The sequence below is a fragment of the Camelina sativa genome, chromosome 14 (genome assembly GCF_030686135.1).
Source record: "Camelina sativa cultivar CO46 ecotype springtype chromosome 14, ASM3068613v1".
Taxonomy (NCBI): domain Eukaryota; kingdom Viridiplantae; phylum Streptophyta; class Magnoliopsida; order Brassicales; family Brassicaceae; genus Camelina; species Camelina sativa.
In genome coordinates, this window is record NC_141893.1 from 16,514,103 (window position 1) to 16,640,129 (window position 126,027).

A 126,027-nucleotide genomic window follows, 5' to 3' on the forward strand; every position below is an offset into this window, starting at 1 on the left:
ACACAACAACTTTACCTCCAAAAATCTGGTCACACCTCATGATATCTCGCAAACTCCTATCCAAAGTTTCGTAACAAAGTTTGTTCATCATTGGAGCCTCGTCCCATATTATGAGCTTTGCTTCTCTAATTAAGTCAGCAAGATCAGATTCGACATCGATTTTACACACATAATATTCATTAAAATTAATTGGAATACCAAATCTTGAATGAGTTGTTCTACTACCTTCCAAAAGCAAAGCAGCTATACCAGTTGAAGCAACATTCGGAATAATATTACCTTTAGACCTTAAATCAGCACCAAGAATAATCCACAAGAAAGTTTTTCCAGTACCACCAAATCCATAAACAGTAAATATACCACATTTGTCGTGATTCACAGAGTGAATGATTTCTTCATAAACACGTCTTTGCTCCTCAGTTAGCACATGTAACAACTCATTGTACAATTCCTGTTGTTTATGAGGTTTATATATTCTCTCATATGTGATAAGCCTATTTACACATGTGTTCATCATACTATTATCTGGTTTAGGCATTTTCTCAAAGGTCGTAAGAGACGTCCCACTCGATCGCAACATTAGTTCTATTTCAGTTAAACATATATTTTCTATCTGAGCCCGCGTCAACATTAGACCTACAACAGTAAAGTTAAACACTTATTTATAATTTTGTTTTGCGAAAAAAATAAATTACATTCAATTAACAAAATAACAATTTGACTTGTGTGGGCAAAAACTTTTTTAAAAACAATTATTGTCTAAACTCTTTTGTGGTCAAATATATCACTAATTCAATTCTTTTATAAATTTGTGTGGGAAAATATATTTTTAAATAATAGTTCAACTAATTTAACAAACCAAAAAGTAAATTAATTATAAGGCTAAAAGGATTCCAACAAAAATGTAAACGGAAAAGAATTAACTAAAAGAGAAGCTATAATTTAATCTTCAACAATAGTATTTATTTTCCATTTTTTAATAATTTAAAATGGAATACGATTATTTTCTTTCTGAGATTTTCTAATTTTCGTTTAAAAAATAGTAATTCATTTTTTAAAACATTTTATTTTTAAAAGTGAAAGAAAAATAATTTGTTAAATTTACTCGTTTATATTTTCAATATATATACATTTTAATTGTCAAGACCTTTTGTCTTATTTAGAATCTTTGTTCCTCATTTTGGTGATAGAGTATCCAGCCGGAATAACGTGGTGTTTCCGGAGATTTACAGCAACCTTATGAGATTTTGTCGAGATCACAAAAGATTGTGTCATATCTTCAAATTAAATTGATATTTGTAATATATCCTCTTGGGATTTTCAGTTCCTTCTATCCAAATCAAACCGTCATAATTATCTATAGAAATTTACAAAAGATTTTAGTATTTATTTTCCATTAAAAAAAAATTAAATGGGATATGAATATTTGATTTCCGTTTTTTTTTTTTCTAATTTTCGTTTTTAAAAGAAAAATAATTTCAAAAGTGAAACAAAAGGTCTGTAGAAATTTAATAATTTTAAAAACAAATATATTCCCAAAGAAATATTTACAATATATTCTAGTATTTATTTTCTATTACTTTTAAATTTTTAATGAGATATAAATTTTAGATTTCTGATTTTTTTATTAAACAAAATGAGAAATTTACAATATATTATATATTATTTATCCATCTAAAGTAAAAAATAATTGTAAATTGTTATAAAAAACTCTTCCTAATCTTCCTTAATCTTTTTCTTTTTTGAAAAACTTCTGAAATATAAAGTCCCAAATCCAATTAATATTCTTTCTTTATAATATTTCTTCTTATTCTTTCTGTTGCTTTCCTTTATAATCGACTTATGCCTCTGATTAGTATTGTGTCTAATTTGTATTAATTTGTCGTTCATGTTTATTTTGTGAATCGGTTATAACATTAGATAATATGCTACTGCAACTGTGAATAAGACATAATATATACATCAATTAATGATTAATTTATCCTCGTATGGATACCTCTTCATTATAATGCTTTATTGATTATTGTTTCACAAGTACTGAAGCAACTAAGCCAACATATCCATGCTTCGGTTGATTTAATTCAATTTCTTTGGTCACTATTGCTTAAATATATGCTGATCTGATTTCATTATAATATTTTAATTTTTCCTAAGTACATGAACGTGTATTTCATTACATAATGTTTGATTTCTGATCGACACATGTTTATATACTTATTTATTAGTTTGCCGAGGTAAGACTCATGCTTATAGCTGGTATAATATCTCGTTGGTTTACGTATGTATACAGTTATATTATATATGAGTGTGAATTATAAGAATACATAAACGGTGATTCAAGCTGTACCACTTATTGCTTATATAGTTTATTATTTCTTTGTTATTTACCGAGATAACTTATACTCGTTTATTTGACTAATTATTTGTATATATATATATATATATGCAGTTGAGGCTGGTTTTAGTCGGTGAATCTCTTTGAATGCCGTAGCCGACCTCTCAGCTGATGAGTCGAACTAAAGTTTTGCTGTTGCAACATGAGTAGAAGGACAAAGCAATATTCATTGCCAATAATACGTCTTCATCGAGATAAGTATTATTTTTTATATTTTATAGATTAGCATTTAAAGATCAACTCTTCCTAATCTTTCTAAGAAATATTAGTCACAAATATTTATGAAGAAGTATTAGTCATAAAAATATTTAATCTATTTGTAAATAGAAAGAAATGAAAGTTTTTAGAAAATTATCATAATTTTTTATGAATAGAATCCACCATAGTTTTTATGCAACTATAATCATTACAAAAAATATTAGTAACAATATTATTTTAAAAACTTAAGGATTCGGGTTAGCAAAAATTAATACCTGAATTTCATTATATTCAATTTTGTAGATCCACAATTATGATCAATGAACATCCATGAATTCAACTGAAACAAAAAAATTATGTAATATGTTACATATAATTAGAATTATTATTTAAATCTATTTGTAAATAGAAAAAAATCCAAGTTTTTAGAAAATTACCATAAATTTGTTATGAACAGAATCCACCATAATTTTTCTGCAACTATAATCATTACAAAAAAAAACATTAGCAACAATATTATTTTAAAAAATTAAGGATTCAGATTACCAAAATTAATACCTGAATTTCTTTATATTTTTAGTTTTCTAGATCTACAATTATGATCAATGATCATCCATGAATTCAACTGAAACAAAAAAATATGTATTAGGTTACATATAAAAGTTTATTTCAAAATACTAAACTACAAAAAAAAATATAGAAAACCATAAAAATTTGAGTCCGATGAATCATATAAAATTGTCAAAAGTTGTCTTTGCTCATTTTCTTGTAGAATAAAAAGTCATCGAATAAAAATATGATCATGTTTAACCAAGAGAATAAAATTGAATAACAATCACCACTAAAAAAAAATCAAATAAACACAATTATTAATAATACTTTACCGATTTGATTTTTTTGCTTAGTTCATCAACTTGTTCGTTCAATCTTGTTTTTGATATACAAAAAAACATCCATGGTCCATGGCAGGTACACCTAAAACACAATCAAACAGTACAAAATGAGTAAAACTTTTGATTTGATTCAACAACAAAAATTAAAAATTATGGCAGCATAAAAATTAATCATGCAAAGCACCAAAGCATATGGATAGTACATCAACATGAAAAAGAAAATCAAAATCATACAATAGTAAAGTTGATTCATTAGAACCAAAATAATACAAAAAAAATTATACTCTCAAAACTATATGTTTAGCTTAACGAATCCGACTTCTACTATTTTGGCTGAGCCTCTATATATATATATATAGCTTAGAAAGAAAATCGTCATAATTATCTTTACAATTTTAATATTTTTAAAAATAGAAATTTTCTTTAAACGAATATTCGTAATATATTCTAATATTAATCTTCCATTTTTTAAAGAGAGATATTGCATAAATATATTAGATTTCCAATATTGTAAAACAATTTTGTTTTGTTTTTAATTTTCGTTTTTTAATTTTTTTTAAAAAAATTAAACTTAAAAAGGGTAAAAATGTCCAGATTTGAATCTCATTAATGGTAAATTAGTAATCTTAAGTTTGAGGATGAATGTGGTGGGCTTCAGCAACCTAAATAGGTGAGAAAAGCTTGTCCGAAAAAATTTAAAGAGCAATTTTCATTAAGGGCAAAGGAGATCAATTTTTCTGAGATTGACTTTGAGCTCTTTCGTCTATTCCTTTAATATATTGATATTTTAGTGATACTGTAAATAGTGCTATACAATTTGACTTAAAAAAGAAAGGAAAAAAAAAACTGGTATAACTTTAAATCAAGAGAACATTTGGTCTAATAACAAAACCAAAGCCATTGCCAAACCGGTATCAAAACCAGGATTAACAACAAGATCAAAAACATCTGAACCAAACCGAATTCCTTTGGTTTCTGACCTCTTTCCTTTGATCTCCACCACTGTCTTGTTCAATGGGATGTGCCCAATTTTACATGATTTACATTTGTACGCTCCTTTGACGATGTAAGAATTCTTCGTATCGAACGATCTGAAAATACGTATGAATTTATTGCTCAGAATATTCATCTTTAAGTTCTTCCTTATGTACCAGATCGGGCACTTTGGTATTTTTGTTTCTATCTTTTGCTTCATATATTCCCCAACCATTTACTAGCACAATTTTCTGGAAAATACAAAGGCAATTTAAATAAGTGATCATGATGACTATAACATTTAAAACGACCCAAAATAGTGTTTATAGTCTGTAAAGTGGCATCGAGTATTGTCTATAAAGTTGCATTGAGTATTGTCAAGAGTAGATTTTGGTGACATTAAAAGTCAAACATATAATACTCGGAGATTCTAGCTAGACGTCGTTATATGCACAATTAGTTATATGCATAATATTAATTAAGTCATCAACAAGTGCAGTGATCATACCATTAGTTAAGCTATGAACAAGTGCGGCATCATCGATCTAGAAATATTCATCGCTGGTGCTATTGGATTAACTTATATACAGTATACGTTAAGAGGATATACTGACAGATTAGTCTGAATCTCTGATTATTTATTTTCATACTAGGGCAGTGTTTTACCAATCTTTAAGAAACATAAGAAATATTATGAAACGATCTCACCCGTTTTTTTTTAAATAATAAATAATAATAGTATAATAATAATAATAGATAACTACAACTAGTGGTCCCATACCCACTAGCCACATAACCACAATCACAAACAACAGCGGAATAACAAATACCAATATCCAATAATACTCAATAAAAGAATAACCAATATCAATCTATAACAACAATCCATAAATCCAAATATCATGAAATATGAAACCGGCAACCTAACAATGTTTCTAAAGATCCAACTCTAGCAACCTACCAACGTTCCAATGATTCCACACAAGCAACAGTGACTCCAATGTTCCAAACAATCAACAAACAAAACACACAAACCAGGAAAACGAACATAGTCTCACTGGAAGGGAGGTGTCGACCGACACCAGCCTAGTGTCGATCGACACTGGCATAGGAGTCGACCGACACTACCCCACAGTGTCGATTGATGCCAATTTTGCTGGTGTCGATCGACACTCCACCTGCAACTGCGATCCGCACGAAGCCGAGAGTCGAATCTCGCTTCCCAATCTCCTCCAAACCATCCAATACTCAAAACCCATGCCGGAAACAATATTAGGAACCTGTATAATCCAATCCCCAGCAAGAAAACACACAAAACAACAACAAACAAGCAAGAACAAGGAAATCAAGGGCTTAGATTAGCCATGGTCATGCACTCACCTCTTTGCAGGAAGTTTCTAACCAACAATGGACGAATCCACACTTCCAGCAAGCTTCCCACACGATCCTAGCCTTGAATCCTCACTCCCACAACAAGATCTCCCCCACAAAGCTTTGAAATCTCACAAACTCTCTCTAGAACCTCAAGAACAACTTTCTCTTTTGTTTTTTTCTCAAAGCGGCGAGACAACCACAAAAACACGACCCTAGGTCGTTTTCTCCCTTTTAAGACTCGGTTCAATGGTTTCCTTTAACCAAACCGGTCCAAAATCGACGATTAAAACAATTCGATCGAACCAGAAATACAATGGTGTCGACTGACACCCCCTTGGTGTCGATCGACACTCTCACCCAAAACGCACAAATTGGTTTGCGGGTGTTACAATTCTCCCCCACCACTTTGGATTCGTCCTCAAATCTCGAATAACACTCAGCCAAGGACTCTCGTGCTACCGTCTCCAAGGCCCGCACTCCTCCGACCGATCTACAGAAGGTCACCTCTAGGCGATAGACTCACGCTCCAGGCATTATTTCCTCTCGACTTTTGGACTCTCCTTTTTACTTACAGGCCTAAACCTCGAGTTTTTATTGGCTCCTCATCAGACCGAAGTCTGCATGCCATAATATTGGCTCCTCACCGGGCCTAACCCCGCATGCCATAATGTATATAAGGGAGCCCAATACTCGTCTCTCGGGTTGCCACCTTACAAAGCGCCCCCGGATCGTCATCCGAAGTCGATATACCAGCCATACTCCCAAGCCACAAAGTCTTAAAATATGACGGTACTAGGAGGACCTAAGTCCCCCAAGAGTCGCGAGCAAACAATTCTGAACACGTCTGAGTCCTATCCCTATCCATGTTTCCTTCCAGTGGCTCGCGTAAGACAACACGATCCCTACCAACCACATATCTCCTCACTGGAATACCTCATGACCACACAAGGATCATCTCTCTGCCCAAAAAGGGCCGCCACAAAGGCCAAACAAAATGTCCTAAATGGACGGCCACCAAGGCCAAACAAATGTCCAAACAGGACCGCCACCAAGGCCAAACAAATGTCCTAAACAGGACCGCCACAAAGGCCAAACAAATGTCTTAAAAAGGACCGCCGTAAAGGTCACTTCTTCCAAAGGACCGTCACAAAGACCATCTGTCCCGAAGGACCGCCTCAACAGGCAGTCTGGCTAAACAACCCGCCACAAAGGCCACACTCTGGCTAAACAGCCCGCCACAAAGGCCACACAATAGCTAAACAGCCCGCCACAAAGGCCACACAACGGCTAAACTGCATGCCACAAAGGCCACACAACGACTAAACAGCCCGCCACAAAGACCACACAAAAACTCAAAAGACCGCCACAGATGGCGCAACGACTCGAAAGTCCGCCACTAAGGCCACACAAGCCCTCACCAAGGCTCTCCACCACTAAAATGGACAAATTCTAACTCACTTAAAACTTTCCATTTCTAGCACTTTCCACTTCTGGAAACTTTCCACTTACAGAAACTTCCGAAACAGGAAACTTTCCTCAAACACACTGCCTCGCGGAAACTTTGTACCCCAAACACCACCTCAGCTTGTTTCTTAGTCGCACAACCAACCACCCCAAGCGACCAAGTAAACAAGAGAGATGGGTTGGAATACTCCATTCCCGCTCCAGCCACGGACTACAGATGGGACCAGGTTAGGCAAGCTCAAGTCGCGACTTGCTTCTCATACCACTTCTTAAACCTTGCCTTCATCCTCGCCTCAGGCTCCCAAGTCTGCTCCTCAACACCATCACAGTCCCAAAGGACTCTCATCAAAGGAATCTTCTTCTTCCGAAGTTCATTAATCCTCCTCCCGAGAACCCTCACTGGTCTCGCCTCCAAAGTCATGTTAGGCTGAATATCTTCAGGAATCTTAGCCAACAACTGATCATCCTCACGGAGACACTTCGGCAACATAGACACATGGAAAACCTTATGGAAAGCACGCATAACATCAGGTAACTCCAGTCTATATGCCACTGGTCCAATTTGCTCAATCACTCTGAACGGACCCATATACCTTGGACTCAACTTAGTCTCAGTCAATGACCTGTTCGGACCCCACAACATGGCCATCTTGAGGTACACTCTATCTCCAACCTGAAACTCAAGATCTCTCCTCCTCCTATCGGCATAAGTCCTCTGCCGATCCTGAGCTTCCTTCATGTTCAGCTTGAGAACCCGAATCTTCTCCGAAGTCTCCTAAACAAAATCTGCCCCGTACATGCTCCTCTCCCCCACCTGAGTCCAGCATAACGGTGTACGATACAACCTTCCATACAAAGCCTCATAAGGTGTCATCCCGATATTCGCCTGGTAACTGTTGTTGTAAGCAAACTCTACCAAGCTCAAATGATCTGCCCAATCGCCACCCCAATCCAACACACACATCCTCAGCAAATCCTCCAACGTCTAGATCGTCCTCTCTGACTGCCCATCTGTCTGGGGATGATAAGCTGTACTCATATGCACCTTAGTGCCCATCTCTGCCTGAAATGCCCTCCAGAATACCGAAGGGAACTTGCAATCCCTGTCAGACACAATGCTCGCTGGCACTCCATGCAACCTGACTATCTCCTTCACATACTTCTTAGCCAAGACTGCTGCTCCATCAATCTTCTTAATGGGCAGAAAATGTGCCGACTTAGTCAACCGGTCCACAATAACCCAAATAGCATCAAACGTCCTGGACACTGGCAAACCTACCACGAAGTCAATAGTAATCATATCCCACTTCCACTCTGGAATGGGAAGCCTCATCAGCAAACCACCTGGTACCTGATGCTCAGCATTCACTAGCTGACGCACATCACACCTCGCAACCCAACTAGCCACGTCCTTCTTCATCCCGACCCAGTGATAGTACCTCTTGAGATCACGGTACATCTTAGTCGTTCCTGGATGAATAGAGAACTTGCTCGCATGAGCCTCTCTTAGGATCTCCTGCCTCAACTCTTCATCCTTAGGCACACAAATCCGCCCATGCACCAAAATAGTACTATTAGCCGAAACCCGATACTCTGAATCGACATCCTTTGAGGCATTCACCAGCCCCAAAACCTTCTCCTGAGCCAACCGCACTCTGCTCAACAGATCAGCTCTATCAGCTGCAACTAAACCCAACAACTCCTGAGAAACCGCACACAAGCTCAACGCACTGATCTCCCCTACCAGAGACTCCATATCCTGCTCCTGAGCCGAAACCGCCTACTTCCGACTCAAAGCGTCAGCAACTAAGTTAGCCTTACCAGGATGATAGGCTATCTCCAAATCATAATCCACCACCAGCTCCATCCACCGCCTCTGCGTCAAATTCAACTCGGGCTGAGTGAATATATACTTCAGGCTCTTATGATCATTGGAGTCTCAAGAACAACTCTCTCTTTTGTTTTTTTCTCAAAGCGGCGAGACAACCACAAAAACACGACCCTAGGTCGTTTTCTCCCTTTTAAGACTCGGTTCAATGGTTTCCTTTAACCAAACCGGTCTAAAATCGACGATTAAAACAATTCGATCGAACCAGAAAAACAATGGTGTCGACCGACACCCCCTTGGGGTCGATCGACACCCTCACCCAAAAAGCACAAATTGGTTTGCGGGTGTTACAATTCTCCCCCACCACTTTAGATTTGTCTTCGAATCTCGAACAACACTCAGCCAAGGACTCCACAAAGTCCAAACAAAATGTCCTAAACTGGACCGCCACCAAGGCCAAACAAATCTCCTAAACAGGACCGCCACCAAGGCCAAACAAATGTCCTAAACAGGACCGCCACAAAGGCCAAATAAATGTCCTAAAAGGGACCGCCACCAAGGTCACTCGTCCTGAAGGACCGTCACAAAGACCATTTGTCCCGAAGGACCGCCTGCACTCTGGCTAAACAGCCCGCCACAAAGGCCACACTCTGGCTAAACAGCCCGCTACAAAGGCCACACAATGGCTAAACAGCCCGCCACAAAGGCCACACAACGGCTAAACAACCCGCCACAAAGGCCACACAACGGCTAAACATCCCGCCACAAAGGCCACACAAAAATTCAAAAGACCGCTACACACGGCGCAACGACTCGAAAGTCCGCCACTAAGGCCACACAAGCCCTCACCAAAGCTCTCCACCACTAAAATGGACAAATTCTAACTCACGTAAAACTTTCCATTTTTAGCACTTTCCACTTCTGGAAACTTTCCACTTCTAGAAACTTTCCACTTACAGAAACTTCCAAAACAGGAAACTTTCCTCAAACACACTGCCTCGCAGAAATTTTTTACCTCAAACACCACCTCAGCTTGTTACTTAGTCGCACAACCAACCACCCCAAGCGACCAAGTAAAGAAGAGAGATGGGATGGAATACTCCATTCCCGCTCCAGCCACGGACTACAGATGGGTCCAGGCTAGGCAAGCTCAAGTCGCGCCTTGCTTCTCATACCACTTCTTAAACCAAGCCTTCATCCTCGCCTCAGGCTCCCAAGTCGCGGCTTACTACATGTTATGATCGCAAAAAAGAGAAAAGATGTGGATTGTATTAAAATAACGAAATCAAAAATAAATTTCAACGACAAAATATAAAAACATAATATAAATCATGAAGGCAAGATATGATATTTTTTTCCTTAGTTCAATAAATTAGTTGTAAGTGCTTTCAGATAATCACAATTTATGAATCACAGGATACAACCGATCACGAACTATTACTTTATCACACAAATCTATGTTATACTTTCGAAATTATTTATAACTAAGAACTTACTTTGGACGAAGCAATAAAGAGAGAGAGAAAGGCCATTTTAGAGTGAGTTTTTGTGTGTTTAGAGCTTGAAAAATAATGAGAAGTTTCGGCTCCATATATAGTTGGAGGTAGAATCTCAAGAGAATATTCTTGGAGTACTCCGTAAGTTCCTTGGAGTATTTCCCAAGTTACTTAGAGTTCACGGTTTCACGCCAAGTTTTACCAAAAAATAAATGGGCCTAAATGCAGTCCAAAATATACTCGGCGATGTGATAATTCCCAAGAGTCCAAAAGTTCACGGCCCACGACGTGCGTGTGGGAACCTTCTCTCTTCCTTCTACAGACTTCTGAAACTAGAAGAATGTGAAACCATATATAAATGAGTGAAAACACTCTCTATTTCCGATGAAGGATATTTTCTCAAACACCCTAATTAGCTCACTTCACACCCTTATTTCTCTTTTTTTTTTTGACCTCCTTAAATCAACTCCGTTTTGAACATATGAGTATACCACTTGTAGTACTCGTTACCAGCTTTCCACTATCAACTCGAAAATTCCGTTCAGCCATTTGGCCGTAATTTGGCCGGCAAGTCACTGTCACAAAATCTGCAATTTTCAGAAACTTTATTTCTTAAATTCAGTTCGAACAGGAAAAACTCTAAGTACACGTTGCAGTGTTTCGTAGTACTTAATGATATTGTTTGAGTTTAAAAAAAAAAAAAAAAACCAATTTTCTTACGAAAAGTCAGTTCTCATTTATTTAGATTGTTATTATTATTTTCAAATATTAAAAAAAAAATTTAACGAAAAGTTAAGATAAATATACCCAACTATAAATTCTATATTAAGTTGTATAAAATTTCTCTATTGCTATAATCATTTCTAGAATTTTAGTTAGATTATAAAATAACAATGAATATTAGGTGTTCATATTCAATTATTTTAGATTTAACATAAAATGAAAAATTTGTTTCAACGAACTTGTTAGTTAGTGATAAAGATACAAATATAAAGAGAGGTCAAAAAGCATGATTATTTAAATAGACACACCTATTAGAATTAAAATTTGTGATGATAAAATATAGTGAAAAGACACAAATATATAATGAACAGATACAACCATTTGAATTAAAACAAACAAAAAAAACAATTTTTTTACGAAAAGGTACTACAAAAAATGCAAATGTTGTGTCTGCAATTGATTATACCTACAAACTCATATAAACTGCTTTTAAATAGGAAGCATCTTTATTACCATATTCGCAAGTCAAATTCAAAAGAATGGATGCTAGAGAATAATTTAAAGAGCTGTAAAAACCGATGAGATTGAAATTTTATATTATTTTGTGTCATGGCAAAAAAATGAAAACAGTTCAAACAAACAAATATATATCTAGATTTCAAAAGATATGAATATTCGAATAGACACAACTCTACAATGAACAGTTGTAACTTTACAAAAAAAACAATTACAATGAACAATCGCAACTTTTTGTAAAACACATAATTTCAATTTTCTACATATTTTTTTGGAAAATTATCCAAAAGGTAAGATTGAAAAAACACAACCTTTGATGACATTTATTCTGATTGCTATTTGATACTAGGATTTTGTATGTCCTAGCAGGTTAAATTAACCTTATGCAGTTGTAATTCTTAAGGTGTCAATCCAGTTGGGAAACTTTACTAACAATTGAGATGCAATCAATCAATCACAAGTCAAGCCAGTTCAGAGAATAGTTTTATGTCTAAAAATCCTAGAGTGATCAAAATGCAAAACGGAAATGAGTTACAGAACTAGAAACGAAAATGTATGACAAGAAGCGAAAATGGATAAAAACAGAAACGAGTCTAAGCATGAACAAAAAAGCAAGAAACGAAACAGTCTCAGGAATGCAATAGAAATCAGAAAGAAAGAGATCCTAAGGATGGGAGTAATTGATGTCGGTGGAGTATCCTAGTCTATAGAGCGTTTAACATGCCACAAGCAAACCATCCCTAAACAATGAACATCACTACTTAGCTAATCCAGTCTCTTGACAGAAGCTACTCAAACTAAACCACTTCCAAACCTAGCTCTCGCTAGAGAAACATGATCAAGCATGGCATGAAAAACAAGTTCATTCTCGTCAACAAACATCCTAGACAACTAATCTCTTAGGCTAAGAACGTAAGTCTCTGGCACTAGTTGGTCAGACATTTCATCGAACACCTTTTGGGTGCGGAAATGTCTAAAACCTAGTTCCAATTGATCAGAGAGAAAGAAGTATTTCTAACTCTAGTCCAGAAGGGAATCATACAAATCAAAGCTTAAACACTCTACATCCAAAGATACTCCACCTAATCTATCCCATCCTCAAGAACTACTACACTACTCAGATCCAAAAATCATCATCAAGGATACAAACTCAGAAAATATTGAATCAAGCATTGTAAGATAGATAAAAATAAGATGAACAACTTGTAAAATAAATCAAATGCAAATACTCAATAAACTCAAAGATGTCGAAATACAAGTCTCAGAACATTTTTAGTGGCTAAGTCAACCTTTAGGAAAAGAAACAATACGAGAATAAAAGATGTCCCAAACCAAGACTTAACAAAATGTATTTATAGTAAAAACATGTAAAAAATCCCTAAAACTTAAAACGACAAGGTGAAGAGTCGGTTTGGGAATCTTCTGGAGCGTGTAAGACGGAACGTCTTCCTGACCTGTGCGAACGAGTCGGTGTGCGACCAGTAGCTGGAGTGTGTGGCGAGTGAGAGTGGCTCGATCAGACCGCTCGGGTGCGTGGCTCGATCAGACAGCTGGAGTGCGTGGCTCGATCAGACAGTTGGGGTGCGTGGCCGAAGGGATGCGCTTCCAACGTCTCCTAAATACCTGAAATACTCCAAAATGCACAATGTATGCAAGGATGATGCAAAAACTACCTAAACATGCAAAGTGTATAGAAAGGACTAGAAAATGATGCAAACAAATGAGTTATCCTAGCTAAATGCATGATAAATATATGCTAAGCAGAGACAAAATATAGACATATCAACTCCCTCAAACTTACTCTTTGCTTGCCCTCAAGCAAACAATCAAGAACAGAGTATGGGAGAGAGGTGTAGAGATGGGGTCTCAAAACCTAAAACATGCTAAATAAAATAGTTAGAATCAAGGTCCTTGTTTTTAGTTCTATGATACATGGTGAAGGAACTTTATTTCTTTAATCTACACATGCAATCCTATCAATCACTCCCTTTAATATTCATTAACAGAGAGCCGTGAATCAAGCTATGCAGTGCCGTTGAACTCATTTGGCTAGGGTAAAAGGTAAGAGACAAAGATGGTCTCCTTCTCAGGTGGTTTTATCAATTTAGAACAAGGTTCTCTCAGGAAAAGGAGTTGAGCTTAAGAGAAGGCTAAAGGTTGAAACCAACTGATACATACAAGAGCAGCGCCCTGTCTACCCAAAGAACATTCCAAACCGAAGTTGGTCTTATCTCTACCCTTCTTCAGAAACATCATCTCAAACCCATTCTTTCATTCTTTACATATGGTCTTATGAGGAGTTCACTTCTTATCATTCTAGCGGATTGGGAAATCTTTATTATCACTAAGGTTCTTTTTCTTTTCTTCTAAGGACTCTAGACATCTTAAACATTTTACTTTCTTTTCTTTGTCTAATCTTTTCATTTTATGCCTAGAATCAATAACTCATTATTTTGCTCAACCCAAATCCTTTACTAGACTTGTAAACCTTAAAAACGCATCTCCCTCCTAAAGACTTTCTACCCTTTATTTTCTTTTTACTCTTCACTTTTCTGCACAAATCCATACCCAATACCCAAAATCGAGTTCTCCCCTAGTCCTACTAGTCCGGATAACGCGAACTAGAACTACACAGGATCCTACTCTTGTCGGTTAGAACCTAACACTTTCTAACAAGCTCAACTTGGAAAAGGCCTGACACTCAAGAATACAATTGGCTTGAAAGAAGGGTTGGTTAAGGGTGTGGGGAACTGTTCCAAAGATGGGAATCAGCTACTTGGATTAACAAGGGTGGTAAAGAGGAGAAAGATAATCCAAGTATGTATGTGGTATCCATGAGTTCAACTTCAATGCATAACAAGATAATTGCAAGTCAGGATTAGTTTCAGGTAGATAGGGAATGATATCAATTCTAAACATGCTTCAATCTTACATTTTCAAGTTTAATCAACAAGCATCAAAGAACTAATAACAAGGGCCTTGATCCTATCCTATTGAATCCAACATGCTAACAAGGTTACCATCATCATCAACCCCTATGCTAAATGCAACAACCCTATATGAATAACCCTAGACTCAATCCTAATATGCAAATGCAAACTACATGAACACTCTATTTTTATGGAAATTTTCGATTTTTTTCTCCTCAAATTTTTTTGGTTTTTCTATACAAATAGATGGATGCAAACTCAAACATGATATGATGCAAAAATTTGAAATAAGAATCACAAGACACAACATCAAATACATCATCCAAACTCTCCCCTAAACTTAAATTACACAGTCTCCTGTGTAAGAAGAAGTTTAAGGATTTGAGAATCACAACAAAAACAATGCATGAATGAAATGGTATATACAAAAGGAAGGTCGGAGTACCTCAGTAGTAGAAGAAGGAGTCTGTGCTCGCCCAAGGAGTTGGTGTGTGATACTGGCTCTATCCTTCACCTTGTTCGGGATCCGTGAGAGTGGCCTCAGCTGGTTGGTCGACTTGCTGCTCAACCGCTTCCGTGTTCTGATAAGTGTTCGGCTGCTTGTCGCACTACATGTCATCGACTCTAGACTCACCATGGTCCGAGACTAACACTACCACATCTGTAGGCTGATAATCACCTTGCTGCTCAACTTGCTGCTCAACTTGCTGCTCAACCTCCTGCATGCCCTGATAATCACCCTGAGCTTCATCTCACTGCTCAACCTCTTGCTCAGCTTGAGCTACAGAACGACGCATTGATCGACGACTTGAGGAGGCTCTGGAACCACGCGAAACTTGTCCCCTTCTCTCCCTAGATTCATGTGACGAGTGGCGTGAAGGGACGGGTGTAGACTGACGCTCCCAAGGCACATATGAAGGTGTTCGCTCTAGGGTCGCGGAAGGACGTCCTGGCATTGGTCTGGTGTCCTCGGGGATAGACCTAGGGATGGCGGTTGTGGAAGTCGAGCAGCTAAACTTACGCATGAAATTCCCCATCGCTAAAGCTGGTTGAGGCGTTGATGATCTGCTCTGACCCCCTTAGCCATTCTTGGGTCTGAGTACTTCTCGAAGTAGAACTGCTTTGGGCGGTACTCCTCGGTTCTTCCTCCATTGGCTCGACTTCTGCTTCCGCAACATCTATATGTTCCTCCTCAGCTTCATAATTGTATAGGGTATCCAGGGAGGGATGAACTCGATATGCTCACCCCCTAAGATTGTAATCAACTCGACACAAGGGAGGAGTAATCTCGAGGGACCGACCGCAGGATGCACAAACTTGTAGAGCAACCGTCCATGCCTTAAACCCCAATCCAAAGTGCGTAGCTGTCGCAAGTTGCTAATGTCTATCCAACGTGGTGGGTACGACTCATAGTGTAGGGGAAAGCCAGCAGCCTCAAGAAACCAAGTCACTATGCCCCCAATGCACATCACTCCGGGAGTGTGGTTGTTGCTGAGTCTCGAGACCCAATTCTTGTATGACATCATGTAGTTGATAAGGTAGAGCGAGACGTACGTGTTGGATATGTCACCTTGCAGCGCGATGCAATACATGGTAGTGAATGAGAGTCCCTTAAGCGCTAGATCAATCATCTCAAGCTCGCCGTTCGTCATGTATCCCTTAATCTCTTTGGCGTAAAATGCATTGGAAACCGCCTTCTGGAAGTAACGCAACACTAGGGTCCACAGGTTCATCGCTTTTGTCTTCGATGAAGTGAATGTGGGCGCGCTCCCAATCGTTGCCCAGAGTACGGATATCTCATTCCGATCAAACTGCGGCGTAGTCCCCGTTTTGCTGGGAAATCCAAATATCTCTTCGACGGTTCTGAAGGTGAGAGTGTAGAACTGGCTGTGAACGCGAAATATAATGTAGCCCAGACCTCTATCAGGCATCAGTCCCGGCTCATCCGCATACAGGTGCATCTCCAGAGTATAGAGGAACTGAATTGTCTCCTCCCGGTATCCATTCTTGGGTGTGTTCATGATTCTCTCCAGGTGGCACCGCCTAAACAGATATTGAATATCCTTCGCAATCCCGAGTTGCTGCATCATCTCAACATGGGGATATCTTGTTCCATCGAACTCCAACTGCTGGAACAGCTCTTAGTATTCCCTGGGAGTTTTTTTAATCTCAGCGCTCTTCCGTCTGACCGATTTTCTGGGAGCTTGTTCTGGGCGCAATACAGGTTCCTCCTATTCGTAATCACTCCCTTCCTCCTTTGAGTTGGAAGCTCATGCTGGTCTTTTCCCGCGACTCTTGCTCTTAGAGAGCGGTTTGTCTGGTCTGCTTGACCCTGCTGCTTGTGCTGAATCCCCAACGACTTCGTCAACCATGTTCTTCATTTTCAGGAAATGCTTGGCCATGGACTCAGGTGATGAGCGTTCTCCACCAACACAACCATATGCTTCTCTCATCTCCTGTATAAGCTCAGTACTTTTTCTGTTTCTCTGAGACATGGTGAACTCAAAGCGAAACGTTAATATGTTAGTGAGCAAGTAACTAGAGCAAATATGAAATTTAAAACTTGAAGAAGCAAAGAGAGGATAAACCGATTGAGTGGAGTAGGTGTGGGCTCGACGGGGAAGTACGTTGGTTCCGGGAAAATGGCTCAAGCGGATAACTTCGCAGGGTGGCACGAATGGAATGTAAGTTGGATCGAGCGGTGGTGTTGCGGTGGTTTGAGTGCGGTTGCTTGAAGACGGCTCGATCGGGAGTGCTTTGATGGCTCAATCGAGAGTTGAGTCTTGGTTCCGGTTTTGACTAAGGCTCGAACGGCACATGTGAGTAGGGATGGTGATGCAGCGGGTTTGAGTAAAATGCTTTGTTGGCTCAGACGGAACAGTTCTGGGACGGCGGCTCGATGCACGAAAGTGGGTATGGCTCGATCGGGTCTTCTTGGACTCGGCGGAGGATGGATCGATTGACACTTCACGGTGATGGCTCAATTAACGAAAGTGGATATGGCTCGAGAGTGGCGGAGTGACACGGCTCAAATGAGACTTGTGGAGGATTGAGTGGGACTTCTACGGCTCGATTGAGGGGTCTTCGCGGATGTGGCCCGAGCGGAACAGTTGGAGCGCGTAGTGGTGTGTGGCTCGAGCGGAACATTTGGACGGTCGGCGACAACGGCGGCTCGACCGGTTTGCGTGAAGACAGCTTGATCGACGATGCGTGAGGACGGCTTGATCGGAAGTGGCTCTATTGGCTTTGGTGGTGGTCGAAGGGTCGAAGCAAAGACAACGGTGACGAGAATGGCTCGAATGGAGGTCAGATAGTAGCTGGTCTCGGACTGGGCAAAGGACAAAGGAGAGAGAGTGAAGTTGATATCAAATGGTTGGTGGGTGGGGAGAATGAAGGGAAGAGGGGGAGGTTTAATTATAGATAGGGTGTGCACGAGTGAGGAGAGGAAAGAAGAGAGGGGGTGGTGGAGTGAGGTGAGGTGACAGAAAGTTGATGTGTCTGATTAGGGGGAGCAAGAGAGATGGGAGGTGAGGTGACGAGAGCGTTGATTTTTTTTTTTTTTTTTTTTTTTTTTTAATCAAACGTTTCACCTCACCCTCCTTTTCACTCTACTTTTCTCTGTATCCTCTATCTCCATTGCCCATACTCCCTTCTGTAGATTCCTGAACACAAGAAAACCAAAAACAAAAATTATAAACACAAGGATCCTAAAAACTATTTACAGTGATACATTTGGGACTTCCTCCCAAGTGAGCTTGTTTAAAGTCTCTAGCTTGACTTTTCCAGCTCTTTATGCTTTTTGGGGTTCAAGGAGGAGCACAGAAGACCCCTCTGGTCGGACTTGATCAGGTAAATATTTCTTGACTCGCTGACCATTTACAGTGAATTTGCTACCATCCTTGTTCAGAAGAGTGATGGCTCCGAATGGCAGAACTTCCTTGACTTCAAAAGGTCCAGACCCACATAGACTTAAGTTTTCCAGAAAATAACTTAAGTTTGGAGTTGAAAAGCAAAACTTGATCCCCAGCCTTGAGCTCCTTGACAATAATCTTCTTGTCATGAAAATTCTTTATCCTTTCCTTGTAAATCTTAGAACTCTCATAAGCATCAAGTCTTATTTCTTCCAACTCATGGATGTCAAGAGTTCTCTTAGCCTGAGCTGTGTTAATATCCAAGTTCAGTAACTTGATTGCCCAAAGCGCTTTGTACTCAACCTCCACAGGGAGATGACATGCTTTACCATACACCAACTGAAATGGTGTTCTGTCTATTGGCGTCTTGAACGCTGTTCTGTACGTCCAGAGAGTCTCGTCCAACTTGATAGACAAATCTTTCTTCAAAACCCCAACAATCCTTGACAAGATACCTTTGATCTGCTTATTTGAGACTTCAACCTGCCCGCTGGTCTGAGGGTGATACGCAGTAGACACCTTGTGCTTGACGCTATACTTTCTCAGCATACTCTCAAACACCTTGTTAACGAAGTGAGTTCCACCATCACTAATCACCGTTCTGGGTATCCCATACCTTGGAAAAATTATACTTTTGAACAGCTTTAGAACAACCTTGTGATCATTGGTAGGACTGGCAATGGCTTCGACCCACTTAGAAACATAATCAACTGCCACCAGAATATAGACATTACCATTTGATGGGGGGTTGAAAGGATCCATGAAGTCTATTCCCCAAAAATCAAATATCTCTACTTCCAGGATCGGATTCTGGAGCATCTCGTTCCTCCTTGTGATGTTGCCCATCCTCTGACAAGCATCACACTTGGTGATGAAACTGTGAGCGTCCTTAAACAAGGTTGGCCACCAGAGACCTGCTTGAAGAACCTTCTGAGCTGTCTTGAATGTGGCAAAGTGACCTCCATAGGTGGAGTCGTGACAATGTTCAAGCACTCCCTGCACTTTCCTTTCTGCTATGCATCTCCTGAACAGACCGTCAGAACCTCTTTTGTACAGGTAGGGCTCATCCCAGAAGTAGTGGTTGACCTCCCTGAAAAACTTCTTCTTCCTGTAGGGATCCATGTCATCAGGAACTTCTCCACAAACCTTGTAATTCACGACATCTACATACCATGGTGCAGTCTCAGAAGTGATCGCCATGCATCTGATTCTGAGGTTCTCAAGTTGATATGTCTATATTTTGTCTCTCCTTAGCATATATTTATCATGCATTTAGCTAGGATAACTCATTGAGTCATCTTTCCAATGTCGTTTAATTCATGTCAATCGGTGGTGTGGTTCAAGAGTTATTATCGTTTTAGTAGATGCGTTTACACCCAGCTCGAGCCGCTGCCCGTCGACTCGACCCTCCAGCTCGAGCCGCTGTCCGTCGACTCAAACCTCCACCTCGAGCCACCCGTTCGAGCCAACACCATCACACACTCGAGCCACCACTCGACCGCACATATCAGGAAGACGTTCCGTCTTACACGCTTCAGGAGATTCCCAAACCGACTCTTCACCTTGTCGCTTTAAGTTTTAGAGATTTACATGTTTTTACTATAAATATGTTTTGTTAAGTCTTTGCGGGGACATCTGATCTTTTATCTCGTTTTCTTTTCTAAGGTTTAACCTAGCCACCAAAAAACGCTCTGAGACTTGTAATCCGACATCTTCGAGTTTATTCAGTTTTTGCACTTGATTTCTTCTACGAAATTGTTCTTCTCATTTCTATCTTTCTACTATGTTTTGTTCAATGTTTTCTGGATTTGTATCTTTGGTGATGATTTCCGGATCTGAGTAGTAAGGTTCTTGGGGATGGGATAGACTAGGTGGAGGATCTTAGGATGTAGGGTGTTTAAGCTTTGATTTGTATGATTCCCTTCTGGACTAGTGTTAGAATTACTAGTTTCTCTCTGATCAATTGGAACTAGGTTGGAGACATTTACACACCCAAAAGGTGTTTGATGAAATGTCTGACCAACTAGTGCTAGAGACTTACGTTCCTAGCATAAGAGATTAGGTTTATAGGATGTTTGTTGACGTGAATGAACTTGTTTGTCATGCCTTCTCGACCTTGTTTCTCTAGCAAGAGCTAGGTATGGAAGTGGTTGAGTCTGAGTAGCTTTTGCCAAGAGATTGGATTAGCTAAGTTGTGATGTTCATTGTTTAGGGATAGTTTGCTTGTCGTATGTTAAACACTCTGTAGACTAGGAGACTCCACCGACATCAATTACTCCCATCCTTAGGACTTCTTTCTCCCTGATTTTTATTGCATTCCTGAGACTGTTTCTTATCTTGCAGTTTTGTTCATGCTTAGACTCGTTTCTGTTTTCATTCATTTTTGCTCCTTGTCATGCATTCTCGTTTCTAGTTCTGAGACTCATTTCCGTTTTGCATTTTGGTCATTCTAGGATTGTTAGATACAAAACCACTCTTTGAATTGGCTTAACTTGTGATTTTTTTATTGCATCTCAATTGTTGGCAACATCCCACTTGGATTGACACCTTTTGTACTACAACTGCATTAGGTTGATTGAGACCTGCTATAATAGACACACAAAAATCCTAGTATCACAAGCTTTGTGTCATGCATCTGCTCACAAACCTGGGCTACCAGAAGTTATTCCTCAGACATTGAATCATCTATGGGAACAGGATCTTCAATCCTCATTCTTGACAGGTGGTCTGCAACTCCGTTTTCTATGTCTTTCTTGTCAACCATCTCCATGTCGAACTCCTGAAGTAGCATTATCAATCTCAACATTCTCGGCTTGGTATCTTTCTTCGAATAGATGTGTCTCAGAGCAGCATGATCGGTATACACAATGACCTTCGAACCTACCATATAACTCCTGAATTTTTCGAATGCAAACACAACTGCTAGGAGTTCCTTCTCTGTAGTAGCGTACCTTCCTTGAGTCTCTTCCAAGGCGCGACTTGCGTAGTAGATGACATAAAGCTTCTTGTCAATACGCTGTCCCAGAACTGCTTCAACTGCGACGTCTGAAGCGCCACTCATAATCTCAAACGGATGATCCCAATTTGGGGTTTGTACTATGGGTGCCGAAACCAAGGCCTCTTTGATCTTGCTGACAGCTTCCAAACATGCTGCATCAAATTCGAAATCAACCTCCTTGCACAGCAACCTCGTCAAAGGTCTTGCAATTTTTTAGAAGTCCTTGATGATCTCCTGTAAAACCCAGCATGTCCCAGAAAGCTTCTGATGTCATTCACTGTCTTAGGCGGTTGAAGTTGAACCATGACCTCAATCTTAGATTTATCAACCTCAATTCCTTTCTCAGAAATCTTGTGTCCCAGAACGATACCTTTCTCGACCATAAAGTGGCATTTCTCCCAGTTCAGCACCAAGTTCGTCTCCTCACATCGCGTCAATACCCTGCACAAATTCAACAAACAGGAGGAGAAAGTGGAACCGTATATAGAGAAGTCGTCCGTAAACACTTCCACTGACTCCTCCATCAAATCCGAGAAAATTGAAGTCATGCACCTTTGAAAGGTTGCAGGAGCATTGCACAAACCAAATGGCATGCGTCTGTAGGCAAAAGTGCCATAAGGACAAGTAAATGTTGTCTTTTCCTGATCATTTGGGTGGATAGGGATTTGGAAGAATCCACTATACCCATCAAGGAAACAGTAGTAGGGATGACTGGCTAATCTTTCTAACATTTGATCAATGAAAGGCAAAGGAAAATGATCTTTCCTAGATACAACATTCAACTTCCTATAATCAATGCACATCCTATGTCCAGTGATGGTCCTAGCTGGGATTAGCTCATCTTTTTCGTTTTTGATAACAGTGATTCCTCCCTTTTTAGGTACACAGTGCACTGGAGATATCCAAGTACTATCAGAGATAGGATAGATAACTCCAACATCATGCAGTTTTAAGATTTCCTTCTTTACTACTTCCTTCAGATTAGGATTCAATCTCCTTTGTGGTTCAATACTAGCATAAGACTCATTTTCAAGATTGAATCTATGCATGCAAAGGCTAGGCGAAATACCCTTGATATCATCTAATGAATACCCTATAGCCTTTCTATACTTCTTGAGATCAGTTACTAGCAACCCCAATACATCATCACTCAACCTAGCATTCACTATGATAGGATAAGTGGAATTGGTTCCCAGAAAAACATACATGAGTCTGGAAGGAAGAGTTTTAAGTTCTACCTTTGGAGCTTTCAGTTCCGACCAGTCATCAGCATGAAAGTCAGGAGAGGTCACGGTCGAGTGCAAGGTGTGCGGCTCGAGCGGTGGCTCGATCAAGTGGGACATTGGTGTCTCGAGTCGGGTCCTAACGTTGGTCGAGACGGAGATCTCGCGTTTTGAAGTTTCTGCCTCAACTGCACATACCTCTTCTGCGTCAGACAGCTGCTCGAACTCCTCTGGTTCGTCCGTTTCTCAGTGGGAGTCTAGCATATTCTTGTAATAAGTGATCTCCTCATGCAGGAACCCTTCTTCTCCATCCTTGGTCAAAGCAGTCTTGAGATGATCCTCGTCAGGTAAATCCTCCAACAACTCATCAGCCAACTTATCCATCTCTTCAAGAAGACTTGTCCTCCTATTGTTGGCTTCTTCAAAGTATCCTTCATGTCAAACTTCATAATGAAGTCGTCGCCCAAATTAAGATCAATCTTGCCATTTCTGACACCAATGATGGCTCCAGCAGCCGCCAGGAACGGTCTTCCTAAGATCAGCGGATCTTTTGGTTCTTCATCCATCTCCAGAACCACAAAGTCGGTTGGCACTTCCACATCTCCGATCCTAACAGGTAAGTCCTCTAAAATACCATGTGGAAGTCTCACTGATCTATCGGCAAGGATGAGGGAGATATCGCAACCCTTGAACCTTGTGAAACCCAACCTCTTAGCCACAGAAAATGGCATCAGATTAACTGAAGCGCCAAGATCACATAAACACCTATCAAAATACATAGGTCCAAGGGGGCAAGGTAGAGTGAATGATCCCGGATCTTTGAGCTTCTTGGGTACAATCTTCTTCTGGATGATTGCACTGCACTCAAGACTTAGTACCACCATGCCTTGAACTTCTTTTGATCTCTCCATCACTAAGTCCTTGAGGAATTTCTGGTAGTGAGGAACAAGTGCGAATGCATCCAGCAATAGCATCCTCAACTCAATCTCCTTGACTTTTTTTCCGAACAAGGCTTTGTACTTCTCAGTAAGTTGCTTCTTAAGCCTCACCGAAAATAGTAGAAGAGGCTTGTACGGTGGAGGGATGAACCTCGCAGGTCTGTCATTAGAAACAACAGGCTCCTTAACAGCTTCAGATTCGGACTGCTTCACTGGTTCAACCGGATCCTTGACTGATTCGGCTGGGTTCTTCATCTGAGTTTCATCCTGAACAAAATCCTCCCCATCTAATTCCTCATTGTCCTCAGTGACGTCTGGAACTCCCTGTCTGGGAGGCAATGTTTTCCCACTTCTCAGCGTAATTGAGTTTGCAAACTCCTTGGGGTTCTGAACAGCTTTCCCTGGGAATTGGCCAGACTTTGGTGCAGAAGTAGAAGCAGATTGGCCTTCCATATACCTTATCTTCGAAGTCAGAGCTTCAAATTTGACGTTCAGATCATTGTAGGAACATTCCCTCTTCTGACTAAGGTCAGCAAACTTCTTAGCAGTATCCATGAAACCGCTAGCTTGACCCTAAAGAAGTTGTTGCAACATTTGCTTCAAATCTTGATCTGGGGCTGGAGTAGGCTGAACTGGTTGAGGGCGGAATCTTGGCGGTGTTCATGAGGGAGCTTGGTAACCCTGCTGGAACTATTGCTTTGGAGCGAATCCCGGATTGTAAGGCACAAAAGGTTTTTGTTGACCTTGCTGTTGTTGTTGAGGCGGGTACACCTGATCTTGTGGATCAGCAACATTGTTACTTCGGTAAGACAAATTGGGATTCGTCTTGTAGGGGTTGTAACCTTTGTTGTATCCACCCTGATTCTGGACATAGCTGATCTCCTCAGTCTGCTAGCCCTCCCCATCTGGAACTTGGAAAGGGTCATCCTCATATACGAAGTGGACGCTCCTCTGCTGGCTTAGCAAGATACAGTCAAGCTTATCATTGACATTTTTGAGGTCCTTCTTGTACTTCTTCTCAGACCCAGCGTCGCCGCGAACTGTGCGGTAATAGTCCTCATGGTAGTTGCCGTCAGACTGAGCGAGATTCTCCACCAATTGTCATCCTTCCTCAACGTCTTTGTTCAGGAAATTACCGTTAGAAGCAGTGTCAAGCAGCATACGTATCTTTGGTAGTACACCACGGTAGAGAGTGCTCAGCAGTGACTCGTTGCTGAAACCATGGTGTGGACATTGGCTGTGGTAACCCTTTAAACGCTCCCAAGCTTCACAGAATGATTTTGAGCTCTTATGAGTAAAGCTAGAAATCTCATTCCTGAGACGTGCTGTTCTGGAGTTGAAGAAGAACTTGGCTAAGAATGCTTTCTTGCAATCATCTCAGGTGGTAATTGATCCCTTGGGAAGATTTTTCTCCCATTGATGAGCTTTGTCTCCCATGGAGAATGGGAAGAGGCGCAACTTGTAACCATCCTCACTCATGTCGTTGATCTTGGTGAGACTGCACAGACGGTCGAACTCGTCCAAGTGGTTGAGTGGATCCTCCATAGGCAACCTGTGAAACTTGTTTCCTTGGATCATGGAGATCATACCACTTTTGATTTCGAAGTTGTTGTTCTGCACGGTGGGATGGACGATTCCAGCATGCTGAGTATGAGTGTTCTCGGTGCATCCCCAGCACCAATGTTTCAAGGTCCCGGATGTGGTCCATTCGGTTGTTCCATAGTAACGGGTGCGGGATGATCAGTGAGTTGACGAGCTTGTCGTGGTCTTTATAACCGATTGATGTCGTCGATAGCAGGAAAGAGATTATGATGTCCTCTTGATCTGGTGTGCATGCAACGTTGCAATCAACAGGTTCCTGAAATGCAAAACAAACAAGCAGACAACCAAAACAAGTCAGTACTCAGAATGATAAGTGCAATAGAACTTAATCTTGCCACCCTTGAAATCTTAAATGTAGCAAAACGAATCCCAAATGGCAACGGCGCCAAATTGATACTAGGATTTTTGTATGTCCTAGCAGGTTCAATTAACCTTATGCAGTTGTAAAACTTAAGGTGTCAATCCAGTTGGGAAACTTTACTAACAATTGAGATGCAATCAAGCAATCACAAGTCAAGCCAGTTCAGAGAATAGTTATATGTCTAACAATCCTAGAGTGATCAAAATGCAAAACGGAAATGAGTCACAGAACTAGAAACAAAAATGTATGACAAGAAGCAAAAATGGATAAAAATAGAAACGAGTCTAAGCATGAACAAAAAAGCAAGAAACGAAACAGTCTCAGGAATGCAATAGAAATCAGAAAGAAAGAGGTCCTAAGGATGGGAGTAATTGATGTCGGTGGAGTATCCTAGTCTATAGAGCGTTTAACATGCCACAAGCAAATCATCCCTAAACAATGAACATCACTTCTTAGCTAATCCAATCTCTTGACAGAAGCTACTCAAACTAAACCACTTCCAAACCTAGCTCTCGCTAGAGAAACATGATCAAGCATGGCATGAAAAACAAGTTCATTCTCGTCAACAAACATCCTAGACAACTAATCTCTTAGGCTAGGAACGTAAGTCTCTGGCACTAGTTGGTCAGACATTTCATCGAACACCTTTTGGGTGCGGAAATGTCTAAAACCTAGTTCAAATTGATTAGAGAGAAACAAGTATTTCTAACTCTAGTCCAGAAGGGAATCATACAAATCAAAGCTTAAACACTCTACATCATAAGATCCTCCACCTAATCTATCCCATCCTCAAGAACTACTACACTATTCAGATCCGAAAATCATCATCAAGGATACAAACTCAGAAAATATTAAATCAAGCATTGTAAGATAGATAAAAATGAGATGAACAACTTATAAAAGAAATCAAATGCAAATACTCAATAAACTCAAAGATGCCGGAATACAAGTATCAGAACGTTTTTAGTGGCTAGGTCAACTTTTAGGAAAAGAAACAATACGAGAATAAAAGATGTCCCAAACTAAGACTTAACAAAATATATTTATGGTAAAAACATGTAAATCCCTAAAACTTAAAACGACAAGGTGAAGAGTCGGTTTGGGAATCTCCTGGAGCGTGTAAGACGGAACGTCTTCCTGACATGTGCGAACGAGTCGGTGTGCGTTTAGTAGCTGGAGTGCGTGGCGAGTGAGAGTGGCTCGATCAGACCGCTGGGGTGCGTGGGTTGATCAGACAGCTGGAGTGCATGGCTCGATCAGACGGCTGGGGTGCATGGCCGAAGGGATGCGCTTCCAACGTCTCCTAAATACCTGAATACTCCAAAATGCACAATGTATGCAAGGATGATGTAAGAACTACCAAAACATGCAAAGTGTATAGAAAGCACTAGAAAATAATGCAAACCAATGAGTTATCCTAGCTAAATGCATGATAAATATATGCTAAGAAGAGACAAAATATAGACATATCACTATTATATATAAATTAATGGTCTAAACGAAATTACATATTATATTGATCCAAATCATTATATCAACCTAATTAAAATTAACCATAACAAATGTATTGGACTCATTTAATACTTTAAATTTGAAAATGTTTTAAAAATATAACAAAATTTTGATTTAATAATTTAAAAAATAAAATTGGATTGTTTTTTCTATTCAACTCTTGCCCGCACAAGCATCCAGGTAACTCTCTTAATATAATCAGTAATTTCATTATTAAACTCTTATTTATTTGTAACTCATCAAATCTAAAATCTTCAAACACACTTACAAAAAAAAAAAAATACAAACATAATAATTTTTTTCTCAAAAAAAAAAAAAAAAAAAAAAAAATGACAAAAATTCTACACCGTGAATTTTAAACAAATGGGGCCAAGAAAAGTTGTGGTTCATGATATATGACGACAAAAGCAAACAACACTTGTATAAGCGACGGGAAGTGACCCCCCAATTAGAGAGAGAGAGTCCCATATGTATGTTTTTTCACAAATCTCAGCCGTCGATACTGTTAGCCTCTCCCCGACCAAAACGTACGCACCAAAAGTTAAAAACAACTTTTAGCCTCTCGGGCAATGCCATTGATTGAAATTGACCACCCTCTCTCATCATGTGATGGAAATCGCCCACTCAACTACTATATTTACGCCACGTGTCACTACAACTTCCGACCATTCATTCATTCTTTCTCCTCAGTCCTCTCAGCACTCTTCACTGCTTTTCTCATCTCCTCCTCCATTAGCTTCGGCGCCGTGAAATCTGTGAGGTTTTTTTTTGTCAAAGAATCATCGCAAAGTTTGAACTTTTCCACTCAAAGTCAAAGTATCGATTTTTTTTTTAATTATTTTGTGTGTGTGTGTTGAACAATGGCAACTGTGACTGCTTCTTCTCACTTTGTGTCAAGGACTTTACTTTACAACACCCATGGAGTTTCTCCGGGCTCTGATCTGTCTCAGATAACCTTGAAAGGTCAATCCATGACTCACTGTGGGTTAAGGTCTTCCAACATGGTTCACAGGAGATCATCTCAAGTTTCCGCTGCTAACAAGAAGGCTCCTAAAGTTAAACCTGCCGGTAAGATTGTGTGTGAGAAAGGGATGTCTGTGGTTTTTATTGGAGCTGAGGTTGGTCCATGGAGCAAGACTGGTGGCCTCGGTGATGTCCTCGGTGGTCTGCCTCCAGCTCTGGCTGTAAGTTCATGTACACACATTGAATTAGCTTGATTTTTGACATGTCTTGAGGTCTTTATTGAACGTAATGTGTTCTGTTTTTTTTTTTTTTTTTGTTAGGCTAGAGGCCACCGTGTGATGACGATTTGCCCTCGGTATGACCAATATAAAGATGCTTGGGACACTTGTGTTGTGGCTCAGGTAGTATTCTCTCCTCTTTTGCTCTGTATGTGTATTTTAATATATAGGATTATGCTTCAGTTCTTACAAATGATGCATTAATTAAGGAGGCCATATCTCTTTGTAATGTTATTCTGATGCAGATCCAAATTGGGGATAAAGTTGAGGATGTCCGTTTCTTTCATTGCTACAAACGTGGAGTTGATCGTGTCTTTGTTGATCATCCAATCTTTCTTGCTAAGGTTTGTTTGTTTATATATATATATATATATATATATTGGTTAACTAATCAATCACAAGGTGTATTGTACTTTTGGTGAGCTCATGAGGGAATAATGCAGGTTTTGGGCAAAACAGGATCCAAAATCTATGGTCCTATAACTGGAGTAGACTACAATGACAACCAACTACGGTTCAGTCTCTTGTGTCAGGTAAAACTCTTTTTCTTTTTACTTCTCTAGTTGTTGAACTCTCACGGTTGTGTTGGTGTTGTGTTCTGAGTCATTTGATTGGAACATGTAGCTAAGCAATAATAACATGATTTACCTCTTGGTAGGCTGCTCTTGAGGCACCACAGGTTCTGAACCTGAACAGCAGCAAGTATTTCTCTGGACCATATGGTGAGAAAATGATTTTTTTCTGAGTATAAAAATCATCAGTTTTCTGAAAAGTTTCAAAAATCGTATTTGTCTGATGTTTGTAGGTGAAGATGTGGTCTTTGTTGCCAATGACTGGCACACAGCTCTTCTTCCATGTTACCTCAAATCTAAGTATCAATCTCATGGAGTCTACATAAATGCAAAGGTAGGTATAAATAGAACTAGCAGTGTTCATTCATTTATTTAGCTATCCAGTTTTAAAGGAGAAAGCTTTTAACAAACCTTGAACTGCGACTCTAGCTTTCATACATTTTTACCAACGAACGATATATCAAAATTGCCATCGGGTGGTGTTTACTGTCTAGGTTGTCTTCTGCATTCACAACATAGCCTACCAGGGAAGATTTGCCTTTGATGACTACTCTCTTCTCAATTTGCCCACCAGTTTTAAAAGTTCGTTCGACTTCATTGACGGGTACTGATGTCTACGAAAGCTTTCTCAGAACAACACACCATTCCGTTTTATATGTTGTTTTCAGTTATATAAACTACTTATGTTCCATATTCAGGTATGAAAAGCCGGTAAAAGGACGGAAAATTAACTGGATGAAGGCTGCAATTCTGGAAGCGGACCGTGTCTTGACAGTTAGTCCATACTACGCTCAAGAACTCATCTCTGGAATCGATCGAGGCGTGGAACTCCATACATACCTTCGAATGAAAACAGTTTCCGGGATTATTAACGGAATGGATGTTCAAGAATGGAACCCTTCCACTGACAAGTACATAGATATCAAATATGATATTACCACTGTAAGATTTTTATTTTTATCTCATAGATCAGTGCATTTGGAATTGAACAAGTAGGCGGGAAATGGTTACTGATCTTATTACATGTATTTTCTTGTTTTTACAGGTTACTGATGCTAAGCCATTGATCAAAGAAGCTCTTCAGGCTGCTGTTGGACTTCCTGTGGACAGGGATGTCCCTGTTATCGGTTTCATAGGGAGGTTAGAGGAACAGAAGGGCTCTGATATCCTAGTGGAAGCTATTTCCAAGTTCATGGGGCTTAACGTTCAGATGGTTATCCTTGTGAGTACTGCATAAAGCGGTGGACTTGTTGTGATCATAAATAACCACTTTACGATCACAAACTTGTTGAATCTTACCTGATTTTTTTTTCAACAGGGAACCGGTAAGAAGAAGATGGAGGCTCAGATTCTGGAACTGGAAGAGAAATTCCCAGGGAAGGCAGTTGGAGTGGCGAAATTCAACGTGCCGTTGGCTCATATGATCACTGCTGGAGCTGACTTCATCATTGTCCCCAGCAGGTTTGAGCCGTGTGGTCTCATTCAGCTGCACGCTATGAGATATGGAACCGTCCCTATTGTCGCATCTACTGGTGGCCTTGTGGACACTGTTAAAGATGGCTACACAGGTTTCCACATTGGAAGATTCAACGTCAAGGTAACTCAAAAAACAGTGTTTCTGATAGGTACATTACAACAGATTAATATTCTAAAATTGAGTTACGAATTTGCTTTGTTTACAGTGTGAAGTTGTGGATCCGGAAGATGTGATTGCAACAGCAAAGGCTGTGACGAGAGCCGTTGCAGTGTATGGAACATCCGCAATGAAAGAGATGGTTAAGAACTGCATGGACCAAGACTTCTCCTGGAAGGTTAGTGTTTCAATTCATTGTAAAGTTTGAAACTTTGGTTGTTGTTGGAATCAATCTTGATATTGATGAGATGCAGGGACCTGCGAGGTTGTGGGAGAAGGTACTATTGTCCCTAAATGTGGCCGGGAGTGAAGCCGGAATCGAGGGTGAAGAGATAGCTCCTCTGGCGAAGGAGAACGTAGCGACGCCTTGAGAATGTGTTTTTTCTTTGTGTCGTAACTCGTAAGTGGTTGAAGAATGCGTTAGGAAGTTAGGATTAGGGAAGGTCGAGGACAAGTAATGTATACTACTGTATATGGGAAATGTTACAGAGTCTATTATGATAATAAAATTTTCGTGAACCTACCAATTTCACATTGTGGTATTAGAAACTACCAATTTTGGCAAATTCATCAAAACTTATCGAATCTTGTTTACCAAAATATAGCATAAAAATTTATCTATAAATGAGTGGTAAAAATGTATTTTTAAAAATAAATGCCCTGTTTTTTCTAAAAAAAAAAAAAAAAAAAAAAAAAAAGAATATGATAAAGTATAGAACAAATACGAAGGAATTATCAAGAAGACCAACGCCAAAGTTCAGTTTCTATAATCACTGACCAGGCAAAGCAGAGCGACCAATTGCTCGTTTCTTAATTATTTCACAGAGAATTTTGTTTTGCTAATTCTTTTTTTATGTCTGTAATTAAGCAATTCAGGCCGTTCTCATATTTATTTCTAACATTTAGTTAATTATTTTATTAGTCGATCTTGAAATTTTTTTTATCTTGAACATAGAGGGACGGCAGAACCTACTTTCTTTATTTTTAGTATCCGATTACCAACCTCTTAATTACAATATTTATTATTCAAATCAATTTATCGCTTTCGGCTTTTTTCGAACCGGAAGATGTAGTCTTTATTTTTGCTTTACCCCTTGGTAATCTGACCACACAGGATAGCTTGGGTCGGAATTTGACAAAAAAACGGAGTATACACCGTTAAATCTGGATATCAAGCTTTGCGCCTTAAACCGGACAATGACTCCCCTGTCTCCGGTCCCAATATTGTTCCTCTACATGCATTTGTCTGGCAGATTAGGTGCCCACCAAAATTTAGACATTTTTTGTGGCAAGCAATTACGGGTTGCATGGCGACAACAGCTAATCTGCGGCGACGTGGACTTAGTTGTGATATGGAGTGTGCGATTTGTGGAGGGTCGGAGGAGACAGTCAATCGTGCCCTTTTCTTATGTCCTCCGGCTAGGCAGGTTTGGGGATTGTCCCAATTCCCGACATCTTCGGGTTGCTTCCCTTCAAACTCTCTTTATGATAACATGAATTCATTATTTTGGAGATTTCAGGACACTCCTTCGGTAGAAGTGTTTCCATGGATTCTCTGGTATATCTGGAAGGCCAGAAATGATAAGTTGTTCAGCAACTTGGATTCCAATCCGTTAGCTATTTTACGGATAGCGGAAGAGGAATCAAAGCTTTGGTCTTTAGCCCAAGAGGATCCCTTAGGCTCCTTACCTCAGGGTGGCTCTCGACCTCCATCTAGGTCTATGGTTCATACTTGTGACACGGTTAACGGATATGGATCTAGTTACCGATGTTTTGTGGATGGATCTTGGAAGGCGTCTGACCAGTTTATAGGTAGAGGATGACATTGTATTTCTCCTGAGGGAGAACCTCCCACTATGGGTACATCTAATTCTCGTCGTAGCTTGTCACCCCTCCATGCAGAGGTGGAAGCCCTCATATGGGCAATGCGCTGTATGATTGGTGCAGATAATGAGAAAGTTGTTTTTCTCACAGACTGTTCTGATTTGGTGAAGATGGTGTCTTCGCCTTCCGAGTGACCTGCTTTCAAGACATATTTGGACGTTATTGAAGAAGATAAGGATGAATTCCTATCATTTTCTGTAGTCCAGATTCCCAGATCACAGAATGGTAGAGCGGACAAACTGGCGTGTCGAGCTAGAGTGGAGTCGCATCTGGTTACCTTCGTGAACAATTTTCCTTCTAATTGGCTCGTTTGAGCCAATCTTGTATTCTGCTGGCAAAAAAAAAAAGAAAGCGTATGGATAATAATGTGTAAGGTTAATGTTTGAAATTGAAACCACTTACTTTCGTAGTAAAATATGAAGATGTATTGGTTTGTCTGAACTAGTGTGTCTGTATGATTCAAGAAGTTATACAGGATTGTTGGTGTTTTATGTGCCTGAAAAGTTTCTAGAAGGATTGAAAAGGCAATATTGAAGAACGGTTTGAGGATGAATTGAAGAGGAAAATTACTATTTCTTTGGTTAATTAAATTGAAATTTTACAAGGAAAAGGAAAATAGCAAAAAGGAAAAAGACATTTTCTTATGAAATTTGGAAATCTTCTCCTATGGTGATTAGGAAGTCTTGATGGGTATATAAGGAGGTGTTGGGCACTTCCTAGAGAGGTAAGAGAGCTGAGGCATAAAGGTTAGAATCCTAGAGAGCTTTATGTTTGTGTGCGGCTTAGTTTCGCGGTTTGGTGCTTGGGTTGTTCAAACTTCTTTGTTCATCGGTGTGACGTGTGTGTGAAGGTTGCTCAAGAGAGTTGAAGATCTGAAGTCTAGGCTCAGGGGGAGTTTAGCCCAAGGTTAGGTTATTTTGGTTTGAATCTAGGCTCAGTGTGAGTTTAGTTAAGGGTAGAGATTTATCCTTAAGATTTCATGTTATAGAATGGAGCGGTGAATTAAGAGGGTTGTGCTTGATTTACGCGTTTGCGAATAGGTTGTATTTGCTTTCTTGTTCTAGTGGAATCGAAATCTGGACGTGGTCCCGAGGAGTAGGAAAAACCGAACCTCGTTAACAAAGCTCTTGTGTTATTTACTTTCTGAACTTTATTATTTGCACCTCATCCGCATTTACAAGTGGTATCAGAGCGGGTTCTCGATAGAGATTTAGTCTATGTGGTAACAAAACTCACACCGAGCCTAGATTCAAACCAAGATAACCTAACCTTGGACTAAACTCCCCCTGAGCCTAGACTTCAGATCTTCAACTCTCTTGAGCAATCTTCACACACACGTCACACCGACAAACCAAGAAGCTTGAACAACCCAAGCTCCAAACCACGAACTAAGCCGCACACAAACAGAAAGCTCTCTAGGATTCTAACCTTTATGCCTCAGCTCTCTTACCTCTCTAGGAAGTGCCCAACACCTCCTTATATACCCATCAAGACTTCCTAATCACCATAGGAGAAGATTTCCAAATTTCATAAGAAATGCCTTTTTCTTTTTTGTTATTTTCCTTTTCCTTGTAAAACTTCAATTTAATTAACCAAAGAAATAGTAATTTTCCTCTTCAATTCATCCTCAAACCGTCCTTCAATATTGCCTTCTCAAACCTTCTAGAAACTTCTCAGACACATAAAACACCAACAATCCTGTATCACTTCTTGAATCATACAGACACACTAGTTCAGACAAACCAATACATCTTCATTCTCCCCCTTTTTGAATATGATTGTGAACTCATCAGTTTAAACTCTTAAACACCATCACCAAACACATCTTCATTACAAAAAGCTTGTGAAGAAGCTGAAGCGATCGTTTCCTGCAAAATTTGAGTCAAAAATTTCTGCAGTTGAAGAAGCTCATAATTTAGATGAGATGGCTTTTGATGAGTTTGTTGGAATTCTTAAAGCTTTTGAATTAAGCAAAGCATATGAAACTGAAGGAGTAAAGAAGAAAGATGGTCAAGTTAAGGAAGCAATAAAGAAGGAAGTTGACATTGGAGTAGCTCTTAAAGTATCATCTGTGAAGATTCAATGGCTATGTTATCAAGACAATTTGCTAAATTTCTGAAGCGTAAGGGCGAAGAGAAAAAAAGTAGAATGGGTGAAGAGATGAATACTTCATCAAAGAATGTTCAATGTTTTGAATGCAAAGGATACGGTCATGTACGGTCTGATTGTGCCACTCTACAAAAGCATAAGAAGAAGACTATGAATGTTGTTAAATGCTGATGCAGAGCTCTTGTATTACTTACTTTCTGCACTTTATTATTTGCACCTCATCCGCATTTACAAAATATTGAGCTTTCGTATCTTAAACATACTTTAGTTTTAGTGATAGTTTTATTAAATACAAAAATCAGAATACAAAATTGTAGTAGTACTAGTCTACTGTCCCAGCTTTACAAGGAGGAAGTGGAGAGCCGCAAAGACAGTCGTTGCCAACAAACGCGCTTGCGGGCAACTTTGTCGCAGGAAGCTTTCCGCAAAGATGGTTCTGACTCAAGTTTAGTTTCTTTAGTCCAATCACCGTCTTGGGCACATCCCCAAATATTAAGTTTCTTGACAGATCCAAGACTTTCAGCGCCTTATTAAACTTCAACTTCCCCATGTCAAATCGGAGTTTATTCCCCATGCCTGGAACTCTAGTAAAAGGTCATCCCTCTGGTTCAAGAACGATGCGAGGCTTCCTGAGATATCGTTGTCCGATAGGTCAATGTATCCATAGCTGTTGAGTTCCACCAGCTTCAAGTCGTCAAAGCTCATCTTGATCCCACATTTTGCCAGCTTCAGCGCGCTCTTGAACGTCGACGAGGTCACCCATTCAGGAATTGTTTTTAGGTGAAATCTGTTGTATGATAGATCGAGAGATGCGATGCCACCTATAGTGTTATTTAAGGCAGGGAACGGATCGGTTAAAAGATTGTGGGAGAGATGGAGACTGGTAAGTTCCGTCAGCTTGGCAAAACTCATCGGCACGACCCCAGAGAATCGATTTTTGGAGAGATCAGAGTGCCTTCAACTTCGATAAATCGTTAGGGATCATCCCTGATAGATTGTTCTGGCTTAGTATGAGGTCTTTCAGAGTCGTTGCAAGGTACGAAGGAAGTTTTTCGGACAATCTGTTGCGGGAGAGATCAAGAGTTTCGAGGCTCGTCATGGATTTGAAAATATTTGGTATGGTTCCAGAGAGGCGGTTGCCACCAAGCTTTAGCACAGTTAAGTGAGTCATTTTGGTTATCGAACCGGGGATAGGACCGGTGAAGTGGTTTCCCTCAAGATTCAACGCTACCAACTGGCTTAGGGCACCGATGTTGGCAGGGAGGGGACCAGAGAGACCGGTATATATCAAATACACTACACGTAGATTTGGTAATTTGAAGACGAACTGAGGAAAAGAACCAGTGAGCTTACGTTGAAAGATGTAAATCGATTCGAGGTGCTGCACTTTAGCAAGGGACAACGAGATAGTACTAGGGAGGTATTTCTTGTCATAAACGGCCTCTCCAGCGATATCGAGTGTGACGACGCGCTCACTCTGGCCGCATGCGATACCTTGCCAGGCGCAGCAAAAAGTACCTTTCTTCCAGGAGCTGAGAATGCCCGAAGGATCTTGAGTTATACCTGCTTTGAAAGCTAAAAGACCCGCCTCATCATCAGGATGACACCTTGCAGCTTCTATGGAACTTAAACACTGGAGAAAGATAACCGCGGCAAAGGTGAAGAGAGTGAAGGAACAAGAGTTCATGTTGTTGTCTTGTGTTGATTGAGTGAAAGCAATTGGTAAGCTATTAATAGAAAGAGAGAGTGTCGGCTCGATCGAAATGTGCAAGAATCAAAATTTTGAAGTTCTCATTTCATTTTCTATTTCTTATCAAACGCGTTTTTTTTTTTAATAAAATATAACCTTAAGAAAACAAGTTGACGTAAGTAGTGGCAATAATCGTGGTGGAAATTATCATTCACAAGAAAGGCTTGAAAATCACTTTTCTAGATCTTGACAATGTAAGAGATCTGAGATCCACGTGAGTCTAGTCTAGATAGTAACAAATAAAAAATCATATTTCGAGACTGTATATGATTATTATCTATAACATGTTCTTCAAGATGAAGCATTATTTTGGCCAGGTAAGTTGAATTCGTAGCTACAACTTCATGATAACATTAACCAATTGATCACGTGAGACATGCTGAACTTGTTCTCAAAACAAAATGGTAGCTCGGTTACTATATATCTGAGGAATAGAAGTTGCCATTCTCGGTTTTGTCAAAAAAGAAAAAGAAGAAGTTGCCATTCTCGGATTCCATTTTTGATCCAACCGGGTTGGACCAACCCCATACCGAGAAAACCTTATTGAGTGGAGCACTTCATGAATCAATTGTCTAATAGCAATTGTGTATTATGGTATTGAAGTGAATCTTAATTACATAATATCATGAAAAATTAAGAGAAAAATATGAATTGTGCCAAGTGATATACTTTTTCGTCAATGCCAGTTTGTGAAACTCATTGTCCCACCTGCCATATCCTGCTACATAAAATACTAGAATACCCTCATGTAATTAAAACACAAGAAATCGTTTTCTTTTCTCGAGATATTTGGGAATTAACCTAAAGTTGTCAGACCAATTAAAGAAGCTTTTCTTTCCCATTGATTTTTTTTCTTCTCCGCTTTATCTCAAAAAAGAGAGAAACCATCTCTTTCTTCCTATGTAACCATCGACTTTTCACTTTCTGCAATCTCTATCTCTTTCTTGCTAACATCACTTCATCCTCAATATCTCTCACTTCCACAATCGGCCCTCTTTCCGTCCCACTCCTTACGGCAGCATATAATGGACAACCGATCTAACCGATCTAATAACGAAGTTCAGTTGTCCACCATGTACCCTGTCTGACCTGCCTTACCCCTCCGTAGGCGACCAACACGGCGGTCTAGTTCTGGAGACCTTCCACCGGAGCTTGTGTATGTTTTTTTAAATTTTCTAAGATCTAGGTTTTATGGTATTGATGGACCATTGGGTAGCCGATGGACCATTTGGTTGTGATGGACCATCTATTAGGAGTAGACATGTTAATGACGTATGTTTAATTTTGTCTACTACATTTTGTCTATTATCAGAGATGCAAAACCCACGAGGTAGCCACAAGTAAGACAAGATTGAAGTCTCTCCAACCGGGTATGTGTTCATGGACCAAATGAGTTCTGATTATATGTTTCATCTTCAAATTAGTCATGAATCTTGTGAACGATGGACCATTTGGTAGTGATGACAACCAGTTAGAAGTAGACATGTTTATATGATAGCTTTTTAGGCTTATGGACCAGTTGCTAACCGATAGACCATTATTAGCTATGGAACATTTCGTCGATGGACTATCTGTTAGCGAGAGATCATTTGTTAAAAATAGACATCTTGCTGTCATAAGGACCAATATAAATGAGTGTTTTTCAATTTTGTCTATTTTATTTTGTTTATTATCATAGCTTTGAAGCCCCAAAGGTAGCCATAAGTAAGACACTATAGGAGGAACAAATTGAAGACTCTCCAACCTAGTATGTGCTTATGGACCAGATGTGTTATGATTATTTGTTTCTTCTTCAAATTAATCATTAATTTTGGTAGCGATGGACCATTTGTCATTTGTTAGTGATGGACTATTTGCATAAATAGACATGTTGATATCTGATGGACCAATGTAAATGACTTATCTTTATTACAACATTCGTAACATATTTTCACTTTTATCTATTATCAGATCTATGTAGATTTAATTACTCTTAAACACAAGCCAATTAATAGAATTACTCTTTAGTTCACTCTAACACAATCCATGAAATAGAAAGACTTCCACCATTATTGTAATCGCATGAAACAGTCCATCATTGTTCATCAGTTTTTTTTGTTTCACTCTCCTTTAATGAAAGGATAATCTTGTCTTTTTAATTGATGGGATGAATGTAGAAAATGGCACTCTAGAAAAGGAAAACATCAAACTGGCATTTTTGACTAAAATTCCAAAAATTAGTGGATACAAATTCTTGAGCTGAAAATTCATTAGGGGTTAGGAACCAAATTAATTACAGTTGAGTTTTAACCCTAATAAAACATGTGCAAAAATATCCCTTTGTGTCTTTTGTGAGTTTGTTCAAAATATAAGTATCTCTATAATTTGTGTTTCTTTCTTCGCACTTGTTTGCTTTGATTCCAAGATTATGCATATTCTATTTGACTTCTAGTGAGGAAATTAAAGTCACAGTTCGTGTCTCTACTTTTTTCTATTTGTGACATGTTTGGTTAATGAAGGTTAACAATAATTTTTCTTTTGCAGACACCCTCTACAGTTTCTGGAGATACTCAGCAGACCCAAATATGTTAATGTTGTAACCAAACAACAGAATGCTTTGTGGCACATCTCCCTTAGGCTCTGATTCTTCAGTTTGTTGTGTCAATTGTGGTGCTTTTACCCATTCTTTCCAACGTGCTTACTTGCAACTATGAGAACAACACGGTGAAGAAGGGTCGCTTGCTGGACGGAAATCAAAGACCACTGCAGGCACTGAAGAACAAGTTCAGGTGCACAACAACACAAAACTAAATTGGATTACCCTTTCGTTTTGTCTTGTTTTTGTTATCACTAACTTTTTCTCCTGGTGATATATATATATATATATATATCAGTCAGTCATTAATGCAAATTTGATTCCAACCTTGGTCAATCTGGCTCAAAGTGCTGAAATTATGACATGAAGAAAGAAGCTGCATGGGCGATTTCCTCTAATGCGACCTTACGTGCTTCTCATGATCACATCAAGTACGTGTCTGTCTTTTTTCTTTTCTTTTTCCACTTCTTAACATGCTTAATTATATAGATGGTCAAGTCACAATTGATACCCATTGGTGTAATACAGATACATGGTGGAGCAGAGCTGCATAAAACCTTTATGTGATACTCTGTCCAGATATAAGAACCATCGTAAAGTGTCTGGATGGTTTGGAAAACATTTTGAAAGGCCGGAGCGGCTGCAGGAGACGTGAACTGATTGAAAATGCGGAAGGGCAAGACAATATTCTGCAACACCACGTAAGCAATGAGATCTACCAGAAGGCTTTGAAGATTCTAGAGACGGCTTGAAGAAGATGATGAGGAGACACAACAATAATAACCACCAAGGTGATAGATCTAGGCTTTTCGTTATACAAATGCCAATATGTTCCACCAAAAAGAATTATGGAAGAATTGGTTTCTGATGAGTTGGTGGTGCTGAATTGAATCTCCTTTAATCCCCAAACACTACTAGAAAAGCAAATTAAATTTCTAGAGATCTTAATCAAATGGCAAAGATTCAATTTCATGATTCTAGTAACAAGTCTTGTTTGGATTAAAACCAGAAAAATTAACCATTAAAGTTACTTTTTAACAATACGAGATAAAAACTGATACTAAAACAGCAGGCTTATGATGAATCTAACAGTCTTAAGAGAATAATTACAATGACTTGACTCGGTAATGTCTCACTCTCACACAAATAACCGAGCCTTTCTTTCCCTTGACCTTCAAACCTCTTGGAATTTTGGGTTCTCACCACAACAAAGACCTCCCTGAAACTCCCATTGTTCCTATGATCACCCAAAATAAAGCACATAGTGCCCCAATGATTGATAAGCAGAAGAACCCCTTGTTCTTATTCTTCTTGTCATTGTTTCCTCCAGACTTCTTCCTCTTCACAGCTGAATCACTAGCTGTGACAACAACATTATTATTTTTACCTGTGCTTTTAGAAGCAAACCTGAAAAGACCACCACTGCTTGACATTCTGACAAGGTTCACTTTAACAAATGCATTCTCTGAAGCATATGCTGGCTTTGCAGGAACCGATTCCAGGAAAGTCCATAGACTAGAAGCAAACTGACTTGACTCGCCTTTTGTTGCTTCATCTTCCTTAGTTATACTTGTACTAGAAGGAAGAGGGTTTATGAATTCAGATGGAACACCTGTCGAGGGAATATGATTAGGAAAAATTGGCCTACATATATAATATACTTGCGATCGTCAGAAGAGCTCTTTAAGCTGCTTTATATATACCCCCATCCAGTGGCTTTGCCCACAATAAGATAAGATTTTAGTATGCAAGCGAAACAGAGGTATTTAGGAATCTGTTACCTGTACCAGGCGCCTCAATAAACCGGACAGCGGTGAGTCTGTCATTGTTTAGCTCCTGCATCAAGGATGATCCATTGTTTATCTGTCTGGTATAGCTGTTATGGAGTGGCCAGTTGCTAGCTTGTTTCTTCCTTGTTTGCTGCTGGAACTGGTAAGTATTAGTCTGGTCAGTCACCAGAGAAGTATTACATTGTTCAACCCCGTTTCCGAAATGACCACTGACAGGACCTGACTGAAGATTTGTCGCACCCAAATCACGGAAATATGAATCAGCATCAACGAAATCATTATCATTCAGGACACCGGAGTTCTTCTTCGTGGCTTCCAGAGAAGTTGGTTCAGGTTCAGGTAGCAAAAGATCATCGATTTCCAAATACATATCTTCTTCCAAATTCACATGAGAGTCCAGTCCGGAAACCCCATTCAGCTGCATGGTTGGACCAGGCTGATCGCTAACCTGTCTCATCAGCTCTTCAATATCATTATCATCCAACTCAGATTGGCTAATCCCCTTGGCCCATAAGTTATTATTATCAACACCAGCTGAAACAATAAGCTGATTTCCAGGAACATCTACAGGCTCATCAACATCATCACCCTCTTCAACCCATTCTTCTTCAATAAAAGGAGCTCCATATTGCTCACCATTCTTAGGACCAGACCCACTTTTCTTATAAATCTTGTAAAGAACATAAGCATCCTTAACATCTCCGCCACCGCACCTCTTGAGTTCCTCTTCGTGCAATGTGTACTCGTGCATGACCCAATTAGTCCTCTCACCATTAGGTGCCCTGCCTCTATGGAAAACAAGCGTCTTCTTCTCTCCAACCGGTCGAGAATCACACTTGATGACCCTATCTTTCCCTGTTGCTTTCCAATAGCCACGTTCAGTAGCTCTACTTGACCTACTCCCATGTTTCCTATCCCTCAAACTGAAAAAGAACCATTGACGATCCCTAGTCTTATATAACGCTCTCTCTACAAAACAAAAAAGATTCCATTTTTTCGAGTCAGAAGCTTCTAAAAAATCAAACCTTTCAAGCCATCGACCATATATATATATAAGATTCTTGAACTACGAACTCATCGAAGACAGAGCAAACCAACCCAGTTTTTTAATTTTCATGAAAAAGCAAGTGAATTTGAAAGAATTGAAGGAAGGATAAGACTGAAAATGAAAAGGGTACCAGGCAATTCCTCAGGATCAAACTTGTAGACATCAGTCTCTCCGATTGCTTCGACTCTGAGTTTTTTCCGGCGGATCTTTCTCTTGAGATAATACACAACAAGCTCCTCATCAGTCGGATGAAACCTAAAACCTGGAGCTAAACCTCCGTTCTCAGCCGTCAAATCCATCACTTCGTCTCTCCCTCTTCCTATTACAGAGAATTTATAAAAAAACAAAAAAAGAAAAAACCCTAAAAAGTTCAGATTTTTTTGTACCAAATGAAAGAAGAAGAAAGAAGAAGAGTCGTTTTTTTTTTGTTAAGTTTTTCATTTAATTTAATTGGGGCATTTTTGCGTGGAGAGGAAGGTTTGGATTTGTGAGACGACACGTCGGATAAGTGTCTGATCGCAGAAAGCGTGAGATTCACGCGCTTTTAATACCAATATGGGCCTATCAAAACTGGGCCTTTCTTTTCCTTCTGTAAATGCCCAATAAAATTTGCATTTTGCTTCTGCAATTGACTAGAACACATCAGAAGTGTCTAGAGAGAGCTTTGGTCTGTATATATTTTTTTCATACAACACATTTGTATTCTCCAGAAAAAATTTGTATCTTTTGTTACTCTGTTTCTCTGTTGACAAATGAGGTATTTTTTGTGATTAAGTGTTGTTTTGTTGCTATGAAACTGTATTATTTGATCATGAAGTCGTTTTGATTTCTAAATGAGGTTGGTGAGTTTTTTTCTTGGTTTTGATATGCTTTCGAAATTTTCAGTAGACATCCAACGGTGAAGTGGGCGCAAAGATCTGATAAGGTTTACATAACCGTGGAATTGCCGGATGCTGAAGATGTTAAGGTGAAGCTTGAGCCTCACGGCAAGTTCTTTTTCTCTGCTACGAGTGGACCTAGCAAGACACCGTACGAGGTGGACATTGATCTGTTTGAAAGTGTTGATGTGAATGTAAGTACAAAGATCGAATTTGTTTGTTTGTATGTGTTCTTGTATTCAGTTTTGGATCTTTTGGAGATTGTGATTTTGGTTGGGATGATTGGTAGGAGAGCAAGGCGAGTGTAAGCTCGAGGTGTATATGTTACATGGTGAAGAAAGCTGAGAGCAAATGGTGGAACAGATTGATTAAGCAAGAAGGGAAAACTCCAGTGTACTTGAAAGTTGATTGGGATAAATGGGTTGATGAAGATGAAGATAAAGGTATAAGAATGATTACTTAACCCTGAAAGAGCTTAATTATACTTATCTTAACTTAGCTGACTCTTTAATTATTTGCCAGGAGGAGCTGATGATATGGACTTTGGAGATTTTGATTTCAATGTAAGGCCAATAATTTTGCGTGAAAGATTAACCATATTTCTTCGACGTATCAATAAGGAAACTAATGTATTGTTGTTGCTTATTTTTTTTGTTTTTTTAGAGTCTCAACATGGGAGACACTGATGGCATTGGAGATGAAGGTAAGGATTTGGACATGTATAGGATCTTAGATTAGTGCTGTTTTGAGAAATTGAAGAAGTTTTTGTATCAAGTACATTTGAGGATTAGGTTTGGTTTAGTGATGAGATGTTTTCTTACAGAAGGTGATAGTGATATGGAGGAAGAGACTACGGCAGAGTCAAAGGTAGCGGAGAAGATTGAAGAAGAAGAAAATGCAGAGAAAGATAAAGAAGCTGCATCAGAGGTGAAGAAGAATTAAGTTTGATCATCTTATGTTAAGATTGTCCTACTGATCTTGCACCTTTCTCTTTGAACTTTATATGGTATATGTGACTTTCAGATATTTTGATGTAGTGGTGTGAAGGATGATGTGGGAGATTGGAGATTTGTAGTTTCTATATATATTTGTCATAAACTAGTCTTAACATAAAATGTGATTGCAAGTCGAGAGTATAAACATTAACGCTACAAAAGTATATAGTCATGTTGTGTACTGATATGGTTTTATATTTGAATAATCTTCTATATTAAAATTGTTTATTATTATTGTTAAAATTTAATCTTGTAAACTGATCCTGTAAACAAAACTGCCTTATGGTGAAAGAAGAAACAAATGAATCAAATGAAATTATAAGTTAACCGCTGAGATTCTATTTCAATTTTTGTTCATTGACATGATAAATTTTTATCAATGGAATCGTTTTTTAAAATAAAAATGTCATTTTAAACAATTTTTTAAGATTTCCATGAGCTATTTATCAATTTTTTGCGACGGTTTAATTCATTGGAATTAGAGTTTCATGCGGCAAAGGTCAGCAGAAAAGCTTAAAGACGTGTCTTTCATCTCATTTCTATCTTCATACTTACTTTAATCAGTTTTCGTAAAACTAAAACACATTGTGTTTTTAAGGCATTTTTGTTGTTGTTGTTGGGTTTGTTTAATGCCACAAAAAAGAAAAAAAAAATTATCGTTAGGCCATTTCTATTGGGCCAACATTTTGGGTGTTTTAAACTTTTATAAAATAAAACATATAAAGAATAATGGATAAAAAACATGTTATTGAGTCTTGATGTAGAACTGGACCAGTTCTTGGGTGACGTGGCAACTCGTGATTGAATACAATTTTTTGTAAAGGAGAAAACATTTATTTGTTTGGAGGAAGTTTTGTTTTTTTTTTTTTTATTTATATCTTTAATGTTTTTTTGTTTCATAAAAAATTGGTATTGTATTTTGAATTTTAGTATAAGTTTTTTAAGTTCGCAATTTAAATATTATTTTTTAAAGTTTTTAAAATTGTAATATGTTTGTTTGTTTGTTTTTATTTATATCTTTAAAGTTTTTTTTGTTTCATAAAAATTTGGTATTGTATTTTGAATTTTAGTATAAGTTTTTTAAGTTTGCAATTTAAATGTTATTTTTTAAAGTTTTTAAAATTGTAATATGTTTGTTTGTTTTATTTATTTATATCTTTAATGTTTTTTTTGTTTCATAAAAATTTGGTATTATATTTTGAATTTTAGTATAGGTTTTTTAAGTTTGTAATCTAAATATTATTTTTTAAAGTTTTTAAAATTGTAATATATTTTAAGTTATTATATTATTAAATTTTATAATCTTAAACATGTTTTCCAATAACCAAACTTCTTAAATAAAAAATCTAAATTAATGATTTAACATTATATTAATAATATTTTTATTATAAGAACACTCATATCAGTTATCTGAATGCAGATGCCCTTAGAAAAAGTATATGAGTATTAAATCAAAAAGTTGTGAGTTGAACCAAACGTGAAAGCTGTAAAGTTAGCAAAAACCGACAACTACACCAAAGAAGGCTAATCGAAGAATATGTTCTTTGCCTATAGACTCAACAGTCAACACTATATTTATAATCCTATTATCCGAATGTAATAATATAATATAACACACAAAATATATATATCATCAACTAATATAATCTATATCTAAAATAATATTTTTATTTATGGACTAGCAAATAAAATATATTTCTTCCGACAAAAAAAATAATACATATGTATATACTGTAAAGACAAAATACATAAAAATATCTTACTTTTCTGGTAGAAGAAAATTCAATAATAGAGCCGACCGACCTATGCCGGTGCAAACGCCACGCAATATCAGAGCCAATTCATTCATTTATCAAAACCTTTGTCAGTTTCCCCCAAAAAGTAACCTTACTTATTAGGTTTCTGAGGTTTTTTCAATTCAATCAGTGAATGAATCGTCCATGTGAAGCTTTTGTTTGATTGCTTTTACATTCCCTTTTCTTTTTCTTTACTCCTCCTCTCTAGATTCGTTTCAAGAAAGATACTTGTATTTTTCTTTTCTTGTTATCAACGCAACAAGTTCATCATATTAAAAAAAACTCAATAAAATTATAGTACTAAAAAGTTTTCAATATGAGACCTGATACTAGTATTATTTATACTCTGGTTTACTTCTTTTTATGGAATTTAACTTAGTTTTAGATATTATTTAAAAATACACAACCACATCGAGATTCCCTCCTTAAATTACCGACTCAAATAATAATAATAATAAATCCGAAATCTAAAATTTAATAAACAAAAAGTAGATAAACGAATCATAATCTCACGTCACTAGCTCCCGTTCCGACACTCTCTCTTTCCGACCACTGTTGTCTAATAAACTCAAACCCTCTGCAAATTGTCTTCTTCGCTTCAAACTCCATCGTCACTTCTCTCTCCTCTCCGCCGGAAACAACCGCCGGCATTCCCTCTTTCCCGTCATGGAACTCAAGAGCTTCCGCCGCTCTTCTTCCTTCATATTCCTCCTCTCAGGTTCTTCATCTCATTTCTTTACTTTATCAAAAAATTACTAACAGTACGTCGTTTTAACCTCTCAATGTGACTATATATATACAGTAACGTTTATTATCCCAACGGCGATAGCTTCAATCGGAGTAAACTACGGCCAAATCGGAGACAACCTCCCATCACCGTCCGAAGTAATCCCACTGATAAAATCAATCGGAGCGACGAAAGTAAAACTGTACGACGCGAATCCACAGATCCTCAAAGCTTTCGCCAACACCGGGATCGAATTCATCGTCGGACTCGGAAACGAGTACCTCTCCAAGATGAAAGATCCGTCGAAAGCATTGACATGGATCAAACAAAACGTTACTCCATTTTTACCGGCGACTAACATCACCTGCATCACTATCGGAAACGAGATCTTAGCTCTCAACGACTCATCGCTCACCCTCAGCCTCCTCCCCGCGATGCAAGGGGTTCACTCTGCTCTAACCACCGCGGGACTCTCCGATCAAATCTCCGTAACCACCGCACACTCGCTCTCCATCCTCAAAACCTCGTTCCCGCCTTCCGCCGGGGAGTTTCAACCGGATCTACTCGACTCGCTCACCCCGATCCTCGAGTTCCACCGGAAAACAGAGTCTCCGTTCTTGATCAACGCGTACCCTTTCTTCGCTTACAAAGGCAGCCCTAAAGAGGTGCCTCTCGACTTCGTTCTGTTTCAGCCGAACCAAGGAGTCGTGGATCCGGCCACCGGGTTTCACTACGACAACATGCTCTTCGCTCAGATCGACGCCGTGTACTCTGCTTTAGCGGCGGCCGGGTATAAGTCTTTGAGAGTTGAGATATCGGAGACTGGGTGGCCGTCTAAAGGTGACGACGACGAGTTCGGAGCTACGCCGGAGAACGCGAAGAGGTACAACGGGAACTTGATCAAGATGATGATGAGTGGTAAGAAGACTAAAACGCCCCTGAGACCTAGCAACGATCTCAGTATTTACGTTTTTGCCCTTTTTAATGAGAACTTGAAACCTGGTCCGACGTCGGAGAGGAATTATGGGTTGTTTAAACCTGATGGGACTCAGGCTTATTCACTTGGGTTTACTTTAAACGATGTCGTGAGAGGGGCTAGTGGCGGCGGTGGTGGGAATACTAGTAGTAGCGGTGGAGGAGGAGGAAAGGCGCCGGTGTCACCGGTTTCTCCGGTGGCGCCGGATAGTGCCTCAACTGGCTATTTGGCTATTTCGTATGCTCCCGTAACGGTAAGATTCTTCGAATTGTCTTTTCTTAAAGTTTTAGTAAAGCATAAGATTCGATTTTACAACCTCTTAGGTTAAATATTCTATTTAAGGATTTTTTCTTTTATATAAGATTTTTTTTTAATAAATGGTTAGTATTAGTAGCAATCCAAAAATTTGCTAAATTTAAAGTCCAATGTGATACTATTACGACCAAAACATGTAACCTAACTACACCTCTAGTATTAGTGTCACTATCCTGTTTTAATCTCTTCTATTTTGGGTTATTAAACTATGATGCTAAAATTTACATTTGAGTGTGTGAAGTGATAAAATATGCTTTTATGCGAAAATTATTGCAGGGGAAAAGAAAAGGGGAAGGTGCAATATTGTCAATGGCGGTGGTGATGATGAGCATGTTACTGGCGAGACACTTACTTTGATTACACGAAACTGAGTTAACTTGTAGAAGCAAAAGCTATATCCAAGCCTTTTGCATTCTTCCAAATTCCAGACTACTGCTTGAGCTATTTTCACGGCTATTTTTTTTCCCATATAATATTTATGTTAGAAATTCATTTTGCACCATATGTAGCACGAGGAGTCACACTCAATTCACTTCTATATTACCAATCAATAATACTCTTATTATGTTAGTGAGGTTCGGTTTAATATCTTTCTTTTCTTGACTATTACATTAATCAATAAAAAAGTAAGTAAATTTATTATGTACATCGATCTATCAGGTCTATAACTAATGTACATATTTTAGCTATATAGCTTTCTTTTATTAAAAACCTGAAACTGTTGCATGACATGTTGAAAATGTTAAGTTGTTAACCTTAACATGGTGAAAAGATGAATTATCAAAGGTAATTGAGATGTTTCTACAATCTGGGCATATGTATTGTCCCTGAAGTGAAAATACATACAACACAAGGTAAGAACAAACATAGAAGAGGCAGTAAGTTCCAATACAATTTTTTCGGCTACTTCATCATCTGGACGGACGACCATCTCAGTCTTTAACTTCAATATATAGTTTTTCTTGTTCAAGTCTTCATGGTCGACCGTACTTGTTTGATGAATCAATTACACATTCAAACAAACAAATAAAAAATTTAAGCAAATACATATTTTGTTTTTTGAAATGTTTCTAAACCATTTTGTTGTTATTAGTATTTTAACCATCGTAGCTCTAAATAGTTACAATTTTCATATGAATGACAATAACGTCCATATATGTTTGAAAATGAATCTCTTTACCGATTGGAAACCAACAATAGCTAAGATAGATGGTAAAGTTGTTGGTTTAAATTTTGATTAATATCGTGAACCAAGAAATTAAGACCGAGTCTGATTCACATCCAAAGAAGAATAGCCAATCAAGACCACATAATATATATGTTGCAAGATTTACTTAGCTGGTAAACACTCATGTAAAACAAAACAGTAATGATTAGTAAACTATGTCTTTGAATATCTCAACGATGATAAGAACAATATGCCAATAGTATAATATGTTTTTCACTGCCCAAACTGGGCAAGAAAAGTAATTAAAAAGAACTCTTACAAAACAATCTATCAGTCTTTTTGGAAGAAAATATAGAGCATGATGAGACCAATAAATGAATCTTGAGGAAAGTAGCAAACTTTCTCTAAATCCTCAAAATTAAATGAAAGGATTTTTTCCACTAATCCACTTTCATTCTCGATGTCTCTGATTCACTTCTCACTCTTTGATAGAACAAAATGTAAGCAGCTGAAGTCTTGATCTCCAATTCATTTACAGCAGAAACACGACGATCATCAAAATAGTACCATTTGTTTTCATCCATCAACTGCATAAGTAAAGAGCCCACACATTAGTTTCCATGATAGACTCATATTAGAAACAAAAAAATTAAAATAGATTACAAAATGCACAAAACCTTAGCGTAAGCAGTGTAGTGACCACCTCCCATGCCACCATAATGATTGCTAATGGCATATAGCTCATAAAGATATGACTGACCGTCTTTGCTCGTCATGTACTTGCTTAAATCTAGATTGTGAATTGGAAAATTCACAAATGTATGAATCTTATTCTTGAAATGTCTGCTATATGTAAATCGTTTTAGGTGGAACACAAGAATATCTGGCAACTTCCACAAGTCTAGCTTCTTATTCGCTTGTTTATGTTCTTTGCAGCCAGGACAATACCACATATCATCTGATCCTAGAGGCTCTTCTGCTAGAAATGCTTCCAAACATGAAAACAAAGATATTTCCTCTTGGCTTGTCTTCTTCGCTAAAAAATTTGTTTTATGAACCTCAGGTAAATCATTCAAGTAATTGGAATCATACTTTTCATGCAACTTTTCGTTCCACTTGACTATAACCTTTGTAACACTTCCAGGATTTACAATGGAATCAAACTCAAGTGGCTCAAGATTGGAAGAATAGTAATCTGGCATTAAAAGGCTGAAGGCTCTATCATCAACTGTATTATCCTTCGTTCTAGTGTATATAGATGATACACTTCCGGATGATTCATCTGCAACATCGGGATTCTGGAAATTCTTGTTTCTACTATGAACTATAGCTGACATATCAACCCGACGTAGGGCTGATAGCGATTTAGAGATGCTTGCATCAATGTCAGTTCCACTAAGTGGTTCTTGATTGATATAAGTAACAAGGGGAGTTCCAAAATGCTTCAGGGCTATGCCACAATCAAACCTGTGAAATTTGAGAGCATTCATTAGAAATAGAACTCAAGAAGAAAAAACAAATTTTTGAATTACAATTATAAAGTAAGCAAGCTGACTTTTCTTGGTCCATATGAAGAACTTCAAGCTTGACTTTTCCTGGTACTTTATGCGTATCGTTAAATCGATACGCCACAATTTTGTCATTGTTTTTAATTGAACTAAGCAACTCCATAGGATTCTCAAAATACTTGAAGACCTTGTAGTTATAAACCTAGGAGGACAAACATCAAATTTAACTGAGTCTTTTTTTACAAGATGTAAGGACAACACATATATGTAAGAAAAGGACTCCACCAAAATTATTACCTCTGCGAGTAAAAGGCTTTCGTCATTGTTCAAACAGCAAGCAATACCTAATGCATTACTGAGATCTCTACATGAACCATGTTTAGGAACTCTTACAGTGTATGGCATCGGAAGATGGCTTCCATCACAATAAATCATTGTAACAGTCATTGGTCGAGTGCGACTTGATGGTAATGGCAAAGATAAGTACATGAAGGGATCAAAAGTGATTGAGATTTTTCCACAATCTGGGCATACCAGTGTTAGACTTGTATTGTCCCTGAAGTGAAAACACATACAACATAACAAAGAAAGGCAAATAACTTCCAATACATTTTTTTGTTAACAATAACATCAAATATGTGTTAGGGGGGAAAGAGGTAATAAATGCTTATCTGACAAACATCAACTATCACCGAGTCATTTTGGGCCTTGTGATATTTCCACTTTTCTTCGGCTACTTCATCATCTGGACGACCATCTGAGTCTTTAGCTTCAATATAAGGTTTTATTTTTACTTTGTTCAAGTCTTCATGGAGCCCATCTAACAGGAAAGCCAGCATTTCCTGAGCAATGAGCTAAAATATCATACATGGAGAAAAAAAAAAGGCACTAGTTTCCTAGGGTGAGAAGAAGTAATAAAGCCAAGAGATACAACAAATTTTCTCCAACTATTAAGCATTCACCATAAACCATTAAGGAAAACATGACTTACTTGAGAATCATGTTGATCATAACCACCAAATTGTGGAGCAAATAGAACTAACTTTTTCTTAAAATCACGTGGCGAAACTTTATCATATCCAATCGACCATAATTTCCTCAAAAGTTCACCAAATGCGAGTGCAAGCTCACCCTGCATTAGATATATAGATTCATTTCACTGGCTTTAGATGAGAGGTTAGAAACAAAAACAACAATTTTCAATTACTTACACGCATTCCTAAAGGATTGTATGCATTTATGTCGGAGTTGTAGTCTTGTAGAAAATATTCAACAATAGGGGGTGTATGGGCCAGACACTAAAGAACACTATTCATGAAGCATGTATTTCCTAAATTCTGTAATCCTGCTAAACCTCTCTTGTCTCGTATCCCAAAACTACTCAAAAAAACATCCTCTTCCAAAGTATTTCTTTGAAATAGGCTAAACTTGGAATCCTTGGAATGACCATTAGGTACGGTTTCCCCATCAAACATTATATTCATAGCAACTGGCGCCCTTGTAGGTTTTAGAGGTACCAATGCCAATTCAGTTTTAGTCAAGCTCATTTCAGTTTGAGATAATGTAGAACCATCCACTTCAAGAAGAATCTACACGGAATACACGAAAAATGACAAACAAAAATATATATGGTCAAAAAAAGAAAGTCAAAACGAGATGTTGGTTCAATGACAATTTAAGAGCTCAAAAGCACAAAATAATTCACCTGAAATAATGGGAACAAACATAGATCAACAACAAGAATAATATCCAAACCATCCAACAAAAAATTCATAAAAGAATTATAACTTTAAGTACAAACAATAATAAAGGCAAAGGCAATCTATCAAAAAGTTCTATGTAACCGAGCGGGTTTTAAAGACACACTTACATTCTGATTTAGTTGAAGGCATGATTCCTCCACGCTTTTGTTAGATGAAGGATCCAAGAGTACATTTTTTTTCTTCTCGAAGTAATCCCAAATGCGAGCCTACTTATACAAATCAAATATAGAGTAACTACTACATCTCTAATAAAAAGAACTGAGATATATATTACCCAAAACAAAGAAAATGAAAGCAAATACCTTATCTTTTGCTACCCCTCTTACATCACAAACTATCTCATAAAGTTTGCCTATAGAAGCCTGAAACATCAATAATTCATATGACACATGGTCTTTCCCTTAAACTCTCCAAATGGTATGCAGTAATTTGTTTGTTCACTGCCTAAAAATACAGATCTAAGGTAGAACGAGAGGACACAATACCTGTTTGCTCAACCTTATGATGGTCATGGTGTCATCTCTATTGTCTGTCAACTTAAGACATAGTGGATAAACCTCTACATTAAAGCTCTTGTTGTAAAACCCTTGGCAGATTAATCTCCTTGGTATTGGAGGACCTCCTTTATACCTGAAATATATATAAGCAAATTATATTATTGAAGGTATCTTTTGATGGTAAATGCAAGAGGGCAACGATAATATATGTAAGAAAAATGGTTGATATCGTGTCAGTGTCATCATTAAAAAAAAAAACGTAATAAATTGGTGATTTATAACATAAAGTTATATATTATGTTTCTATATAGGACATATATATATATGAGAAAATCACCATTCCACGAGTTTATTCCAAGCTTTTAGAGGAACGAGAGCGTATTCAATCCCTTCCTCCAACATCATGCGAAGTTGAGGATCACTAATGTCACTTTCACTTTCAATAATATCATGATTGTCAATTGTTCCAGGTCTGGTAACTTTTGAAGTATCTCCACTGGGAAATTCTACCGTTAGTATCCCAACAAATCTTTGCCAGCTTGTGTACCATCTGCACTAACAGATAAACATTAAGATACATTGAAATCTAGGCTAAAGATATATTATGTATAATACTAAGAGAAAAACATTCATTAAATAACCTGTTAGAAGTAAAAACAAGGAAATAAATGTATAGTACAAGAGTAAAGATCATGCATGATGCTGATGACTAAATCATCATCAATCGATTTGCTAAAATAAAATCAAAATGATTACAAAGTACTATGGAAACTAGATGCATTATGCAAATCTAGAACATGTCACATGTGATCTAAAAGTTCAAAGAAAACTAAAGAAAGATGACCTGTTTGAGATAACGAAATACAAGTTTCCATCTTTCAAATCAGCCTCAGCTTCGCTAATCAGTTCCGTCACAATACGTTTCTCTTCCTCAGGAGTGCAGGGAAACTCACAAACTCGGATGGATTCAGAATTAGGGATTGTCATAGTACTTGAATCAAACTACAATTTTTAAAAACCAAGATTTATCAAACTAAACCACACGAGCAATATTCAAAACTTATATTCGGGATATGACCAACTTACATCAAATCGCGATAATAATTTTTTCCTCTGTCAAAGACAGACAAAGAAGTATTATAAATAAATAAATAAATCTTATATTAGAGGAAAATGAAGAGAAAGAGAACAAACCACAACAGAAAAACAATCAGAAGAGATGATAAGAAGAGAAGAAGAAACTTTGATCCCTTTTTTTATGCATGTCTTCTTTGATCATCTTCACTATCTTTTTCATTTATTTTTTAATATTATTTATTGTTATTATTAATGTCTCTATGATTTTATACTATATATTTATTATTTTTTTAAAAATTATCTTTTTATAAAGAAATTTTTTATCTTTATATTTATTAGATTTGGATTTGAATTATAAAGAGTAGGAATTGTTTTCCTTACCAGTATTGTTGTTACCTTAAAAAGAGTTAACCCTTTGTAAAAGAAAAATACATTATATTAAGTTGGCTTGTCCTCTAATTTTTCTTATCTAGTTTGCGTAAATAGAAGCAAATTGACACATTTTTAATTATTTTTTTCAATTTAAAATGGTATATATTTTTTCCATGGAACATAGATATACTTTTTTAATAAAAATTGCCTTTTAGAATAATTTTTTCTTAATCTCTTTTGGAAGTTTGCACTACAGAGGCTAGAAGATGTATAATGGACAAGTAACTATTTCTACAATTGTCTTATTTCCTGTTCAATAAATTTGTCTTTTGATTTAATTAGTGAAAAAATTGTCTTTGCTAATCTCATTTTTTTATTTAATAAAAGAAATCATTTAATTAGGGAATCAAATGAAAAAGGAAATATTTTTAAATGAAAAAGGAAATATTTTTTAAAAGAAAAATCTTCAAAAATCTTTGGTAAGTTTTTTTGTAGACTTCAAAAATATCATTAAACAAACTTATAGTTAGTCTGCGTAGTTCTATAAACTTTGGTTAAGTCTTCACATTTTTGGTAGACTTCAAAAATATATTAGCCAGACTTATAATTACTCTGCGTAGAATCATAGACTTTGGTAAAGTCGTTGGATTTTCGGTAGACTTCAAAAAAATATTAAGCAGACTTATTGTTAGTCTGCGGAGATTCATATACTTTGATAAAGCCTTCGCATTTTTTGTAGACTTTAAAAATATATTAAGCAGACTTATAGCTAGTATGCGGAATAATCTAGACTTTTGTTAAGTCTTTGCATTTTCAGTAGACTTCAAAATAAATATTAAGCAAACTTATAGTTAGTCTGCGGAGTAATCTAGACTTTTGTTAAGTCTTCGTATTTTTGGTAGACTTCAAAAATATATTAAGCAGACTTATAGCTAATCTGCTGAGTAATCTAGTATTTTCGGTAGACTTTAATAATATATTAAGCAGACTTATAGCTAATCTGCGAAGTTCTATAGACTTTTGGTTAAATCTTCGTATTTTCAGTAGATTATAAAAATATATTAAACAGACTTATAGATAGTCAGCGGAATTCTATAGACTTTAGTTAAGTCTTCAAAATATATTAAGCAGACTTATAGTTAGTTTGTGGAGTTATTTAGACTTTTGTTAAGTCTTCGTATTTTTGGTAGACTTCAAAAATATATTGAGCAGACTTATAATTAGTCTGCGGAAATTCATAGATTTCGGTAAAGTCTTCACATTTTTGATAGACGTCAAAATATATTAAGCAGACATTTAGCTAATCTGCAGAGTTCTATAGACTTTGGTTAAGGCTTTGAATGGGAGGACAAAAAATAGCAGATCACCCTTTAATGCAGTCATCCTATCACTAAGGCATTGAATAGGATAACATATAAAAAGCGGTGGACCCGCACATACAATTATTTTGTCTTAAAAGCACCATTCAACTTTTTTTTTTAAGTTAATGCAGTTTCTCTGTCTGCAGTTTTTTTTTTTTTGTCTTTTAGCCATAATTGCAGTAGAAACACCAATAAATTCGCCCACAACATTTTTGAAGCTGTCCATCAGCAAATCAGTTAATAAGCCCACAGATTCAACACATTTACCTTTCTTCACTCTTACAACAAAACACAAAACACATTCCTATCAACTCTATTTCCATTCATCTTCTCTCCATCAAAGGTATTTTTTTTTTATAAATAAACACATTTTTTATTTTTATTTTATATTTATAACATCTATTTTTTTTTTATACAGAATTCAAAAGACAATCAAATATTCTACTCTATCACTTCTTGTTTCCACATTTTTTGTTGAAAGGTGTGTATTTTTATTTTATAAATAAATGTATTTAGATTATATAATATGTTAGTAGTTTTATTTATGCTATATAATATTTGTTGTAACATTCAATTTTTTTTTACAGAATTTAAAAGACAATCAAAACTTCTACATATCACCTCTTGTTTCATATTCTTTTGTTGAAACTTGAAAAGTATGTATTTTTATTTAATAAATAAATATATTTATGCTATACAATATGTTAGTAGTTGATTCTGGCTATCCAAATAAACAAAGTTTTCTGGCTCCTTATAGATCTTCACGGAATGGGGTTGTTAGGTATCATATGTCACAGTTTTACAATGGTCCTCCTCCTAGAAACAACAAGAACTATGTAATCGTTGTCATGCATCACTACGTTATGTCATTGAGAGGACATTTGGAGTTTGGAAGAAGATATGGAGGATTCTTTGTGAGTTTCTTAGATATGACACTCATGTTAAAAAAAGAGTGGTGATGGCTATAATGGGACTATATAACTTTATCAGAATTTCAAATTATTTTGATGAAAACTTTGTTGAAGTAATAGAGCATACTAATATTAGCGACACAAATTCAGAGAATGGCGAAGGTGACATGGAGACTACGGCTATTGTTGATGGAGATCAAATGACAAACATTAGAGAAAATATTGCAGATATGTTATGGAAAAATCAAAATACTTTTCATTAAACTATTCTAAGTTTTATTTTTGTTATATTTGGATAATTTGTGTTTAATGTTTTCAAATTGTGAAATTATTTAGAAAATAATCTATATTAAAAAAAAGTTATGTTTATTTTACAATAATTTTATCGTTTGTTTAAATAAATTTGCTAAATTTGTTGTGTTTTTAATTAATTTACACTTTAGTATATGATTTACACTGTTTGATTTGCTTTTACCATTCAAACATATAATTTAGACTGCTCAATCAATAAATCTGCACTTTTCCAGCATGATCTGCATGATCTACACTTGTTCAGCATGATCTGCAACGCTTGAACTGCTTTTACCATTTGGAACCTAAGTCACAGTTCAAGAATTTTTCTACTTTTAGGTTTTGAATGGGAGGACAGAAAAAAAACAGATCACCCTTTAATGCAGTTCTCCTATCACTAAGTCACCATTCAAGAATTTTTTTACTTTTAAAAGTTAATGTAAATGAACTGTGTGCAGTTCATATTTTTTTGTCTTTTTGTGGTAAATGCAGGAGAAATACATGCAGATCTGGTCTACAGTTTTTTGATGTTGTTCACTCTTGATCTGCACTTGAATAACCAAATTTGCTTGATCCATTTTTGTTCTGCTTGATTTGCTTGAACCGCTTGATCTGCTCTGCTCGATACGCTCTCTCCATTCGTAGCCTTAAAAGTTAATGCAGATGAACTGTGTGCAGTTCATATTTTTTTTGTTTTTTTTGTGGTAAATGCAGGAGAAATACATGCAGGTCTGGTCTACAACTTTTTTGATGCTGTTCACATTTGATCTGCACTTGAACAGCCAAATCTGTTTGATCCACTTTTGTTCTGTTTGATCTGCTTGAACCGCTTAATCTGCTCTGCCCGATACGCTCTCTCCATTCGGGGCCTAAGTCTAGTATATTGTAGCAGAATTTTAATATTAGATTCAGCAGACTTGTTTGGTAGTAGTTCAAAAAAAAAAATTTAATAGTCATTGTATCCACAGTCAAATGATAAAGGTTCAGAATTAACAATAATTCAGCCCAGAAATTCAATAAACTTGAACAACTAAAACTAATTAAAAAAAAAGAAAGAGAAAGACGTAAGAGATCTTATGTTGTTGAGAATGATGTTTCACGTTGGAAGCGACAGACACATGGAGAATGAAAAAAAGTCAATATAAAGTTAATACTATTAAATCAGGTTTTAAACAATTAATATCTTTTCATAATTATTTAGATATTAAAATTAATTATAATAATTTTATGAACTATACATATCTTTACTATTTGAAAAGAAAAAGGATACTTTTGGTAATATGAAATTAGTACACAAAAAGTAAGTTAGTCTGACAATAAAAATAAAAAGAGAATTATTAATAAAAGTGGGTTACCATGGGTAATTCTCTCTTCTTTTTTTAGGTTTTTAAATATATATATTTGGCTATAATTAAAGCACACATGAAGATAATAAGACAAAAGCACACATCAAAGTAGATTGTTGTTGATAAGGTTCCAAAATATGTTCCTCATTAGATATGAAAATGTTTATAAGGTACATTTGGATTGATAACCACTACTAGTCAGAAACTGAAGTATAGATAAGTTACTTATAAGATTTTTGCAAGGTTTGATACATATTTTATAGGGAATATGCACTAGATAGCATAAAAACCAAACATAATTAAGAAACTACCAAATTTTGTACAATATATGTCGTTGCCAGGGGGTGTTGTAATTACATTGTTGGCCTTACGTAGGCGAACACCATATAGGGGATATAAATAGTAGGTAGGTATCACTCTGTCTATTTTTTATCAGTAAACAACATGTTGTATGGTAAAAAACCAAGTAACCAATGATTATTGTTTCGCATATCAACTAACATACAACTGTCATTACCCTGCCAATTTTGTTCTTTGACATGCCCGAACAATTGTCTGAGTAGTTTACTACATGTGTTTTGTCAAAACACATCTATATTACAATTCACCAACTGTTATTTTTCATAACAAACTTCACCCAATGCAACATAATATCTCTTTCTACAATTCTGTCACATCTTAAGCAACGCAACTTGATTTTCAAAAAATACCCATTTTTCTATGTCACTTTTTAAATATACTCTTTCATGTTGTCTATTTTCAAAAATACCCCTTTTCTATGTATAAAATAACTAAATTCTAAACCCTAAACTCCAAATACTAAATCCTAACCCCTCAAAACTATATCTTAATTGTAAAATAGAGAACCCAAACCTAAAACAAAAATTCTAAATATTAATTTAACATTTTGAAATTGTGTAAAAGAAGGTAAAAATGAATATGTTAAAAAAAAAAAGGGTATTTCTAACAAATTATCTATAATGATGAACGTATTTTCCTAAAATAACATGTCTTACAATGAAAAAGACTATAGTTGTTCCCATGGTTGTTGCCCTACCACTCGATTGTTAACCATCTTCTTCGGCTTTGGTATACACTTTAGCCTATTTATTAAAATCCCATATTGTTCCCTCAAATTACATATTATTGTATGAGATTACGACCCATTTATTAAAATACATGTCGTTCACTAAAATTACATGTTATTGTATGATATTACGATTACATCATTGCCTACTCAATTACATGTTATTGTATGAGATTACAACCCATTTATTAAAATCTCATGTCGTTCACTAATAATACATGTTATTGTATGAGATTATGACTCCATCATTGCCTACTCACAGACTTGTTCCCTACCTATATGAGACTGTTGTCGGCAATACAGATTTCCCGCCTATTTCTTTAGGACACTTCTGTCATGTTGCCCGTACAGAAAGTGGTAGTTACCACACTTCTCTGACGATGTGGTATTTCCTGAGTTTTCAGCCAAAACTGTGTTATTCAGTAATCTTACCTTATTTTATAAGTTTTTTTTGTATGCATATTTTAAAGTTTGATTTTTACCAATCATACTTTTTAAGTTTAAATTTCCTAAAAAGTTCTCCAAAATGTTTTGATAGCGTTTTTAAATGCAGGAATTCATAACTTCAATTTTATTCAAAGTCACAATCTATTATTTTGAGGTAAAATTCTCTACAACAATCTATACTAATATAATTGCAACACTTTTTGCTCAAAAATATGTTTTGAGAAACATTTACCATTGAATGCCATTAAATGCTTATATTCATATCCAAACAAGTTTAGTTAACTCTCTCCAGTATCCTTATAACCAAACACAGTTTAGATATTTTAAATATCCATATATATATATATATATATAATATTTTACAATTAATATAGATAATTAGAAGATTTATTCCAGATTAAAAAAAAATATTCTCCTATCATCTATTTTTGATTTTAAATTTTAAATGTAGTTAATCATCATATAATACATAAAGTTAATAAAATGAATTTTTTTCTGCATATATCGTGATTTGAATATTTTTAAACAAACATATATTACTAATTAATATAAAACGTGTGTTTAACATATATATATATATATATATATAGTAAATTTACCGTATATAGAAGAAGTTATAATTTATAACTGATATATCTAAACTTAATAAAAAGTTTAAAATTATGAATATTTAAACATATTAAAATTTCAAATTGAAACAACCCATCTTTTTTTTTAATATAAAACTCTAATGGTCCCATACCCACTAATCCAACAAATAAATCCATTAATAATAATCCAAAACCAACAAAGTCAATAAGCAAACACCAGCATCCTACAATGTTTTAATGACTCAAATCTAGCAACCTAACAATAGCTAGACCACAATCGATCAAACCTCTAGAACATCCTCCTCTTCACTGTCCTGATTTCTTGATCACATTTTGCCTTTACATGTGCCACAACATAAAAGAGAGGCGTAAGTATTACGAGAAATACTTAGTGAGGCAATCCTCCCATCTACTGAGCTATACACAAAAGTAATAAGAACTCCAAGCACAAATAACAATCAGAATAAAACATAAACAACCAAACCACAAGCATCATCAGTTGGGAACTGCATCGATAGTTGGGAACTGCATCGATAGTTGGAAACTGCATCGACCGACACACGCCTTGTGCCGACCGATGCAACTCTCTCTGCATCGAACGATGCACGCCTTGCATTGACCGATGCATCGCGCCTTGCGTCGACTGATGCACACCTTGCGTCAACCGATGCATCGCGCCTTGCGTCGACCGATGCACACCTTGCAACGACTGATGCAATTCTCCAAATCCCTAGATGCATTGACCGATGCACTCCTTGAATCGACCAATGCATCACCACGATTGTTCACGAATCCTCGTGACTGTATCGGTCGAGAATCGTCTCCCATCATCACCAAAAACCAGTCATAGGGAACCACGAAAACCATAACAACAAGGCAAAACAATCCCTAAATCATAGAAAAACACAAAGAACTTATAGATCTCATGCTCAGATAAGCCAAGGTCATGCACTCACCTTGAGAATGACGGATCTGACTCTACAAGCAAGAAAACATACCCCAGCAAGCCCTAACACGCTCTCCAAACTCGGATCTCCACTCCCATAGAAGAAAACTTTCAAGAACAGCACCAAAACTCACGCAAAACTCAATGAAAACCTTTTAGAACTTTTCTTCTCTTAAATACTCGGCCTCAGGGTTTCCAAACCCAAAAACGCAACAAAACACGCGTTTCACTTTAGTCGTTCCACACAAAACGAACTATGCATCGATCGATACATAGCCTGCATCGATCGATACATCCCCTAAACCGGAATTCGGTTTCGTGGGCGTTACAAAAATTAACACAAACGAGTTATATTATATGATGAGTTATATGACATGACAAGATCTATATATACATTTTTGGAGACATTTATGAAATAAATCCTGAAGTTCATACCTATTTACAATTGTTACTAGGTGCTTCCCCACGCAACGCGTGGGTTGTGGTGTAGTTGGCACTTTCTTGTTTTTTTTTTTGGTTTTTTTTCGTTTTCTCTTTTGTATTATTTCGTTTTAATTAGGCATATATGGGCAGTCACTTGTATTTATACACTATATCTTTATTATACCATTTCATTTAGATGTGTACAATTGTGGCGTTTCTTTTTTATGAATTATGAGGATGTTGTGTTTTGCTTTTGAGGATCCAATCTTATCATTGACTGATATTGTTCCCAATACATTTATTGTATTTTAGATTTTCTAATTAACTGCTTATGTAAACCCTTCATACATTGATGTTCCAATAATAAGTTATTTTTAGAAAATAATTATCTTCCGTGTGAGTGATTATGTTTGTATGCCCATCTTTTGGTCTAATATCAATAAGATCGTTTCTGTTTTTCTTTAGTTGGCTTTGAAACCAATTTTGAGTTAAGCAAATAATGGGTCTACTTATGGTGTTAATAAGTAATATAAATTCTTATGTATACATATTGTATATATGTGACTATAAATTTAGCTAACTAAAAAATTATGTAATATTTAAATATAATCTTGAACATATATATATATATATTTATTTGTGGGAGGAATATATGGAATTATTGGATAGAAGTTATTTTTGAGTTAAATGACCTTTTATGCCTTTAAAGTGAGTTAAATATTAATAAATTTTTATATGTGTCTTGACTTTTTTTTAAAGGAATACCAAGTGTTTCCTTCCAAATTTGAAGTGACATAGTATTTTAGTTTTCATATATGATTTTATGAACTTCAATGTAAAGGTTTTTCAAAGTAATAAGTACACTCACACTGATTGAATTATAAAATTTGGAGAAATATTTATTTCGATTAATCATTTGCTCTTTTAAATATATTAAATAAGTATGTTGTTGTTCATACAAATAGGACAACATATATTATAGTTTAACATGGAGTTAAGCAATGGAAATGGAACTTGTGATTTCAAGACAAAATGCTTATATATATTATGTTACACATTTATCGTTTAAAAATGAATAGGAACATCTAATTCTCAAATAAAGTTGATTTTTTTGTTAAAACCAACATATGTGAATTTAAATTTAACTATGAAAATTTAAAAAATAAATATGAATAGATTAGAAAGACAAGAAATATAAAAGAAATATTTTATTTTTATATAAATAAAATAAAAATTGAAAACAATGTTAAATATAATACTTTCTAAATTAAAATATAGAATAAAACTCTTACAAGTTACAACACATATTAGATATAACAACATTTGATATTCGTGGGAGAGGAGGAGAGAATGATTACTATAAGATGATAATCCAAATTAGATAATGGAGATGAATCTTTAAAAAAAAGAACAATGTAATATATATATATATATATATATATATAATACTTTCTATATTAAAATATAAAATCAAACTCTTACAACACATATGAGATATAACAACATTTGATATTGGTGGGAGAGGAGGAGAGAATGATTACTTATAAGATAATAATCCAAATTAGATAATGAAGATGAATCTTTTAAAATAAGAACAATGTAAAATATATATCATGTAGTCTCTAAAATTAAAATTTAACATTAAAAATTTACAATGATATTTCATTTGTATTTTACAACCCATACAACAAAAAAAAAGAAATCAAAAATATATAAAAAAAAAACAAAAAATGATTTGAAGTATTGTAGAAGAGAACGAGAGAATGTGAAAATGGGAGAATGAGAGATTGAGAGAATGCTTATTTATATGATAAAAAATGATGGAAGTTACATTTAGAATTATGGAGTTACAATAGTAATTTATTGTCTTTGAATAAAATTGAGTGGTGGAATATAATGAATGCATAATTTATTTTATTTTCAGTTATAATTTTATTTTAATGTGTGAGTTAAATGTATTGTGTTTATTGGGTCTTAAATATTGTATAAAGCAATTAGAGAGCAAATAAAAAATAAAAAAAATTAGAAAACATTAAATGAAAATCAACCAATAAGGAAAGACCAAAACCTTACTTTTATATATATGATTAATTATTAATTAGTTTTTCATTTAATTAATTAATATTAAGTTTCTATTTTTGAAAACAAGATTTCTCATCATAAATGAATTACCAAAACAGTCGGAACCACTCCCCTTAACATTAAGTATTAAGTTTATAATTAATTTAGTTAATATTAAGTTTCCAATTTTACAAAACAATATTTTTTCCATACACAAATTTCCTAAACAATCGCCCTAATAAATAAACGAATTGATTTGCCTACCAAAAAAAAAATAAACGAATTGATTTTCGATCTTGGAAGAGGATCCGTGGCCGATATTTTTGATCTCAACGCATTGATCTCAACATATTTAAAGTTAATTTTATTTTCACGAGTTCATATGATGAGTTTTGCAGATTAAAAATCTTTGAACATGTTGTCTGACCCGCCTAACATGGCGGGTTTGGACTATAGAACCAACATTAAAACTATTAGTTTATCTCATATATACTATAGATTTGTAATTATAGTTTTGAAAATTAACTTATAAATTATTTAGTATATGAACTACAAAATATTACACATACTATAACACATTCTTAATATTCCAAAAAAAAAATTAAATACACATCAAAATATACACTAACCTATTATATAGGTATATACATCTGTTTAATTCTAGAGAACCAAAAAAATCTAGAATTTTATATTCTATCTAATAACAAATTTAATGTAATTAAGTTATAAACTTTATAAAAAATAAGAAGAAGAAAAAAAATTCCAAACAAAATTCTAAATTAATTAGACAAAAATTAATTAATTGAGAATTTGAAAACTAAATAAATTAAAAATTATTATTTAAAATATAATAATTTATAATTTAGTTCCGCGAAATCCTAGTTGGGTAGTAAAAATCTAGAGCATACCAGTCACCAACTCAGAAAAACATACACTAAAATAGATTGTTGTTCCTTAATTATATCATACCACAAAACCATAAATACAACTCAGAAAAGGACCACCCCATTCTCAATATGGCCCTCTCTAGAAAAGCACAAATTATTAGTATTGTCTATTGAGAAAAGCTTTTTGGTAAAATACACATAGCTACATAGCATACACATATACTTTCTATATTACATAGGGAAAGAAGAGAGAAGAGAGTCATGAAGTGGCTTGAGCTTCCTCAGAGCTACTAGCAGAGACTTGTCGTCCAGCACCAGTAGTGTGGCCATCTTCTTCTTCCTCTTCTTCGCAGAAGACACTCTCCTCGCTTGTGTCCGAGAACGCACCTTCCTCATCTTCTTCACTTACCTCGTCTTCTTCTTCGTTTCTCTTCTTCCTCAACACTTTGACGCCTTTTCCTTGAAGAGAGAGCCTTCTCCGTTTTCTTGCTTTCCTTTTTCCTTTGGGAAACTCTTCTCCTTGAGAGTAATGTCGATGCAGTCTCTTCCTTCCTCCCTTACTGCTTTCATTCTCATCTGACTCCTCAGCTGCATCAAGCTTCCGTTTCTTTTTCCCCGAATTAGTCTGAAACCAGCGCAAAAAATTAAGATGATGATTTAGGTATATTTTGAAGACAACAGACGACAAATACATAGAGTTAGTATACAAACCTTAGGGCCACGATCAACCAAACGAGCCCACTCGTGCCTATTCCTCAGGCAATCAAGAACAGCCTGTGAATGGCTTGAATATGCATATCGCTCTCCGTTGTGTTTCCTCAAGTGAGGCCAGTGCTACAAGAAAGAGACCAACACGACACATTAGAACAACTAATCTGTGACCTAGCTGATGATATGTCTCAGATTAGAGATATATGTGGTAAGGAGACATAATAATACCGGCAAGACTGCGTTACAGAGCTCCTCATATGCCATCCTCTTTCCTTTGCTCATGATTTCATTGATTAAGCCTGGCAAAGTTCTATGCACTGGAGTACCATTATTCCTAGGGGAACTGTGTGGAGAAGGCATATTATGCTCATTCAACTCGCTGGATGAACACGGTCCACTGCTTGTGCTTGTAGTCGAGTTTGGTGGGAGAAGTGCTTTCCGAGAGGAGTAAGAAGAGGTTTTAAGGGTTTCATTTTCTTCTCCCTTGGAACGCAAACTCCCTCCTCTGCTTCCACTGTCTTGTTGTGTCCTCCTATCAGGAGAGCGACGCGTTTTGGCACTCCTTGTACTACATCCATCATCATCACGAGAATTGCGGTAACCTTCTTTGGATGCATCCTTGTTTTTCCTTCTGGAAAACTAGCCAAATAGATATATAATCAGCCAACAAGCTTGAGCCTAAAAGAGAGCATAGGCTAAAAGAAAAAATGGAATTTATATCATACCGTTGTGTGATCCTTGCTACCAGAACTAGAAGTGCGCTTAAAACTAGGAGCGGTTGGAGACAGGGGCAAGCTACCAGGCTGTCTCATGCGTGGAACACGAGGAACTCGAGGAGAACTATTGAGTTGATGGTGCAGTCTTAACGCAAGCTGGTCATTAATGGAAAGAAACAAAACATGTTAAACTGTAGAAGAATAGGGAAGACGAACGAGAAAGAGAAAAAATCTATCTCACACACCTCTTCATCGCTCAGATTTGGAGCAAGGGAAATTATAGACTGCACAGGGTTCTTTGTTGATGACTGGAATATTGTTTGTCCAGGCTTTTCATTTTCCGGAAAGGTCCCTGAAAGCGAATGTTTATAAGGAGCCTCGGAAGAACCACCATTAAGCCGAGCTGCTGAAGATGTCTTTGAAGAAGAGGAAAACTCTCTTGTCTTGGAAACTGAAGAATGGGAATTACGGTTATGCTGCATCGATTTTGTAGAGGTGATAGGAAATTTAGGATGTTTCAAAGCTTTCTCTGAAGGTTCATCATCCCCATCTCTCTCTCGGATCATATCACTGGAAATACAGTCCTCATCATTGGCCTTAGCATCAACATCAGCACCATCATCACCTGGTTGGTTCTTCGAGCCAGGAATAGAATTCCTGGAAGTTGAGGGCTTCGTGTTGTCATTGCACCTAGAAGACTTTTCTGTGGCTGAACTTGACGATGTTTTTCCAATGCATACTACCATCTTAGGCCTGCCATTCCCTGAAACAGTCTGCGGACTTGGTCTGTAAGGCTTTGATGACTCTTGAAATAAACCAGATCCAGGCTTTGTTTCCAGAATATCTTTTTCTGCTTCCGAAACCATTAGTTCTCGTTTTAATTCAGTAGCTCTGTCTCTATTGCCACTACTTATTCCTTCTGATTCGATAACAACAGGCTGCGGTTTGGGTTCATCAGGAACTGAACTGCTCGGTGTCATTATGTTAAATTCAGAAGCTCCAGAGATTTGAGATGTAGACGTCCCTGAAACTTTAGAATCCATAGGGCCTAGAGTCTGCAGGCCTACAGCTCCAGTATCAGCTGTTTCTTTTTGGAATTTGTTCTTCCTCGAACTGATATTCCCACTGGCATCATAACCAGTTCTCTCTTCAGCTTCTCGTGCTTTACCAATCGTGGAACCAGGAGAAGGCATACGCGAACTTTCAGATGAATCAACTGCAGTATCTTCTGGAGCGTCAGCTATTGTGCCTTGTCTCTGTAAAATAAGAGAATCTCCCTTGTTATTGTAGAATACCAATTATTAGTTGCTTCCCCACTATTATCTTAAAGCAAGAGTAAAACCCTTTCAACAAAAAAAGTTCAAAAAGAAACAAATTTGCCTTCAACAAATTTACCCTATGTCAATTCAAATCTTTTTTTTTTTATATATAAAATCAATGCACTTCTTGCTACTTAAGCTTCGTTAGCTCATTTATAGCTCCAATTTGGCCTTTTCTATGAGGGCTTGAATAACCAATAGATGAAATGGATTGACCTAGAACAACATGATGATAATTGATTGAAAGAACTTCAATATTTGTTGCAAGATGAACCCCTATGATATAAATTATATTGACCTAATCAAGAATAATTCAACGACAGAATTCATATTAGTATAAGTTATAGCCAATAAAGGACATACCTCCTCCTCCTTGTTAGCCTCATTTTGCGGAACATCTTTTCCTACGAGGACAGCAGGATCAGTAGCTGCAGCGCTCTTAAGCACAATTCGGAATTGATGACCAGCTTTCTCATCCTGTTTTCCAGCACCATTAGCATGAACGTCAGAAAGATTCTGTTCTCTGGAGCATTCAACACCAATTTCTGAATTACCAGATTCATCAAAGCCAGTTTTCAGAGCAAGGCCACCATCATTAGATTCTTCAAAAGCAGCTTTCTTGGCCTTTTCACTCTTCTTGATCCCAACGTAGCCAGCAAAACCTTCTGGTTCTATGTCCTTACGAGATTCTATTGGTTTAGAATCACTCGTAGGTCGAACTGCTACTAATTTGAAAGAAACAAAAAAAGGACATTCTTTTAAGAACAATAAACATAAAATGTCTGGATGTGAAACAAAAAGGTCTAAGAGGAGGTTGTTTCACTGACCTGTTCTACCTACAAAGCCTTTCTTATCATCCTCTTTTTTATCTGAAACTTCAACCTTCTTCTTCATCCGCTCTTTCGAAGATCCAAACAATTCTTTCCTTCGTTTATTCGTGATCAAAGGACGAAGCAACCTCTTATCCTTCTTCATTGCACTCTGAGAATGCTTCATCTCAGCATCGCCAGTGGAATCCCAACTAATGCCGTCTTTTGCACAACCAAGCATCAATTCATTGGCTCCTTTACCATCAAGGCTCCTCATTCCAACCAAAGCACTCACAGGAGCAGCAATCACATTTTCCTTCGACATAGAAAACAAAACCCCTGCACCGTTTTCCTCCTGATGCCTATTCTCGATTTCATCCTTCTCTTCCTCATCCCAGCATGGGAACTCTCTATACTTAAAGTTGAACTTCTTAGGCACATAACCAGTACACTTCCACAGCTCCCGGGAGAAAACTGACGACAACCCTTCAAAAAGAGCCGGATCCCCACCCGGGATACCTTGTACATGAACTTTTTCCTCGGTAGGGATCTCAGTCCATAACCTAAAAGGACGCTTCAGCGGAACACCCCTAGTACACGAATTCTCCATTCTCAAGGTCTTAGTTGGCAACTCAACCAACAGCTGAGCAACCTCAGTCTCCTCACTATCATTAACATTGTTTTTGCTCTTACACTTATCACAAGTGAAAAGCTCTTCTCCTTTAACATAACGAGAACAACGAGTATGAACCCAAACACCGCAATCGTCACAATTCACCATCTCTTCTCCATCATCGAAATTAACACCACAAACACAATCCACAGTCCAAGATCCATCAACCCAATCCTCATGAGGATCCGTGCTCGAGAACCGATACGATCTTCCTTTCATCTCAAAATCTAACAAAACCCTAACCCCCAATTTCTAATAATTCTTAGCCTAAGACAGAACAAGAAGCCATGAAAACGAATCTAAACAAAAAAAAAAAAAAAAAAACCCTATCTTTATAACAACCTGATTCGCCTGTTTTTAAAACAAAACCCTAGAAATCAAAGAAACGTAACTCTCAAAATTCGAGAGCTCAGGATTTTTATAAAAACAAGAACCGTATCACCTGAAGAAGTTAAGACTTTATGATTCTGACAGAAACCGGAACTCGAGTTATGCATCTCCAGTTGCGGCAGTAACAGAGAAGCCGAAAAGAGATTCCAAAATCCCCTGCTCCCAAGAAGAAGTTGTGTGTTTGATTGTCGGAAGCGGAACTGAACAAAGAAAGAGAGCTACAAAGTTTTCCGTTTGACGTCCGTCGCTGGGAAATTAACAAAATTAATTTACCCTCTCAAGTCCGTCGATATTTTACTGGGCTTTATGTAACAATGGGCCGGGCTCAGACCCATCTTTACTATTGTTTATTAATTATTCCTAACTTGTGAAACTTGCTTTGACTTGGATTACTTACTTACATAGGAGAGTAAGTAAGACCATCATCTCTCATTGGAGAGAGCAATTATTGTAATTGATGTACTATGCATCAGTTGCAAAAAAAAAAAGTGATGTTATTATGCATCAGTTGCAAAAAAAAGGTGATGTTAATTTTGCATCAGTTAATACAAATATTACATTAGTTATAATAACTATTGTTAAGTTTTTATATTAGTTATATATAATTGATGTTAAATTTAATAAAATAAAATTAAATATTTTTTACAAAATAAGTATTATTTAATTTTATTAATTAATATGAAAACAAACTGTAAATTTTGTTTATGTTAATACAGTTTCTTATTAAACTTTGCACTTTTTGACACCATGAAAAATATCAAGGTCACTATATATAAGAAAGTTTTGAAACCTCTTTTTTTTAAGCACCCATTGACCATTGTTATAGATTGAAATTTTGTATCATTTTCTAAAAGATGTAAATTCATATATTAATATCAATATTGTGAAGTGATGCCAATGGATCTAGATTTGCATAAGTATTAATGAACTGATACAACACAAATCAATAAGGCCATCATTAACGGCAGAACTATTAGTATGTTCTTAGCCCAATTCTATTAATAAAAAAGGGAATAGTGGGTTTAGATCAATAATTTTGGTCTTGAGATAGAACTGATCTAAAGCCCAGTTCTCCTTTCTTTCCTCTATTCTGATTGGTCGAGACATTTTGGAGAGAAAGAAAAATATTCATTTCTCTCATCCTTCTTCGAAATCGAGTCTAGGGTTTGTCTTTTTCTCCAAAACGGCAAAAGCTTCGTTCTCGCCATATTCACCGCCGAAGGTTTGTTTTCCGGCAATTGAAACACTAAAATCGAGAGCTCTTCCATCTAGCAGTCGATCTTTACATAGCTTCTCCGACAAATTCGTTTCAATTCCCTTCTTTTTTCGATTGATCTGTCCGGCGATTTGAAGGTGAAGTCGAAATCTTCTTGACGAGCCTTTGTCTCCTCCTCTCCTTTGTCGGGCAAATCTCCGGCCATATAGAGAAGGTAGTTCCGTCGTTTCCTCTTTCACTCTTTGTTTCTTGGATGTTTCATCGATTTAGGGTTAATCTCAAATCTGTGAATTAGGTTTCGGTTTAGTATAGGATTTGTCTCATCTGTCATAGGGTTTGTTTCATCTGTCATAGGGTTTGTTTCATCTGTGAATTAACGGTTTTGATTAATCAATATACGATTTTAGTGAGCTTATCTATGATTGAATTCCGAGAGTTGTATTTTGAATTTGAAATCAACAATAACACTCATGTATTAAAATTGAATTTTCTTTGTTTCGGAGGCTTGTAGGTGAGGTTAACTAGCGCAAGTTAAATCGGATCCTTCAAGAAACCTGCGGTTGCTTGAAAGTAAAAGGTAAGTCGCATGGTTGGTTTCTTGATTTGAGTTGTGATATTAGTGTTTATTCAATGATTATATTTGATTGAAGTGGCTTGTTAGTTGTGGTTTGATTGTGTAATGAGGGAAATTGTTTTGTGGTGTCGGATGTTAGACATTGTTGTTGTCAATTAAGTGTCTCTTTGTTTTGGTTTGTATGTCTCACCATCTAACCTTTTATCATTTGGTTTGTTTGTATGTCTCTTAGATTTGGCTAGTCTTTGTGATTGTAGTTTTGTTTTGTAGGTTTGAGTTGTGTAAAAACTTGTGAAACTGTCTGCTATTTTTAAACTTTTGAAACTGTCAAAAATTTTTAAACTTTTGAAACTGTCAAAAATTTTCAAACTTGTGAAACTGTCAAAAAATTTCAAACTTGTGAAACTTTTGAAAGGTTTGAAAGGTTTGAAACTTATGAATGCTTTAACAAATATAGTTGAGTAGTTACCAAATCTATGAATGATTTACTTTGAAAAAATAGTAAATGACTTTTATTTACTTCTGATTTGACTGAAGTAGGTTGTTGTTATTTACAATTAAAACTCCCTAACAACACCTAACTTTTGATTTAATGATGGCTTCTTAAGTTCTCTATATTACGTCCAACCGCTTTGCTTCTTAAGTCCATCTTGTTTCCTTCTTAAGTGATCTATATTACATCCGAATCTTCTATCAATCTCTCACGTTGTTTTACTTCTCTTCTGTCATCCTTCTTGTTGGCTTCTTTCTTCCAATCTATCATAACTTTTACTTCTCTTCTATCATCCACCTTCGAACAATATCTTTTCTTTGTTTAATTCTGATTGCTATGGAATCAAACAATACTCCTAACAATCAGTCTCAACCCTACTATGTAAACATTGGTTCCTCTCAAATTCTTTCTTTTAGTTCACAACCAAGTTCACAGCCGAGTCAACCTCCTAGTCAAACAGAAGAGACAACAGAACAGCGAAGGGAGAGAAGGCTATGGTCCACCCAAGATGACTTAGTCCTAATAAGCGGCTGGTTAAACACATCGAAGGATGCAGTAGTTGGGAATGGGCAAAAGGCAGGGTCCTTTTGGATCCGTATAGGAGACTACTACGAAACAAGTAGTCATGTCCGTGATGGTGCTCAGCCTAGGCGCCCTGACCATTGTAGACAAAGGTGGCAAAAAATCAGTAAGGAAGTGAGCAGGTTCTGTGGAGCTTTTGCAGAGGCAGAGAGTGAGAGAGCTAGTGGGATGAACGATCTAGATGTTTTACAAAATGCTCACCAAATCTACACTAACCTGTACAAGAAGAAGTTCGGTATGGAGTATGCTTGGAATGTTCTACGCTATGAACAGAAATAGACAAGTCTCGAAGCTATGAACCCCACTCCGAAGACAACCAGTTCTAACAAGAGAAAAGCTGATGAAGCTGCACCATCTACGGGTTCTGTCGTTGGTGAGCACGAGAGCAGACCCACGGGCATCAAGGCAACGAAAAGAGTAAGGAACAAAGGCAAAGAGAAGGCTGGACCATATGCGGAGTTTAGTCACATGTGGGAGATAAAACAGAAGGATTTAAAGGGCATGAAACAACTCCAAAAGATTTCCATTCTTGACACTCTCATTGCCAAGAATGAAACCCTAGACGAAGATGAAAAAGCATTGAAGAAGAAGCTAATGGCGGAACTGTTTTAACTATGTATACAGATGTTTGTCCATCTTGTTTGTTGTCTAAGCGAATCTCGGATGTTTGAATCCATGTTAATATGCTATATGCTATATGCTATATGAACCTGTGAATCCATATCAATGTTAATATGCTATATGTGAATCCATGTTTTATATATGTTTTTCATGAACTTATATGTGTTTCGGTTTCAGGTTGAAGAAGTCATGGACCGTGAATATGACTATGGTATAAACAGCCCATTAGACTATAGTACTGAGTCAGAAGAGGAGGCTGAGACCTGTTACTATCCTCCGGAACCAGCTCCTGCGATTGGATTCACAAGCCTCCGGAACCAGGTCCGTGAAGCTCAACGACCAAATGATCCAGCTAAACTGAACCAGCTCAACGAACAAGTGATCCAGCTCAACGACAAAATGATCCAGCTCAAAGTAATTGTGATCCAGCTCAAGGATCAAGTGATCCAGCTCAAGGACCGAGTGATCCAGCTGACTGACCAAGTGAACCAGCTTAAGTAATGATCAACCCGTGATGTGTGGATGTTGTTGTTTGCTTTCGGATGTTGTTTGCTTTCGGATGTTGATGTTTGCTTTAGTATTACCAAACCCGTGATGTGTGGTGGTTGTTATTTGTTTGGATTTTTGTTTGGATTTTTTGTTTAAGCTAGTTTGATAGCTTTGTGAACCCGTGATGTTGCTATGTACTCGTGAATGAACCCGTGATGTTTGCTATGTCTTTGCCTTCTTTGGATTTTAGTTTGATCACTTGTATATATGAGATGAGAAACATTTGCTCCTTGCACCAACACAAACATTTGCTCCTTGCACGAAAACAAACATTTGCTTCTCTCTACAACAAAAATATTTCCTTCTATAACCAAAATAAAATATTTCATTCCTTCTCACCCAAAACAAATACTTCTTTCTCTTCTTCTTTGCTATGGCATCTTCTTCAAACAAATTTCACTACCATTATGATCCAAATAATGATAGTATGAACCAATTTTTTCAAGAACAATTTAATAATCAATTTGAAGCTGCTGAAGAGGAAATTTCGGAGGAACCATCTACACGTATTTATATCGATAGACAACGGGAAGAAGGCCACGAACGTTTGTGGAACGATTATTTTAGTGATAATCCGACTTACACGACGAGGCAATTTCGCCGACGGTTTCGCATGAACAAGTCATTGTTCTTGCGTATTGTGAATCGTCTCAGTGAAGAAGTTCCATATTTTAAACCAAAAAAGGATGCAACCTTCCGGAATGGTTTCTCACCGCTACAACAATGTACTGCAGCAATTCGACTACTAGCATATGGGATTGGGGCGGACTCGGTTGACGAATATTTACGTATCTCTGAATCGACTTCTCGTAAATGTTTGGAACATTTCGATGTCGGAATAGTTGACTTGTTTGGCACTGAATACCTACGCCGACCCACACAAGCGGATCTTCAAAGGCTACTCTTTTACGGAGAACTGCGGGGTTTTCCCGGGATGGTTGGAAGCATCGACTGTATGCATTGGAAGTGGAAAAATTGCCCAACAGCCTGGAAAGGAATGTATTCACGAGGCACCGGTAAACCAACAATTGTTTTGGAGGCGGTAGCCTCACAAGATCTCTGGATATGGCACGCATTTTTTGGAGCTCCAGGTACTTGTAACGATTTAAATGTTCTTGATCAATCACCAGTATTTAATGACATTATTTACGGTCGAGCTCCTGAAGTTTTGTACTATGTCAACGGAAATGAGTATAATTTGGCTTACTATCTGACGGATGGTATTTACCCGGAATGGGCGACATTTGTTAAATCCATCCCACAACCACAACATCCAAAACATCGTTTGTTTGCAGAAAAACAAGAAGGTGCACGAAAAGATGTTGAACGTGCATTTGGAGTCCTGCAATCTAGATTCGCCATGATTAAAAATCCATCTCTTTTATGGTCAAAGGGTAAGATTGCATATATTATGAGAGCATGTCTCATACTCCATAATATGATTGTCGAAGATGAACGAGATTCATACACGCTCTATGACGAACAAGAATTCCAACAAGAAGATGGAACCGGAATTACTCCAGATCTTTCGTTTTCAGTAAATATGTCTTCAAATCTTGAGGGTTTAGGTGATGGCCATACTATAATTCGTGATAGACAAGCACATCAGAAATTAAAGGAGGATTTGATAGAGCATATATGGAATAAATTTGGACATTAAACTATTTATTCATTAAATAAGATGTTTATCTGCTATAATTAATTAAGTAATATGTTTGTTTGTTTTTTTACATTTTATTAACAAGTTTATAAGTAAGCAATTTAAATGTTATTTTATAAGTTTTTATAATTTGTAAAATGTTTATGAATATTATATTATTAAATCTTATGATCTTAAACATGTTCTCCCAATAACTAGCTTTATAACAAAAGATCTTAACTACTGATCTTGCATTATTTCACTATATCTTTATTCTAAGAACACCATAATTAGTTCTCCCATTTTTTTTACCTATGATCTTAACAACTGATCTAACATTATTTTCACTATATATTTAATCTAAGAACACAAAAAAAAGTTCTCCCATTAATGATGCCCTAATAGCATCACTAGGAAGAACTGATGCTAAATTATAATTTTTATATTATTTAAATAAGTAATTCAAATATTATCAGTTAAATTTTTGACGCAATTGACCCCTTTTTATAGAGTAACCTGGGGAGTTCCAAAACGCTTCATGTCTATGAAATTTTAGAACATATATTAGAAATAGAACTCAAGAAGAAAAAATAAATTATTGAATGAAAAACTACAAAGTAAGCAAGTTGCAATAGTAAAATTAGTGGATAATCTCGAATTCACTTCTCTAATACCATATAGGAACACGAGGAAAACCCTTAGGTTATTTACCAGTGGCCAAGGCAATGCTTGTCTATTCGATGTCTTGTTTTAAACTACCTCAGGGAGTTACATCTGAAATAGAATCTCTGCTAATGAGATTTTGGTGGGAAAAAAGTGAACAACATAAAGGTATTTCATGGGTTTCTTGGGAGAAGCTTCAATACTCTAAGAAATAAGGGAGCTTAGGATTTCGTAATCTGTCAAGATTTAATGATGCTCTTTTGGCAAAACAAGCTTGGTACCTTCTTCGTTACCGTGATACATTTTTTGCTCGCGTGATGAAAGCTCGATATTATCCTGATGATTCGATAATGGATGCAAAACCAAAGTGGTATCAATCTTATGGTTGGTCCTCAATCCTACAAGGACTCGAGATCATCAAAAAAGGTACACGTTATCAACTAGGCAATGGGGAATCAATAAATGTTTTGAAAGATAATGTTGTACCGAGTCACCCACCACGTCCGTTGAATATGGTTTCTCCAGACCAGAACATACATCTAAAGGATCTAATCTCTACTGTTGGTTCGTACCGACGGTGGGATGACCTTATGCTTTCTATCATTGATCCGGAAGATCGCAATATCCTCCAACAAATACATATACCACGACAGGTCCGTAATGACAATCTTATCTGGCATTACCATAGATCGGGTGAATACACTGTGAGTTCAGGATATTGGTTTTCTATGCATAACCAGACACATTTAGCACCTAGACCACCCCCTCCTCATGGTTCTTTGGCTATGAAATCCACAATTTGGAAATTACCTCTATTCCCAAAACTAAAACACTTCTTATGGCGAGTTCTCTCACGTGCTTTGGCCACCTTAACTAGATTAAACTCTAGAGGCATGAACTTAGACCCTCTTTGTCCATGTTGTGGTATAGCGGAGGAAACTATCAACCACTGCCTTTTTACTTGTCCAAGTTTGATTTCGACATGGAACCTTTTGACAATACCTCTAACAGTTTCTCAACTTTCTTCAAATAATGTTGAAAATAATTTGTCCAGTATTTTAGACTTGCAACATGATACATGGATCATGGCTGAAGAAAAACTTATACCTATATGGATGCTGTGGGAAATTTGGAGATCACGGAATAACTTGGTTTTCAACAACTATAGAAATAGCCCTTTATTGATTATGCAACAAGCTATGAGGGGGGGGTTAAGGAATGGTTAACAACGACCTCTAACCAAACTTTCGGTGCAAACAATGATGAGATAAGAGGAACTTCTATCTCGCCCTGGCCACGACCATTGTTCCCTTTCTTAAAATGTAACTACGATGCGAAGTTTGATATTCACACACATCAAACTAATGGCGGATGGATTATTAGAGACCACGACGGAAATACAAAGGTTTGGGGTTCATCTCGATTACATGACACAGGTTCACCTTTGGAAGCTGAAGGCTTAGCGTTACTTTCATCGATGCAACAAGCGTGGATTTGAGGATACACCAAAATAGTTTTCGAGGGAGATTGTCTAACACTCATAAACAATATCAACAACGGTGTTTCAGATGTGAACATTTCAGGAATCATCCAAATATCCAATTCTGGTCATCAAAATTTACAAATGTTACTTTTACCTACACAAGTAGACATAACAATCAAGCCGCTCATAATAACCTTGCACATTTTGGAAGTATAAACTGTCTCTTTTATTCTGATATAGAACTATTTGTATGAAACTTTTTTGCATTAATAAAATCTTATTTTGACCGAAAAAAAAAAAAAGAGATTTGAGGTCCTGCTTATTGAAGGTCGAGTCCAAGAATAGACTAATAAAAGAGACCAAACACTCCACTCTCTCTCTCCCCTCGCCGTTATCCAATCACACTCCTATTTTTTTTCACAGCAGTAAAAAAATAAAACACACAAAACAAAAGTGAAGTAAACTCGTTTCGAGTTTGGTTTTTCTCAACGAATCCTTACTTAATCACTCTAATCAAATACCATTAATTATCACCGATCTTCTGATTAATCACTCTTTAATCCTCTCTCTCTCTCTTTATTTCTCTCTCTTTCTTTTTCTTCCTTCCATAGAGAGCACCTTATGCTGATTCCTCTCTTTCTCCTCCTCAAATCGTAACCTCGATCCCTCCGATTCCTTTTCACAATTTATCCTTAAAGTTTCGATTTTTCATTTCTGGGTTTTTGCCTCTCTGATCATGGCGGTTGTTGAGACTGTAGCAGCTGATGCAGCAGGAGGAGTCGTGATCCAGCCGCCGTCTTCACCACCTTCTTCAATGACAAGTCAAGATTCCGGCGTTTCTTCCGATGATCAGAACCATCACTCCAGGATCGATCAAGTTCTCCGCCACGATCAAGTAGTAGTTGGTGGTGGTGGTGGTGGTGGTCTCTACAGCAAGATCGGGTCACACGTGGCGAGATCCGACGGCGTTGACGGTGGTGAGAGCTTCAATCGTGATATGAGAGAGCTTCAGGAGCTTTTCTCTAAGCTCAATCCCATGGCTGAAGAGTTCGTTCCTCCTTCTCTCAATAAACAAGGAGGTAACGGAGGACTTAACGGTGGTTTCTTCACCTCTGCTGGTTCCTTCTTCCGTAACAATGGCTTTGCCGGTGCTGCAAATGAAAACGGTGGTTTCCGACGGGTAAGAGTTCACCTGTTTGTGTCTAAATTTGTGTGAATTCACTGAATTGTGTTAGGAGTTTTTGTTAACTGATTGCTTTTTCAGAGGATAAGACACAATTGGGAAAGGGGTTGTGTTGTTTTGTTTAATCTAGGATTCATAGTTGTGATTAATTTGTGTTTGTGTGTGTGTGTGGGATGTAGAAGAAGAGCTTTGGTCAAGGGAAGCGAAGGATGAACGCTCGAACAAGCATGGCTCAGAGGGAAGATGTTATCCGTAGAACTGTCTATGTCTCTGATCTTGATCAACAGGTTTTAAAGCTTTAACCTTTACTCTCTTCTATGAATTTGCTCAAGACTTTTTGTTCTTGAATTTTTTGTTTGTCTTTTTTGGGTGTTGTAGGTCACTGAAGAGCAGCTTGCTGGTTTGTTTGTGAGTTGTGGACAGGTTGAAAATATCTTCTTGAAAGCTCTCTCATCTTTGTACCTTGCTTGTTGTGTTTTAACTGTGTTTTAGTTTTAGCAGGTTGTTGATTGCCGTATATGTGGTGACCCAAACTCGGTGCTTCGGTTCGCATTTATTGAGTTTACTGATGAAGGTAACTCTTTCCGTTACTTGTGTCTATTTTTGGAGTATCATCAGTGTACTACTACTACTACAGTGGTTAAGTGTCTTATGTTGGCAATGTTGGGGTTTTTGTTCTTCAGAGGGTGCGATGACTGCTCTGAATTTATCGGGGACTATGTTAGGATTCTATCCTGTGAAAGTTCTGCCATCCAAAACAGCTATTGCACCGGTTAACCCGACATTTTTGCCTAGGGTGAGGTTTTTTCTTCTACTATGCAAAAGTCTCTGACGATTTTGTTACTTGACAAAATGAGTTAGTCCTGTACTTTTTTGTTTTTGTTTGTTTGGTGTTATTATTGAAGACTGAAGATGAGCGTGAGATGTGCGCAAGAACTATCTACTGTACTAACATTGACAAGAAGGTGAGGCTCCCTTGAAACGTTTCTCTTCACTTTACCTTAACTGATGAAAAGTACCTCAGTTTTCACATTTGTAAAAATTGCTTACAGGTGACTCAATCTGATGTGAAGGTCTTTTTCGAATCGTTCTGCGGAGAGGTTAGCAAATCTTGTTGAGTTGCTAAACTAACTGCAAAGTTGTTTTTTGTTTTTGTTTTGTGCAATAGTGTACTAATTAGATGTTGTCATAATACAGGTTTACCGCCTGAGGTTGCTTGGAGATTATCAACACTCAACTCGTATTGCTTTTGTAGAGTTCGTAATGGTAATTGTCAAAATACACCTCCACGCCATTCTTGATCTCTTATGTCAAATTCTGAGTAATCAATCTATCGTTTATATCTTCACAGGCAGAAAGCGCAATAGCAGCTCTCAACTGCAGTGGAGTTGTTCTTGGTTCTTTACCGATAAGGTCAGAAAAAACAAAACAGATCTTTGCGTTAGAATACGCAGCTAAAAACAAATTCGTTGTTGTGATGGTTTTGTTTTGGTTTATACAGGGTGAGTCCTTCAAAGACGCCTGTTCGTCCCAGATCACCAAGGCATCCAATGCATTGATCTTATAGCTTTTACAAGGTTTTCTTTCACATATCTCGTGTCTCAATATATATATATATATGGCTGTCTCTTCTTAAAAAACAGCATACACAGTTATGTAAAGATGTTTGTCTGCATCTCTCATCTCTTCGTTGTTCGGAATGTAACTCTGGGATCTTGATGATGCTTCCTTCTTCCGTTGCCTTTTTTCTTCTTACCTGAGAATCTTTTGGGTAAAAAACCTCGTAGAGAGTTTTTAAATTTACTTTTTTTTTTTTGTGAGTAAAAGAGCTTACACATAGCACTTAAAAACACTCTATATCAAAAACTTAAAAAATTTTAACAGTTATTACAGTCAAAAAAATTGATTTATGACAAAAACCAAAAAAGAGTTAGAATCAAATTTGATGTTCGAACAGAAGCAGTTGTGTTGTGCTTGAAATATGTTGGGGATCAGACAAGTCAACTAAGTACAGCTGTTTTTTGTCAGTTCTTTTTTTTTTATCTTCTAAAAAGTCAACTTTTGTGAAATTCCGAGAAATAATATTAATTAATAAATAAATAAATTTGGTGGTTTTGTGGCGTCATTACAATACAAAAAAATGCGGTCTAGATACAACGGCTTTACTCAAGTGTTTGTGCATTTCGAGATTTTACTCTGTCCTTTCATTTTTTTGTTTTTTTTACGAAATTGATAAAACGAGAATTTATCTTTATGAGAATTTATTTTGGAATATACATCCAAGTTATTATTGAGATACAGTATGTAGATACAAATACAATCATACAAATCCAAACGTTTTAAATATGCATGGTCCGATTTCAACCCTTTTTTTTTTTTTTTTTGTCATCTGAACTTTTTCATAGAAGAAGTGTTAAGCATACAAAAACGGCGGTTAACAACATAACCCTGGAAACTAAAACCAGTAGATAAAGGACCATCTTTGGAAACTAAACAGCGTTTCTGCCGGAATGAAAGCAAAATTCATACCATAACAGAGAAACAGAAACCACAACCACTACAACAAACCAAAACCTCATGGAGGGCGATCCAAACTAAGAGCAAAGAAAGACCTTGCAAATCGACCTGAGACAAGTCAAAGAAGACCAGCAGCTCTTACACGCGGACCCTCGTCAAACCCAGCTTCAGTCATCTACAGACCCAAAACTGGTAACCTCCTCGCAAGAGAAGAGTTGAAGGACTATTCCACTGCTATTGTCTAGAACTCAACTCCAAAACTCCAAGAAGCCACAAAGGAGAGCTAGTAGATGACTAGCAACAAAAAAACATCCGAATGACCAACACACGAAACGATACCGAGCTCGCAACGCCAACACTAACAAACCAGCAGACCCAAACTAGCAGAAGAACTAAGAACCAATTCAAACCCTTAACCAGAGAATGCAGATTTGCAAAGAAAATACAAACCACATCTCAAAGCAAATTAAAACCCTCGGTTGAAGCCATAAAGACACTAAAACCAACATAGCCTTGATGAAAAACCCGCAATCCAAAGAAGAGAGAGACGAGAGAGATACAATACCAGTCCGTGAAAATGACTTGCGATCGTCCCCTTCAAGCCACCAGCCACAAGAGCACCACCCGATCTGAGCCACGACCTAGACTAACCTGTTAACAAACGGATCTGTCTCTACCACAACCAAAACTCACCGTCGATGGCTTCTCCTCCTTCAATCGATCTTCGCTTCACATGGGAATCTGACAACAAGACTGCTTCATCAACGAAACAGAACAAAGAGAACAAAGACTAAAAGGCAAGACTAAGATCTACACCCTCCCACAGCTCCGGCATGGAGCCCGACAGCCGGGGAGGGCAAATCGGAAAACTCAAGTTTTTTTTTTCGCGGCTGCTGGAGTTGAGAGAAAAGATTAGGGCGACCTTTAGTCCGATTCCAACCCCACCAAACTCTATTCGTTTCGGACATGGTAAAATGTCCAAATCACCTAATTAAATTGTTCCGGTTCTGTATGTATTTGGGTAACCAAGTTTTTTTCCTTGTATAATCTTTTTTTTTCACTACACATTATTTTGATAAAAGAAATATCTACATTATTTAGTTGTTGAATGCAGCTAGTTAAGAATATGCATATAAATAAATTAAATAATTATATATATATATATATGCATATAAATTATGTTTGTGAATTTACTTTTAAAACCCTTTAATAATGGTAGTGACGTAAATCAACCCCGATATGTTGAGAATTTGTTAGAAATATCCTTTTGGGATACCCCTTTTCAAAAAGAGAAATTAGTCAATTATGCTATCAACAATGTCAATATTTCTCACCAATGCCATTTTCAACAAAACATTTTCTGAAATGCCATATGACCCACTTTTGGCTAACCTAAAATGACAAAATTGTCCTTAATTAAAGATTTCATTTGTTTCTCTCTTCTTCTCTCACTTCTCTCATTTCTCTCTATCTCTCTCTATCTCTATCTAATTCACTATTTTTGTTTTTCTCAAAACCTCTAAAACTTCATTCTCTTTCTCCTAACTTCCATCTCTCCAGATATCCAATTCTCTATTTCTCCAAATTTTCATCTCTCTTTCAAACCTCTATATGATTCACTTGTCCAAAATTTACGATTCAAAAAACATATTTGATGCATCTCCGGTGGACTAGATCCACAGTCTGGTGGACAAGACTTCTTTTGTCTCTCGATGGACCAGATCCGGTGGACTAGAGAACTGGTAAACCAAAATTTTCCATTTTACTAACAAATCTTGTTCATCCTTGAGATCTTCTGAAGCTGTGTCCACTAGAGAAATTAAAGTTATGGAGACAATAAATACTTTGGTTCTCGAATCTGGTCCACCAGAGGCACATCATTTTCAATGCATGTGTGGTTAACAGACTTGCAATAGACAAAAAGCACCGACGGACAAAATTAGGGTACACAAAGAATTTTGATATTGGATCTGATCCACTATATCTACAGACCTGTTGTGCGAACAGAATTGGGAGTGGACATAAAAAACCTATAGAGAAATTGAATCTGGTCTAACCAAAGTACAACAAGTTCAGTACATGTCTTAACAGACTTGTAGGGTAGACAAGTTATTTTGATAACTTTTGGACAATAATAGACATGTAAAGTCCAACCAAGCAGAACTAATCAGTTTGAGAGGTCGATGGACAAATTAAGGATGGACTAAATTTAACTAGGTGGATTTGGTCCACTGGAAAGTTATTTACCGAAGGGATATTTTCGTCTTTTTGCTATGTGGCATAATAATGAAAAGTGGCAGAATCAAAAAGAAAAGAAAAAAATGGCATTTTCTATAAGTTTTCTTTTAAAAGTGGCATTCTTGACTAAAATCCCTTTCAAAAATACTTTTTTTTGAACATTTTCAATTTTACCTTCTTTTACACAATTACAATATGTTAAATTAATTTTTAGAATTTTTTTAAGTTTGGATTCTCTATATTACATTTAGTATATAGTTTTGAGGGGTTAGAGTCTAGTATTTGAAGTTTAGTACTTAGAATTTAGTTGTTTTATACAAAAGGGTATTTTGAAAATAGATAACATGAAAGGGTATTTAAAAAAATTGAAATAGGAAAAGAGATATTTTTGAAAATCCTCCTAAAGGTTTGTCTTCTATTTCTATAATAGATTATTTTAAGAGACAGTGACAATCACACCTAATTTTCCAAGACTTACTTTCATCTACACCCACTTTCCAACCATGGTGTACTTTTGACAAGATTTTTGCAAGTTTGACATAAAATTCAGACAATTTTGCCCTTCTATCTCTTTTAGAGATATTATATGTTACTTTTGTGATAATTATTTAATGATCTACTCCTCTCTCTTTCTCTTTTTTTTTCATTCATTTATCTTTATTATTATTTATTTAGTTATTGTTAATAAATTTTGTATTTTTTTTTGCACGAAATATTATATTTGTATTTTTTCTACATTTTAAGATACATTTTTGCTATACTTTAGATGAATACGTTATATACTATCTAATTTTAGCTGAACATTTGTTTTATGATAATTGGATGGTAAATTGTAGATACTTACTTGATTAGACTATTAAATTCATAATTTGAAAAGGTAATGTGGTTGGTTGAATGTGGTTTTGTGGATGCACTTTTGTGGATGTCTTTCGCATGTGAAGTAACATGAATGACTTATGGTTTAGGGTTTAAGTTTTAGGGTTTAAGGTTTAGGTATTAGGGCTTATGTGAATGATGTGTCTATGTTTTGGGTTCAAGATTTAGGATTTAGCATTCAGAGTGTAAAGTTTAGTAATACCTATCAATTCGGGTGTCCATGACAACGAGTCCACATGGAAACATGTTTATTGATTGAGGTTATAGTGCAATTTTTTAGATAGAAAAGTATGTTTTGTAGATACCAATGTACACAGACCAAAGAACCATCATACAACATCCACACATTAAATCCATAGACAGCACGAGCTCGTTGCATCATGTTTTATGTTGGAACAGAAACATATACACACAAAATGGTTCATAAACAAGAAAAAAATATATAACACTGATTTATTTAAAACATTGGATATCAATCACGTGGATGAGTAGCTATGGATACTTATTTCATAATCTCATTCTAGATGAGGAGAAATCTGTCCAAGATAAATTAGCCATTTAGATATCTTTCCAAACGTTTTTGCATTATTTTCTTATCTAGAACTAGAAATATTAGAAGTGTCACTACAAGCATACTACAGATGCATGGTCATTAATCTCAAAGCCTATCCACCAAAAATACTACACATGCGTGGTTCATATCTACAGTTTCTCTTCACTACACATATCATACAACGTAATCAATATGGACATCGCTTGGTGGATGAGCTACCATGGATGATTGACATGGCTCTATTTTTTTTTAACTATGGATACCAGATATATGTTAAGATTTAAAAATGGAAGTTATTCTCAGTCATATTTAAATTATTAATTAATAAAATAAAATACTAATTTAGGGGGAATTAGAAATTATTAATTTGGCTATGAATACTAATTCAATTATATTTGATTTAGATTGGATTCATAATTTTTTTTTGTAAAAAAATTTGAAAAATACAAACAATGTCAATTTACAAGTTACATTTAAAATAATATAATTAAAGTGAAATAAAAAATAAATACTAAAAGAGAGAAATGAGAAGGAAAGAAAAAAGTAAGTTAAAATAAGATAAAAGGGGTATAGATCATTTTATATTGTAAAGTATACCAATAGCACAAAGTATGTGTAAGTGTTATTAGTTTGTAGAAAAGTGGGTGTAAATGCAATAATTTCTTATTTTAATTTGTAGATATTTTGAACTGCTTTTTTTTTGGGGCAAAATTTTGAGCTGATTTTTTTTTTTTTTTTGGCAAAATTTTGAACTGATTTTTTTTTTTTTTTGGCAAAATTTTAAACTGATTAAACTACAAAAATATCCAAAAAAAAACTAGAGAAAATAGCGTTATGTAAAAGACTCACAAGTCTTGGCTTCCTAACTCCCATAACAGACGCTCATATTAATTTGGCTACTCCTGTGGTTAGTTAGAAGATCCACGCAACATGTGTTGCTCCACTTACATAAACCTTCTTTTTTTCACTTACAAAGACCTTTTCTACTTCAATTTTTTTTAATTTCCTTCCTTATTATTTACATATGTCTTGGTTTAAGAGATTTTTAAGTTCTAAATACATTATTGAATTTAACCACTAGAATTTCGAATTTTGCTGAATACTATATGGCAAAGAGTTCTTAGCAAGTCCACCACATGTAAAGCATCCGAACCAAAATTTGAGTTTCCAATGTCGCCACACGCGGGTTTAAGGCTTTAAGCTATTGACGCACACTGCACACATATTACATATTATGGTCAATTTTCTAGCTACTTCTATCACCAGTCCAGACGCTGTCCATTTGTATGCATGATTGATGTGCTATTTAAAGCCATTTAATATCAAGTAAAGTAGTCCCCGCAGTAACCTACCACTTATTTTTCTCCACCATACATTACCAAATTTGTGATTATTTTGTTTTAGTTTTATATATAAAACTTATATTTAAAATTCATTGACGTTAGAAACACTAAATATTTGATAACAATGTACATAACATTGACGTGACGCTGTCTAAATCATGAACAATGGCAGTTTTTCAATGACGGCATTTAATGTTAAGGTTCACAGATCTTATGTGCAGATAAATAGTTTTAATTTTTGCATGACAAAAAATAATTAAGTTAGTTGGTTGGAACACAAATTAAAGATACCATCGGCTAAATCGGTCTTTAACTAGCCTATGGTTGAAATTGAGATAAACATTACAATAGTGTTATGTAAAGAGATTCATTGGTGATATCAATCTTCTTATCAAACCCACCTCTCTCGGGATTATTGACTCGATACATGTGACTGGACATCCTGGCTATATTTAGAAATATGTAAATCTCTGTTCTGTATAAATAAAGCTACATATTCATAAAAGAGATATCTAATAAAAAGAACATGGCGGAGACTCAAGGGAAGGTCATCACTTGCAAAGGTATAATAATTCAATTGCTCACCAGTCACCACCAGTGTGATAGTTTCTTATCATTATGATGATGATTATGGTTATAATGATAATTGTATTTTGATGCTTGTAGCTGCTGTTGCATGGGGTCCAAAAGAGCCGCTCGTCATACAAGAAATATGCGTCGATCCTCCTCAGAAAATGGAAGTCCGGCTTAAAATCCTTTACTCCTCTATTTGCCATACCGATCTAGGATTTTGGAACGGCACGGTACTCATGAACCTATATTCAAAGCAATACAAATCATGCATGCTTCTTGATTACCATTGTAATCTAATCAATATATCTTCTTTTTTTTTTGTGTGTAAAAGAACGAAGCTGAAAGAGCATTTCCAAGGATTCTTGGCCATGAAGCTGTCGGGTATATCATGATATCTAATTTTTTTAACAGCACACTTGTGACGCTAATTAAACATATTTTTTTGGGGAAATGTTTAATAGGATTGTGGAGAGTGTAGGAGAAGGAGTAAAAGATGTGAAAGAAGGAGACTATGTGATTCCGACTTTCAATGGAGAATGCGGTGAATGTAGAGTGTGTACGAAAGAAGAGAGTAATCTCTGTGAGAAATATCAGGTAGATCCAATGAAGAGAGTGATGGTGAATGATGGAGGAACGAGATTCTCAACCACCACAACCAAGGACGGTGGTTCGAGCCAGAGCCAACGCATTTATCACTTCCTTAACACCTCTACCTTCACTGAATACACCGTCTTGGACTCGGCATGCGTTGTCAAGATCAACCATAATGCTCCTCTCAAGCAAATGAGCCTCTTGAGCTGTGGTGTCTCCACTGGTTAGTTACTTAATTACTCCTATATAGAAATTGAATTCATGGATTTGTGTCCATATAGTCTTTACCATTAAAGGAATCTTGGTTAAAATGGGTATCTTATCTTTTGTTGGGAGCTAATATAGTGAGTTTTGGGGATAGCTAAGCTAGGGAACAAAGGAGGAAGGGACCTATACCTATCAATTGGACTACCCTGGTTTCCAAAACGCCATTTATTTATCTTTGTCTTTTTCAAATAAATTTGGATTTTAATGTTACTTATTCTCGTGGTCCGTTGACCACCTCTAGTTTATATATAAGTTTTATCTTTTTTTTTTTTCAAATGGTAAAAAAAAAAAAACAAATTATTAAGAAGCGTGAATTCACATGATGTGTTTGCTTGTTATAAATTTGACAAATATAGGGGTGGGAGCAGCTTGGAACTCTGCAAAAGTGAAGGAAGGAACAACCACTGCTGTCTTTGGATTGGGTTCTGTTGGACTCGCTGTAAGATTATAATTAGCTAAAGTCATTCTTTTTTATATACAAAGTCAAAATGAAAGATATATATTTCATGAATGAGAAATGAAGGTGGCTGAAGGTGCAAGAGCAAGAGGAGCTTCTAGGATCATTGGTGTTGATGCTAACGCTTCCAAATTTGAGAAGAGTAACTTTTATTTTCATAAATCACCATCATACTATGTCATTCAATATTGTGTTCTTTTCATCCACGACCATATCCATAATACTATGAGTTACATTACTCTATAACTCAATTCGAGTATTGCAGGTAAACTGATGGGAGTAACAGACTTTGTAAACCCTAAGGACTTAACTAAACCAGTTCATCAGGTACTATATCAATTCCATAACACAAAAATATAACCAACAATTCTAAATTAACTTTGTATTAATTGATTTCAATTCATTAATAAAAAAGATGATACGAGAGATAACGGGAGGAGGCGTGGACTATAGCTTCGAATGCACAGGGAACGTTGATGTTCTTCGTGAAGCCTTTCTATCCACTCACGCCGTAAGTGCTTAATTAGTAACAATATGAATTGTGATTTTTTCTCTACGTGAGTTAATTTTTTGTTACTTGAGAAACAAGAAAAGATGAAAATTAATTCAAAACAATGATAGGGATGGGGATCGACGGTGCTCGTGGGGATCTATCCGACGCCAAGAACGTTGCCTCTTCACCCGATGGAGCTTTTCGAAGGCCGTAAAATCGCCGGTTCTGTTTTTGGCGGCTTCAAGCCCAAATCTCAACTTCCTAATTTTGCTCAACAATGCATGGAAGGGGTCTGAAATTTTTATATCTCTCCATTCAGTAATATTTTATTTTATTTTATATTATTTTAAAAAGGAATTAAATTTGTGTGTTTTGGTGAGATTAATTGGAATCTTTCGATATGTAGGTCGTGAAATTGGATCCTTTTATTACCAATGAGCTTCCATTTGAGAAGATCAACGATGCGTTTCAGCTGCTTCGTGATGGAAAATCTCTTCGATGTATTCTCCAGATCGCTAAATTTCTCAAGAGATGATTGACTCTACACATTCGTATAGTATTACTACGCGATATACATTGTATACCCAACAAACGCTTCATTTTACTGCATTACCCATTATTTTCTTACCTATATATTTGTATCAGCATTATCAAATAATGTGATTATCTTTTGCTGTTGATTTCAATTCAAATTCAGTTGATATAATTGATTATATTTTTATATGTTACGTAAATTCAAAAGTATCTGAGTTATGTATTATTTTATGGAAAATTAGCATTTAGATCTACTTTTCCTCAATCTTCTTTCACTTACACCAACTTTTTACTATTACTATATTTTTGCAACTTATTAGTTTAGGTGTCATTTTTTATTCCCAAAACTGCCCTGCAACTAATGTTTCAAACGTTTAACTCAGAAGTAGTAAGACAATTTATTTCGACCGTTAGATCGTAACTGGATATTTTGATCTGATGGCTGTAAATAATTGTGGTAGAAGCTTCCTTGCGGGCGACAAGTTGGATGTTTCTACTAAGTTACCATAAAGTGAGACAGTTTGTGGATAAGAAACTTGAAGCGGCTGTAGGGTTTTGGGAGACATGGCTGCGCAGGTATGTGTTAGGTTTTCGTGTGGATAGGCTTTATCTTGATTTATTTTACTTGTTATTTGTGGATGGGTGAGTAATCGAAAATTCTGAAACCAAATGCAGGATGATATCCCTAGTTATTGGGTTGTAATTTCCGGCCATTGGAATTGCACTGGGGATGGCGTTTGGGGGTTTCAGGTGGACAATAAGCTATTGTCGCGTGTAGTTCCTTTGACGGCGTCGACGAGTTTATTGGAATTGGAAGGTTCGGTGGTGGCTGAATTCGGTTTGTTGGAGAAGAAGGCGATACTGAGTTATTGCATCCCTACATTTATGCAATTGATGACAGGGGTGAGGACGCCCCCAGTTATTGTGACTACTAATGTCAGACTGGAGTACTATATAGGGATGTTGTGTTTGAACCGAGGGTTGAATTTGTTTGTTACGTTTGAAGAGGTAAGGAAAAGAGCTAATCATCAGGGGTTGATGGATTCCAGAGAGGCAAGGCACAAAAAGCAGAGCTGTGGTTCGTCATCTGGTCTTAGTAATAGTGTAAGTGAAGAGGTGTTTTTGGGAGAAGCATGTACGGCAGGTTATAAGACAGTTTTTATTGAGACAACACAAGTTGATGATGATTACATGGCTGAAGTTGCAGAAATAGAGGGAAAGATGATGGGCGATAGGCTTAAGGTAGGTGATCTAGAGGTTGATGAGAAGAGTTCAGACGTAAGGAGTGATTCAGAAGGTTATGTAGTTCCGGATAGTTTTGAAGATGTTGGGGAGGAAGAAGAAAGTGAAGTGACAGAGGTAACCGTTACCCCAAAGGACTATGATAAAGAGTTTTGGGGAAATTTCATTGGTGATCAGTTTGGGCGAGTAAATGTTGTGGAGGTTATGTGTAATACGTTTTCTTGCTTTGACGGTGTTAGTTAATGGGGCAATTCCTTTAAAAGAAGAAGAGAAAGCGAAGACAAGTGTGGATGTGAGACCTGAAGAAGCAATTGTGGGTGTGAGAGCTGTAGACGCTGAACATGCTGGGTTGTCTACATGGTCAAATGATTGTGTACAGAGAAATGTCCCCGCCGTGGATAGTAGGAAGCTAGAAGATATTGATGATGAGGAGTTTGATATCCCTCCTCTGTTTGACGACACAGAGTATGACAGGGAAGAGATCCCAGATCTTGACTTTAAGGATGATGGAAAAGGAATTTGTAAAGGAAAGTTGTTTGCAAACAAAGAGGATTGCCAGATTGCTCTAGCGATATATGCTATTAAGAACATGTTTCATTTTAAGCAAACGACAACCAAAAAGGATTCGTTTGTATTGAGTTGTTCAGGTGAGAGTTGTGATTGGAGGGTTCTAGCATGTGAAATGAAGGAGTCAGGATACTATGAGATTAGGAAAGCAAATCTTGAACACAAATGCCCAATAGAGACGAGGAAAAACTATTTGAAGAAAGCCACCTCAAGGGTAATTGTTGCTGTCTTTAAGGCGAAGTACATTAATCCGACTAAAGGGCTAGCCCCATTGGATCTGCAGCAAATGGTTCTTGAGGATCTTAGGGTGGCTGCATCATATAGCAAGTGTTGGAGGGCGAAGGGGAAGGCTTTGGATGGAATGTTTGGGTCGGATGATGAGTCTTTTGAGGATCTGCTTGCATATTTGCATGTCTTAAAAGAAGTTAATCCATGGACAGTTATGATTTAAAAACAGAAGTCTTAGAAGATAGGAGAGAAAGGTTTTTGTATATATTTTTGGCATTCGGGACATCAATTGAACATTTTCAGAGGTTGAGGCGTGTTATTGTTTTGGATGATACTCATCTGAGCGAGAAGTATAATGGAGTGCTTCTTACAACTAGTGGGCAAGATGCAAATTTCCAGGTTTTCCCTCTGGCTTTCGCAGTTGTAGACAGTGAGAATGATGATGCTTGGACATGGTTCTTTGAGAAGTTAGAGAGAATAATTGCGGACAGCAAAACCTTAACAATTATTTCAGATAGACACGGATTAATCTACACTGCAAAGAAAATAGCTTATCCGTTGGCACATCATGGAGCGTGCATTGTTCATCTTGCTAGGAATGTGAATTCCCGGTTTCATAACAAAGGGCTTGCGAAACTAGTGATGAAAGCGGCATTTGCGTATAAGGTAACAGCCTATCAAGAGACATATAGGCAAATAAAAGCAAAGAACAGCAACTGTGCAGTGTACTTGGATAAAATAGGTGCCGGTCATTGGAGCAGGGCATATTTCCAAGGAAATCGTTCCAATTTGATGACGTCAAACATTGCGGAGTCGTTGAAAAAAGTTTTAGGTAAGGGGCGATCGTCACACATTATTGAACTACTCAAGTTCATTTGTGTTATGTTGACAAGGTGTTTTAGTGCGAGGCGGAAGAAGGTTGTGAAACATAAAGGATTAACCATTCCTGAGGTTGATAAACAGATGCAGAAAAATTTGTTGGTCGTTAGTGGGAGCAGAGTTGGGACTATTTCAAGTTGGAGTTATGAAGTTGTTGGTTTGCTAAACAGAAAACACCATGTGTTGCTTGATATGAAACAATGTTCATGCAAACAGTATGATCGAGTTAAAATACCATGTGGACACGCATTGTTGGCAGCAAATACACAGGGGATACCATATGGTACGTTGGTTGGAGATTTTTATAAGAAAGAGTTTTGGAGAGCTACTTATGAAGGAGTAATAAATCCAGAGCTTAGTGATGTTGACATACCATTCAAAATTCAGAACCGTGTGTTGTACCCTCCAAAGGCTTGAAGGCCATCTGGACGCCCAAAGGAGTCAAGGATCTCGTCGATTGGAGAATTTCCTGTAAGTTTAGGTTTTTAGAAGTTACCTACATAATTGTATGTGATAGTGTAAGTTAGACGAGATGATGTTTTGTCTTGTTTAAATATGCAGAAAAATGGTGCGGCAAAAGGGAAAGTGAATAGGTGTGGGAGATGCAAACAGACTGGGCATAACCGAGCTAGTTGCACGAACCCTTTGCCATGAGGTCGAGGTGTGGTGTAGTGTGGAGACCCTTAAGTTAGTTTTTGTTTTTTTTTTGTGGTGGTCTATAGTGGATACACCAAATCAACCATTTATAGGGTTGTTACGGTTAGTAATGTTTTTGGGGTCATTGAAATGATGTATCCATGGTTGGTTAGGCTTGTGGATATCCTCGTGGTAATGGTGATAATTTTTTTGGGGGGTTTTGTACTCGATCACCGTCGGAGGGGTTATATTTTGTTTATGGGGTAACTGATAATTAAATGCATCAACATCATAATGTGATGAATGTTTTGGATTTTATTTATGAACTCTTAAATTGTGTCATGATAATGGTCGATCATGTGTTGGCTATAGAAGTATAAAGATCCATTTGGTCAACCTCTGAAACATACATATCCAATTGGGCAACCTCTAAAGTGTACATATCCATGTAGTAACAGGAACGTGGATTTGGCTTGTAAACATGTCTTTGGGTAGTAACCAATAATTAAATCCAGTCAAGTATACATATCCATGTAGACGGACACTTTTGGAAGAATTAATCATAAACGTGACTTGGTAATGGTTCTTATTATAATTTTGATGTTCCTAACGTATTTTTGAAAATTGTTTAAGAAATATACCAAACATATATATAACCCTAACGGTTATTGCACACAGATGAATGACCCAAATACCCCAAAAACCTAAGCTGAAAAACTAAACCGTAAACCCTAAACCCTAATCCATAATCCGGAAACCTTAGACCCTAAAACTGAAACCCTATACCCTAGCCCCTTAACCCTAATGGTATAGAGACATCATAATTATTGGTAATAAGTTACAATTTTACATAACAAATTACAACCGGAAGTACTAAACCCCGAGACATAAAGCCAGAAGTGAAACTAACCACTAAACACTAACCCTAAACCTAAACCCTAAACCGTAAACCCTAAACCCTAAACCCCAAAAACCTAACCCTAGAGACATTATGCCATAAGTGAAACTAACCCCTAAACACTAAACCCGAAAAACCTATCCGTAAACCATAAAACTAAACACTAAACCTAAACCCTCCACACTAAACTCTAAAACCTAAACACTTAAGCCTAAATAAAGAAGTGGTAAACCTTGAGACAATTAGTATGAAAGTAATGCTAGGAGGAGGAAACTTGAGAGTTTTAGATTGAGACAGTGTTTTGTTTGATTTGTATGGAGAAAGTATTGGACAAAGGCAATGTCTTTGTTAGATTTGTGAATTAGTGTTGAAAATAAGGATTGGATGTATCCACAAGCAAACATGGCATGGATACCCTGGACGTTGAAAACCCGGGAACATACAGTATTAATGGATGTATTTAGTATCCAGGGGAAACCATTGCGTGGATACCCTGGCACGGTGGATAATTTGGCGAGGACTACCTTATTGTTATGAACAAATATTATTTACGAATTTGAAACGTTGAATACTATAGTAAAATATTGGTAAAATATTTAGTATCGACAGAACACCATTGCGTGGATACCGTGGGACGTAGAGTTATGAGGAAAATTTTAATGTTGTGAGGCATTAAAGTTAGATGAAATAGAAGGTTTGTTTAGTGAAATTTGGTTCCGGTTACACAAATTTGTATTTTACAGCAAAAATGATTGAGTTAAAAGGAAAAAACAACAGACGTCATATAAGCAAAGGGGCTAATTCGGCAGGCTAGAGGTGGAAAGGATGAGGACATGCTGGTTCATTTGTGAAATGATGCGTAGTGGTGTTTGGTCGTGCACAACGGGGACATCGAGGACGACTAACTCTAAACTTTGGCTTGGTTGGTGATAATTTATGGCATCAGTAGATCCCCCCTCTACATATGTGAGAACCCAGCTTTGGGAACTATAACAAGCACAGACGAATCTCCTTAAGCAAGTCCCTTGTTATTATTCGCCCACATTGCGTAGGGATTGATGTTTTGTAGACATTTAGAGAAGAAGCAATAGTATTTTGAGTGTCGCATTGACCACCACACGAGATCTTCAGACTTGTCAAGGCGGACAGTTGAGAGACATTTGTGGGAGTAAACAACATCCAAACCTTGTTTTCCAGAAATTAACAAGTTCTTCAAAGCGTCCACACCATCTTCACCCATAAAAGAAGCAACTTTGGCTAGCAACTCGGATGGCATGTAAAATTCTGAATCGGATTTGAGCTGAAAACAATAAGGGGCCATGTGATAAATTCAATAAGTTTCATGATAGTATTGGACATAGAAGGATTAAAGGAATTAAAACGAATCTTATCGTAAGAGCAACTTCATGAGGCTGAGTAATGGCCATAAGAAAACCAAATTGTTTTGCATCGTGGATGGGCCGTAAACAGGTTTATGACCTTTATATAGGGTGACAAGCATTGTTAGGGTTACATATGACCTGCTCCTTTAGTTCCCGTTTTATTGTCGCGTACTATATCCATGTGGATTGGAAGAATTGTGAATATGGTGTGTCTCTCTTAAATGTAAATATTGAGAAAATGATTCCGCTCCCATTCCATGTGGATAGACTTCTATGGTGTTTTTAGGGGTAATGTAAATTTTTGGTATTGATAGTAGGTAAGGATGTTTCCTAATTTCCAACAGGTGAACACAAGTAGGGGATGGGACAGGGCATATGGTTTAAAAGTGGATGGGACCGGGCATATGGTTATTCGTTTTGGTACAGTCGTGATGTGAGAAATGTGGGCATGTCACAGTAAGAGCATTGTGGTATATCTTCGGGATCTCGAGGTGGTAGGTGAGTTATTTAAGATGTGTTAACCTACTGAAATTAATTTGAACGTGACTAGTGTGGACAGAACTTTACAAAACAAAACTTTGCAAGCTATATCCACGTGGATGGAAACCACAGAAGTACAAATGGGAATACAAGAAAGTTAGCTTTAAGAAGAGTATTTACTGCTGGTATTCGAAAAAGAAGAGAGGATTTTGGGGGATTCGCCGAGAGAGCACATAGAAAGGGAAAATATGTTTCCAACATACAATATCGTGGATCGAGGTAGACTTTTGCCGCAAACTAGATATTACCCTCGGCCGAACAGTGCTTTGACACAGAGGAGTGATCGTGAACCAGAAGCAGAGCCAATCCGCGAAGCTACTATGCAACTGAATTTACAGGTTCGTGCTATGACCTTATAAATGTAAGATCTGCAAATCTGTAGATTAGAAATTTATGTTTTGATGTGGGTAATACTTGTTGTTCCATATTAAGGTTCTTGTGCCAAGATATCTACACATTACAGCCCCTATACTTGCGAAAATAGTAAGTTTGGTAGCTGAGGATGGTCTCATGTCGCTGAAAAATTGGATAATAGCTGGTTGCGCGGGGAGAGTAGCTGCTTTGTCTCCAGAGACACTTTCCACGGTGAGGTTGGATCGGGATCCCGAGTTTGTGAAATGGTCAAGGCCTTCACATGTATACTATGATATCTTCGGATGGTGTCTATACGAGAAGAATCCATATGCATTGTATGTGAAAAGCTTGTTCGTTGCATTTCAATGCCTGCAATTGAAAGAGGCAATTGAGTTGGTCGGTACAGTGAAGAGTGTGTACCCAGTTGCTGAACTATTATGGGTAATGTTGAGTAGCTGCGCTGGAACTTTAGATATGGATGTTTACTAGAACTTTAGGAAGAAGTACGACTTTGGGCAAGTAGACAAAATGGCGGACTCTTTGATGTACCACATATACATCATGGGGCCTCAAAAGAAAAGCACGTACATGAAGCCTTGCCTATTTGAAGATTTCCCAGAGTGATGGTCGCAACACGACATGCTTGATGAATAAAACGGGGAGAGATGCATGGAGTGTATCTACTTTTACCTATCGAGAGATATAATGTATTTATCTTAAGTTATGGTATTAATGTTGTTTGTTTGTGGAAGATTATGCTGAACTTTCGTAATGTTGGATGGTTGTAACTTTCCAGATTATGCTGTCTATTTCTATTGATCATAAAGTTGTGGTTTCACTAGTATTTGAGTCATATGGTATATGTCCACATGGTCAGATATGAATGGAATGGTAAGAAGAAATATAATGGACCCATCAACATAGAATGAATTGTTAAGGATATGATACAGTAATGAATATAAAAATATGGAAAATGGTTACACAAACTAGGGGATTTGGGTTGACCAAATTTTTTTGAATTGTGGGTAACTTGGGTATTTGTATAAATGTTGACCACAAATTGGTGAATTTTTTACCATAAAATATGTTCTGATTGGTCGAACATTGTTCTGATTGGTCGAACATATGCGTGGTTAGTGAGCAATGGATAGTTAATAAGTGGATATTGTGGACAATTAAAAGTGGATAGGTAGTTTTGAATGTTGAGAGGAAATGAAATAACACATTATTGGTGTGGATGGGGGGGGGGGAACGCATAGGTTACTGTCCACAAATTAGTGACTATACGGATATTGATATTTTAGATTTACACAAGTTAATCGACGTCATGTGTGATACTTACGAAGCAGTGTCCATGATTAAAATAACATTGTCCACGATGATCCATCCATTCATAGGTGACCACGTGGATAAATTGCATGTGTATAAAACTAGAGTGAAACCACACATTAGGTTACAACTGATAAAAAATATGAATTAAGTGCATAATGACATTAGGTATCCATTGGAGTTTGACCAAATGGATCTTTAGACTCCTATAGCCAACACATGATTGATCATTATCATGACACAAGTTATGAGTTCTGATAACAAGATTTTTCACCCAGGGTATCAATTCCCTATGAAGTTGTAGTACAAAGGGTTATCAATCCAAATGGTTGTTATGCTAGCATATGAGATATGATCAGAAGTTCAGAACTATGCAAGTCAAGCCAAGCAATAAATGGGTTTGATCTAACAATCGTAAAATAAATAAAAGAAAGCAAATAAATAAGAACCACATGACCTAAGCACTCGATGCAAGCATTCGAGTACAGGATCGGGTGGGGTGATCGAGTAAAGAAGAAAAGCAAGAACAACTCGAAGGTATACTCGAAGCAGGTGATCGTGTACCTGTTCGGGTACGTGATCGAGTTATGAATAAAAATGTAAACAATCTAAATACAAAAGCTCCTAAGGATGGGGTAATCGACTCCTAATTGTTCCTGACCAATATGGATGCCCTACATGCCTCAAGCAAATATTCCTTAGACAATGAATCTCTAAAATCTTGTTAAAACACTCTCGTGCTAGAAACAATCAACCTTAATCACTTCCCTACCCAACTCTCGTTGGAGAAACATGACCAAGCAGACAATACAAACCGATTCATTATTGTCAATAAACCCCTTACTCATCTAATCTCTTAGGCTAAGTGAGTAAATCTCTAGCATTGATTGATTCAAGCATTTCATCTACACCTCTCGATGGTAAAACACCCTAGATCTAATCTCACCCTCTCGGTTTGTTGATAGCATTAAGAACACCAATCTAGAAGGGAATTTATAAAACATAAACAACCAAGCTAAGACATCCTAACTGATCAAGAACACAAAATCGTCTATCCCATCCCTAGAAACCTTACTTCACTACTTAGATCTCATTTCAGAAAACATAAAAACATTGATAAACGAAAATTGCATTGTATTAAAAATAGAAGTAGAGTGGAAAAGTATAGAATCAAAAATGCAAAAAGAAATGAAATTAAATCCTAACAAAGTAGAGAAAGTGTTTGAGTCGCTCAGTTTCTCTCCCAAAGGCTCTCGCTCTCTGTTCTGAGGGTCTGCGGCGTGCTAGGGCGAGAGAAAGAAGAGGGGGGGTTTATATGTGGAAACCCATTAACCCTAGCTTCCCAGTCCTGCCCGAGGGTCTGCTCGATGGGGTGCATGAGGATGAGCTCGGGTTGCTCTTCGGGTAGGTCCTCGGGTTGTTCTTTCTGTTCTTAGATCCTCTTCGATCAGGTTGGTGTTCGGACTGTTCTTCCTGCTCCATAGCTTCTTCGGGTACATGCTCGGATTTGACCTTGTTTCTCCCCATTTTCGGCTCTTAAACACCTATTTTCATCCAAAATATGCAAATGCAAGAATGCAACACCCTAAATGGCCTAAATGTGGATTCCGACAGTAAATGACCTAAAAATGCTAAGGTTAGGGTAAAAACAATGCAAAAAATGGACAAAAAGAGATGCTTAAAACATGTAAATTAGAGAGTTATCAAGTTCACAAATAAAAAAAATCCAAAAATATTCAACATAAATAAAAACGAAAACATTCATCAGTTGGGTGGTGCTACTAATAATCGTTGAAATGAACATTAAGTTTACCCCAATCAATAGGAGGGGGAACGACACACTGTTTGACATCGCCCACCGCAACCTCTCTCATCTCGTCTAACCTCTTGTGCTCCGCCTCGAAGTCGACAAGTTGTTGACCCAAGATTTAATTCAGTTGGAAAAGTTGAGCGTCGATTAGTTCAACTTGATGCACGAGAGCGGTAGCCTCTTCCTTCTTCTTCATATGATCATTCATCATATGAAGAATTGCTTTGAAGCGATCAGTTGTCTCCGCCTCTACTACGGCTCTCGTCTTACTAAACGCCTCAGACATGGCCTCTAGTGCTTCCTCTTCCCACTCGAAATCTGAATTGCGTTTTGGACGTTTACTGGAACTCTCTCCGACCATGTTGATGGGCTGTGTTGCTTCGTCTTCCTACTCTAAAAAGCGTTTAGGACGTTTACTGGAACTCTCTACGGCCATAGCTCGAGACCGTAAGAAGAAGAAGGAGATGAAACCGTAACCAAACGTAACTAACTTATAGGTGCAATAATCAAATAAGAAGATGCAATAGATTGAGAGGAGATTGAGAGGAGATCGAAGAAGAAGATGCAATAGGTTTATATAGAGTAGGCAATGATCGAAGAAGAGGATGAAGAGAAGGGAACGATAAAATGAATTTGGAGATATCGAAACGATACCATGAATTTAGAGAAATCGAATCGATACAATGAATTTAGAGAAATCGAAACGATACCTCCTTACGGTACCGCTTAGTGTCAATGTATTAGTCATCCATTCATATTTGACCACGTGGATATGTTGCAAATGAGGAAGATTATAGTGAAGCAAATGTTAGGGAAAGTTGGAATTAAATGCATTACGACATTAATGGAACAGATTTAAAGAAAAGTGTAACACCAAGTTCTAGTAGATTTAAAGAAAAGTGTAACAGCAAGTTCTAGGAGAATGGTAAAATAAAATGTTACATAGGTAAGTTACAAACATAGGCTGAATAAAAACGGGTAAAGTGGGGGAAAACTACGTGTATATGGGTACCACAAATTTCTTGTACACGTTCAGTGCGTATTGAGCCCGAATATCATCCACTAATTTATCGGTGATCGTGGACATGAGTTCAGTACCAAAGCCAGTTGCGATGATTTCTAGAAACTTCATGGCAACCGGACCACAATCGCCACATCTTTCGTTGACGTAAACACCTTCAATCCTGGACCAGGTAAATGGATTAATTCCATGTTGCTGAGTGGCAGGAGGCATGCATAGTTTCTGGATTAGATACGGCAGCTGCTCTGTGATCGGAGCGATTTGTTCAGCCACCTTCGCATCGTTGTATAGGGTTACATTAGGATCAAGGATCTCAATGCTCCAATTGGGGAGATTGATAACTAATCCAACCCAATGAGAGTCGTCCCAAATCATGGGAATGAAGATCATGCTCCAAAGTTCAAACCACTCGGCTGGAGAGCCAAGTGTATTCCGTTGGAGCTTATTGTCCCACTTAACTCTTAACTTGACTTTTGCTTTACAGTTGGTTTTATAATTTCCTTGTAAGTAGTTGCAAAGCCAGGGTGAAAGAAAGATGGAGCGCTCAATGGAAAGGACATGAGCAAGCTTTGGTTGCAGCAGATCAACTAAAACTTCCATGTGTTGCAAAACGAAATATGATGAAGGAAGAGTTAAAGGTGTTATAAGGGAATTGCACAAGATTTGATCGAAAACTTACCAAAATGCTAACCCAATTCTTAGGCCTGACAAGCTGTTTAAAAAAGTGATTGTTAAGTTCGTATCCACACCGGGTAATGTGTCTCCTGCAGTTGAGAAAGTTACTTTCTTGTTGTGGAAAAAAACAAAGGAAAAGAGGGTAGTAAGTAGGAAATTACGTGTTAGGGGATGATTTAAGTGTTGTCTTCATCAAGGACGCCAGATTTTTATCAACACGGAGTAAAACGTCAGGGTAATGTGACGGCTCCCTTTCAGGCATATCCACTACAGCAGCTAGAAGGGTCGCTTCTTTTTCAGAGAGAACACCCCTTTCAGTTGGTGGCGCAGGAAAAGAATCGCTGAGAGTAACATATTCTGCGGGCGTAGCATTGGTCTGTCGAGAGAACAGAATACAATGTAAGATAAAACCACATGTAGAGCTGATTAACTCCAAGTAAAAAGGGTGAAAATGGGTTCCATATATTAAAACCTCGCTGTCGTCGCTGTCTGATTCCTTGTTCTGGAGCGGTGACTGGCAACCAGAACCATGTGGGGGGGGGGGGGATAGGGTAGCATGGATAGTAAAGATAGAGCTGCAAAATTTGTTACATGCTGCTCATCGCTGTCAGTTGTCTTGGTATCAACGGGAGCCTCGTCCTTGTCATGGCTGACATCAGAAACCTAAAGAAGGAAGAATAGTAAAGGAACGTAGATAAGAAGGACAGCAGCTGTCAAAGGTGATTAGGAATCCAACCGATGTCAATGTGGATTAGGATGGTTGGGAAAATGGATAGTCAAAAATGGGACAATGGTGGTGGGAGCAAAGCAGGCTAATTTTTTTTGTTACATGTTGGTCCTCGGTGTCAGCTGCCTTCAAATCAACGGGGGCCTCGTCCTCTTCCTCGCTCTCACCAGAAACCTAAAGAAGCAAGACGAGAAAAGAAACGTGGATACGAAAGACAGTGGATAGTTAAAAATGGACAGGGTGACTCCTATGGATAGTTAAATATGGATAGGTACCTGCTGGTCGTCGTTGTCTGCTTTCTTTGACTCAACGGGAGACTCCTCGGGAGAGACCTGAAGAAGATGAGTATAGGAACGAGGATAACTATGTGAAGTATGAGAGATCAATGTGAAGTAACGAGGATGGTTGGGAAAATGGATAGTCAAAAATCGGACAATGGTGGTGGGAGCAAGGCATGGTGGTGGGAGCAAAGCAGGCTGATTTTTTTTGTTACCTGTTGGTCCTCGGTGTCAGCTGCCTTTGAATCAACGGGGGCCTCGTTCTCTTCCTCGCTCTCACCAGAAACCTAAAGAAGCAAGACGAGAAAAGGAACGAGGATAAGAAGGACAATGGATAGTTAAAAAATGGACAGGGTGACTCCTATGGATAGTTAAAAATGGATAGGTACCTGCTGGTCGTCGTTGTCTGCTTCCTTGGACTCAACGGGAGACTCCTCGGGAGAGACCTGAAGAAGTAAGATGAGTATAGGAACGAGAATAACTATGTGAAGTATGAAAGATCAATGTGAAGTAACGAGGATGGTTGGGAAAATGGATAGTCAAAAATGGGACAATGGTGGTAGGAGCAAAGCAGGCTGATTTTTTTTGTTACCTGTTGGTCCTCGGTGTCAGCTGCCTTCGAATCAACGGGGCTCTTGTCCTCTTCCTCGCTCTCACCAGAAACCTAAAGAAGCAAGACGAGAAAAGGAACGAGGATAAGAAGGGCAATGGATAGTTAAAAATGGACAGGGTGACTCCTATGGATAGTTAAAAATGGATAGGTACATGCTGGTCGTCGTTGTCTGCTTCCTTGGACTCAACGGGAGACTCCTCGGGAGAGACCTGAAGAAGCAAGATGAGTATAGGAACGAGGATAACTATGTGAAGTATGAGAGATCAAGTTGAGTAGGTTTAAACCTCAGAACGAAATAGAGTCAACGCAAAACAAGGGGATTCCAATACATTAGCAGCATCAATATTTTGATTGATAAACGCATGGGTACAACAAGTTAGTGTGGCAACCTTTGAGAGATTTGGTACGTTGAAAAGTTCATAAGACAGGTAGTTAAATACCTTAATCCCTTGAGAGGATATATAGTCACCGTCGTGGACAGGGATGGAAGTAGTTAGAGATACTTGTTTGACATGTGGAGGTTCATTAGCTGGAACATAATGCAGATTTGAGTTGCCTATGAAGTCCTATAACAATGTGGTGTACGGTTGAGGTTTCGTGATAGTGTCATACAAAGGAGATCCCTATTACCAAGAAATTGGTTAGATAATAAATTAAAAGGTAGGTTTAATACTAAAGATGGAAATGTCTCTAACTTTAGTGTCGGTATCAAAAACGGGTTTGATACCAGAATCCAAATCCAAATTAGGGGACACATCCTGAATTCCATGCCTGTTAGTGGGAGGACTGTTTTCAGGTGAAGATTCCTGTGTAATTAAATAGAGAGATTAATTTTAGGGACAATGGTTAGTTACCCTGCAGATATGAGTGAATTATCCTGTTACCAAACGGCTGGACATATTGTACCCAGTCATGATCGTTTAGTAGAATATCATTAGGAGAGGTAACTGGTTTGGTGGGAGATGGGTGAGCAGTTTGTAATGGTGTCCTGAGGGTTACGTTATCTGCCGCATCATCGGGAGCGGACGTAGACAGATCTTTTGGAACACTCGATGCTGCTGAATCCTTTTCAATAGGAGGATTAAAAACTGCAGTTAGTAACCCGAGGGGGCGTCGAAGCTGAAGTCTAAACTGAATCTGAGTGCGTTGATCTTAGCTTAAAGTTTCTTATTCTCAGCTTTTAACCTCTTAAACTTACTTTATGTCGCTTCTTTAAAAGACTGAAACTCTTTCTCCACAGACACTTTGAAATCAGCCAACCAGTCCTCGTCAGTGTTTGCGTTAAGCACGCGGGGGCTCCTAGACATTGAGGAACTGGGTTTTGGTGGATCGTGTTTTACACGAAGTTTTGAAGAAATTTCTTTACGCCTTGGGACAATGTGTTTCCTGTGTATGCTTGGCCCCTTCTTTTCTGAGAAATATATCAATGGCAAAGAACAATCGCCACCAGGCCACTCCTTCTTTGTGAAAATGTGCCCTTTCTCAATTTTACATTGCAAATGTGCAATCCTTTTATCTTTAACTTCATCGTCCCACTCTCCCCAACCGGTTTCTGGTGGAACAACTTCAAGATACGGGGTAACTGATAACTGCGATTGTGGATACACAATATGATTAAAAATTGTATCCACGTGGATATGGTGGGAAAAAAATAAATAAAGGTAAATTTACGCCTGAATAATGCTCTACACATAAGACATCAGTTAGCGGTAGATTGTTCTTTGGAAGGCCAACTGAATCCCATTCCAAAAAGGTATGTGGATCACCAGCCCCTTGTATCTTATCAAGTAAGCCAGAGATGTTACGCTATGCGAGCAGTTGAAGGGCTAGAGGGAAGCCATGCAAACGAAAGGACTTCTGTTGCAGCTTCTCGGTGAAACTCTTTAATGGGTCTGCCGGTTTAGAAACATTGCCCTGACGTCTAGATCTTTTAGCGACTGGTTTTGATTGGGATTTCAAATCAGGTCTCATTGTGGAAATAGTCTTCAAGAAAGATTCTCTACCCTAAGGGAATGCTAGGAACGAATCAATGTCTTCAAGCATTTCGACATACTTCCACGTCGGTCTATGTGTTTGGCTGGAGGCAATCAGTACACCATCAACAATGAGAAGAAGAGCAAGACGAAGCTTCTGATCTTGAACAGTGATGGCAGGGTTTTCAAAAGTGTTGTGGACATCAGCTAGAGTTGCCTTTCGATCTTCCCCAATCAACTTGTCCCAGTAACATTCACCATCAGAATCAGAAATAGGGTCATCTCCGGGGTCGTAGTCTTCAGGTAATTCGCCACATGGTAAATTCGCCACAATTTTAAACAGCAAGGTAAACTGAATTCGCCTCATTTACATTTTGTCCCACCGTTGAAAAAGCTCTAACTAACCACAAAATATTGATATACATTAATATACACGGGTTTAAACAAGAAAATTAACATGTTACGTTTGTGTTACATGAAGCTCAAAGAGCTAGCCGATTAGCCTAATACAACAGGCTAAACGAAGAAGCAAGAAAAACCGGTACTTATTTCGCGACTCGTCACTTGGAAATTATGAACCACATAATCTAAAATCTAAATTATATAAGTTGATTACTCTAAGTCATATATACATTGCATATATGTGTGGACGTATCTTTCTATTCAAATCTAATTAAACTTACAAGATTCTATACATATAACTAGATATTCACCCGCGGTATACCGCGGGGCTATATTTTTTTTTTAGAAAAACGCAGGAACCATGGCGGCCGTTAGGGTTTTTCTAGGAAGAAGATGAACATAGTGAAATGACAAATTTGTCCTTCTCATTTAAGTGAAAAAAAAAACTTTTTTCCTCTTCTAGCTTCGAACCCTGGTCTGAGCAGGATTTAAAACTCTTTTAACCACTACACTATATCAAATTTCCATGCAGATGTGTAACTTTAGTAGTATATAACCTAATAATTTGAAAAATGATGATATATCCCCTAATGCCTACTACCGCTTATTAAACGATTAATCCCCGCCTTAACCGTCTAGGCGCTAGGCGCTACTCCACCGTCCGAGTAGCGCCTAGCGATTTCTTGAACACTGATAAAAATTCATTGTATACATGAAGTTTAATCGGAAATCTCGGCTGTTATTATTGTCTACGGTAAATCAATTGTGTTTAATGTTTAGTACAGTTTTTTTAGAGAATAGATTAATTAAATATAAAATATTTAATGCTAATGGGTGTCGGTCCAATACTTTTGGAAATTTGAATAAAAGAAAATTTTCTTCAATTAGATTCCAAATTTAATATTATTTAAAATAAAAAATAATTATAAAATTTAATGTCAATGGCATTCTTTGTAAATAGGTATATATAAATTGTATATATAAATTGTCTCAAAAAAATGTATATATAAATTGTCATATTACTGATTTGTATTATATAAATCAAATTTTGTTCGAATTCTACGTAGATATTGATCTTGCATGATATTTATCTAAAGACTAAACGATTAAAATACGCGCGTGCATAATTTCTAATTCAAATAAATGCAGAAATTAGTAGACAATTACGTCAGTATGAGCATGGGTTTACATGACAATAGGCTTTTGTCGAAATTGCTTGACATGCAAACTTTTACAATGCTTCACCAACCAATGCAGTTTAACTTAATTATTAACCATTGACTATGGCTAATTAATTAAGCACTAATTAGTTAATCATCTAAAGTGTTTTTTTTTTTGATGCGTTAGTTTAGTACTCTCCAAACACCTCACAACTCACAACATACGCACTATAACCATAAATTCGTCGTCGCATTCAAATATTACGCTCCAAACGCCCCAAAAGCACTCACGCCGTAAGTCCTTTATAATAATGATGATATCTCGCTCAGTTATTTGATTTTGAACTCAAGTGATATACTGATTTCACATACTTATGTATTAGAATAGGTTATGTTACATAGCGTTAAAAGAATATATACCACAAAAGGCTGATATATATCCAAACCACATAATTTAACTTAAAAGTCAAAGAATTTGATTACTCATATGCCATACATTGTAACTATGAGTGGATGTCTCTTTCTATTCAAATCTATGATTTACTATATCTATTTTTGTAGTAGTACTGATTTGAATTAATAAAACTGCAATTTAATTCAAATTCTTCTACGTAAACGACGTGTCTAGTTGATGATATGTATTTAAACAATTCAAATAACTAACTCAAAACAAACAAAAAAACCGAAAGTGGATAGTTACGTCAGTATGAGCATGGATTTACATGACTTCCCATGACAATAGACTCTTGTCGGAATTGCTTGACATGCAAACTTTGCTGTGAGCTTCAACAACTAATGCAGTTTCACTCAGTTACTAACTATTGACTACGGCTGATTAATTAAGCACTAATTAGTTAATCATTCAAAAAGTTATTTGATGGAATAGTATATAGTCCGCCTCACCACCCACACCATACGCAAATATAACCAAACACTTATCGCGTTTAAATGTATTTATTAATTGGACTTTTGGTGTGATAGAAAAAAAAAAAGATAACAAGAAAAAACAAATTTGTGGAAGTACCGACAATTTTTTGTCATCTAAAACATCCACATTTGTGATACGTTCTGCCAAAACAAAAACAAAAAACAAAAACAAAAAAAAAAACAAAAAAAAAAACAAAAAGAATGAATCAAAGAAGATTAGAAGAAGAAGCTGTGTCGATATTTTTTAACGTATAATAAATATTGCAACAATTTAAGCTGAACACAACAACACATTCGAGCTTGAACCTTTTTCTTTGATGAGCCCAATTTTTATAATCTCAAACCATACACGACCATTTGAACCAAAATGGTTAAACCAAGAATGAACGAATACCCAACAAAAATTTTCACATTGGCTCCGGTTTCATCCCGGCCCTTTGTCAAAGTTCTCCGAAGTGATATTCTAACTTCCTCTAGCTAGATCAACTTCGGACCACCTTCAACAATCTCGGACCGTCCATGAACTTACTTCCATGTTACGATCGCGATTTAGTTACCTGTTAAATTTTCATGACAAGACATACATTTTACTACGAATAGCCTAATTAAATTAATCTTCCAATTTATATATAGATCTAACTACATACAATGAGTTTGATTGGTTGTGGTTTTGGAATCTTTCCACCACCATATTTTGGTCTACATCTCTATAGCTTTTCTTTTTGCTACCTACAGCCAAAATATACATTCAATATATTCCACAAAATTTAGTGACTTAGTGTAAAACTTTGAACCTTATTGTGAGATGTGACGACAATGAGAATTAATCAATCTTATTCTAAACTAATATTCAATTAATAACATACATGTGAACATGGGACATGATTTAACAAAAGGGAATGACGAAATGACGAATCAATATTAGTATGGGAACAAATTACGAGGTGAAACCTCACATTCAACTCAATTAAAATTTAAATAAAGAAATGAAAAAGTGAAATATTGGGGGGTCAAATGTGGTTAATCATTATATGGTATTAGTTAATCCATCAATTTTGTACCCAAAACCATGATTAAGCATAGAATTTAGGGAAATAAAACATCATTATTAATGTTGAAACACAAAGTTCCCATCAACAGACAAATGATAAGCACAGTGCTTGTAGGGTAACAACTTTAACATTTAATAAGTATATAATAAGAAAAACGATTAAAATGCTATTGCTCTAGCCTCTACATGTAAATCATATTACAGATCCTTATACTTAATTCCCTTAATTAAGTCCGTAATTGAACATATACACGTATTTTGATGTTACAGTATAAGGTTGAACATGAATATACATTTGCATAAAAAAAATTGCTAATTAATAATGTTGTGTACATAATCCAACCATCACCTTTTTAGTTGGGAGTAGATATTCCAACCTGTCACTCCCACTTTCATTCTCTCTATTTTTTTTTTTTAATCTATTTCAATTTCTAAAGTCATCAGTTCTGTCATACATCAGGAAAAAGAATTCGGGTAATTGTTATAAGAAGACTGTAAGAATAGTAATCGGACGTTATTGCTCGTTGTTATTACGGTAATGCCATAACAATATGGTTATGTTAGAGGACTCGTCGATGTTCTAGCCGCACAATAGTCAGGTTGTCAGCAGAATTAGTCGCATAGGGGAGGGAGTGGTAAATTCTTAGACTTAGTAAAAATGATATAAGATGCTCAATTAGTTGTTGAATGGAAGACTTTAGAGGAATGAAAGTAGCATGCCAAATTGATATTTGAACTCTCCGGAGAACGACTTGGATCACAAGGGTCCTAGATATGAAGGATTCCCCTTACTGAAAAAATGTAGAGAATGATGATCCTTGGTAACCAAATGGATTATACTTTTAAGATTATATTCTCCTTTATTATCTTACCAATGTAAGTATCATCATAGATCATAAATGGTTTGTACTCCATATATATGAGTACCCTCAAAAATTTTTGGTATTCCCAAAACCTAAGAATTACTACTATATCACTACAAACTTACTATGTAAAACTGTCTGAAAAAACTTAAGTGGTTGACAATAGTTTCTTGTTTACGGTGAAGAGCTAGCTAAAACTGAAATATACATGCATGAATTGGGCACTCGGAAGAGGTGAATAGATGATGAAATGAAGGTGGAGTGTCACACCTTGTGAAAAAAGCATGTCCCCTGCTCTCTTCGCCTTGTTTTGTTTTCTTTGACTTCATATACGTTTTTGTCACTGAATTACACCTATAAGGCTATAACTATAAATTAACATCGAGAGTTCTTTTGTTACCCTTTTTTTTTTTTTTTTTGGTGGGAAACAGGGAGAGTTTACCCTGACTATTATTCAACTACTAGAAAAAAATTATACAAAAACATCTCTAGACCGAGGTACACCAACAATATTCTCATGTAAAACCGACCCTAAATCCGGCGGTACAAAATGAAGAGCATGAAAACCGAACGGTAAAAAAAACGCATAGTTCGCTAATTCGTTGGCAAGACGATTAGTTTCCTTATACACATGAGAAATCCGGACTATCCAGTCCCTAGAAATGAAGCCATGACACAAACGTACCAGGAAAGACAGCGGATGTGTTTCACTTATCCATGACTTAAGAAAACCCACTACAATCTCTGAGTCCACTTCCAACTCCACCCTTGTTATCCTTCTCTCCCATGCAATATATAGGCCATAGAACACACCCCATAACTCAGCAAGAGGGTCCGTACACCGACCAATGTTGCAAGCAAAACCACTAATCCACTCCCCTTTCTCATCACGTAACACTCCGCCAGCCGTTGCCATCCCCGGGTTCCCATGAGAAGCGCCATCCGTATTTAACTTAAACCAACCTGATCCCGGCAGCTCCCATTTGATAAGCCTCGCTATTCTCACTCTCCCCTCCCGTACAACTCCATTCACCCGCCGAGCCACATCAACCTCCTGCGCCATATCCTTAATAACTCGGACCCTATCTTTGCAGAGCCTGTCTCCCCCAAACACATTACCGCAACGCCATTTCCAACCCCACCAGCATGCAATAGCGAAAAGTGTTGCCCACTGTCCTCCTACATCATTCAAACCCACCCCCAAATTCTCATATAACCACTCGAACATGGTACTAGTAAAAAAAACACGATGTTTTTGTCGGGGAACCAATCGTTGCCAGATCCCTGCCATCGCAGGGCAATCCCGTAAAACATGAAGTATTGTTTCCACGCCACCTTGACAGACCGAGCAAACTGCGGTATCACTGAGATGTCGCCGATGTCGTTCACTATTCGTCATAAGCACCTGATGAGAGACCAACCAAAGAAACGCTCAAACCCATTCTGGTGCCGTAACTTGCCAAACACGTTTATAGAAGGTAGCCATATTCGTTGTCGGAGTATGGTCCCGAGAAAGAAGTGCAGCCGCCAACTTCATGCTGAACTGACCATTTGTCGTCCCACTCCACGATAATTGATCCGTTAAACCCAATACATTATTCAGCACCATCGCCATCAATTCTAGCCGCTGGTCCTCTGTTATACACGGGACAATGCGAGAGTAATCCCACCCCAGACCATCTAGCCAAAGCTCACTTGCAGTCACATTAACAAGGTCTGCTAGTAATTGTACCAAACCCAACTCTTGGAGAGATACAGAGCCTAACCAACGATCTGTCCAGAAACATACCGTCCTCCCATCACCAAGTACCCACCGATTTGCCTCCAAGACCACCTCTCTTAAACCCCAACCCACACTCCTCCAAAGTGCCGACCAAGTACTCTTGGCAACCATCCATTTATGATCATGGATGTCTCCAACTGAATACTTGCTTCTCACTACACGCGCCCATAAACTTTCATAATCATTTAACACTCTCCACCCCAATTTTGCGATCAGAGCTTTATTCATCACGCTAGCTTGGCAAATTCCCAAACCACCTTCACTCTTGGGACGACAAACCCGCGCCCACGCCACAAGATGTTGCTTCTTCTTTTCCACGGTACAAGATGTTGCTTCTTCTTTTCCACGGTACAAGATGTTGTTTCTTCTTTTCCACGCCCATTATCTTATAGAATTATATTCCCTAACTCTATTTCATTTTAAATAATATTTTAAGTACACACATTTGAAAATTTTCATTTACTTTTTTTTACATAAAATTATTATTAAATTAATTCAACCAATAAAAAAACATATTGCACAATAAAAATGGTAAAAATAATACATATAATATTTTGCATATAGACTTGAAAACTTCACTTAAAATCAAAATTTTAAAACGGAAGGAATATGATAAATTATATATAAGTGATGAATACTTGGCACAAAATAATAAGAGAAATTGATAGATTTTAAAATAGTTTGTAATGCATTTTTGATGATACATGGAAATGAACGACGAGCATACCAAACACATAAACTTTTAGATAAAACTAACTTAACAAGGTAGATCATGAAACGACGACGTCAGTCATAATAATGGTTGGGAAATATTTCGATGTAGCTTCTTATCCATTATGTTTATAGAAGATAATTTACATTCATTTTCTTATATAAGAATCTAATACTTTATATTTTCCATCTATTAGTAGACCAAAAACACATGAAATTCAAATTCTACAATAAGTAAGTGCAAGAAAAACAAAGATTTATCCCCCACTAAACCTGTTTATCTACGTTATAGTATTTTCCCCTTTTATACATTACACATGACATGACATGACACGTCAAAAGAAATATGTCTTACGTCAGAACCTACGTATGATCAAATTCGATTTAAACATAGGACATATGTTACTAAATTGTATATTAATTCCATAAAGATACTTTAACGCATGATAATTTCCAAACTTCTTTATTTAAATAATAATTTACCCCTTTTGGGGGCTATGTGTCGTTGAGTCCCACCACCATTATAAATGATCTCATCGCTTGCTTTCTTGTTTCTAAGTTGTAACCATTTCCACTTATAATCATACAGCTTCTCTACTCTTCTAGAGCAAAAACAAAACAAAAAGATATCGCCATCATCATCAATGGCGGATACTAAGGTAAATCTGTCGATTAATGGACAATCAAAAGTGCCTCCAGGTTTCAGATTCCATCCCACCGAAGAAGAACTTCTCCACTACTATCTCCGTAAGAAAGTTAACTCTCAAAAGATCGACCTTGACGTGATTCGTGAAGTTGATCTTAACAAGCTTGAGCCTTGGGATATTCAAGGTTTTTTATACAAGAAACCCAACTAATTTCTACTAACTCTATCTCTCTTTCTCTCTTTCTTTGTTCTTTATTTTGAACCATTTTGGTATGCAAATGCAGAGGAATGTAGAATCGGTTCGACGCCGCAAAACGACTGGTACTTCTTCAGCCACAAAGACAAAAAGTATCCAACCGGGACCAGGACAAACCGGGCAACAGTTGCTGGATTCTGGAAAGCTACGGGACGTGACAAGATCATATGTAGTTGTGTCCGAAGGATTGGATTGCGGAAGACACTCGTGTTCTACAAAGGAAGAGCTCCTCACGGTCAGAAATCCGATTGGATCATGCATGAGTATCGCCTCGACGATACTCCAATGACTAATGTAAGAGTGTATATATATAATATATATAGCTATCATCAATATTCATTTTAGGTTGGAAGAAACAGATTCCATAGGTCAAAGAATAAGCTAGACTCGTTTCATGCTATATAAAAGGTTTTGGTTCATTTAATATTATGTACTAGAGCCGAGCCGTCTTTTAGCATGTGCAATTAAAGTAATCGAACATGATCCTAATTTTAAAGATAATAATTTCTCTATAAAAGTATATTTACGCATAAAGTAATAGCTTATATGGTTTTTTTAATATAATTATCACAACATATGTACATTTAATATATATAAAGTTTGTAAAGAAGGGTTGGTTGTTGATTAAAAAATAAATAAAGGGGTTATACTATGCATCCAACAAGTATTGAACGAACAAGATCGAATTGTTCCGAAAGAAAACAATATAAAGTCGCATTTACGTCTTCATCATGTCATTTTGCATTTTATAAGATCGATTTGTTCCATTTATCACAGGGCTACTCTGATGTCCTAACCGAAGATCCGATGAGTTATAACGAAGAAGGTTGGGTGGTATGTCGAGTTTTCAGGAAGAAGAACTATCAAAAGATCGACGATTGTCCTAAAATCACTCTATCTTCTTCACCTGACGACACGGAGGAAGAAATGAGGCCCACTTTTCACAACACTCAAAACGGCAACGTCTTAGACCATGTTCTTCTCTGCATGAACCGTACCGGTTCTAACATTTGCATGCCCGAGAGCCAAACGACTACCAAAACTCAACTTCAAGACGATGTCTTATTCATGCAACTCCCAAGTCTTGAGACACCAAAATCTGAGAGCCAGGTCGACCAAATTTTCATGACTCCAAACCAACTCGATCCCTTTAACGTTAAAGAGAAGATAACCGGCAGACCGGTTTGCAGTAACTGGGCTAGTCTTGACCGGCTCGTGGCTTGGCAATTGAACAATGGTCATCATACGTGTGGTCGTAAGAGTTTTGATGAAGAAGAAGAAGATGGTGATACTATGATGCAGCGATGGGATCTTCATTGGAATAATGATGATAATGTCGATCTTTGGAGTAGTTTCACGGAGTCATCTTCGTCTCCTTCGTCTTTAGACCCTCTTCTTCATTTATCTGTATGATTATATATATACAAAATACATACACACAATATATATATATATATATTACTTCTATAGTATTAAAATTAAGTTTGTTAATAATAATAATAAAAAAGTCTCATATTCTATGATATCATGTCTTGGTATTGGGGTTCAAGACGTGAAAATTAAAGACTTTTTAAAATTATAATCATAAAATTTATGAAACTAAAGACTCTTTCGATTGCTTACTAGACTACTGTTACTAGTAAGCATGTTTATAAAAGTCAATTCCATTTAGTTATTTTTTTTCACACCCCTTAATTAACTTCTTTTTTTTTTTGGGTCTACATATACATTTCCGACATGCATGCACTATCGGAAACGGTTGTAATATTTTAGATCTCCTGAATTTTTTTTTGAATGTATATATGCTGTATGTATAATGTATTCCAATGTTATAGTTATAAAAAACAATCAAAAAATTTAAAAAAAAAAAAAAAAAATCAGAAAATAATGTTTAAAAAAAAAAAAAAAAAGAGATATTCTATTGAAAATGCATAAATTAAATGCATGTACATAGCTATGACAATTAAGTCATACGGTTTTGGAATATAAAATGAGAGAGTAGAGATTACATCAATGATTATAAAATCACTAGAAAAGAAGAAGTGTAAGAGAGTTTTCTCTTAAACCACCTAAGATGGAGGGCCGAGGCTGCCTCGTCCATCCAATTATCTTGGACATATATCACAAATTCACAATAGTTTAATTTGTCAGTTGTAAATGAGCATCAGTTGCGATTGATCGCTTGTGAACATAAGGTTTATAATTTAACCACTGATGAATAGCTAACCAAGCTAGACTGTGAGTATGGACTCGTTCTTTCGACATGATTGTGCCTGTCTGTCAAATAATGGTTATGAAAAATTTTAGGAGGACAAAAATAGGTTAGTCCTTTCGAAAACCTTTTAATGTTTTAAGTAAGAGTGAGCAACGAAACTGAGCCAAATATAAATTTACAGGAACAACCCGACCTAGATATGATATGTGTCCAATATATTATTTGGACAATAATAAGAGTGTTTCTCGTAATACGGTTGGAATCATATGAAAGTAGGAAGAATTGTGATATATTGATTAGGAGGAGGATGGTATGTTAGTTGAGGTTTCGATGAACCATCTTCCTCCTCTAGAACATAATTTGCATATATGTTAGAGATTTTATAAGTGAGCATAAACATGGTTCATCGGATTCATCTTTCTTTTTCTCCTGAGAATTGTAGGATTTAATTAACATGGATCGGGACGGATCAGAGTCTTTGTGTCATGTCAAACGTAGTGTGCTTTTGATTATAGGATCAGACTACCTAGTGTAGTTAAATTCATGTATAAACAAAGCTCACGTATGACGATGACAAAAACAAACAAAAACAAAACAAAAGTCACGTATGACACGGGAATTTTATCTCGATAAAGTATCATTGTCATTTTGACATATGATAAATGAAGTGATATTTATTTTGACTTACATCTAATTAAGTAAAAGTGTACCAAATAATTAACGACAGCATAATAAGATTCTCGCTTCGTTATAATTGATTCAACTTTTGGTGCAAGTGCAACTGTACTGTTTTATCTTTTCGTTTCCGTTTGAAATTCCAGATTTCTTCGTGCAAATGGGACAATCCATCTACCACAGTATCACTTATCTAATTATAAATTTTGAAATATTCTATAAGAGAACAATGTTAGAAATGTTCTTACGTAGCAGAATGTAGGATAGTAAGTGGCTCGTAATTAATGAAGTTTTTAAGAGAAATTGAAATAAGCCGACTCATACGATGGACAGAGAATTCTTGTAGGCACAAGATAATGGATCCAATATGCTGGTTCGAATGAGTCAAAATTCAACAGTGTCACTAGCTAGTTGCATGACGTGATTCAGTGAGATGCAATCGACACGGAGCGTTGTTGGTGGTAAGAGGCCGATTCAACTAGTGAAAATGGACCAATTAAATTAATACTGATCTTTTTTTCAAAATATTTGATCAATCATATATTTTTCATGAACTAACCAAGATAAGTAAATAAGTGTAAAGAAGTCTTCGAGTTTACCATATAAAATGTAAAGAAGTCTTCGAGTTTCCCGAAAGTTTTTTTTTTTTTATTCATAACAACTTTTTTATTGAGGGTCATAATTCTGTCTCTGATTAAGAAATAAATAAATGAAACAATGGGAACTCATAAGATACGAATATAGATGGCAAGTCATGTCTCATAATTACCAAAAACTAGTTGTCACATAGTTTTCAAACTTTCTGATACTAGAAAGAAGTCCTATATATGCCTACATTATCTGTAAAAACAATCTCAAATTTTGGGTTATGCCGACAGATATTCACCACATATTTTGGTGACAATTGACGAATTTTAACCAAATATCTTAAAGATTTCAACTTAAATTATATTAGAATCCTTTATACACTAATATTGTTAGGAATCACAATATTCATTATCTTATAGAAAGTTTAATTCATTAATAATACATTTAGATTCGATTATCTTCTGTTAAAGTCAATTTTTATATCTAAATGTTTAATTTGTTTTGTCTTAGCTTCCTTCCTCATGAAGTTTATCTTACTCAAGATATTTAACTATTTTTACATTATTTTATCTACTAAATCATTATCCGCTTCATACGAAACACAAAAACGTAAGTATATAGTAATTAAATACGTATTTATTTATAGTTAGAAAATATCAGTTATAATTAATGCATAGATATTTATTTATTTCAAAATAAAACATGTAATTTCTGAAATTGTTTATTTTATATTACTGTTGATTTTTATTTCCTATACAAAAAAATTCTAAGATAACAATTATTTGTTTTCTTTAAATTTTCTTGGTTTGTTATTATTATTTTTTAATTTTGTAAAGTAATAAAAGATGTTATAGTGACAATATTAATATTTACATACATATTTTACTCCAGATATATAAGATCATACATATTAAAAAAAATTATGATACAAATTACAACACATTTTATTATATAAAGTTTGGTGTCAAGTATATTGATCAGTGTTGGTTTTCCAAAAAAGGGTTGTGGACTTTTTTATATTAATTAAGATATATATTTGATATGATAAACATATTATTTTTGATATAACTTTTTAGCTATTATCCATTAAAATGAATTGCGTAAAATTAAAGTCTGATTTATTTTGATAAAACAAATAATTAATGTTTTTGTCCCAAAAAAACAAATAATTAATGTATTGCAAAATGAATGTGTAAGATTGAAATCGGATTTAAACATATACTAAATTAAATATAAAAATATGTGTAACTTAAAAATATTCAAGTATTAATTATCAATGAAAATTTACTTCTTACATAGACACCTCATAAAATGTCCTCTTCACCATATCATCTTCTTACGAAGGAAGTTTTTCACACTCGTAGATTTCTCCTTAATTTCTAGGACTTTGTAACACTCCATCCACGGTCTAGGTCGGGATTAGGTTTAAGATTCCTTTCGGTTAAAGGATTGTCGTAAGTCTTAAGCCAATTATTTGTTTAAAATCAATTTAAGGTAAATAAACAAAAACTAAACTCAAAATGCATCTTTACATGTCATCAGTGAACAATTCCAAATCCGATTTCGAAAGGAGAGACCAGTCGTAAAATTGTATATCAACAAAAAAAGAGGGTTCGTCATAGCAATCTACAAGTTTAGCCGATGCAGCAATGCTCATGGCTTCCTATCATCTTTGCTACTTAGTTACATCGTCACATTTTCTAACTTTAGTTAAATTGTTACGTATATAGCCAAATGCTCATGGATTCCTTTCATCTTTGTTACGTACTCGTCTCTTTCACTTTAACATTCACATTAGTCATTATCACGCTCTCAAACAACACGCATCGACCAATCAGTCACGCCATTCATGTTTCTTCAATCAAATCATAGATATATTACGTAAGTATTGACTAGATAGCTCATAATCACGTTCACCCAATTTCAATCTGGCTACAAGCGTCTGCTCGGTCTTACTCAAATTCTTATCGGGATTGATCATACTCCACCAAATTCATGCTACATGTAATTTTTGGGATACTTTTCATGCACTAGTAAACCTTTATACTGTCATAATAATCTGTTTAAAACACTAATCGTAAACAGCTTTTACTTAAGCATTTTACCCTTTATTGAATCATCGCATTTAAGACTACATCGATCCTGCTCCGTTTTCTATGCTTTTTAATCGGCTTGTCTAAACATGTTGCAAGTATATTTAAGGAAACATGTTGCTAAAACATTCATTACACATTCAATTAGCCTTTTGTAAAAGTTGATCAGAGTTAAACTAAAGTGGAATCTTATATGGTTCGTGAGCTACTTGTACTGTGCAATGTGTCATTTTAGCTCTTTAACCAAAACCCTCGAATGAATACATTTGTTAACAAATCTCCTGCAAAATCTTAACAAAGCAGATAAATGAACTTTAACTGAATCAAAAACATCTTTCAACCAAGTCGATTTCAATTTGGTCCTACCTGGACCAATCAATCATAGATCAAACTTTTACAAATCGACATAGAAATGGGTTTCGAATTTGAGTAGTGTGATGTGAAGATTTAAAAAGACACATCAAGTCCACTTGAGGTAGTGTTGTTTCATTTCGATTTGATTCGTGATCGATCATTCTTTTTGGCTAATGGGTTCCTTACTATACCAGAAGAGTATAACAGCATGATGTTGGTTCCTAACACCAAGTCTCCCAAACACATGGTGACCTCACCTAAATGTGGCAAATCTCAATCCAACTATTACAAAGAACTGAGAAACACAAAAGGCTTTTGTATTGGATATTTATGTAATGTTTGTAACTAGCCACCATCGAACAAACACTAAAGTATCTCTACCATAATAACCAAGATCATTTGCCTCCTTCTTCTATCTTGAAACACAGAGAACTCTAAAAAGAAAGAAACTAGAAAAAACTTTATCTTACACTTTTGTTTTGTGCTTTTTAGCTGCAAATGGGACAACGAACAAGACCATTCTCATTACACTTCCTACACTTGGCCACTACAGCTTCACTTCCCCATCCTTCCACCACTTTACAGCTCCCATTACACTCCGAACACGGCAAAAACGCTAACCCGCCGCAGCCACCGCAACCGCCGCCACACCGATCTTTCTTCCTCGGAATCCCTCTTAGCAAATCTCCAAGCAAACCTTCTTCCACCAAACTCATCACTTCCTCTGCTCCACCAATGTACTTCCCTTTCACAAAAACCCTCGGCGGCAACACCACCACCGCCGTCGTCGACGAATCATCACCACCGCCATAGCCGTTGTCTCTTCTTTCCCGAGCCATGAGACTCGAAAGCTCTTCTCTGAATCCTCTATCCATAGACACATCTCTCTCACATACCACCACACCAAAGCTCTCAATCGCAGCTCTCACGGCGTTACACGCCTCAAATGTCCGCCGCACTCCCCGCAACGACGTCGTGTAAATCACAACTCGATCCTCCCCGCCGTCACAGATTCTCTCGGGTTCCTCCGCTAATTTCGGATCTAACGGTTTCAAAACCTCGTAACCGCTCTTCAAATTAGGATCGGAGTTCTCTTTGTTCACCATCATCACTCCACCACCATCGGAGACATTACTTTCCGCCGAAATAGGAGAGAATCGGCAAGTATCGCCGCCGTCGAGACCTGACATTAGCTTCCAGAAGTTAATAACCTCCGTCGTCGTCGGCTCAGACTTACCGACCATCGTCTCCTTACCGTTGATAGTAAATCTCTCCGGCGGAGTCATCGGAGATATAGCGGAGGTAGCGGAGGAGGAAGGAGGCGGAGGAAGAGAAGGTGAAGAAGAAGAGTCGAGATTGAGAAGACCATAAGTGGTTGAAGTTAGCTTAACGAAATGGTTGCTTAAGGTTGAAGCGTTGAGCTGAGAAGAGAAGTTTTCATCTGTCGGATTTAAGAAATTGGAGGAGACGCAACCACCCATCGCCGGAGATTTCGAGGATTTCTCAACGTCGGAGGAGGAGGAGGAAACCAAAAAAAAAAAAAAAGAAGCACACGGAGATTGAGTGAGAGAGAGACGGTGGTGATGAAGAAGAAGTGAGAAATGAGATTTTTCAGATAAAAAAAAAGACAAAATAACAAAACTGCTAATTAGATTAAAACAAAAAAACTTTTTTGTTTATAAAAATTACAAAGTTGGGGACGTGACAATGCACGTGGCTCTTTTGTTGTGATTTTAATGTCCATATTATATTATTCGTTGAATATCAAACAGTTTGTGTGTACACAGTAATTTAGTTCTTAACGAAACTGTTTGGGATATATTTTTTTATTATTATTATTAATAGTTTACAAAGCTTATTCTTTAAATTAGGATTAAGAGTCCAAAACAAATAAATTTGGTTAGAGTAAAAGGAACCAGAATACCATTTTTAATAGTATATTTCGTTAGGATGAAGGTAGACATTAGGAGTTAAACCAAAGTAAACAAGTTCATGATTGATAGTTATGGTAAAGAAGAACAATAAATTGTTTGTTTAGGTTTTGACCAGAGCAAGAACAACTTTTTTTTTTTTTTTGGTATGTAATAAAAGAGTTTGGCATTTAAATCTAATGTTATCGAGAAAAATAAATTTGGTTATTACTTGTTATATTCCTACTGTTTTTCTTTGTTTGGATATAAAATAGACCATTTGAATTTGTTTGGCATCTAAATCTAATGTTATGTAGTTGGTTGAACTTTTTTAAAGTAGTCATTTCTTAATCTACGTGTTTTTACTTAAAATATGAGATGGAGGAAGTTAATCTAAAATCATAGTCAAACCTTTAATAGATTGGGACATGTCAAATTCTTCAAAATAATAGATTTTAATGATTATTTGTATTTTAATTTACAAAGATTTTACATGAGTTAAATGATAGGTCACAATTTTAAATGATGTATATATATGATATGTTATCATGAAAAGAGAGAAAATTCTATTTTAAATATTGACAAAAAAATATTATTGATAAATAACTACTAATTTTTATTTTAGATTTTAAAATTTTGATAAATATAACCTAATTTTATCACCTCTCTCCTTTTATTTCACCTTCTCTTGTATGATGACTTTCTCAAACATTTATTTTCTGATTAACAATGAATCAAGCATAAAGGTCACCAAACACAAAAGAAACAAGTTACTACTATTTTGAGTTACTACAATTTTGTAATATTCTTCATTATAGTTTATTCTGTATGACTGTATCTTGAAAACTCATATTTGATAACATCTTTTGAGATCGCTTGCCTCAATGAGTCAATGGTGATCTTCTAACTCATTGTTGTAAGTTCACCCAAATACTAAAGAAAGAAGGTGAAAGTTATGTATACAATAATGGCCGTGTTCTTTTCCCTTCTAACTCATATGTATATTGTCTTTCTCTATTTTTATCACTCCAATAACATTTTTAAACTCAGCTTTTCAAAATAATTGAACGAGAAATGCGAGTGTAAACACATGAACGACAACAAAACTAACAAACTTTAGCTAAAACAAATTTTGCCGCTAAAAACCTTCGTTAAAAGATACATCTAAGTGATACTAAGATTTTTGTGTCTCCTAGTAGGTCTCAATTAATCTTATGCGTTGTAATACTTAAGGTGTCAATCCAATTGGGAAAGTTTACTATCACTCAAGATGCAATCAAGAAGTCACAAGTTAAGCCAATTCAAAGAGTGTTTTTATGTAACAATCCTAGAATGATCAAAATGCAAAACGGAAATGAGTCACAGAACTAGAAACGAGAATGCATGACAAGAAGCGAAAATGAATAAAAACATAAATGAGTCTTAGCATGAACTAAAAAGCAGGAAACGAAACAATTCCAGGAATGTAATAAAAATCAGAAAGAAAGAAGTCCTAAGGATAGGAGTAATTGACGTCGGTGGAGTATCCTAGTCTACAGAGTGTTTAACATGCCACAAGCAATCTATCCCTAGACAATGAACATCACTTCTTAGCTAATCCAATCTCTTGACAAAAGCTACTCAAACTCAACTACTTCCAAACCTAGCTCTCGCTAGAGAAACATGATCAAGCATGGCATGAAAAACAAGTTCATTCACATCAACAAACATCCTAGACAACTAATCTCTTAGGCTAGGAACGTAAGTCCCTGGCACTAGTTGGTCAGACATTTCATCAAACACCTTTTGGGTGTGGAAATGTCTCAAACCTAGTCCCAATTGATCAGAGAAAAACTAGTATTTCTTAATCTAGTCCAGAAGGGAATCATACAATCAACGCTTAAACACTCTACATCCTAAGATCCTCCACCTAATCTATCCCATCCTCAAGAACTAACGCACTACTCAGATCCGAAAATCATCATCAACAATAAAAACTCAGAAAACATTGAAACAAGCATTCTTAGATAAGTAAAAATGTGAAGAACAACTTTGTAAAAGGAATCAAATCAAAATACTGAATAAGTTCAAAGATCTCAGGATACAAAATCAGAGTACGTTTATGGTGGCTAGGGAAACCTTACAAAAGAAAACGAGATAAAAACTAAGATGATGTCGCCCAGACTTAACAAAACGTATTTATAGTAAAGACATAAAATCCCTAAAACTTAAAATGACAAGATGAGGAGTCGGTTTGGGAATCTCCTAAAGCGTGTAAGATGGAACGTCTTCTTGACATGTGCGAATGAGTAATGGCTCGAGTGACTGATGGCGTTGGCTCGAGTGGAGTGACGTCGACTCGAACGGCACGACTGCACGACTCGATCGGGACGACTGCGCGACTCGATTGGCACGACTGCACGACTCGATCGGCACGACTGCGCGACTCGATCAGGACGACTGCGCGACTCGATCGGCACGACTGCGCGACTCGATCGGCACGACTCCGAAGTCTCCTAAATACCTGAAATACTCCACAATGCACGAAGTATGCGAAGATAATGCAAAAACTACCTAAATATGCAAAGTGTAGAAAAGAGACTAGAAATTTATGCAAAACAATTAGTTATCCTTACTAAATGCATGACAAAAACATGTTTAGCAGAGACAAAATATAGACATATCAACTCCCCCAAACTTATTCTCTGCTTGCCCTCAAGCAAACGATCAAGAACAAAGTATGGAGAAGAGGTGTGAAGATGGGGTCTCAGAACCTAAAACATGCTGAATAGAGTAGTTAGAATCAAGGTCCTTGTTTTTAGTTCTATGATGCATGGTGAAGGAACTCTATTTAAAAACTTTAGACAAGCTCATCTCAACCTGAAACGATTCTGAACCTTAGTCTACACATGCCATCATTTCTATCATTCCCTTTAACATTCATTAACAAATAACCATGAATCAAGCTATGCAATGTCATCGAACTCATTTGGCTGGGGTGAAGCGGTAAAGACAAAAATTGGTCTTCTTTACAAGTGGTGTTAACAATATAGAACAGGGATCTCTCGCGAAAATGAGTTGAGCTTAAGAGAAAGCTAAAGGTTGAAACCAACTGATACATACAAGAGCAGTGCCCCGTCTACCCAAAGGTCCCAAGAAAACTTAGCTCTAACTTTCTAACCAGAAGTTGGTCCTATCTCTACCCCTCATCGATATCTCTTCTAAAACCCATGCTCTCATTCTTTTAACTTAGCCTTAGGAAGAGATTACTTCATTTCGATCTAGCGGATGGGAAACTTTTTTATCACTATGGTTCTCTTTCTTTTCTTTTTAGAATTTCAGACTTCTTAAGTGTTTTGCTTTCTCTTCCTTGTCTAAACTTTTCTTTCTATGCCCAGAACCAATAATTCTTTTACATTGCACAACCAACATCCTTTACTAGACTTGTAAACCTTGAAAACACATTCCCCCCTCCTAAAGACTCTTTACCCATTTTTTTTTTATTTCTCTTTTCAGAACAAATCCAATCCCAAAACCCAAAATCGAGTTCTCACCTAGTCCTACTAGTCTGGATAGCGCGAACTAGAACTACACAGGATCCTACTCTTGTCGGCTAGAACCTAACACTTTCTAACAAGCTCAACTCGGAAAAGACCTCACACTCAAGAATACAATTGGCTTGAAAGAACAGTTGGTTAAGAGTGCGGGAAACTGTTCCAAAGATGGGAATCAGCTACTTGGATTATTAAGGGTGGTAAAACGGAGAAAGAAAATCCAAGTATGTATGTGGTATCCATGAGTTCAACTTCAATGTATAACATGATAATTGCAAGTCAGGATTAGGTTCAGGTAGATAGGGAATGATGTCAATTCAAAACAGGCTTCAATCAAGACTAGAATGCAATTTCGAGAATTCAAAACCTGGTTCAGTCTTATATTTCAAGTTCAATCAACATGCATCAAAGAACTAATAACAAGGGCCTTGATCCTATCCTATTGAATTCAGCATGTTAACAAGGCTACAATCATCATCAACCCTTATACTAAATGCAACATTCCTAAATGAACAACACTAGACTCAATCCTAATATGCAAATGCAAACTACATGAACACTCTGTTTTTGTGGAAATTTTTGAAATTTTTGAAATTTTTATGGCTTTTCTATGCAAATAGATGAATGCAGACTCAAACATGATATGATGCAAAAATTTGAAATAAGAATCACAGAAAACGTCATCAGATACATCATCTCAAACCCTCCTCCAAACTTAAATTACACAGTCACCTGTGTAAGAAGAATTTGCAGGAGAATTTAAGAATCACAGCAGAAACAATGCACAAATGAAATGGTATATACAAGGGAAGGTCGGAGTACCTCAATAGTAGAAGAAGGAGTCGGAGCTCACCCAAGGAGTTGGTGTGTAATACTGGCTCTATCCTTCACGGTGTTCATGATCCGCGGGAGTGGTCTCAGCTGGTTGGTCGACTTGTTGCTTAACCGCTTGCGTGTTCTGATAAGTGTTCGGCTGCTCGTCGCACTGCATGTCATCAACTCTGGATTCGCCATGGTCCGAGACTAACATTACCACTTCCGTAGGCTGGTAATCGCCTTGTTGCTCAACTTGTTGCTCAACCTCTTGCTCAGATTGAGCTGCAGAACGACGCGCTGATCGACGACTTGAGGAGACTCTTGAACCACGCGAACCGCGTCCCTTTCTCTCCCTAGATTCATGTGATGAGTGGCGTGAAGGGGCGGGAGTAAGCTGCCACTGCCGTGACACATATGAAGATTGACGTGCTGGAGAGGGAATCGGAGAAGTTGTTCGCTCTAGGTTCGCGGAAGGGCGTGCTGACATTGGTCTGTTATCCTCGGGGATAGACCTATGGACGGCGGTTGTGGAAGTCGAGCAGCTAAACATACGCACGAGTTTCTTGACAGTCTTGGAAAGGCTGGTGAGCGCCTTGTCTCTAGCTTTCCCCCATTGTTGAAGCTTGTTGAGGCGGTCATGAGCTGCTCTGACCCCTCTGGCCATTCTTGGTTCTGAGTACTCATCAAAGTGGAACTGCTCAGGGCGGTACTCAACTGCGTCGTCTTCCATCGGATCATCTCCTGCTTCTGCTACGTTGACGTGGTGCTCCTCAACATCAGAATTGTATAATGTCTCTGCAGGGGAGATATGCTCACCGCTCAAAATTGTAGTCAAGTCGACGCAAGGGAGGAGTAGTCTCTTGGGACCGACCGCAGGATGCACAAACTTGTATGGCAATCGTCCATTCCTCATACCCCAGTCCAAAGTGCGTAGCTGCCACAAGTTGTTTATGTCTATCCAGCGTGGTAGGTACAACTCGGATTGTAGAGCAACTCCTGCAGCCTCAAGAAACCAAGTCACTACACCTCCCATGCACATTATTCCTGGAGTGTGGTTGCTGTTGAGTCTCGAGACCCAAGTCTTGTATGACATGATGTAGTTGAGAAGGTAGAGCAAAACGGAGGTGTTGGACATGTCGCCTTGCAGTGCGGTACAATCCATGGAAGTGAACGAGAGTCCCTTAAGTGCCAGATCGATCATCTCAAGCTCGCCATAAGTAATATATCCCTTAATCTCCTTGGCATAGAAGGCATTTGTGACGGCTTTCTGGAAGTAACGCAGCACCGGGCTTCTCAGGTTCGTCGCCTTTGTTTTTGATGTAGTAAATTCTGGCATGCTACCGATCGTTGCCCAGAGAGCAGTTATCTCATTCCTGTCAAACTGCGGTTTGGTTCCTGTTCCGCTGGGAAAACCGAATATCTCTTCGATGGCTCGGAATGTAAGATTGCAGAACTGGCCATGAACGCGGAAGGTAATGTAGCCCAATCCTCCATCAGACATCATGCATGGCTCATCCGCGTACCAGTGCATCTCCAAGGTGGAAAGGAACTGAATTGTCTCCTCTCTGTATCCATTCTTGGGGGTGTTCATAACTCTCTCCAGATGACATCGCCGAAACAAGTACTGAACATCCTCCCCAATCCCTAGCAGCTCCATCGTCTCAGGATGTGGATATCTGGTTCCACTGAACTCGCACTGTTGGAACAGCACGTAGTACTCTTTGGGAGTCAGCTTCGTCTCATATTGTCGCCGTCGTACAGATTTCCTTGGCTCTTGTGCTGGACGCAACGCAGGTTCTTCCTGTTCGTAATCACTGCCTTGGTCTCCCGAGAGGGAAGCTCGTGTCGGTCTCTTCCCGCGACTCTTGCTCTTGGAGAGCGGTTTGTCTGGTTTGCTCGAACCCGCTGGTTGTTCTGAACCCCCAACAACCTCGTCAACCATGTTCTTCATTTTCATGAAACGCTTCGCCATGGATTCGGGGGATGAACGTTCTCCGGCGACACAACCATATGCCTCTCGCATCTCGTGTATAAACTCAGTACTTTTTCTGTTTCGCTGGAACATGTAAACTCAAAGCTAAACGTTAATACGTTAGTGAGCGAGTAATAAGAGCAATTAACAAACTTGATTGTTAGAATGCTAAGAGAGGAGTGTATCAAACGGAAACGACAAGTATGGTTCACGTCGGTGAATCAAACGAGCTGGATCGAGTGGACGATGCTTCGATGGCGTGACTCGAGCGAGGTGAGTCCGGCGATGGCGTGACTCGATCGGATGTGGGTGAAGCTGGTTCGAGTCGACGGGGGTTTTGGATCGAGTTGACGGTGGTGACTTCAGTGTATCGAGTGGAACGAGCGGTGACGACGGAGCGAGAAAAACCGATCGAGTGAAGTAGTGATGGTGAGATTCGAGGGAGGATTTGACGGCGGCTCGAGCGGTTGGCGTGAAGACGTGTGAATAACAACAG

At 37.0% G+C, this 126,027-nt stretch overlaps 10 protein-coding genes, 5 long non-coding RNA genes, 1 other non-coding gene and 4 pseudogenes across 31 annotated transcripts; 13 read left to right on the top strand and 7 right to left on the bottom strand.

The window, feature by feature from the left end:
* Positions 1 to 4,348: 4,348 nt before the first annotated feature.
* On the bottom strand, positions 4,349 to 4,696 carry LOC147928312 (protein LURP-one-related 17 pseudogene; annotated as a pseudogene).
* A 20,382-nt stretch (positions 4,697 to 25,078) lies between these two features.
* LOC147928313 (small nucleolar RNA R71) lies at positions 25,079 to 25,185 on the top strand. The gene has a single exon (XR_015581039.1). It is a non-coding gene; the product is annotated as a small nucleolar RNA R71 (small nucleolar RNA).
* Positions 25,186 to 27,757: 2,572 nt separating this feature from the next.
* LOC104741860 (granule-bound starch synthase 1, chloroplastic/amyloplastic) lies at positions 27,758 to 31,310 on the top strand. Its single transcript, XM_010462780.3, has 12 exons — positions 27,758 to 28,521; positions 28,621 to 28,701; positions 28,824 to 28,922; positions 29,022 to 29,111; positions 29,237 to 29,300; positions 29,384 to 29,484; positions 29,645 to 29,754; positions 29,849 to 30,092; positions 30,196 to 30,372; positions 30,469 to 30,747; positions 30,833 to 30,961; positions 31,038 to 31,310. The coding sequence occupies exons 1-12, from the start codon at positions 28,198 to 28,200 to the stop codon at positions 31,152 to 31,154; spliced, it is 1,815 nt and encodes a 604-aa protein (XP_010461082.2). The 5' UTR covers positions 27,758 to 28,197; the 3' UTR covers positions 31,155 to 31,310.
* Positions 31,311 to 32,090: 780 nt separating this feature from the next.
* On the top strand, positions 32,091 to 32,801 carry LOC147928314 (uncharacterized). Its single transcript, XM_087486090.1, has 3 exons — positions 32,091 to 32,210; positions 32,304 to 32,595; positions 32,686 to 32,801. Exons 1-3 carry the CDS (start codon positions 32,091 to 32,093, stop codon positions 32,799 to 32,801), a joined length of 528 nt encoding a protein of 175 aa, XP_087342216.1.
* A 2,238-nt stretch (positions 32,802 to 35,039) lies between these two features.
* Positions 35,040 to 36,556, bottom strand: LOC104741861 (uncharacterized; annotated as a pseudogene).
* A 793-nt stretch (positions 36,557 to 37,349) lies between these two features.
* On the top strand, positions 37,350 to 39,288 carry LOC104741863 (uncharacterized). The gene is made up of 3 exons (XR_002035088.2): positions 37,350 to 37,682; positions 37,839 to 37,896; positions 39,050 to 39,288. It is a non-coding gene; the product is annotated as an uncharacterized LOC104741863 (long non-coding RNA).
* A 111-nt stretch (positions 39,289 to 39,399) lies between these two features.
* Positions 39,400 to 40,406, top strand: LOC147928315 (uncharacterized). The gene is made up of 2 exons (XR_015580236.1): positions 39,400 to 39,532; positions 39,630 to 40,406. It is a non-coding gene; the product is annotated as an uncharacterized LOC147928315 (long non-coding RNA).
* LOC104741862 (NAC domain-containing protein 13) lies at positions 40,095 to 42,445 on the bottom strand. Its single transcript, XM_010462781.3, has 3 exons — positions 42,070 to 42,445; positions 40,883 to 41,860; positions 40,095 to 40,713 (listed from the first exon to the last, which is right to left on the bottom strand). The coding sequence occupies exons 1-3, from the start codon at positions 42,236 to 42,238 to the stop codon at positions 40,301 to 40,303; spliced, it is 1,560 nt and encodes a 519-aa protein (XP_010461083.2). The 5' UTR covers positions 42,239 to 42,445; the 3' UTR covers positions 40,095 to 40,300.
* Positions 42,446 to 42,580: 135 nt separating this feature from the next.
* Positions 42,581 to 44,033, top strand: LOC104741864 (co-chaperone protein p23-1). Of its 6 annotated transcripts, none has more exons than XM_010462786.3 (7): positions 42,581 to 42,696; positions 42,825 to 43,011; positions 43,107 to 43,260; positions 43,340 to 43,380; positions 43,481 to 43,520; positions 43,641 to 43,744; positions 43,841 to 44,033. In XM_010462786.3, exons 1-7 carry the CDS (start codon positions 42,692 to 42,694, stop codon positions 43,847 to 43,849), a joined length of 540 nt encoding a protein of 179 aa, XP_010461088.1. In that variant the 5' UTR covers positions 42,581 to 42,691; the 3' UTR covers positions 43,850 to 44,033. The 6 variants fall into 6 exon arrangements, with proteins under 6 accessions (XP_010461088.1, XP_010461086.1, XP_087339587.1 ...); XM_010462784.3 differs by having other exon boundaries at positions 43,855 to 44,033; XM_087483461.1 differs by having other exon boundaries at positions 43,644 to 43,744.
* Positions 44,034 to 45,732: 1,699 nt separating this feature from the next.
* On the top strand, positions 45,733 to 48,196 carry LOC104741865 (glucan endo-1,3-beta-glucosidase 11). The gene is made up of 3 exons (XM_010462787.3): positions 45,733 to 46,326; positions 46,411 to 47,564; positions 47,903 to 48,196. Exons 1-3 carry the CDS (start codon positions 46,275 to 46,277, stop codon positions 47,981 to 47,983), a joined length of 1,287 nt encoding a protein of 428 aa, XP_010461089.1. The 5' UTR covers positions 45,733 to 46,274; the 3' UTR covers positions 47,984 to 48,196.
* A 784-nt stretch (positions 48,197 to 48,980) lies between these two features.
* On the bottom strand, positions 48,981 to 53,669 carry LOC104743730 (putative ubiquitin carboxyl-terminal hydrolase 11; annotated as a pseudogene). Its single transcript, XR_015579271.1, has 13 exons — positions 53,649 to 53,669; positions 53,407 to 53,564; positions 52,900 to 53,112; positions 52,551 to 52,695; positions 52,368 to 52,427; positions 52,173 to 52,271; positions 51,514 to 51,891; positions 51,294 to 51,434; positions 50,978 to 51,144; positions 50,600 to 50,862; positions 50,350 to 50,504; positions 49,472 to 50,261; positions 48,981 to 49,381 (listed from the first exon to the last, which is right to left on the bottom strand). The product of XR_015579271.1 is annotated as a putative ubiquitin carboxyl-terminal hydrolase 11 (transcript).
* An 846-nt stretch (positions 53,670 to 54,515) lies between these two features.
* LOC104741866 (uncharacterized) lies at positions 54,516 to 56,615 on the top strand. 2 transcript variants are annotated; one of them, XR_015579251.1, is made up of 5 exons: positions 54,517 to 55,715; positions 55,791 to 55,853; positions 55,960 to 56,028; positions 56,130 to 56,286; positions 56,434 to 56,615. It is a non-coding gene; the product is annotated as an uncharacterized LOC104741866 (long non-coding RNA). The 2 variants fall into 2 exon arrangements; XR_015579250.1 differs by having other exon boundaries at positions 54,516 to 55,715; positions 56,130 to 56,615.
* Positions 56,616 to 64,393: 7,778 nt separating this feature from the next.
* Positions 64,394 to 69,254, bottom strand: LOC104741867 (uncharacterized). 9 transcript variants are annotated; one of them, XM_087483036.1, is made up of 8 exons: positions 67,935 to 69,228; positions 67,662 to 67,832; positions 67,471 to 67,584; positions 66,034 to 67,044; positions 65,798 to 65,944; positions 65,301 to 65,711; positions 65,073 to 65,195; positions 64,394 to 64,986 (listed from the first exon to the last, which is right to left on the bottom strand). In XM_087483036.1, exons 2-8 carry the CDS (start codon positions 67,668 to 67,670, stop codon positions 64,621 to 64,623), a joined length of 2,181 nt encoding a protein of 726 aa, XP_087339162.1. In that variant the 5' UTR covers positions 67,671 to 67,832; positions 67,935 to 69,228; the 3' UTR covers positions 64,394 to 64,620. The 9 variants fall into 9 exon arrangements, 6 of the variants coding, with proteins under 6 accessions (XP_087339162.1, XP_087339161.1, XP_087339164.1 ...); XM_087483035.1 differs by having other exon boundaries at positions 67,662 to 67,829; positions 67,935 to 69,222; XM_087483038.1 differs by having other exon boundaries at positions 67,662 to 67,826; positions 67,935 to 68,011.
* A 526-nt stretch (positions 69,255 to 69,780) lies between these two features.
* Positions 69,781 to 73,179, top strand: LOC147928316 (uncharacterized). The gene is made up of 3 exons (XR_015579370.1): positions 69,781 to 70,409; positions 70,707 to 70,772; positions 72,643 to 73,179. It is a non-coding gene; the product is annotated as an uncharacterized LOC147928316 (long non-coding RNA).
* A 3,957-nt stretch (positions 73,180 to 77,136) lies between these two features.
* On the top strand, positions 77,137 to 79,909 carry LOC104741869 (polyadenylate-binding protein-interacting protein 11). The gene is made up of 10 exons (XM_010462791.3): positions 77,137 to 77,979; positions 78,162 to 78,269; positions 78,361 to 78,405; positions 78,484 to 78,556; positions 78,666 to 78,778; positions 78,888 to 78,947; positions 79,035 to 79,082; positions 79,180 to 79,248; positions 79,334 to 79,395; positions 79,484 to 79,909. The coding sequence occupies exons 1-10, from the start codon at positions 77,536 to 77,538 to the stop codon at positions 79,539 to 79,541; spliced, it is 1,080 nt and encodes a 359-aa protein (XP_010461093.1). The 5' UTR covers positions 77,137 to 77,535; the 3' UTR covers positions 79,542 to 79,909.
* Positions 79,910 to 80,340: 431 nt separating this feature from the next.
* On the bottom strand, positions 80,341 to 81,443 carry LOC147928317 (uncharacterized). The gene is made up of 2 exons (XR_015579275.1): positions 81,065 to 81,443; positions 80,341 to 80,793 (listed from the first exon to the last, which is right to left on the bottom strand). It is a non-coding gene; the product is annotated as an uncharacterized LOC147928317 (long non-coding RNA).
* A 4,279-nt stretch (positions 81,444 to 85,722) lies between these two features.
* LOC104741870 (alcohol dehydrogenase-like 3) lies at positions 85,723 to 88,596 on the top strand. The gene is made up of 10 exons (XM_010462792.3): positions 85,723 to 86,072; positions 86,176 to 86,312; positions 86,414 to 86,463; positions 86,544 to 86,896; positions 87,297 to 87,379; positions 87,464 to 87,539; positions 87,663 to 87,724; positions 87,813 to 87,908; positions 88,019 to 88,180; positions 88,297 to 88,596. Exons 1-10 carry the CDS (start codon positions 86,036 to 86,038, stop codon positions 88,423 to 88,425), a joined length of 1,185 nt encoding a protein of 394 aa, XP_010461094.1. The 5' UTR covers positions 85,723 to 86,035; the 3' UTR covers positions 88,426 to 88,596.
* Positions 88,597 to 88,988: 392 nt separating this feature from the next.
* LOC147928318 (uncharacterized) lies at positions 88,989 to 91,994 on the top strand (annotated as a pseudogene).
* A 19,020-nt stretch (positions 91,995 to 111,014) lies between these two features.
* Positions 111,015 to 112,898, top strand: LOC104741871 (NAC domain-containing protein 12-like). Its single transcript, XM_010462796.2, has 3 exons — positions 111,015 to 111,304; positions 111,404 to 111,669; positions 112,153 to 112,898. Exons 1-3 carry the CDS (start codon positions 111,118 to 111,120, stop codon positions 112,786 to 112,788), a joined length of 1,089 nt encoding a protein of 362 aa, XP_010461098.1. The 5' UTR covers positions 111,015 to 111,117; the 3' UTR covers positions 112,789 to 112,898.
* A 4,698-nt stretch (positions 112,899 to 117,596) lies between these two features.
* LOC104741872 (uncharacterized protein At5g39865-like) lies at positions 117,597 to 118,962 on the bottom strand. Its single transcript, XM_010462797.3, has one exon. The coding sequence runs from the start codon at positions 118,779 to 118,781 to the stop codon at positions 117,789 to 117,791; it is 993 nt and encodes a 330-aa protein (XP_010461099.1). The 5' UTR covers positions 118,782 to 118,962; the 3' UTR covers positions 117,597 to 117,788.
* Between the last annotated feature and the right edge of the window lie 7,065 nt (positions 118,963 to 126,027).

Coding starts and splice junctions, on each gene's coding strand:
- LOC104741860 (XM_010462780.3), top strand. CDS start 28,198: ATGGCAACTGTGACTGCTTCTTCTCACTTTGTGTCAAGGACTTTACTT. Junction 28,702..28,823: donor ACACTTGTGTTGTGGCTCAG/GTAGTATTCTCT, acceptor ATTCTGATGCAG/ATCCAAATTGGGGATAAAGT. Junction 29,485..29,644: donor GAGTCTACATAAATGCAAAG/GTAGGTATAAAT, acceptor TTTACTGTCTAG/GTTGTCTTCTGCATTCACAA.
- LOC147928314 (XM_087486090.1), top strand. CDS start 32,091: ATGGCGACAACAGCTAATCTGCGGCGACGTGGACTTAGTTGTGATATG. Junction 32,211..32,303: donor TATGTCCTCCGGCTAGGCAG/GTTTGGGGATTG, acceptor TGGAGATTTCAG/GACACTCCTTCGGTAGAAGT. Junction 32,596..32,685: donor GGCGTCTGACCAGTTTATAG/GTAGAGGATGAC, acceptor CCCTCCATGCAG/AGGTGGAAGCCCTCATATGG.
- LOC104741862 (XM_010462781.3), bottom strand. CDS start 42,238: ATGGATTTGACGGCTGAGAACGGAGGTTTAGCTCCAGGTTTTAGGTTT. Junction 41,861..42,069: donor TGATCCTGAGGAATTGCCTG/GTACCCTTTTCA, acceptor TTTGTTTTGTAG/AGAGAGCGTTATATAAGACT. Junction 40,714..40,882: donor TATTGAGGCGCCTGGTACAG/GTAACAGATTCC, acceptor TTCCCTCGACAG/GTGTTCCATCTGAATTCATA.
- LOC104741864 (XM_010462784.3), top strand. Junction 43,261..43,339: donor TGATGAAGATGAAGATAAAG/GTATAAGAATGA, acceptor ATTATTTGCCAG/GAGGAGCTGATGATATGGAC. Junction 43,381..43,480: donor TTGGAGATTTTGATTTCAAT/GTAAGGCCAATA, acceptor TTGTTTTTTTAG/AGTCTCAACATGGGAGACAC.
- LOC104741865 (XM_010462787.3), top strand. CDS start 46,275: ATGGAACTCAAGAGCTTCCGCCGCTCTTCTTCCTTCATATTCCTCCTC. Junction 46,327..46,410: donor CTTCATATTCCTCCTCTCAG/GTTCTTCATCTC, acceptor ATATATATACAG/TAACGTTTATTATCCCAACG. Junction 47,565..47,902: donor TTTCGTATGCTCCCGTAACG/GTAAGATTCTTC, acceptor AAATTATTGCAG/GGGAAAAGAAAAGGGGAAGG.
- LOC104741867 (XM_010462788.3), bottom strand. CDS start 68,808: ATGAAAGGAAGATCGTATCGGTTCTCGAGCACGGATCCTCATGAGGAT. Junction 67,045..67,470: donor AGGCTAACAAGGAGGAGGAG/GTATGTCCTTTA, acceptor CTTATTTTACAG/AGACAAGGCACAATAGCTGA. Junction 65,196..65,300: donor TCTGTAACGCAGTCTTGCCG/GTATTATTATGT, acceptor TCTTTCTTGTAG/CACTGGCCTCACTTGAGGAA.
- LOC104741869 (XM_010462791.3), top strand. CDS start 77,536: ATGGCGGTTGTTGAGACTGTAGCAGCTGATGCAGCAGGAGGAGTCGTG. Junction 79,249..79,333: donor CTTTTGTAGAGTTCGTAATG/GTAATTGTCAAA, acceptor ATATCTTCACAG/GCAGAAAGCGCAATAGCAGC. Junction 79,396..79,483: donor CTTGGTTCTTTACCGATAAG/GTCAGAAAAAAC, acceptor TGGTTTATACAG/GGTGAGTCCTTCAAAGACGC.
- LOC104741870 (XM_010462792.3), top strand. CDS start 86,036: ATGGCGGAGACTCAAGGGAAGGTCATCACTTGCAAAG. Junction 86,897..87,296: donor GAGCTGTGGTGTCTCCACTG/GTTAGTTACTTA, acceptor TGACAAATATAG/GGGTGGGAGCAGCTTGGAAC. Junction 87,725..87,812: donor TAACTAAACCAGTTCATCAG/GTACTATATCAA, acceptor TTAATAAAAAAG/ATGATACGAGAGATAACGGG.
- LOC104741871 (XM_010462796.2), top strand. CDS start 111,118: ATGGCGGATACTAAGGTAAATCTGTCGATTAATGGACAATCAAAAGTG. Junction 111,305..111,403: donor TGAGCCTTGGGATATTCAAG/GTTTTTTATACA, acceptor ATGCAAATGCAG/AGGAATGTAGAATCGGTTCG. Junction 111,670..112,152: donor ACGATACTCCAATGACTAAT/GTAAGAGTGTAT, acceptor CATTTATCACAG/GGCTACTCTGATGTCCTAAC.
- LOC104741872 (XM_010462797.3), bottom strand. CDS start 118,781: ATGGGTGGTTGCGTCTCCTCCAATTTCTTAAATCCGACAGATGAAAAC.